The sequence below is a fragment of the Pinus tabuliformis genome, chromosome 5_1, assembly GCF_031772625.1.
Source record: "Pinus tabuliformis cultivar Carrire ecotype Pingquan chromosome 5_1, CPIR1, whole genome shotgun sequence".
Taxonomy (NCBI): domain Eukaryota; kingdom Viridiplantae; phylum Streptophyta; class Pinopsida; order Pinales; family Pinaceae; genus Pinus; species Pinus tabuliformis.
Window position 1 is genome coordinate 606,834,875 of NC_142305.1, and position 144,179 is coordinate 606,979,053.

The following is a 144,179-nucleotide window of genomic DNA, read 5'->3' on the forward strand; positions in this document are numbered from 1 at the left end:
TTATATTGATCTTATAACTTTGCATGCATAATAACTTCGCTCAAATGATTAAATTAACATATTCACTTTAAACCCATAAACTCTAACAAATAACAGTATATCTTACAGTTCTTCGCATAATCTAGTGAAAAGCATGCATAACCAGATACATAACAATAGAAAATACACACATAAGAGATTCAGTACTTCACCAAAACTTCTTCTTTATTAATATAAATATTTAGTACATATACTTCTTTGACCTACGCACCCAGCTGCAGGTGGTCTGTGCACTCAACTGCAAACTCTTTCAGGCCTCTGCACACTCAGCTACAGAGCCTTCCCCAAAACTACAGACTACAAATGCGAATACAAAGATTTAATTCACTTATGATGATATGATATGATATCTGATTACAAAGTATTACATCTCCTTATAGACTTGACACACTACAAAAACCATGGTCCACATACCATGGATCCACAAACAAGGACTAATACCCAATACCTGTTATTTGTCCCATCCCCCAAGCCCTAAAAGGTCACGCGATGAATATATTTTTCGCCATCTCTACGTGGTCCGCTCCTTCTTTTACGGGGTCTTTTACCCAAAACTTGGACCAAGTTGGGCCATGCCAAACAGTTGTAGGTTCTTGATTGATGTCATGTCCCAATATTTCTTCAAATATGGGAACTTCTTCCTCATCAGACTCAATAAGAATGTCCTTGGATTTATTATATACAATACTTTCATCAAAAATAACATCTCTGCTTACTTCAATTCGTCAATCTTCCTTAATGTAAACTCTATAATCTTTTGATGAAGAAATATATCCAACAAAGATGCCTCTTGTACCTTAAGGGTCCAATTTATACCTTTTGTCCTTGGGAATGTGTATTTAAACGAGACATTCAAAGATGATCAACGCTTGGCTTCTTTCCTATGAATGCTTCCTCCGGATTCATACCATTAATAATTTTATGAGGCTTTCGATTTTGTATGTATACATCATTTACATTTGTTTATCCCCACAAGAACTTGGGTAAGTGTTGGTCATGTAGCATGGCTCTAACGCATTCTTGAATCAATCGGTTCTTCCTTTCAGCCATTCCATTTTGTTGATTATTGTAAGGAACTACCAGCTCCCTCTTAATCCCTACTTCCTTACAAAAAGCTACAAGTTCCTTTGAGGTGTATTCTCCACCATTATCGAATCTTAGAATCTTTATCTTCCTTTCTGTCAAATTTTCCGCCTCGGCCTTAAACTCTTGAAACTTCTCAAATACTTCATCCTTAGACTTGAGAAGATATAGCCAAGTTTTTATAGAATGATCATCAATGAATGTTACATAATAGTGATGACCTCCAAGAGGCCTCTTTTCCATATGTCCACATACATTACAGTGTATGAGATCCAAAATCTCTTTGGATCTAGTGTCACTACAAGTGAGAGCTAAGGTTGACAATGTAGTGATAATCAATTCAGTTGTGGGGAACAGAGTACTTCTAGCATCAAGGATAGGTGACGCAGTAGCATTTCCATCTAATGTTGAGAGTGTGGTGGACATTGTGAGCACAATGTATGCAGAAGGAAGAAACGCATATTGATGTCTCCTGCGTTGATTCCAGCACTCTCGATGTTGGAAATTACGGTGGTAAGGGAGGTGTTGACAGCATGGATGGTGAACTAGGTAATATTAGTGACAAAATTGTAGATGAAAACTTTGTTCAGCATGTAGTGAAGGATGAAGGTGCAGGTGGTCAACCGAGATCTAAGGTTGATAACATAGTGATAAATAATTTAGCTACGGGGAACGAAGTACTTCCAAAATCAAGGATAGGTGATGCATTAGCAGTTCCATTTAATATCGAGAGCGTGGTGGACGTTGTGAGCACAATGGAAGCTAAAGGAAGAAACGCATTAGTCTCCTACGTTGATTCCAGCACTCTCGATGCTGGAAATTACGATGGTAAGGGAGGTGTTGATAGCATAAATAATGAACAAGGTAAGATTAGTGTCGAAAATGTAGAGGACAACATTGTTCCTAGAGAAAACATTGAAGGGGTGGATATTATAACACACTTTGACAATAAGATAACTAAAAATCTGATAGCAAAAATGGATAAGGACAACAATGACGTAGAGGGTATGAAATGCGTTCCTCAAATTAATATAGGATGTCGACTTAATTTGATAGGTGAGCACAGAGGTTCTGCCATTAATAATAAAAACAACAATCCCAATAAGATTGATATGAGCAGCGTCGATATGACCTGCATAGATACTCAATTTAGGGAAAAACCCAAGGAATATGGGGGCAGTAAAAATTACAGTGAAAATTGCGGTATTGATAGGTTTGTTTTCAGAAATCCAAATGTCCCTAATATAAGTGGTTCAAAACTATTACCTAATAAGAGAGTTGTTAATCTCTCATCCTTACCGCTCACTCCTGAAGAAATTAATACACTTAGCAAAGGCTTGGGGTTCGTAGTCTCCCCCAAGAACATTCCATTTGAAAGCATCATCTGCAACATTGAGAATGGGACTCAAGGCCTTTCATTGGATGACAAATAAGTATTAAGACAGGAGTGTTCCCTTGTTATGATGAAATCTAAGTGGCCAAAGAGTAATTTAAATAAAGAAGGGCAAGATGCTCTTAGATCACTTCGTAATAATGATAAAATAGTTTTGCTTAAGGCTGATAAAGGAGGAGCAACTATTGTTTTAGATAAGGAGGATTACATTCATAAAATGAATGAGCATTTAAATTGCGGTAGTTATAGAAGAATTAACTCCAACCCCATTCCTAAGGTTATAAAACAGGTCAAGAAGGCTATCATGGGATCGAACCTTGAAGATAAAATGAAAAAGAGGCTAATTCCATCCTGTGAGGTTATACCTCGAATTTATGGATTACCAAAAATTCATAAAGAAGGGGTCCCTCTTAGACCAATAGTCAACACCATTGGTTCCCCTACCTATGAATTAGCTAAATATGTGGCTAAGATCCTGAAGCCTCTGGTTGGTAACACAGACTCTTTTATAAAGGACTCTAATGATTTTGTGAAACTTATTAAGAATGAGAGGGTGGATAAGGATGATATTCTAGTAAGTTTTGATGTGGTTTCTTTTTTTATAGATATTCCTATAGATGAAGTCGTTCATGTTATAAAAGAAGTCACTGATCCCGAAACAGCAAAACTTGCAGAAATTTGTCTATGTTCAACTTTTTTCAGTTTTCAAGACCATTATTATGAACAGATATCGGGAGTCGCCATGGGATCCGTGCTCTCACCTATTGTCGCCAACTTATACATGGAGTACTTTGAAAGGAAAGCCATTGACTCATACCCTTTGAAAATGACTTGGTGGAAAAGAATTGTTGATTACACCAACTTAAAATGGACTCATGGCAAGGTTGAGCTAGAGAAGTTTTTTAATCATATTAACTCTATATCATCCCAAATCAAGTTTACTATGGAGCTTGAAGAAAACAGTAAAATTCCTTTTTTAGATGTCATGATCAGTAGAAAGGAGGATGGTACTTTGGGAAACTAGGTCTATAGGAAGAAAAAACACATGCGGAAAGCTATCTACATGTTGACTCATCCAATCATCCATTGCAAAAATTTGGTGTCTTAAACACTCTGGCTGTCAGGGCTCTTAGAATTTCTGACTCTGATCACCTAAATGAAAAAATTAAACACTTAACCTCTGTTTTCAAAGATATAGGATACAAGGAGTTTAGTATTAAGAAAGCTATAAAAAGAGCTCAAGGTACGGTCCTCTCTAGGGGTCCCTAGGAAAACAGGAAAGAAAATTGTGGGAAAGTGTACCTCCCATTCATTCAAGGGGTTACAGATAAAATCGCTAAAATTTTAAGAAAGAAGGACATAAACACTCAGTTTACAACATGTGGAACGATTAGGCAGAAAATGAGGTCAGTTAAGGATAACATAGATCATCAACAACTTAAGGGTGTGTATAAGATTGATTGCTCATGTGGCAAGAGTTATATTGGGGAAACAGGATGATCTTTGAAAACAAGACTTAAAGAGCACGGAGTTGATATTAAGAATGGGAGATCCCATACATCGGCCCTTGCGGAACACTCATCCAAAACCAAACATCATGTGTGTTTGGAGGATGCCAGAATTATTGCAAGAGAGGATCATTATCAAAAGAGGAAAATCAGAGAGGCTATCGAAATTATGAAATTTCCTCATAATCTCAACAGGGACAATGGAAATGAGATTAGTGGAAACTGGCTTCCCCTGATTAGACATATAAATCCCTCCAGATCTTTCGAGGTGTAGTATCACTGGTATCTTCCTCCCCGATCCTTAATTAATAGTTGTCTTAGTGATAAAAATTTAGGAATTAATAATTTATTTGACATAATAACCATTTATCTTTAAATAGATAAATAAATGATTATTATTAATAATAACTAATAAAACAAAATAAATTTTTTTATCTAGTGACTATAGATTTTAGCATTAGCATTATTAAAATCTATAAATTAATTTATCTATAAATAATTTATTTCTTTGCTAGTTAGCTAATTACGGTTAAATAAAAATTATTTATTATTAAAACTTAATAATAAATAGTTATTAAGATTATTTTATGATAACTAATATAAAAATATATATAAAAAATTTGACAATAGATTTTAAAAACTAACATTTTCAAAAATTATTAAAATAAAAATTATAAATTAATTAAATAATTTACTTCTTTATTAATTAGGTACTTAGGGTTTAATTATCTATTAATGAAATTAATCTATAAATCATACAAATAAAAATAAAAATAAAAATAAGATAGGAATAAAATAATTTAATCTTTCATTTATCACTTTAGTATTTAATAGATTAATAGATTAATTAATTTATATTTTTCAGTAATAAAGAAATTAATTATACTTATATTTTTATATATAAAAATAAAAATAAAAATTTGATTTTAAATTAAAATTAAAATTAACTAATTATATTACTGAATTAAAATTAAAATTAAAATTAAAATTAAAATTATATACTAATTAAAATTAAAAACTAATTATATATAAAATTAAAAATTAAAAGCTAATCATACAAAATAAACTTATTACATTATAAAAATAAACTTATTACATTTAATCTATTTATTCATTATCTCATTAGATTTAATTAGTTTTATTATTATTCACTAATTCATATTAGGTTAATTAATTAAAATCAATTAAATTAAAAAAAATTAAAATTAAATTAGAATAATTAAAACTAAAATAATTAAAATTGAATAATATATGTAGGTTAGTCTTTAAATTAGTCAGCTTCTACTTGAATTTATCATACTTTAGGTTTTATTTATATATTCTGGTCGGAAGATTCTTCTCTCAATCTAGCATTCATAATATATCATTCATTTTTGGTCCAGATGATGGACCCCCTTTGGGGTTTGAAACATCAACATAATGAACATAGTACTGTGGATAATCCGAATGATACTGCTCCAAAGTGAAGGGTTTCTTACCATTCTTTCCTAGAGAACATCCCTTACATATTCCTTCATGCTCTTCTTTCAATTTAGCGGCACCAGTAATCATGTGATTCAAAGATGGCAATAACTTATAATTCAAGTGATCATACCTTCTATGCCATAATTCACAAGGGCTAATGTTTAAGTGCACTGAAGCCTGGGGAAGAAGCATTAGAAGCCTATACAACCTCCCCTGACAAATCTCAATGATATTATCATTTTGAATACTAGACCCCTTAGCCCATACCATAAATTTTCCATCAACAAAAGCAATTCTAACACCCTTATCTTCTAAGCAAGAAATAGAGAGCAAGTTTTTTTTTGAACCTAGAACATAGAGTATATTGTTGAGATGAATGTTTTCACTTGTTTCCGGCTCTAAAGTAGTTTATCCAATTCCTTTAACTAAGTATCTCTTCTTGTCTCCAAATTCAATTGCATGAGAAGAGGTTCCTTTTGATATAGTTTGGATTTTTCCACATTCCCCTATCATATGTATTGAGGTTCCACTATCAATTACCCATATACTATCATCTTCAAAAAGTCCCTGTAAGAGCGGAAAAGAAACTTCCATTCATAACTTCTTTTGATAGCTTGGAGATGAACTTTGTGATGCAACCCTTAATGGTTAGACAAATACTCATAAGAGTCTTGATACCTTCCTTCATAAATCTTTCCATTGTAGAGAGATAATTGCTTCAAGAATATATTCCAATAAAAGTGCCAACAATAATGTGATCTTCTGACTTCCTTCCTTCACCTTAGCTCTGAAACCGTGTTGAGAAATCAATGCAAATATAGATTAGGGTTGATTCCTCTTACTTTATAATTACATGTGAGATTATGTTAGCCTTTCATTAATTTATTATGTCTTCTTCATCAAGCAATTACCAAGACATGAATATCACCTAAACACAAAGAACACAAGATATAGTCTCCAAGCCAGGCAAAAACTCCTCCAAGGGGAAAATCCAGTAAACTCTTCTCTTCCTATAGAAGTGAGACATCCAATACCCAAGGCTAAGACCAAGACCTCCTCAAGCACCAAGCCATCCCTCCTTTATATCTCCTCCAATCAAGCCAAGCCAATGAATCATATTTGTTCAAACCTCTTCAAGACATAAAATTTAGGACCTGCATCTTCGCAGAGTTGCTTGAGCACCTTTGCAAATTTTCCCCAGCAACTTCTCAAAACAAAGTTCCCCCAACAACTTTGCAGAAATAGAAATTCATCTTGTAATTTTGTAGAATAGCTCAAGCAACTTTTCACGTGTGGAGAAAGACAAGAAAAAAATCGAAATTCTTCTTCTCTTTCTTTCTTCTCTCTCTTCCTTGGCCTTTGCACTTCTACTTCTTGCTCATTCATATAAATCGAGCTTCTGAGTTGGTGTCGAAATGAGGTCAAAGTCTCTTCCTTATATAGCCATTCGAGGAGGTCAAATTAGGCATCTTCTAGGAAAACTTCTACTTTTCAAGTCCAACTTGGTCTTGGGGATCACAATGACTTTTATAGACTCAAAAATAATATTTTTCTTTCATTATCAATTTCCCGAGTGGGACTTTGACACATGAAACATTTACTTCTTGAATCAAATAAACCCTAGAAGCATGAAGAACATGCTCTGTCTATAAAAGTAATAATAATAATAGTTTTATTTTTCTTCTTTTTGTTATTTCAAGAAATATAGATTGATACAAGTACAAAGGTCATTATGAATACCGAACCTGGTTACATTTTCAACTCTCCTTACATTGTTGTTGGATTCGTGAATATCAACATAGCTTTTTGGTTCTTTACTTTCAAATTTATTATACTTTTTTCTCCTTCATAACCCAAACCTATATTAATGAAAGGAGATATATATCTACTGAGAATTATGTCTAAGGTTTCATTCCCTTTAAAATATATATATATATAATTAGCTTTCTCTAATTTCTTCTTTGTAGAAACAATTTCCTCTTCTAGTCTTTCACATTCCTTTGAATTATCTTTCAACTATCCTAGAAGTATATATTCAATCCTCTTAGATTCTTCTAATTTATTTTTTAGAAGAATGATTGATGACTTATCAAACTCATGCTCTTTCCTTTCATAATTCATCAATATATCTCTTTGCTTCTCATTTTTTCTCCTAAGGTTGTCTATTTCTTTCAAAGCATGATCAGTTCACCTTCAATATTTACTTCACCTTCTTCTTCATCTAAATCATTTCCTCTTGTCCTTCACTATGGATATCTATGGTCATGATAAGTAAATCCTTATTCGTATTCATCACTTGATTGTTCATACTCTTATGTTGATGAGCATCTTTCCTCTTTAGAATAAAATCTTTTCTTCCTAAGAGTATTTTCCTTGTCGAATTTCCTAGATTTATTATTTTATTTTTCATAACATTCATTATATGCCTGATCTTAAGGGAACTTATAAGCATAATGACCAATTTTGCCACAATTAAAACACTTAAAAGGTAGCATACCTTTATACTTTTTAGATCCTCTCTTTAGCTCCTTACAAATTGTGTGTCTTCCTCATTTGATTCATGGCTTGAATAGTCATGGTCATCATGTGTCTTCTTTGCTACTTTGAAATTTACTTCCCTTGATCCTGACTTCTCCTTAATGGTCCTCATCTCTGTTGTGCTCTACAACAACCCCCCATTTCATATCATCTTTATTTATAAACATTAACGTATGAAATGGGTCTCTTTAAAATTTAATTTGGTATCAATGCTATTATGATCCAAAAAAAAGTCCAATAAATGAATAAATACACTTTAGAAATTTTTTTGGATAAACCCTTAAAAAGAAATCATGTAATGATTTGTCATTGCGATAAAGCGATCGCAAGATCGCATATCGCAATGACATATGAATTATAATTAAGCACCACAAAGTTTTCTGCCGATGCACATTCGGCGATCGGCGATATTCCATGTACATGTTATAATTCCCCATGCCAATAGTCCCGACGCGATACACATTCGGCGAATTCGGCGATCGGCGACACGCTACAACAGTTGTGATGTTCCCAAAGACTTGTCCCGATGCGATGCGCAATCAGGAATCGGATATCGGCGACAATCGCACCCAGATCTTATTGCGCTCAAAGCTTTTCGCCGATGCGATATCGCATTCGGCGATCGGTGATATCCAATACACACCATTAAAGCACACTAATCACACCCCCGATTGCGATCCGATAAAGCGCGGTTTTCGACGAAGAGCCGTTAAGTGATGGGATGGCGCAATTCATTTGTAATAAAAGTTTGATCGCTCACGCAATCCTTCATCTATGCTCAACCGCCAAAACGTCCATTTCATGCTTAAGTGAATCGTTCACCCAAATAACGATATAATGGGCATTTAAGGAATGACAGATTGAAAACGGCTAATTAATAAGATCATGTCCTAAAATGTTTTTACGGATTGTATCCGCGCCCATTTTAAAAGCTAAATCCTTCAGTTACGCATCTATTCATATGTGTTGTATCACTTAAGAGTTTTGCATCGCTATCTCTGTGTATTACGCCCAATTGCCTCTTTGTGCAGAATTCATTCACAGAAGCTAGGCCTGAGAAGATGGGAAAGAAGTCCAAGAAGACTGCAGGTGCTTCCGCAACACCAACTGTAGGACAAGCAGCCGCAAATAAGAAGAAGGGACTAATATCCGATACCAAATGCACGGGGCTCACCAGAGTTACTTGGCAGGGCACTTATAACCTAATTGAAGCTGAGCAACCAGAAAAGGTGGTGACAGAAGCCAGTGTGGACTTACTCAAGAAGTCTGATGCAACCCTCAAAGATTTGGCCGACTCTTTCCTTCACAGGATAGCGGCCAGAGATCAAATTCTTCCCTATACAGACGTTGTGCGATGGGCGATTGAAGAAATCCCCATATTGGACAGAACTTTTAATACAAGAGATGGGAGGATTTTCGGATCATTCAAGCCAGATGAGCTAAGGCAAATGTATCATTTGCCTGAGCCAGAGAAAATATATAACAAGGCCTTCTTGGAGAAGTTCGCAAGCGAGAATGAGATCGAATCTGAACCTATCAAGGATTGGAGGCAAAATCCCAACAAGCACAAGCACGAATCCTCCGGTAAGTACTCGGTCGATTCTTTGGCTTCTCCTTATTGTTATGCGGGGATTATGATGTGTAGGCTGTGGGGATTGCATGATTCTGCCAATTTTACCATTGAAATGGTTCCTTTAATGGAGGCAACAGTAAATAGTTGGATTATGGATTGGGCTACTATTCTTTCGGATAAATTAGCAGTAGCTGTTCGTGATTTTAGATCTCAGACTGTTGTTTCAGAAAGGAAAATGCCCCCGTTCTACTATAGTGCATATATCTTAGACACTCTTTGTTTCAATTCCGAATTTCCTGTTCTCGGGTGGAGATGGACTGCACAGGACCCTTCACCCATTCATATATATCATCAAAAATTGTGGAAGTCTTCTTATAAAGACCACCTGTATCAAATCTGTAATGGTTTTATGGTGCCCATTTACTATTCCATTTTTTATAAACCCATTTCAAAAATTTCCTATCAAGCTTCCTTTGATTTACCAGCAGTAGCAAGTTGGTTTGGAGAAGAAAATTTTACCTATATCAGAGTTTTCGGCAGTGAAGCCGACCCACATGTGCTTCCTCTATATGTTCCAGATAAGTTGCTAGCAAGGGAAATCGCATATCAAATCATGGCTGAGAGTACTACACAGACTCTCAAAAGAGAAAAGAAGAAGGGATGGCCATATTTTCCCTTCAGATGTGGTGTTTATACGTTGCATGATCTTAAACATGCAGAAAAGGAAGCCACAAAGCTTCAGTCTTTAACTCTGGCCACGATCCCAAACAGACCATACGACCCAAAAAAGATTGCTTACACTGCATTAGAACAGGGCAAATTAACAAGGTTTGAGCATCAGGCAGATATGTTTGATGACCTGTTCGTTGCCTCCGAATCAATAGGTCATGCTAAAGAACTCGCTAGGATGCGATATAATGATGAGGGATTAACTGAGTTCAATAAACTCAGAGAATAGAGGTTGCAAACTCTGCCTCTGGATTTATTGGCAACAACCCCAGCGACATCATCAAGCGGACCTGTTCAGGAACAGGAGGAGAGGCAGAAGAAGCAACAGGAGAAAGAACTGGCAGATAGGCAGAAGAGGGAGCAAGAGGAACAACAGAAAAGGGAACAAGAAGAAAGGCAGAAAAAAGAACTGGCAGATAGGCAGAAAAGGGAACAAGAAGAAAAACAGAGGAAAGAAAAAGAGGAGCAGCAGAGGAAAGAGCAGGAGAAAGAACAGCAGAAGCAAACCACCAATGTAGACACTACTATAGACCCCAATTTATTACAAGAATGGAAGCAATTTCATTCCATCATCAGTGGATTGGAATGTTCAAAAGATGGGGATAATTCTAAGACAAACGATACGCAGGATGTTACCTCTCCTCAGGTTCTAAGTGGAACCAGCGGCCCACCAAGTTCTAAAGAAGTTGAAGTTATTCCAAAAGACCCCTCTGACCAGATTATTCTACAGATAGAAGATATTCCGCCATTGGATGTTTTCTACAACCCAAGACACAGGGCAGTTGTAAAGTGGTCAAGGAAGAGACGAAGGATTGATCAACCTTCTATCTTCCCCGAACAAACTGTCACGGGTAATGTAGTATGGAAGGAGGAATTGGATCCCTTCGATGACTTAACAAAGCTATCACAGTATGCAGGCGCTTATTCGGCGGTAACAATTGACAAAGAATCGGAGGTGAGCCTTCTATTGAAGAATAAGGACCAAGAAATCTTTGCGTTACAGGCAGAATTGGTTGAAACAAGGCAAAGGGCAACACAAGCAGAAGAACAGTTGCTGGCACAACAGCAAGAGAACAATCAGCTGACTCAACAATTGCAAGCGGAAAGGCAAAGGATCGATCAGGATGCGATCCAGAAACAAAAAGAATTGTCGGAGGCATTGGAAAATTTGAGAACGGTGAACGAGCAAATGATAAAGACCAAAGATGAGCAAATTGCTCAAATGTCATCGCAGCTGGAAAAGATGAAGGGCGCATCGTAGGTAAAAGAGTTTAAATCAGAGGCATTATTGATAAACAATGCATTGATAGCTCAGGTCAGACTCTTGTGTCAACAGATCGCTCAAGCTGAGTCCCTATGTGAGCTAACTACAGCAGTAAATCAGCAGGTAGAAAAGGCCAGGACTGAACTAGATCAAGCGGACGAGGCCATTACTGCATATCTTGACTGGCAAGATACTGATTTGGGAAAAGCAGCAAAATTGCCCAGGATTAATGAAACACAGAAAGATATACTTTTCACAGAATGGCACACTCAAGTGATGAAAGCAGAAAGGGCGGCTTCAAGATGTAAATCAACCGCCAGCAATCTAGTGGATCTAGTCAATAACACTCTTTACCTGGCCAATATGATTTCTCAATGTACACCGGGAAAGATAACAACTACAAATACATTAGAGCAAACATGCTACCCTGAATTAGAGGAAAAAGGAAGATTAATCGCTGGAGTTAAAAGCTTATCCTTAGATGCATATTGGCTCTTTTTTATCAAGCCTCATACACAGAGATCTGCCCTAAAGCGCCTTACAGACGCAATCGGGTGTATAATTCCCGATATCCAAGATGCCACCTACACTGCACAGCTCAGTTCGTGCCTCAACAAACCTCCGGAAGTTGAGCCAATGCTTGCAATTAATCAGCTCAGATTCAAAGGAAAGAAGCCGACTTAATGAGTCACCCTCCCGCTTGCCAGATCGCCAACCAAAACAGGATCAAGAGTTATTGATACCAGCTTAGTAGGATTTCTGTTTAGTAGATATTTAAATTAGATTAGTATTTATAGACCCTTTCATTGTTTTGGAAAGGGTCGTAAAATTTTGTAACAGACTTAATAGGCTGAAGTTTGCACTACTGTGCTTCAGTCACTATTCTTTTATGAAATTGGACCAGTTGTTCTGAATTCGACATTAAATTTTTTAATGCAATTGCGCACTATTGCCTTTGTTGAGGACGATTTCTGTGTTGAAGGAAGAACTGCTAATAGCGATTGATATTTGGGAATGTGCTGCAGCTCATATGGTACTTTTATCTACGTCTGAAGTCATTCCTTTTATATGAATTGTTATGCTATATATTCTTGCTATTGTTGAATACATGTATGCGCTGTAACAACAAATCTCTATTTCAGCCCACTATTGGATGTTTTGCGATTTGCATTTTCCTTTAATCATGCATGTAACAATGATATAAATGATAAGGTGTAGTAATTTCGCTGTTATCGCTTTGTGTAACTATTTATGCACAACAATCTTGAACAATTTAATATCTATGTTTGAAAACAGAGTCATCTAAATGCCTGTCTAAAAGCTCAGATCATCAAACGCTACACTTTAGAGATCGATAAAACCCCGGGGTAGATTATAGTTATTATATTCATGCCGATAGTTTTAGTTGTTTGTTTATCACTAGCATAATCTATAAGTCACTCATCCATCCCATTTTATCTATTTTTGGGAAACTGGTCCCATTATCCCCAGTCGGAGCCACTACTCCAAACAGAAAAGGAGCTGTACTAAGGTCCGGACTGGGTGGTTTCCCCTATGTTGTTGCAGCGATTTTCGAGGCATCAACATAATTGGCGCTAGAAGGAGGGCCATCAACTGTGAATGGCACATAAGTCCAAACCTATAAGCCATTCTAAGAGTAATTCTCCCTCTGAATCCCCTCGACCTTCCCATTTTCACACTGGTTCGTCGGTATCCAAACAAGGAGAAGGGGAATCAACTACCACTGCTCAAACCCATCATACCCCAGAACAATTAAGTCTTGAATCACCTGAAGTCCAGTCTCTAATCCACAAACTTCAGAGCTTCTCGATTTCACCACAGAAATCTGAGGTATCACAAAGCAGTGCGGCTTCGCAATTCAATCTGACTCATCCTCCCACCAGACTTCAGAGCGAAAAACTCGGTATTGAACCCACTGAGTTCCCTTTACCTAAAAGGAAAAAGGCGAAGAAAATTACTGAAGGATCTGATAGTGAAGAGCTTTCATCCACGTCCTCCATTGCATCTTCCCCTCTGCGAGGTCAACCATCCACTCCCCCATTACAAATTTTCGTTCACCAGGGATTAGATGCCTCAATATCCCAACCTGTTCACTCCTCATCATTGATCCCTTCCCATACATCTGGAATCCCAACAGTAGTGTCAACCACTGTCGCTATTATAATGGCAGACCCATGGACTAGGCCAGGCGCAGTCAACATGCCTGCATCATTGCATGATCTACCAGATGCTCTTGAAAAATGGCTCCCTAAATTTAACCCAGATGACGGGACCCAGGCTGAAGAACACATTAATAATTTTATGTTAGCAGTTAACTTAAAAGGAGTGACAGAGCAAGATGTTGTTGTAAGACTCTTCCCCTACACCTTACAAGGATCAACAGGATCCTGGTATTTTTCCTTACCCTCTGGTTCAATTACCAGTTGGAACACATGCTAAGAGTAGTTTCTTACCAAATATGGAGATGATAGGTCCCTAGCTACTTTAATAAACGACCTCTCCAATCTGAGAATAGAGCACAGGGAACCAATAAAGGAGTTTAATGCCAGATTTAATAAACTCCTAAATAAAATCCCTACAAATTCTAAACCAAGTGAACAAATTCGAAGCGAATGGTATATTACCGCCCTACCTGCCAACATAGCTATTTTTGTGGACAGGGTTGGGAAACCTACCTTAGCTGAAAACATGAGAGAAGCACTTACTGTTGAAAAGCGCATTAACGCTCTAGAGAAGAAAGCTGCTTTGGAAGATAGAAAAGCTAAAAAAGTCTCATTTAAAGAGGATTCTAAGAAGAAAATCCCAAAGGACCCGTACGACATGGAAGGTTTACAAAAAGTCCTTAAAACGTTGTCTAACGAAATGGTTGAAATAAAGAAGCAGGTGGCCGAAACCTCAAACAAAAGACCATTTAGGACTTATAAGAAAACTGAAACTAAGCCAACCAATGTTATATCTAACGCAGATTCAGAGCAAGAAGAAGAGGAAAAGGAAACAACCTCACAAACCGATGATGAAGAAGAAGTAGCTGAATGCCACGGAATGTGGGATTTTATACTCCCAAACTCTGATACCGAGAATGAAGAAGAAGCCTTTCCGGTTACTACAAGAAGTAAAAGTACTTCTGAACCTGCCCAGGCAACTTCAAATAAAAGGAGCGCAGGTGCAACCACGACAAAGGAAAAATTTCTCCCAAAGAAGTCGCCTGTAGTTATTCCGCAAAACCAGACTTCAACTTCTAATTCTCCTTCAACATCCAAAACATTAGTGGTATCCGATTCAATGGAATATAATATTGTTGATGACATGAAGAAAACTAAGGCAAACATAACTATGTTTGAGCTTAGTAAATTAAAGCATCAGCAAAAATTACTTCTTAAAGAATTGAATGCTGTTCCCTCTACTCCCCTTCCTAGTGCAAGAGCTGCCAACGATTCAGGCCAACCTCCTTCAGGTATGGTTGAAGCTATTGATTCAGTTCTAATTGGAGATAGATCAAATTCTCATACTCCACCCTTCCTGTTGACCTATGAGATTTATAATAGAAACCTGCACAACTGTTTAATTGATTCAGGGGCATCATCTAATATAATGCCAGCTTCAGTTTGTTCTAAACTGAATATTGAACCCCAGAAGTCTGCTATTCATATTGTACAGTTGGACAGGACCAAAGTGCAGGTTGTGGGAGAAATTAATTCCGTAACCATCAGGTTGTCTGCCGATCCCAGGATTGTACAGAGGATAGATATCTTAATTGCTGACATACCTGAATTCTACGGTTTAATTTTGAGCAGAGATTGGTCCGAAAAACTGCATGGGTATATTTCCACAGATTGGTCACATATGTGGCTTCCCTACAAGGGAAAGCCAAATCAAATAAGGATCGATCGAGAGAAGCATATGACCCACACAGTTACTGAATTTGAGCAAGAAAATCAACCTGTTGCATTCACCAACAACATTTTGGGGAACTATTCGTCAGAGTCATTCTTTGGCAACTTTGTTGCCCAACCATCTCCTTTTTCAGTCAATCATTTTACATCTCAAATTGAAATTTTTTCACAAACTGATAAGTCCAGATGTTTTAATGATGCTGAGGAAAATGTAAATATTTTTGTTAATACTCCTTTATTTTGGTCTTTATATTTTGATGGCTCTAAGTCCAGCGAAGGCTCAGGAGCAGGTTGCATTTTGGTTAGTCCACAAGGAGAAAAGACAATGCTGTCTTGTAGGTTAGAATTTGAATGCACTAACAACACAGCCGAATATGAAGCTTTAGTCCAGGGATTATATAAAGCAATTGGCCTTGAAGTGCAATATCTAAAAGTATTCGGCGATTCGGAGATCATTGTCAAACAGGTGAGAAATGCAATTCATTGTCTTTCAGGTCACCTCAAGCATTATCAATCGCTAGTACAGGATCTTACCTCACACTTTTCAGCATTTAACATTTCTTCCATTCCTAGGTCACAAAACTCGGCAGCCGACCTACTAGCCAATGTAGCTTCTAAGCTTTTACCTTCTGAAGACTACAGCCTTGATAGATTTTCCGTAGAATTACTTTTTAGGCCTTCAATTCCCGACAATGTCACTAATTGGAGAGTATTTAACCATGATGAATATATCTTGCAGTTTCTTACTTCCGAAAAATCCTATGACAATCAAGTTATTGAGGAAAATGACCATGATCTGCAGATGAAAGAAACACCTCAAGAAAATTCAATTCCTAAACCAGTGGTAAAGCTCGAAGATCTTTATGATATAAAAGACAGGTTTAAACCTGTAATTAATACAAAGCTTCAAAGTTCTACCCTTAGGTTTGAATTGATAAATCTAGGTACTGACCATGCTCCTCAAAATATCAATTTAGGATTAGGACTTTCTCAGGAAGAAAAGGAAGCATTTATTAAACTGTTGAGAAAAAACAAACAGGTCTTTGCTTGGAAGTATGATGATTTGAAAACGTATGATATATCTATTATCCAGCATACCATTCCCATGCTTCCTAATCAGAAACCGATTCAGCAAAAGTTAAGGAAAATACATCCAAATTTGGAGAGCCAGATAAAGTCGGAGCTTAACAAGCTCTTAAAAGCCAAGATTATTTTTCTGGTCCGACACTCAAACTGGGTCTCTAATATGGTGCCAGTCAGGAAGAAAAATGGCGACATTCGAATCTGTATTGATTTCAGGAACCTGAACAAAGCGAGCTTAAAAGACAACTTCCCATTACCTACTATGGAGCAAATCCTCCAATCAGTAGCAGGCTCTGAATTGATGTCCTTTCTTGATGGATTCTCAGGATATAACCAAGTTTTGGTTCATCCTGATGACCAACTTAAAACCACATTCAGAACAAAATGGGGAACATATGCATATCAGAAAATTCCTTTTGGACTCATAAATGCAGGAGCGACATTCCAGAGAGCCATGGATATGGCCTTTAGAGGGTTGATTAATCGAACAGTAGTCTTCTATTTAGACAATATTACTGTATATTCTAAAAAGAGATATAATCATTTGCATGACTTAAATCAAATCTTTCAGCGATGCAAAAGGTATGGTATTCCTCTGAACCCAAAAAAGTCTTTCTTTGCTCTTGATCAAGGAAAACTCTTAGGCTTTATTGTATCCAAAGATGGCATTTATATTGATCCTGATCGGATCAAGGAAATTTCTGAAATCCCTTTTCCACACAATAAAAAGTCGATGCAGTCATTTTTAGGCCAGATTAATTTTGTTAAACGATTTGTTCCGGATTTTTCTCAAATTGTATTACCACTTCAGACAATGATCAAGAAGAATTCAGTCTTCAGGTGGGGATCAGAAGAAAAGCAAGCTTTTGGCGTTATCAAGCAATCAATAATCAATGCCCCAGCCTTGAATACTCCAAATTTTTCTAATCATTTTACATTGTATACCATTGCGTCCGATGTGTCTTATGCTCCAGTTCTCACGCAGCCAAATGCTCACAATTTAGAGGCACCCATATCATTCTTCAGTTCAAATCTTCAGGGTGCCGAATTAAATTACTCCGATGTAGAAAAACAAGCCTTTGTTGTATTTAAAGCGGTCAAACATTATAGACCCTTTCTTTTAAAAACCCATACAAAAATAATAGTTCCTTTCCCGGCAGTTAGGCAACTATTAATCCAAAAAGAGCTGGGTGAAAAAAGAGCAAATTGGGTTACAGCGCTTCAAGAGTATGACCTAGAAATTAAGCCAGCAAAGATTGTTAGGGGCCAAGGTTTTTGCAGGATATTGGCAGGAGCATCCAACATTCCAAAATCAAGCGATACAGATCAAACTCAAGAAATTAATCAGATAAGTGTTACTGATTCTAGATCTCAATATGCAGATTTAATTTTTTATCTAAAGAATGGTTATGCACCTCCAAATTTGTCTTATAAAAACAAAAGGGCCATTAGATTAAAAGCGAAGAATTTTACAATCATTGATAACGTGCTTTTTAGACAGAATTACGATTCTATCTTGTTAAGATGCCTTGAAAAACCTAAAGCCCAAAAGGTTTTGCAGGAGCTACATGACGGACCAGCAGGAGGACATTTTGGAGCTGACACAACAGCTCACAAAATTATTCATGTTGGTTACTATTGGCCTACTTTGTTTAAAGATGCTCACGAGTACGTAAGGAAATGTCTAAATTGTCAAACTGCTAGCGGAAGACAACGTAAATCAGCTTTCCCCTTGCAACCAATCAACATTGAACAGCCATTTGAGCAATGGGGATTGGATATTATTGGGGAGATTACTCCAGCATCTTCCAAACAGCATAAGTATATCCTTACTGCTACCGATTACTTTACAAAGTGGGTTGAGGCAATCCCTTTAAAGACAACAAATTCTGAAGCAATCATTGAATTCATAGACCAATTCATCATTACCAGGTTTGGTGTCCCAAATGCTCTTGTGTTCGATAATGCATCTTACTTTTCAGGCAATGCTATGTTTGATTTCGCTATTAAAAGAGGGTTTAAGTTAAAATATTCTGCTAATTATTATCCCCAAGGAAATGGTTTAGCAGAATCTACTAATAAGAATCTGATTAAGATCATTAAGCGAACTATCGAACAAAATCAGAGGAATTGGCACAAATCCTTAGTGTTCGCATTATGGGCTGATAGGATAACACAGAAAGCTTCTATTGGAACTTCTCCATTTAATCTTGTCTATGGAAAAGAAGCAATCTTACCCACAAATCTTATTCTTCCTTCTTTAGCCCTAGTGCAGTTTATTGAGGAAACTCCTTCCTCTTCTATTCAGTTTAGACATGACCAGATCCTAAAATTAGAAGAGGAAAGAGAAAAAGCCAAGGTTATCCATGCCAAACATCAGCAAGTCATCAAAGCAGCTTTTGATTCAGTCTCATCCGGTTCAAAACAATTCCAAGTCGGTGATTTAGTTCTGAAATGGGACAAAGCCCATGAAGACAAGGGTAAACACTCCAAGTTTCAGAAGCTGTGGCTTGGACCATTTCAGATCTATGAGAAGATAGGCCATTCAACCTTCATATTGCAAGATTTATCAGGTTTGAGAGATTCTCTCCCTGTTAATGGCCTTGTCTTGAAAAAATTCTTTCACTGAGGAGGTAACCCCTTCTCCTTTCATTTCAGTAGGTTTTCATAGTTTGTAGGATTTTTAGAAATAAGGTTGTGAGATGTCTCCCATTGACCTTTTGCTAGTTTGAAAAGTTGTCTCCATAGAACGAGAATGAACATGTGCTTGTAAAATGATAGAACTTTTAACCAAAAAGGATAATTTCTAGGAAATTAGATGTCTTTGTATTCTGAAATCACAATTCAAAATATTGTCAACTCCTCTCAAAGCATAGAAAAATTATAAACCATTTTCTGTTTTTAAATTGGTCTCTAAAGGTTATCCATACTGAGATAGGAATCAATCCAATCTCAGCATCTTCAACTCTTACTCTGTCATCCATTACTCTTAAGAAGAAGATCATTCACCCCATCCACCAAATTTTATGATTATTCAGAGTGTAATTCTAAAATATGAGATATTTAAGATAAGAGGTCTTATTACAAGCCTGCTTACCACGTTCATAGAGAAACAGTTTATCTGACATTACCAATACTGCAAACCAAAACAGGGTAATGGCTTGAAATTACAAGACAAGGGGTCTCATCACGAGCCAGCTTGTTCAGTTAAACTACTATCAGTGAGTGGCATTGTCAAACAGCTGGCCACCAAACCAGGACAATGGCTTTTTATCTTATCAATGACAAAGAAGAAAAAAGAAATGAAATACAAAATATGAAAAAATATTTTGAATTCATTCTGTTAATCACACTCTTAATTGGATGGGACAATGGACAATCACATGGTTAAAAGGTATCCCTGTCGAAACTATAGATGTTTGCTGGCAGCAGAGGCTCTACCTATGACAGATGAGTTTACTATAAAAGGCTGATTTGGAAAGGTATTCTATTTTATCATTACAAACCAATAAAGACCTATTTCAAAGCTTAGAATTTTTTTATTTTCTTAAAAAAGAAGAAGTCAACAAAATAGTTTCATTTTTCTCAGAATATATTGAAATCTAGTTATATTAGAAATTTCCCCATTGATTGAAACTCTATTTTCTGAAAAAGCTTAAGTGTTTCTATTTTTGAAAGAGATAACTGGTTCTTCCAGCGAATCGCCAATTGTTGTGCTCTACAACAACCCCCCATTTCATATCATCTTTATTTATAAACATTAACGTATGAAATGGGTCCCTTTAAAATTTAATTTGGTATCAATGCTATTATGATCCAAAAAAGTCCAATAAATGAATAAATACACTTTAGAAAACTTTTTGGATAAACCCTTAAAAAGAAATCATGTAATGATTTGTCATTGCGATAAAGCGATCGCAAGATCGCATATCGCAATGACATATGAATTATAATTAAGCACCACAAAGTTTTCCGCCTATGCGCATTCAGCAATCGACGATCGGCGATATTCCATGTACATGTTATAATGCCCCATGCCAATAGTCCCGACGCGATACACATTCGGCGAATTCGGCGATCGGCGACACGCTACAACAGTTATGATGTTCCCAAAGACTTGTCCCGATGCAATGCGCAATCAGGAATCGGATATCGGCGGCAATCGCACCCAGATCTTATTGCGCTCAAAGCTTTTCGCCGATGCGATATCGCATTCGGCGATCGGTGATATCCAATACACACCATTAAAGCACACTAATCACACCCCCGATTGCGATCCGATAAAGCACGGTTTTCGACGAAGAGCCGTTAAGTGATGGGATGGTGCAATTCATTTGTAATAAAAGCTTGATCGCTCACGCAATCCTTCATCTATGCTCAACCGCCAAAACGTCCATTTCATGCTTAAGTGAATCGTTCACCCAAATAACGATATAATGGGCATTTAAGGAATGACAGATTGAAAACGGCTAATTAATAAGATCATGTCCTAAAATCTTTTTACGGATTGTATCCGCGCCCATTTTAAAAGCTAAATCCTTCAGTTACGCATCTATTCATATGTGCTGTATCACTTAAGAGTTTTTCATCGCTATCTCTGTGTATTACGCCCAATTGCCTCTTTGTGCAGAATTCATTCACAGAAGCTAGGCCTGAGAAGATGGGAAAGAAGTCCAAGAAGACTGCAGGTGCTTCCGCAACAACAACTGCAGGACAAGCGGCCGCAAAGAAGAAGAAGGGACTAATATCTGATACCACATGCACGGGGCTCACCAGAGTTACTTGGCAGGGCACTTATAACCTAATTGAAGTTGAGAAACCAGAAAAGGTGGTGACAGAAGCCAGTGTGGACTTACTCAAGAAGTCTGATGCAACCCTCAAAGATTTGGCCGACTCTTTCCTTCACAGGATAGCGGCCAGAGATCAAATTCTTCCCTATACAGACGTTGTGCGATGGGCGATTGAAGAAATCCCCATATTGGACAGAACTTTTAATACAAGAGATGGGAGGATTTTCGGATCATTCAAGCCAGATGACCTAAGGCAAATGTATCATTTGCCTGAGCCAGAGAAAATATATAACAAGGCCTTCTTGGAGAAGTTTGCAAGCGAGAATGAGATCGAATCTGAACCTATCAAGGATTGGAGGCAAAATCCCAACAAGCACAAGCACGAATCCTCCGGTAAGTACTCGGTCGATTCTTTGGCTTCTCCTTATTGTTATGCGGGGATTATGATGTGTAGGCTGTGGGGATTGCATGATTCTGCCAATTTTACCATTGAAATGGTTCCTTTAATGGAGGCAGCAGTAAATAGTTGGATTATGGATTGGGCTACTATTCTTTCGGATAAATTAGTAGTAGCTGTTCGTGATTTTAGATCTCAGACTGTTGTTTTAGAAAGGAAAATGCCCCCGTTCTACTATAGTGCATATATCTTAGACACTCTTTGTTTCAATTCCGAATTTCCTGTTCTCGGGTGGAGATGGACTGCACAGGACCCTTCACCCATTCATATATATCATCAAAAATTGTGGAAGTCTTCTTATAAAGACCACCTGTATCAAATCTGTAATGGTTTTATGGTGCCCATTTACTATTCCATTTTTGATAAACCCATTTCAAAAATTTCCTATCAAGATTCCTTTAATTTACCAGCAGCAGCAAGTTGGTTTGGAGAAGAAAATTTTACCTATATCAGAGTTTTCGGCAGTGAAGCCGACCCACATGTGCTTCCTCTATATGTTCCAGATAAGCTGCTAGCAAGGGAAATCGCATATCAAATCATGGCTGAGAGTACTACACAGACTCTCAAAAGAGAAAAGAAGAAGGGATGGCCATCTTTTCCCTTCAGATGTGGTGTTTATACGTTGCATGATCTTAAACATGCAGAAAAGGAAGCCACAAAGCTTCAGTCTTTAACTCTGGCCACGATCCCAAACAGACCATACGACCCAAAAAAGACTGCTTACACTGCATTAGAAAAGGCCAAATTAACAAGGTTTGAGCATCAGGCAGATATGTTTGATGACCAGTTCGTTGCCTCTGAATCAATAGGTCATGCTAAAGAACTCGCTAGGATGCGATATAATGATGAGGGATTAACTGAGTTCAATAAACTCAGAGAACAGAGGTTGCAAACTCTGCCTCTGGATTTATTGGCAACAACCCCAGCGACATCATCAAGCGGACCTGTTCAGGAACAGGAGGAGAGGCAGAAGAAGCAACAGGAGAAAGAACTGGCAGATAGGCAGAAGAGGGAGCAAGAGGAACAGCAGAAAAGGGAACAAGAAGAAAGGCAGAAAAAAGAACTGGCAGATAGGCAGAAAAGGGAACAAGAAGAAAAACAGAGGAAAGAAAAAGAGGAGCAGCAGAGGAAAGAGCAGGAGAAAGAACAACAGAAGAAAACCACCAATGTAGACACTACTATAGACCCCAATTTATTACAAGAATGGCAGCAATTTCATTCCATCATCAGTGGATTGGAATGTTCAAAAGATGGGGATAATTCTAAGACAAACGATACGCAGGATGTTACCTCTCCTCAGGTTCTAAGTGGAACCAGCGGCCCACCAAGTTCTAAAGAAGTTGAAGTTATTCCAAAAGACCCCTCTGACCATATTATTCTACAGATAGAAGATATTCCGCCATTGGATGTTTTCTACAGCCCAAGACACAGGGCAGTTGTAAAGCGGTCAAGGAAGAGACGAAGGATTGATGAACCTTCTATCTTCCCCGAACAAACTGTCACGGGTAATGTAGTATGGAAGGAGGAATTGGATCCCTTCGATGACTTAACAAAGCTATCACAGTATGCAGGCGCTTATTCGGCGGCAAAAATTGACAAAGCATCGGAGGTGAGCCTTCTATTGAAGAATAAGGACCAAGAAATCTTTGCGTTACAGGCAGAATTGGTTGAAACAAGACAAAGGGAAACACAAGCAGAAGAACAGTTGCTGGCACAATAGCAAGAGAACAATCAACTGACTTAGCAATTGCAAGCAGAAAGGCAAAGGATCGATCAGGATGCGATCCAGAAATAAAAAGAATTGTCGGAGGCATTGGAAAATTTGAGAACGGCGAACGAGCAAATGATAAATACCAAAGATGAGCAAATTGCTCAAATGTCATCGCAGCTGGAAAAGATGAAGGGCGCATCGCAGGTAAAAGAGTTTAAATCAGAGGCATTATTGATAAACAATGCATTGATAGCTCAGGTCAGACTCTTGTGTCAACAGATCACTCAAGTTGAGTCCCTATGTGAGCTAACTACAGCAGTAAATCAGCAGGTAGAAAAGGCCAGGACTGAACTAGATCAAGCGGACGAGGCCATTACTGCATATCTTGACTGGCAAGATATTGATTTGGGAAAAGTAGCAAAATTGCCCAGGATTAATGAAACACAGAAAGATATACTTTTCACAGAATGGCACACTCAAGTGATGAAAGCAGAAAGGGCGGCTTCAAGATGTAAATCAACCGCCAGCAATCTAGTGGATCTAGTCAATAACACTCTTTATCTGGCCAATATGATTTCTCAATGTACACCGGGAAAGATAAAAACTACAAATACATTAGAGCAAACATGCTACCCTGAATTAGAGGAAAAAGGAAGATTAATCGTTGGAGTTAAAAGCTTATCCTTAGATGCATATTGGCTCTTTTTGATCAAGCCTCATACACAGAGATCTGCCCTAAAGTGCCTTACAGACGCAATCGGGTGTATAATTCCCGATATCCAAGATGCCACTTACACTGCACAGCTCAGTTCGCGCCTCAACAAACCTCCGGAAGTTGAGCCAATGCTTGCAATTAATCAGCTCAGATTCAAAGGAAAGAAGCCGACTTAATGAGTCACCCTCCCGCTTGCCAGATCGCCAACCAAAACAGGATCAAGAGTTATTGATACCAGCTTAGTAGGATTTTTGTTTAGTAGATATTTAAATTAGATTAGTATTTATAGACCCTTTCATTGTTTTGGAAAGGGTCGTAAAATTTTGTAACAGACTTAATAGGCTGAAGTTTTCACTACTGTGCTTCAGTCACTATTCTTTTATGAAATTGGACCAGTTGTTCTGAATTCGACATTAAATTTTTTAATGCAATTGCGCACTATTGCCTTTGTTGAGGACGATTTCTGTGTTGAAGGAAGAACTGCTAATAGCGATTGATATTTGGGAATGTGTTGCAGCTCATATGGTACTTTTATCTACGTCTGAAGTCATTCCTTTTATATGAATTGTTATGCTATATATTCTTGCTATTGTTGAATACATGTATGCGCTGTAACAACAAATCTCTATTTCAGCCCACTATTGGATGTTTTGCGATTTGCATTTTCCTTTAATCATGCATGTAACAATGATATAAATGATAAAGTGTAGTAATTTCGTTGTTATCGCTTTGTGTAACTATTTATGCACAGCAATCTTGAACAATTTAATATCTATGTTTGAAAACAGAGTTATCTAAATGCATGTCTAAAAGCTCAGATCATCAAACGCTACACTTTAGAGATCGATAAAACCCCGGGCTAGATTATAGTTATTATATTCATGCCGATAGTTTTAGTTGTTTGTTTATCACTAGCATAATCTATAAGTCACTCATCCATCCCATTTTATCTATTTTTGGGAAACTGGTCCCATTATCCCCAGTCGGAGCCACTACTCCAAACGGAAAAGGAGCTGTACTAAGGTCCGGACCGGGTGGTTTCCCCTATGTTGTTGCAACGATTTTCGAGGCATCAACAATCTCATAAGCTATCAAGATTCTATGAAGTTGATCCATGGATATTTTTTCAATATATTTTAGTTCTTTCAGGAATAAAACTTTTGTGTTGTATCTAGAGGGGAGAGATCTCAAAGCCTTTTGAACTACTACAACTTCATTAATTGCTTCATCAAGGCCTTTAATATTATTAACTATCTCATCCACATGAAGGAAAATGTTGTTATGTTTTCATCTTCGTTCATCCTTATCTTTCAAACTACATTCGATGAAATTGAAATTTATGTCTCTTTACTTGGTCATCTACTTCATATTGCTATGTAACTTTTCCCACATCTCCTTTGCTAATTTGCAATACATAACTTTGACAAATTCTTATTTCGATAGGCCGCAAAGGATAGTATTCATTGCTTTTACATTGTAAGTGAAATCCATTTTTTCATCTTTATTAATCAAAGGAGTTTGTTGTTGATTTTTAACGAGTTTTGTATAGTGATAATTATTTCTTATGATTCTTTCTTATTTAGATCATATCATAAATTCATTATGCATCATAAAATAATTACACATAGAACTTCAACAATATGCTAGGAAATCATAAAGAGAGAGTCACACAATAACACATTATTTTATCCTAGGAAAACCCACATGGGGAAAATCCCAACAGGCTTTCCAATAGAGAAATCTTCAATTCAATAGAGATACATCTTAGTCTGAAACTAGGTCAAACTGGGTCAATTGTCTCTTCCATCCTAGTAAGTCATCATTAGAGATATTTTGAGGTCTAAAATGGGCATCCTAAGGAATATGGTGAATCATCCCCCATGGTTGGCATCATCATCTTGAATCCTATTGGTTCTTACAAATTTTATTTTGGTTGTACAATTTTATTTTGAGGCCCATTTTAGACCTCAAAATTTCTCTAATGAAACTTCCCATAGAGATGATCATCTAGACATACTTCTTTTATGGCCTCAGATTCGATGGCCTACCTCAATCATACTCCTTCTCTAGCCCCATATTAAAATTATTTACCTCAAATAGATTCTCATTAGACTTAGATATAATATGTGTACCTTAGACCTTCGTTGCAGACATCTGACTTTGAGCTTGACTTAAATAGATGTGAGCTTCATTGTTGGCCTTGAGGGAGGATGAATTGCCTCTTATTTATAGGCTTTATTAGTCAAAATGGGTGTGTCCTACAACTGGGCCAACTTGAACATTTGAGGGACTGGCTTCAATAGGAGGAGGTTGACATCATCGATTTGGAGCCTAAAAATTCAATTTTTACAAATTTCAATTTCTCCCTTTTTCAATCGACATAAAGAACATGTCTTCCAATGTTTTTCTTTTGTTTCTAGCATGAAGACCTTGCTTACAAATACATCAATGGCTCAAATACACATTTTGAATACCAACCATATTTACAAAAATCAACACTCCCTCTTGACTAGGGTTGTATTCATAATGACTATCTAGAAGTTCTCATGTTGACATAATTCCTATATGAAAAGGTCATAAAAAATATTCATCAACCTTGTCACCATCTCTCACATAGGGTAGATCAGCAACATCAGCCCGTCAACGTCTTTGAGGCCAAGCTGGACTGTGAATTTTGCATTTTCAGTAGTCATTCAGCCCGCCGACAGTCTGGACTGTGCTTTGTGCAGTTTTGGCAGTCAGTCTCCCAGCCTCCCAGTGAAAATTGCACAATATTTCCAGTCAGTCACCCAGGTGTGTTGCATAACAGTCCTCAGGTTGTTTTGGTTTTAAACTGACATTATGCTTTCCATGAGTGTTTCTCTGTCTCTATGTATCATATGTGTTCATCTGTCTCTCAGCAGTGCATGTACAATGGCTTCCAAGAGACCAGGGTCAAAGGACACCGTTGAGAGCACAACTGGAGATGCAGTTGAGCAATTGTCTATGAGCTTGCCTATCTATGAAGACATTAAGTTGTTCATAGACAAGGATATCAAGATGAAATGGTAGGACATCATTGACACCTTTTCGTGCACATTTGAGGAGAATCTAGAAGACCGCAGGGTCTATGTCAACATACATCGGACTGGCTTGTACCAGATTGCATGCAGATATCTCGCATTTCCATGCGCAAACATGATCCATTGGATTGTCTCACATACTGATCCAGAGACAATGGCGTTGAGCAGTATCAGTGGAACACAATTTTATATCTTTAGGTTGAAGGACTTCCACGAGATGTATCACTTGTCGCAACCAGTGATCACAATGGATACACCGTTCACCAGACCCATCAACAGTGCGAACTCAAGAAACATATTGAAGAGTTGGGTGAAAGAGACATACAAGTTTAGGATGACACCTAGCCAAGTGTACAAGAAAAGGATACTATGGAAGGCATATCAGCACCTGGTCATCTTTGCATTCCACTTATACGGCCAAGAGAGCATAGAAACCTTCCCGCAAAGTTGGGTGATTGTTTTGTAGAAATTTTGAATAATAAACACATATTCAACAGAGATTATCCTGATTATACACTATTGTGGAAAACATGCATAATACATAACCTCCTCTACGTTGATCATCAATTTGCAGAAGCAGAAACAATAACATGCGCACATAGAAGCATCAATCACACATATCAACCCAGTATTTTCCCGGGGAAAGCATCTCGCTAAAAACCCCAACTATCTGTATATTATATTGATTGAGAACATGTAACAATACATAGTACAATACTCCTCACAAGTATCCAGCACTATCTCCACCTGTTACACACAATACATCTCAGATCTGATCTCCAAATCTCCTCCGTTGCTTGCCTGCCTCCACTGCACAATGCTTGCTGAGAATGAATGAGAATGGCTGAACCAAACTCGTTTTTACCTCAAGAGAATCACCCACACTAGGAATCACGTGAGCAGAGGCTATAATCACTTGGTATTTTCCCCATACTGCGCAATTGTCATTGGCATAACTCAATCCCATTGATTGTGCAAGATCTCATGCACAACTATAGTCACAACTCACCCTTTCACTCACCTCTAACACTTGTCTCCTCTAAATTGTCCATGCACTGAGTTAACTGATGTATTCTTCAGTTGCATTATGATTTAATAATTAGTGCATTAATTAATAACTAATTCACACAATTCATCACTTAGTCTATTGATCAGTTAGACTAAATACAACTAGTTCAACTAAGTCAAACTGAACACAACTCCATTAACTGCTCATCTAACTCCACAGAACTCAACCACTTGAGTTCTAACTAAAGTCCTTCATGCAATAGCTCAGTAAACCCATAGGTAACCACGTGATTCCTTCAGGTAGTTGCATGTGCCACATCTGTAGATCCAACTGAAGTGCTCCAAGAGAATAAGATAAAGTTTATAGTCTAAATATTATTATGAGACAATAATATTTGACTTTTCTATTTTTGACTAGCAGTCTAAAAATAGACTCTGATCACTCCTGCTGTGATCCAAAAATAGAAGTCCATCTATTTTTCCCAACATGACCAATCATCCATAAACAACAAACTGCAACTCATAGACCATGATCCATATGTCTAAAAATAGACTTTGCGCCAAAACTTGCCTGCGGGACCACTTAGTGAAGGCGACTCCTTCCCACTAAGCTCCATCATCTTGTTGCATTCTCAACAAGCATTTCTTGTTGCACACTTTTCAACATGTTTTGGATCAACTGGCGAGCGAAGAAAGACCTTTAAATTGGTATGACATGTTGGCTCTCAGGTTGAAGGAAAAGGTAACAGAAGTTCGGCATCTGCCCAAGGGTCAGCAAGCGAAGTTATTCATGTCTGCTTACATATTTGATGCAGTCTATGCCCGTCAGCAGTTCCCAGACCTGGGTTGGGCATGGACACCTTCAGAAACCTTTTTGCACAATTATTGCAAGTTATTCTCTGAATGGAGCTTCCCTGGAGTTATCATACATTTATCAAACCACTTCGTCACCCCGGTGTATAGGATGATCTTTGAGCAGGATCCACCTTGAATGCCGCAGGCAGCGATGGAGGCATTGATCGACATAGCGGATTGGTATGCCTAACCCTTTAGCACCTTCATCCAGATGTACAGTGTGGAGAAGGCTCTGCATGTTTTACCGAAGTTTTCCATGGATAATCTGGTCATGCAAGAAGTGTCATATCACATCTAGATAGGGTTGTCAACGATAATGCATAAGAAAAATAAGGCAACTTGGCCCTCTCTTTCTTTTCGGATCGGGTTGTATGAGACCCAGAATCTTAAGCATTATGAGGCCAAGACAAAGGAATTCAAGAGGTTCACCTTCGTCACCAAAAGTTTCAATCCATATGACCCGCATTGATTAGGGAAGGACCATTATGTGAGAGTGCATCATCCTTGGATCCACAGGGTGTGTCATTGGACTGAGGGAGACCTATGGAGATACTGTTATCACTTCTCAAGGCCCAATGAAGCGGTCAACATAATTTTAGAGTGGTTAGTAAAGCAGAAGGCAGCAACATCTCAAACAGCAGCAGCAAAGGGAAGACCTGTGCTTGAAAAAGGCAAGAGGAAGGTTGCAGATAGCGAAGAGGTGGAGCAAAGCTACAAGTTAAAAGCAAATCCACTTGTGTTAAGAGTAGCTTTGTAGATTGAGGTGAAGAGGTGACAGCGTGACAGAAGGATCATGCAAAGGAAAAGAGAGAAATAGAAGTTGGACGAAGCAGAAAAGGAGTTGCAGGAGTTGAAGCAACAACTCAGGAAAGAACAAGAGTTATGCATAAGAGAGAAGGAAGCGCAGCAGGAACAGGAACAACAGGAGGCGCAACATGCACATATTAAGGAAACTGTGCCTATACAAGTTATTGATTCATTGAACAGCTGGCACATAGCAGATAGGGTGAGCAGTTGCAGGAGTAGTACTTTTCTCAAGAGATTGAACAGATGCTAGAACAGATGGAAACGGATATGGTTAATCCCGAGTTAGATCAGGACATTGACCTCACGCCTCAGAAACCAATATGTCACTCCATCGGCTTCACCAGATCCGGAAGTAGAGCAAGTACCGAGCAATCAAGGAGACACTGAAATCCTTTAAGACAATCCGGAAGCAGAGATGCACAACATATATTTCAACTAGTCACAACACAGAGTTGTGCAGTCGCACAGAGTGTCTACTTTGGATGTCCATGTATCTCCTGCATAGTTTGAAGAGTGAGTGACCATGTCCAATGTGCACAGACATCCAACTGCATTAGCCAATGCGACTAGAGCATATGCCAAATCCACCAGCTCGAGTGTTAGATTCTTGATAGCTGAGAACGAGCGCATGGCTAGGGAGTTATAAGCAGCCAAGAAGGGAGGAGAGAGTCACAGAATCCACCAAATCATAGTTGAGGACAGTGATACTAGATGAAGTATCATCTCTTGAGACATTCATGTGGAAGTTGTACTTCAGATTCGTCATCGTGCATAAGTCAGTTGTCTATCACAACGGTTGGTAGCAGCGTTGTGCTAGGAGAGAACGCATCCTATCAAATTTTCACACTACTATCGACCACATGAAAATATGGACAATGAGGTACAAAGGAGCCCCATTTCACTTGCTAAAGAGGATGAAGCCAAAGGCGGTAGATTTGAAGGAACGCATCTGAAGTCAGATCTGGAATTATGAGGAACTCCTGCAGCTCATCACCAGCTTACAGGCTTTACATGCATGGGTATTCAGAAGCATGGATGTCATTGTGCACACGCATGCAATCCCATCCATTGGCACACTCACCAAGGCAAACAAAAAGAACCAAGTCCGACTAGAGATAGACATGTACATTGATGAGTTGATGCACATAGCCACCAGTGCAAACTTGCAGATGAGCACAAACACTATGCACCAGTATGTTGCTAGTCTGGTTGCACTCAAGACTATGATGTGCATGCTATCAGATGAGTTGGACAGAGGTGAAAAATTAATGTACCCAGATGCAACAGAGGCAAGAGTTTGCTTTCAGAAGGATGCCACCACAGAGCATGCAGACATTATAACAGACTACCAAGCTTGGCATCAGTTCGCCACCGTCAATCATCAAGAGGATGTCGAAGAGTTAGTCTTCCCATAGCTATCTTTTTTTTTTTGATGTCTTGCATGGCTTACTCAAGCCTATTTTTGTCTCACATGGGTACATGTGCAGATTTTAATGTAAACATGTTGTAAAAGTGAAAGACCAAGTGTCAATAGTAGAATGTAACAGTCATGTAGTAGTTGAAGAGTCATGAGGGTAGGTGAAGAGTCACAAAGGGGAATGTCAAGGGTCACCCCACCCTTTGCTATTTATAAAACCTCATAACTCATTGTAGAGGCTTTTGGGAGCCAAGCTTCTTATAGGTGTAACTTAGAGAAAGCTTGGAGTGTATTGTAATGAGCCTTGGTTTCTCCACAATGCAGAGCTAGTACATCTCTTTGGAGGAGCAGGTGGTAGTGACTGTAATGTTTTGCTATTGGGGCTAGTGGAAGTCATGGTTGTATGTATGATTGGATCTTTCACTCTTTTAATATAATAGAGCCAACACATTTCATGCATATTTTGTTATTGTAGTTCGACTATCCTGGTTACTTTAATGATGTATGTAGTTGTTATTTACGCATGTATGTATGGACTATTTCATATGTGTTTGTATGAATCTTATCGAATCATGTTGTTGGTATAATCCATCACTTTGGATCGTCGGTTATCATGCTTTCCATCTCGTGATGTCTTTATGCTCGTGTGTTCCCTTTCAAGTTGCGTGCTATCACAGGTTTCTAAGGGTACACTCACTCCCCCTTCCGTGTGTTATTGCCTTTTTCATGCACCTTCCTTGACTTGTTGCAAGGTCACACCCTTGCTAAAAACAAGGGCATATTACTTACCTCTGCATGCAACCGTAGTCAAGGCGATATCATAGTACCCACTGTTGGGACTCCTACTCTAAACGGTCTGAGGTCTAGTTGGGACTTCTTACCAAGGAGATCCCCTGACATGTTGGTGAGTCCAGCACCATCAACACACTCCTAAAATGTGACACAACATTTAGCATCAACAAGTCACCATGATTATGGTTGGAACCTCTGACCCATGGTATGCTAACTAGTTTTGGTTCACCATCATCATGGTCAATCTCTTTGACTCGTGTTGAAACCCTAGTGACACACTCAATCCATTTGAGTAATATGGTCCCAAGTACAAAGGCCACACTCTATCTGAGCAATTGGGCTTGACACTAAATGAGATCCTCATCCAAACTGGAGATACTGAGGCTAATGCTGAAATATCTAACTCAACCCTACCTTGGGAGTAATATAGGTCTAGACCTCACTCAACCCTACCTTGGGAGTAATCTAGGTCTAGACCTCACTTAACCTTATTTGGGGATTAATCTAGGTCTTGATGCTAAGAGATCACACTCAACCCTAACTAGGGATTAATATGGGCCTCTAAGACCATTGTTTCTAGTCTGGTCAATATACTTGACACGAGAAGAATGAGTTTCCTCTACTAGACCTTTTCACTAATCCGGTCCACATTTTTGACAGGGGGAGAATGATTGTCCATGATGTTATCATATTAATACTCTCTTTCACTAAGAGGTATAGGACCATGAATATCCTCTGATGTTCTTGCCTCATGACTCCCTCTTGAGAGAGACATACTCAAAGCTCGACTTGGTACAATCTACTTGATAATATTGGATTCATACTACTCTCTTCCTATATCACATCTTGGAACTAGATCTCAAGGTTATTTGACCTATCATCATGATGTCACATGTACTTGATCAACCAATCATGCAGGTTGGAGCTATATTGCTTCAAAACTAACCATTCACACTACAACATACTTGACCTCTAAGTGTAACAGATGTATGATTTCTACTTATCCACAAGATTGGATCCCAAACTAAAGCATCTTCTTGAAGTACTCTACCTGTCATCAACACTCCTTTCTCAGTCAAAATTTGTATATCCCTGCAATTGTACATCATTGTTTGAGACATATCTCAAACCATAATAGACTATTTCATGACCAATTGTACCACACTTCTACTTCAACATATGTTGAACCACATGTCTTGGCTTAATCATAGACTGATTTTCTTCCTTCTCTTGATCTGTCATCTTGGCTATTTTCATGTTACCCTAACTAGGCGATCTTTCTGGAATAGATATTGTCATAGAAACCATGGTTGCTCTCTTTTCCTTTGATTATATTAAAGTATATCAGATATCTTCACTTTATATCGAGAGATTATGTCCCTCTGAAGTTAAACCAAGGGTTCTTGGGGAAGCCTTGACTTATCCTTCTAAAATAGATATTTTTCGGTCAATGTTTCTCCCTTTGACATATGACCTTTTTCTTAGCGGATGTCCCTTCATAGTCCCTTATTGAGGTAATATTTCACTTTTCACTTCATGCCATCCAATCATAGATCAAGGTATACTCAAATCTTGTTGATCTATCTGCCCCCTCTAAGTCTAGATCTCATCTAATATCTCTCATCATAAATCCATATTTTTAGGAAAGTCCTCATGTTGCAACTTTTCTTTGTTCTTCCATCTGCTACCAAAGTCTTGGTATCCTTCCTTATCTACATGCAATCCTCATTAGGAGGCCATGGAAGAATAATTACAACTAAGAAAAGAATTCAAATACAAGATATTAATTAATAGTAACAATAATCGTGATAAAGAAGAGAGGTAAAAATACATATCTCTTGATAAGAATGCCATCTACCTCTTAATCTTTCGTCTTCTTGCATCCATCTCCAATAATGTCAACCTGATTCCATTTCTTCCTTACAAGAGCTACAGTTTCTATTTTTAGAATAAACGTACAATACTAGGGTTTTGTCCATAAACCCTATGGCTTTCTTGATGAACCCTTTTGCATACTATGGTTTACAAACCCTAAATTTTCAATTTCATATCTTAAATATCAAAACCTTAGAATGATGAAACTCGTCAGTAATTGATCAAGGATGTTTGGCCACCCAATATCCTTGGTCCAAATAACTTTTATTTTTCATAATCATTTTGGTAGAAACAATTTCAATATGCAAGGAATGACTTCATCATTATTACTTAAACATAATAGTAGATGCAAGATATATTTCCTTGCAACAATAAATTCAGTCAAAAATTCAATGTGTCTTTAGGCATTCCTGTCATAGTATAGGATCAACAAATGGATTCATTAAGAAGGATCTTGAACTTCTAAATTTTAAGAGGGACCCAGCCTTTATTTCTGACAAATGAACTCAAGATATCTTAAAAAAAAGGATCATATTAGATTCTAGAAGCTAACTTGTAGGTTTCTTCAATTCAGAAATTTGACATCTAAGCTTAGAAACTAAGATATTATTTTGACCGTTTTAATGACCTTCTTAAACTCCAAAACATAATCATGATTCTTAAGAGTTGCTTTCACATCTACATGGATTTATTCTGTCAGACTTGAGTTTCACGGAACACGTAATGCAACATCTCCAAAGAGAAACACTTTAACCTAAAGGTCCTACATTTTTATTATGTTACAGTCTTATGTTGAGCCACAACTTTAAGATGAGTTGTAATTGCTTCTTGACACATCAGAATAGCATATTACCAATATTTCCATCAACGTGATTATAAACTATTCATCAATGTCCCTAATTGTCCTTCAAAGGGTTCTAGTATTGTATTGATGAATATTTTGCTCCAATTATTCATATAAGTCATGCTAGACCCATAATTGGTCTTGACGGAACTTCTAGAAGGAAAAAAAATGACATGAAATTACATAACACATCAATGTTAAACTTCGGACTTCATTTAGCTTATCATTGCAATGTACACTTGATTATATCTACAATGCATCAACATTGTCACTTTTATTTTATATTTCTAGGTATAGTGCCTTCTATACTTCAAAGAGGTTATATCTCATGTATAAGGCATAGTTTCCTTAGTATGTTAGAGAAAATTATTTTAAAAAAATCCTTATAAATAGTTATGCCTTCTTATTGACAAGACCTGTAAGTATTATAAGGACAAATTTTGAATCAAATTAAAAGAGTAGATAGACTTATCCCTTATTTGAAGTAGTTCAGATTTTTCTGAGATCAATTATGAGACTTCTTGAAATATTCCACCTTGAGGTATTAGATCTTCAAACTTAGGGTATCCTTACTGCAGTAGAGTCTGATAAATTCGGTCCACTGCTTCTTCTTGAATGTATTAAATTTATAACTTGTCTTCTTGTGGATTCATGGCCTATATATCATAAACCAAAATAATTTGCAAGTTGGCCCTATATCAATAACTTTATCAAGCTACATTTGTAACATAGACAACGGAGCCTCGATTTCTTGAATTACATATCTGATATTTTTTGGCCTATTGAGGCTTCTCCTGAAGCTGTTCGACCCTTGTAACAAGCTCAGAGGTTTGGTCTGAGATGAGAAAAATTTTTACATTAATTTGAAACTTTGGCCTTTTCTCAAAGTTATATTTACACCAACATATTTTGGATTTGAGGTCACTTGCATTTTCAACAATGAAAATTAAGCTAGGGCACTTCCTAGATTTTCATCCTACTGTTGTGAGTTTTGAGGTAATTCGATCTATCATCTCTTGATGTCTTTTCATCTTCCTTTCCCTTGAATTAAGTTTTGAAGATTTAAATTTTTTGACAAAAATTTTCTCCTTCCTTTTATTACCAAGACAAACAATAGATAAGGCAGGTATTTCACAGAGGTATTTCTTCCTAAACTCAGCTAAAACAGAGAGAAAGACTGCTAAAGCTAACTTGGTTTCATTGCTTCTGGGGCTAGTAGACACATGACTTTTAGGGTTGCTCTTACACCATGCTCTGATTACATGTTGATTTTTAAGGAGTCCTATATATTGATAATTATTTCATGTGATTATTTCTTATTCAAATATTATCTTACATTCATTATGCATCATAAAATAAATACACAAATAACTTCAACAATATGTTAGGAAATCATAAAAAGGAAACCACACAAGAACACATTATTTTACCCTAGGAAAACTCCAACAACCTTTTAAATAGAGAAATATTTAATTCAATATAGATTAATCTTAGTTAATAACTAGGCCAAACCTATCTCTTCCATCCTAGTAAACTCATAAACTTCCCATAGAGATGATCATCTAGACATATTTATATTCTAGGCTTAGATTCATTGACCTGCCTCATTCATACCCCTTCTCTAGCCTCAAATTGACTTTATGTACCTCGGATAGATTCTCGTTTGCCTTAGATTCAATTTGTGTGCCTCATGCCTTCGTTGCAAACCTTAGACTTCGATCTTCCCTCAGACAGATGTGAGCTTCATTATTGACCTTGAGGGAGAATAAATTGCCTCTTATTTATAGGCTTTGCTTGTTTGAATGGGTGCATCCTTCAACTAAGCAGATTTGAACATTTGTTATACAACCAGCTCACAAAAATATAGAAAAGATAGATCAATGACTTCAAAATCAGCCTCTTCGAGGGGGCAACCTCCTTTAAATTACACAAATGAACAATTCTTGGATGATTCAAATGAAAAAACCTCCTTTCTATATATAGGAGTCCAAGGGGTCACAATATAATCAGAGCCGAAATAACAATAATAATGTAAGGGCACAACAATAACAATAGTGGCCTTTTATGGGGCATAATAATAACAATATGGGGACAACATGGGCACAACAATAACAATAAGGGCTACAACGACAATAATAATGGGGTAATACACTAATATTATAGGGACCTAACATTTCCCTCTCATTAAAAAAAGTTTTCTTCAACACTTGAGTAGTTCTGGATTTTTTATAAAATTATCATCCTCCCATGTGGAATCTTCAGCAGGTAAGTTCTTCCACTTGATGAGATACTCTATCATTGATCGATTTTGTAGCTGTCAAGTTCTTGTTTCTATGATTGCTTCAAGTTCTAATATGATTTTTCCTTCCTTTTCAAGTTCTGACAATATTGTTTGAACTGGGATCTTGTCACCTATAACCTTCTTTAAGCATTAAACATGGAAAACTGGATGCACTCGGGAAGATGCAGGAAGCTCCAATTTGTATGCCATAGTACCAATATTTTGCAACACCTTGTACGGACCATAATACTTTGGTGATAATTTATTATCCTTCTTAGCTTGCTTGAGGGACATTTGTTTATATGGTTGTAGTCGTAGAAATACCCAATCACCTACATCAAAAATTCTTTCACTGCGATGTTGATGTGCCAATTGTTTCATTCTATTCTGCGCCAAAGTGAGGTTATCCTTTAAGAGTTGAAGAACTTGTTGTTGATGCTCGATGTGATCTTCCACTACTTGAACCTTAGAATTTTATCTTAAAGATGATGTGATGGACAGTGGATGATATCCATAAAGTACCATAAATGGAGTCATTTTTGCTACAGTATGGAAGGAATCGTTATACCACCATTCAGCCAAAGGCAGCCACTTGACCCATTTTGTCTGTTGATCTGTTACAAAGCAATGAAGGTATCATTCCAAAAAAAAATTCACTATCTCAGTTTCCCCATCAGATTGAGGATGATCAGATGAGTTATGAGCTAACTGAGTACCCAAACAAGAAAATAATTTCATCCAAAAATTTTCAGTGAAAATGTGATCTCTGTCACTTACAATAATCTTTGGGTTTACATGTAGCTTTTGTATTGTTTCCATAAATGCAGTAGCAACTGTACTGGCTTTATATGGATGAGATAATGCACAAAAGTGTGCATACTTGGTAAATTTATCAACTACCACCATGATGACACTCTTTCCTTGAGACTTGGGTAGACCCGTGATAAAATCCATTGAAACCTCCTCCCAAAGTTGACTTGGAATGGATAAAGGTTGTAACAGACTCGGGGTCTTAACTATTTCAACTTTATTTTGTTAGCAAACCAAACATTTCACCACAACTTTTGAATATTAGATTTAAGGCCATCCCAAAAAAAGGTCCTTCTTAACACTATGGTAAGTTTTTAAAAATCCTGAGTTCCCTCCTAACGAACAGGAGTGTAATTCGAGAAGAACCTTTTGTTTGAGTCGGGAATTCTTACAGAGGTATCAGTGATCTTTGTACCATAACTAATCATTTTTATAGTTAAATGTGTCAAACGTATTGGGATCTTGCTACAACTTTTGAATGAGTGCCCACAGTTCTTCGTCATTCTTCCATTCATCCCTTGCTTTGTTTATCCAATCTGGTTGGATAATAGAAATGGAAGAAAACAATGCTTACACATCCTCATCCTTTCTTAAGAGTGCATCTGCAACAAAATTTTACTTCCTGTGACCCATTTTTGTTGTTCTTTTGAAGATAATCTTTGTTCTAAAAAGTATTTAAGACTATCATGATCTATTTTTACCTTGAAGTGTATTCCCATTAGGTAAGGTTGCCATTTCTTAAGTGCATGTAGTATTTCCAACATTTCCTTCTCATAAATAGCTTTGTGTAAATAATTTCCTTTGATTGGAGAACTTTCAAAAGCAATGGGTCTTCCTTCTTGCATTAAAAAAGCACCAATTCCATTTCTGAAGGCATCATATTCCACAATAAAGGTTTTTGTGAAGTCTAGCATAGCTAATATCGGGGCTTGGCACATTGCCTCTTTAAGATGTTCAAAGGCCCTCGTTGCTTTTGGAGTCCAAGAAAATGCATCTTTCTTCAATAATGTTTTTAGAGGTGTTGCTATTCTCCCATAATTATTAACAAACTTGAGATAATGCCCTATTAACCTAAGAAATCCTCGCATATGATTTATGGATGTGGGAATTTTCCATTCCTTAATGGCTTTAATTTTGCTAGGGTCTACTTTAACAGCTTCATGAGATACAATAGTTTGGAGTATTTTGCATATAATTGTTTATCCTCCAATAGTTTGAGCACCCTGTCAACATGTTGAACATGATCCATCCAAGACTTGTTGTAGATTAGTATATCATCAAAAAATACTAACACAAATTTTCTAAGGAAGGGTTTGAAAATGGAATTCATCAAACCTTGAAATGTAGAAGGTGCATTGGTAAGGCCAAAAGGCATGACCAAGAATTCATAATGACCCTCATGAGTTCTAAATGTTGTTTTCAGAATGTCTTCAGTCTTCATTCTAATTTGAGGATATCCTAAACGAAGATCCAACTTGGCAAAGTAAATTGCTCCATGTAATTCATCCAATAATTCATCAATCACTGGAATGGGAAATTCATCTTTAATAGTGAGCTTGTTGATATCCCTATAATACGGACACATACGCCATGATCCATCCTTCTTGTGCATCAATACTATTGGAGCAGAGAAAGAACTTTTACTAGGTTGAATTATACCAACCTCTAGCATTTCTGCAACCATACATTCAATTTCACTCTTTTGGGCATAGGGATATTTGTAAGGCCTAGTGTTTGGAGGAACACTTCCTGGAATCAAATGAATAGCATGATCATCATCACGAATAGGTGGGAGGCCTTTGGGTGTCTCAAATACCTTGGAATTATTGTCCAAGACATTTTGGGGATCTGGAGAAATAGATGATTTCGTTGTGGGAACCTCTAGTGAACATAATTGTGCAATTATGCCCCATTGTTCTTTATTTAGAAGCTTTTTCATGTCGTAAAAACTGATTATCTTTCCCAATTTCCCTGTGATACCCTTTAATTTAACTTCCTTTCCTTCCCAAAAAATTTTCAAGAAAAGTCCTTGAAAATTAAAAGTTTTTGTACCCAAAGATTGTAGCCATTGGACTCCTAGTACAACATCAGCACCACCCATTGGAATGGAAAGCATTAGACTATTCAATACATATTCTCCCATGGACAACTTGATATTATGGAACTTTCTAGAACAATTTATGGTTCCTCCATCTGCAACCATCACTTGACACTCTGGTGCTGGATATAGGAAGCAATTCAATTCCTTGGCTATCTTACAATGGATAAAATTATGAGTACTACCTGAATCAATCAACACTATTACCTTTTTATTCTTGATATGTCCTTATATCTTGAGAGTTTGAGGAGTGGTAATTCATGCCAATGCATTATAAGATATGGTTGGATTCATTTCTTCTTTCTCTAGGGTTGGTTCTGTAATCACTCAGAATTTTCTCTAGAAGTTATTAGAAGAAATAAAATTACCGGGGTAACCACAAACTAACTTTTGGTCATAGGCTCTAGCCAACCTAGGCTCAGAGAGGGCTCTCTCTATATTATTTAGCTTTGTTTGCTGGGATTTTAGGCTAATTATGAATGTTCAGGGGGTTTTTTTATTTGTATTGAAGATTGGGTGGTGGGATCATTAAAACAGATGGATAGAATGATGTCTTCAGACCATTGGGCTATGGAGTCAACAGAAGGGAAGCAGAACTAGATCAACTCACTAAAGGGAATGTTCAAATGGCAAGCTAGCAAAGTAAAGTGCAGGTCTTTGGAACAGAAGGGTGAAATGGTTTTAATCAGGGTGAGAGAGTAGTTAAGAATTCTCATACCGGGATTTAAACGAGGAATAGAGGGTAATCAAGAGCAAAGGACAATTAAGAATCCTTTGACCTAGATTATCAGAAACAACCCAGACTAAGGAGCAATTAAGAATTCCTTAACCTAGATATCAGTAGAAAACATTTATATGCCTAACTGTTAAAACATAGTGTAATTAAACAAATTTTGAGATATTATTCCAGTTATAGCATTCAGATTCAGAAATACATTAAAGATTGTGGAAAAACTTTAAGAAAGATAACAACATGAGAAAATACTTGTCTGCACTTCGCTAAACACATGAACCCTATGAAATATCTTGTCTTTATTCATCAATCCAACTTGTTGGCTCAGTCAATGATACAATAGCTTAATGGTCTTTTGATCAAGAAGTCTATAGAAATGTCTAAGCATCCACACTACATACTTCGAATTGTGAAGTATTTATACAAAAATTTTATTACAAAATATCTCAAACTAACTTGAGATTTAATCTAGGAAATAAAAATATCTTCTTGGAAGAAGATAGAGACAACTATTGAACTGTTTGCTGATGTCCCTTGTGTTTTGGTACTTCTGGCTTTTATGGTTTGATTTCTAGCCCTTTATGCTCTTTGTTGTTTGAACTTTCACGCTAGAGGCTTTAGTAACTTTAGGCTTTCATCTTATACTCTTTGACACTGATACTCTTTTACTTTGATGACTTGTCAATATCCTTTACTGTGTTTTTATTTTTACTGTACATTTTAACTTTTTACTGTGTATTTCAATAGTAAATTATTTAGTTTTTTTATATGTATCAGCATATGGTAATGGATATTGATCAACTTTCTGTATGTTTGAATTGTTTGTCTTTTTAATGCATACTTCGTTTGGTTCGTCTGTTTTGACAGTCAATGTCTCCGTGTGAATGATTTCTTCTATGTTCTGTGTATAATTGTCTTCTTATTCTTAATATAGGCTTTTGAATAAATTTCCTTTCGAGTCTTCGAGTAAACAATTTTTGTGACTAGTATCAAAATTATTTATCCAAGCTCCGATCTTCTGCTAAATACCTGCAAAATACAACAATCATTAAGAAAACATAGGTTGGCAGGAAACGCAATTGATTGCTTTATTGCACAGGGATGTCCGGGGAAGGAGTCATGTAAATGTTTTGAAAGTAATTGGAGGTTGAATTGTTTTATAGAGGTTCAGGGTGGCGCCGGAAGTGTTTCATAGGTTTTACTGTGAAGCGGGGCAAAAGGAATGAAAAACGAGGGTTTTCAGGGTTTTAACGGGAAACTTTTTAAATTTGGCGTGGGATTAGTTAAGTGAACAGTGATGGTCTTATCTTATGTGGGGAGGCAGTTTTACAAGCCATCACATCGCTTTTGTGGCGAAGGTGGTATTGAGGAGGGGTCACCTGATCTACCTCCACGCCTGACATGTAGCCTTTGGAGTTCGGGGGAAAACCGCTTTATCGGGCAGGTAACGATCGGCCATTGGGCACAGCCGATATGGCTGTGGACCGTCAGATGAGGGGGATGGTGATCGGATGGCAGTTGGGCGAGGGAAGCACGCGGGTGATAAAAGCATGGGTTTCGGGGGGTGGGGCCAAGACTTTAATTTTCGGTGGTTTGTGATTAATTAAGATTTAGTCATGGGTTTAATTGATCAGACGGTTTTTATTGACGAGGTTTAACTTCAGGTAAAGGTCGGGTGTCGTGTGAGCCCGATATGACTGTGAATTGTCAGATTTGGGTGCTGACATTCAGACGGGATGGGGAAAAGGTTTAGGGGGGCTGAGGCTTTAATCACAAGTGGTTTGTGATTAATTATAGGTTAAATACATAATTAAATTGATCGGAAGGGTTTTAATGAAGTGGGACCATGGGTTTAAATGGAGGGATTTTCTTAACTTTACCGAGGGTTGGTGAGTTAAGAGGGGTTCGTCAAGGGAGTATGAAATAGAGGGTAAAACTATAGTTTATAATTAAACTATGGGTTGTGATATTATATATGGAGGATTTATTTAATACGGGAAAAAAGTATATCGGGGAGGTAATACGTTAGGTTAGCATGTTAATATGAAATGAATGTGCGGGAATGTAAAATACACTAGGCATAGTGTAAAATATGACTCTTAGGCGCAATTTGTTCATTGTGATGCCCCACATAATCATTTAACACTTCTACTTAGGATAAAGCCTTTTTGTGGGTTTTTGAGTTAAATAGGATTTAGATGGGGGTTTTCACTTTCCCTAGGCAAATGGAGTTTAACCTTAGGAAAAGGGGTTTTATTAGGGTAATGAAGGGAAATGACTTTTATGAAGGGAATTCTAGCACTTAACGTCCATAAGTCATTGAGCCAAGGTCCAGTCCTACCAAAAGTCAGAGAAATGCTCTGAACCTCTTTGACTTGAAGGATTAAAAGTACTAGAACATGCTTGTGGATAGGAATTTAGTAAGCATATGGAAAAAAATCATTGAGGGGGAGTTAATTAATTAACTTGTAAACCTTTGTTTTTGCTTCCATAATTGATCATACATATTAGCACATATGTCTAAGAATGATGAATGTGTTTTGATCCAACCAACTTTGAACTTCAACAACCTTTCTTCTACTTACCCATTTCTTATCCTAACATTTTTTCTTCATTTATTTGGGTGCATTTAGGCTAGCAAACCCTTATCTTTTCTTTTCTTTTCTTTTATAGAACAAACTATCTATTTCTAACCTTATATCATCCAAGGGCTCAGATTAAACTGATGAGCTCCTTTTATTTTCTCTACCTATCTATTGATCTACCAAGATAAAACTATTTGGTCACATTTTATTCTCTAACTATAAACATAAAATTCAAAGCACGAAATAACCAAGATTAAACAGTTTGATTACCATGGATTGTGGCATGAATAACAAACTGCACATAATAATCATTATGTATAAAAGTAAATAGTAGTGACATTTAGACTTGCACACTTTCATGCTCTCTTTTTGTTTTTTGGGGTTCATATATTTTCATTTTTTGACCTTCTCTTATTATTTTTGTCATTTGATTTTTATTTTAGGACATACCCTCTTTACATTTTTTTATATTTTTTAATATGGAAAACATTTGCAGAAAGAAAAGGTATGTACAATAATACAAGGCTTAACCTTAGTCATTCAAAATTATGACTCCTATTGGTATAGGAACCTAACAGTGGCTCCACTTGGGGATGGCATTTCCTAGTGAAATGTCAAGAACTCTAAAGATCAGTAGCCTTTGAATTGTTGCTGATGTTACCTTGCAAAGTGTCCTTCTGTGAATCTGCATTATTGATACTTATGACATTGAATCTTTTAAAGCTTAGGGTCTTCTCTTCGAACTTCAACTTCAAAGATCACCATCCAATCCAAACTAGACTTTTCGAAAATAAAATATGTACAAATGGGAGATGAAAATTAGTAACTTGGTTCAAAGTAATGTTTTAGCATTCGACCATTCACAGGCCCACCTTCTACATCTATACCATTGATTTCTCTCAAGAAGAAAGCATTATTTCCTCTGTAAGCATAAATGACATAGGGGCCTTTCCATAGGAAATCAAATTTCCCATGTTTGCCTTTGTCTTCGCTCCTTGAATCCCACTTGAGCACTTTGTCACCAATGTAGAAATCTTTAGCCTTGGTTCTCTTATCAAAAATCTTTTTAAACTTTTCCTGCACAACTTGAGACCCGACATAGACCTCTTCTCTGGTTTGTTGTAGATGAATAGTTTGGTTGATTCTTCTTTGGATACTATTTGGTTCAACCTGCAATTCTTGAAGTATCTTCATTACTGGTACTCCCAAAGAGGATGGAAAGACAACTTCCATCCCATAAACTAGTTGATAGGGAGAAGTGCCAATTGATTTCTTAGTAGTCAATTTGTCTGCCCATAAGGCATTGACTATCTTTTTAATCCAAGTTTTCCTATTATCCTCTAGTAACTTCTTGATGATGTTTACTAGGATTTTGTTTGAGGATTCTGCCAGCCCATTACCTTGAGGGTAATATGTTGTGGAATGGCCAAGGGTGATATGGTATTTATTGCAGAAATCTATCATTCTTTTGGATTTAAAGGCTATTGCATTATCAGTAGTGAACTTAGTTGGGCATCCAAATATTGATAAAATATTGGTTTCAAGGAAGGTTATGATAACAATATATGTGGCTTGCCTTGAAGGTATGGCCTCTATCCATTTTGTGAAGTAGTCTGTGGCTGTGAGGATCCATTTTTGTTGGGCAGAGGAGGGTGGGTGAATTTCACCAATGAATTCTAAACCTCATTGTTGAAAAGGTATTTCTGCAGAGATTGGATTGAGGGGTAAAGGTAAGAGCTTTTTCTTCCCCTCAAAAATTTAGCATATGTGATAGGAGGTCACATATTTTTTGACATCGGAAAACAAGGTAGACCATTAGAAACCAGTTCTAAGGATTTTATCTACAGTGGTCTTCCAGTAAAGGTGTCCTCCACAGTCACCTGCATGAAATTCTTCCAAAACTTTGTCAGCTTATCCTTTTAATAAGCAATTGAGAAGAATACCTTCATGATCTCTCCAAAACAAAGCATTGGCTAATATACAAAATTTTAAGGATTTCACCTTCAAAAACCTGCTTTTAGTCTTAGATAATTTAGGAGGAGCTTGTAAAATCAGTAAAACATAAATAATATCAGCATACTAAGGTGATTCAAGAAAGGCCTGGATGATTAGTGGAGTCACCATCTCCTCTTCATTATCTACTGCTACAATAAAGTTTATATCCAAGGCCTGACAGTTTGATTCAGACATGATTTTGGCTAAACCTTGGCCCTTGATTAACTTAGTAGGTTTGATTTCTATATCATACTCTAAAATAGTAGCAATCCACTTCCCCCTCTTTCCATCAGGACCATCCTGAGTTAGGATGTCTTTAACTACTGAATTGGGAACGTAGGCTACTATATGAGAATATAAGATGTATACCCTAAAATCCTTAATGGATTTGACTAAAGCCAAGGCATGTTTTTCCATTATGTTATATTTCAAGGGAGCATCTCTCAGGGATTTGTTGAAAAAATAAATGGGTTGTTCATAGCCCTGGTCATTTTTCTGCAATAGAATTGCAGCGATTGTGTGCTCAGAAGCAAAGGAAAACAAGATGAAATCTCTGTCAAATTTAGGACTGATTAATATAGGTGTTTTAGTTAAGGCCAGTTTGATGTCTTCAAAGGATTTTTTAGCCTCAACAGTCCATTTTATGGTGGAGTCTTTTTTTAGCATGTTGTTTAGTGATCTAATTAACTCTGCCATATTAGATATAAATCTTCTAAGAAAATTAATTTTCCTAAGAAAGCTTGTAACTCTCTAATGTTCCTACGGTGTCTTATTTGCAAGATGGCTTCTATTCTAGCAGGGTCTATTCTTATACCATCTTTTGAAATTATGTGACCTAACAATTTTCCTTCTTCTATCCCAAACAAGGACTTTTTGGGGTTTAAGGAGATTCCAAACTTCCTGCATTTAATAAAAACTTGCCTTAGATGATCCAAATGTTGATTGTCGAATTTTGAAAATACAGTGATATCATCCAAATATATCACAAGGAAAACATGAATTTCTTTTGCAAAGGCTATATCCATAGCCCTCTGGAAATTGGCTCCTGCATTCATTAGCCCAAAAGGCTTTTTCACATAAATAAACGTGCCCCAAGGAGTAGTAAAGGCAATTTTTGGTTGGTCATCTAGATGAACCAAGATTTGATTGTAACCAGAAAACCCATCCAACAATGAGATTCTGGCCGATCCAACTATTCTCTGTAAAATGTGATCCATTTTGGGGAGAGGGTAATTGTCTTTTAGTAACACTTTGTTGAAGTTTATGAGATCCACACAGAGTCTGATCTCACCAGTTTTCTTTCTAGTTGGCACTAAGTTTGAGACCCAATCAAAAAATCTAATTGGTGCAATTATTTTGGTAGAATACATCCTCTGAATTTCTTTTTCAATTGCAGGTAATAAGACAGGATTAATCATTTTAAACGAGAAGAAAAAAATATTCGGGTTTCGGTAGTGTCATGTTGGGAGCGGAGAGGAAGAACCATGGTTTAGGGTTTTCGTCAGACTCTGCAACGGCAGACCTGCTCAAACCACGACGCCTCTGCAACAATCCTTCAACTACTCTGGCAACAATATATGACAACGAATAGCATACCTGTCATGGATAACCTCCAGGGGGGAGGACACAATGCCTCCCCCCAATGATCAAAGACAACCTCAGATAGATACGGAAAAGAACGGGAAGAAGCCACATGTGGAAGCGGAAATGACTTATAATGCACAGACAGATGAGATAGGAAGGGATGAAGCTCCCAAAGCAATCTCGGCAACCTGTAAGCCTGTTGCAGCAGAAAGACCAAAGATTGAACTACCAAGTCAAAGAATCAACGCCCAAATCCAGTACATGAAGGATCATGCTTTAATAGGGAAATTTATTACCTTCTGGCCTACAGAGAAAGCCCTGCATGGTTGGATTGCTGCCAATTGGAAACCAAAAGGGCACATTACATTGCAGCTGGGACCAAAGGGCTTTTTCATGGCAGTCTTCAACTGTATAGAGGATCGAAATAGAGTCATCAATGGAGGACCCTACTTAATCAATGCAGCTGGTCTTTATCTGTGAGACTGGATTGAGAGATTTAACCCAGACAAAGAAGATCTAAGCTGGGCACCAGTCTGGATCCGACTCTACTCCCTCCCCGTGGAGTATTGGGATGAAGATTCATTGAGAAATATCGGAAATGGGTTGGGAGAGTTTATCAAATCTGCGAAGGAGACAAAACTCAGAAGATATACTTCCTACACCCGCATTTGTGTCTACATGCATTTAAGCAAAGCTCTTTCGAATGCGGTAAGTTTATATCATGATGATTTTGAATGGATTCAATCAATAGATTACGAGCATGTGCCATTTAGATGTAGAAGATGTCATGCCCTTGGCCATTTTTTTCATGATTGCTCTTTAAATATGAAACCCCCATCTCATACCTCCTCAGAAAATCCTGATTCGAAAGGTTTCACCAAGGTAAACAATCGCAAAAAGAACCACAAGAAACCTGCACCAAACCCTAAAAAGCCTTCAGCCAGCTCTTCAATGCCAGCCACCAGTACAACTTTGATATATTCGCCCAAACTAATCAGCTAGCTTCTGAATCTCCCATTCCCTTTGACGAGCCTCTTAAGGCTTCCTCTAAGCTCAACCCCATAGACTCAGAGCCAACTCTAAAGACCTCACAAACCACTGATATAACCACCTCCACGCCCAGCAAGATACCGATCTGGAAACCCCATGGAATGGATACAGACATTTTGCAGCAAGAGAACACAGAAGCGTCAAATCTCGCAGCGAAAAGCAGTGAGGCCAAGCATATGGAGGAAGAACCTGAAAGTATAGACATCGAAGATCTGGATATATTGGGATTGGAACAAGCTTGCAGGAAAAAAGAAATTGACAAGATCCCTAAAAGACAGCTAGAAAGCCTGGAAGTCATCCTTTCTAGAGCACATCATCAAAGATCTCTAGGTATTCAACCCGGAAGTCAATGGGATGGAAAAAACATTCCTAAGGATAATAAAAAACGAGGAAGAAAGACAAACCTCCAACGAACCATCCGTATTGGGGAAATGCTGGTGGAATCTGGAAGATATTCCAAGCTAACAAAGTATTATAGTCCCCTACCCAATAATGAAACATGAAGCTCACTTCTTGGAATATAAGAGGGTTAAAAAGCCTTGGGAAATACAGAGTGATAAAAAACATGATTCAGCAAGAGAAACCCCAAATCTTCTTCATGCAAGAGACAAAATGTAGTTCTACCACACTTGAACAGACTTTAGTCAAAGCATGGCCAGGCAATCAAGCAGCAGCCATGGACTCCCTAGGAGCTTCAGGAGGACTAGCGATAGCATGGGATGAACGAGCTATAAAGCTTACTAATATCCATGCGAACCTTTAATTCATTCAAGCCACTTTTCATATAATAGGGACAAATGTGCATGGTCATATCACCAATGTTTACTTCCCCCAGGAGGCAGTGCATAAGATAGACATTCTGAATACACTAACTCTGATCAACTCCACCAGAATACATCCACTCTAGATTACAAGAGGAGACTTCAACATGATTACTAAAATGGAAGAAAAAAGAGGAGGCAGGAATAAATTGGACAATGAAAGTATCCATTTAAAGAATTTCATCCAAAACAACTGGCTTATAGATATGCCATTCAATAATGGCATCTACACCTGGAGTAATAGAAGAACTGGCACCCAGAAAATCGCATCCCGACTGGATAGATTTCTGCTCTCAGATAATGCCATCCATCTTGGAGGGGATCTTTCAGCCATGATTTTACCTCTCACATGCTTAGATCATTGGCCTATTTCGCTCCAATGGCACAAACCAGGGAACAACACTAGAAGACCTTTTCGCTTGAAGCTTTTTGGTTGATGCATCCAGACTTCAACAACCTGATACATACAACTTGGAAAAATTACAATCCCCCAGAGGGCTAAAAAATGTACCAATTCCAACAAAAACTCAAACATCTCAAAACGATCATCAAGCGTTGGAATCAACTAACCTTTGGCAATATATTCCAAGCTCATAATGATCTAGCTCAGGAAATGAAACGAATACAACAGATAATCATTTAGGAAGGAAGAACTGAAGCCCTCTCAAAGCAGGAAAAGCTCCTACAAATACAAATAGTAGAACGAGAAAAGCAAGAGGAGATACTCTCGAAACAAAAATCTAGAGTCAGATGGCTTAAGGAGGGAGAGAGAAACACAAAATTTTTTCATCACACTACTGTTCAGAGAAGAATGCACAACACTATCACCCATATTCAAAATTAGCAAGGCACACGTTTAGAAAGCCATGAAGATATAGAACAAGAGCTCCTCACTTATTTCAAACAAGTGCATCAAGAAGCACCAGTCGACTAACGGCCAGCGATAGAGAAAATTATACAAAACATTCTACAAATCATAACAGAAGAACACAATCAGCTCCTCCTTCGTCTGGTATCTCTACAGGAGGTTGAGTCTGCTACACGACAACTCAAGCAAGGAAAAGCACCCGGTCCAGATGGATTTACCTCAAATTTCTTTCACAATTTTTGGGATCTCAAAGAGGAAGTATGGCAAGTTGTTGAAGAATCCCGGACTTCAAGATGGATGCTTCCCTCTCTAAATGAAACTTTTATCGCCCTCATCCCCAAAGAAGAGAAAGCATTTACTCCAGACAAATTCAGGCCCATCGCGATTTGTAATGTCATTTACAAAATCGTATCTAAAGTTATTTCTTCTCGCCTGAAGCCAATTCTACCTCTGCTCATCTCCCCAGAGAAATCAGGATATGTTGAAGGACAACAAATCACAGATGGTATCATTCTCACCCATGAGATCATACACTCTCTGAAGTAGCTCAAAAAAGTAGGCATGCTACTGAAAATCAACCTTTCAAAAGCATTCGATAAATTAAGTTGGACTTACATTCCAAAGATGTTGATAACCTTTGGATTCTCCCCTCCTTGGGTTAGATGGGTTATGAGTCTTATTACCTCGACTTTTTTTCCCCTTCTGGTCAATGGCATACCTTCCACCCTCTTTCATCCCTCTAGAGGCATTCACCAAGGAGACCCTCTCTCCCCCTTTTTGTTTGTTTTAATGGCGGAAGGGCTTGGACGCAGCATCAAAAGTGCTCTTCAATCCCAGCAGCTCAGAGGTATCTCCTTCCCCAACACCCCTGCTTTTACCTATCAACAATTTGTGGTTGATAACATGTTGTTTGGTCATCCCTCAGTTCAAGAAGCTCATAAGTTAAAATCACTCCTGAATGATTTCTCTGAAGCCTCTGTTGCAAGCAACATTAATAATTCCAAATCCAAAATCTTTTTCTTTCATACCCCTTCTATCACTCAATCTTCCATAGCTCGCATATTTGGGTTTTCGGTTGCCTATCTCCCCTCTAAATATCTGGGTGCACCCATGACTGACTTGACTTTAAAGCATTCTACCTGGCAATTGTTCCTAAAGAAATTGGAAGATCGCCTTTCCTCCTGGACTTATAGAGCCCTCAACATGGCAAGTCGTCTAGTTCTAGTCAAAGCTTTCCTACAATCCATGCCTCTTTATCTTTTCTCAGTCTTGGCAGCACCAAAATGGGTGCTCAAAAAAATCAAAAATCTCCAGAGGGATTTTTTATGGGGATCCTCGGGACAAAATAGAAAATGGGCATTGATCAATTGGGCTAAGGTTTGTCGTCCAAAACCTTCAGGAGGCACTGGATTGTGTGATCCACATCATAGCAATGCAGTCATGGGAGCCCGTTTATGGTGGAAATGGATTTCGGCTCTGAATACACCATGGGCCATTCTATGGATAGAAAAATATGCAAACAACCGACCGACAGACGAGTTAATTCGACTCATGGATGTTGGAAAAGGCTCCTTAATTTGGAGTGTGGCTAGTCAGCACAATGATATAATTCAACAGCACAGCTTCTGGGAAATAAGGGATGGCAATAATGCTCATTTTTGGGAGGAATCATGGCAGCAAAGACCCAAGTTGAGTGAAAAGATCAGCCCTTACCAAACACAGGATTGGGAGGAGCATCGGATGGAGAAAGTTATCCAACACTAGATACCTACTCTCACGTAGGGATACCGGCAATGGATAAGCGCGGCCCACATCATCAGGCAAGGAACAGAGTTTATTCAAAATAAGTTGGAGACAGAGCTCACCAATAGGAAAATTCGTTTTTCTGACAAGAAGGATATAATACGTTGGGGATACAAGGCACGCGGAACTTTCACCACTCAAGAGGCTTACCAACTTATGATTGGCGACCACACAGTCAAAGACCCACTATGGGACAAAGTATGGTCACCTAACATATGGCCAAAAGTTTCTACTTTCCTCTGGTTGTTATGTCAAAACAAAATACTTACTTGGGACAATCTTAGAAAAAGAAATTTCCATGGGCCCTCCATATGCCCCAACTGCATGCAACAGGAAGAAACCATTCTGCATCTCATGAACTCATGTCAGTTGGCGAACAAACTTTGGGAAAAAGTAAATTTCAGATGCCAAAAAGATGGGAGAGTTAAAGAGGATATTACCAACACCATTCACAGTTGGGCAAACAAGCCTTACAAGAGCACACTATTAAACTCCTTATGGAAAATCATCCCAGGTATTCTTATGTGGACTATCTGGAAAGAAAGAAACCACTGAATCTTCAAAGATCAGTCTACACTTCTAGAAGTCATATGGAACAACCTTTGTAAAAAAATTTAGGAAACATTAATGCTCCAAACTTGGATTGAAGAGGATCTTCCTTCCCTTCCTCAGGAGCAGAATATATGGACAAATTTGAATCTTCGGATAAACCAAGTCCAGGCAAAGCACAATAAATCCTTATTACACCATCGCATACCAAATAAATGGAGCCCTCAACCCCATAATATGATTCAACTGAACTTCGATGGTGCCTCCAAAGGTAACCCAGGAAAAGCAGGATTTGGAGGAGCATTCAGGGATCACAATGGCAAACCTCTTCTAATCTTCCTAGGATCTTTAGGTTGGGACACGAAAAATTCTACAGAGCTAGAAGGGCTATGGCAAGGGCTACTTTTAGCACAACAACATAGCTTCTCCCCCCCCTAGTAATTGAAGGTGACTCTCATATTCTCATTAATATGGTTAATCAGCTTTTGTAAGGGACCCTGGCATACAAAGTGGTCAGCAGTTGGAGACTGGCAGAAAGATTAGAACTCATTGAACAGTGGCTCAACACCAATAGAGCAGTCACCTTCAAGCATATCGGAAGAGAATTTAACAAAGTAGTTGATCTATTGGCTAATATAGGAGTGGATTGTGATTGGATACTACATACAGGTTTGATCAACACAATCACCACAGCTTCTCAGATACAGGAATATAATGATTTGATACGGAGTGAATAGGCGCACCCAGATGCAGGTGTTAATGACACAGTCAAGGATGATTAGACAAAAGGATGGCAGGCAGCTTGGCCACATGGCCACCCGCATCCCCTTCCATGCCAATTTATAGCATGTTCCTGTCAACCTACAAGCACAATTACTTTGGTGCTCCAGTCGAGAAAATTGCAGCAAGAATAAGGCCATGAACCTAGTTAATCACAATTCATTCATCCCTCCTGCTAAATTTCTCTTGCTCCCCCCAAGCTGTGGAGACGAGCTCGCACACCCTCACTAGAAGGCGCTGCTGGATCCTAAGTTGTATCAATCTGGGCAATGGCTTCCACTTCTCCCAAATTCCCCATTGTGTGCCAAATCAAGCTCATGATTCCTCCTCTCTTCTTCTGAACAACAATTCAATCCTTGAGATATCTCTGTCTCCCCAACTGAAAACTCAGAAATCCATTCCGTCATGGTGCACACTCGACATCGCATGCGCAGTCGAAGAGGAGGTAGTCGAGGCAGCAACATTCGCCCCCCCACAGCGCCCAACCCTGATTCTTCTTCCCCCTCCACCATTCATTCCCATAGTCCTCTCTCGGGCAGATACCCTGATACCCGCAGTGGTAGAGGCAGGTCACCGGCTCATGGAGTCCGGAGAGCGAACGCTGCTACCCAAACTGAAAATCTCCCCATTCCCCCTCACCCCTCTTACCATTCAACTCAATTTCGCTTCCAGAGTACTCTGACTCATCCAATTATCATAGCCACAGTCTCTGTTACCTTCACTGAGGAAATGAGTCTGCAAACTGAGCAGGGAGCTCAGACCCATTTCAATGAACCAGAGAAAAGGACCAGTGGCGATCAGCAGAAGGCTCTTAAGAGCAATAGGGATGAGCATGAACCAGGCAAGCAGCAGATGGCAGGGAAAACAGGTGTTCGGTAGGAAGCGAAGACGACTGGAAGCAAGCATGATACTGTAGGTCGAGAAGGTGGCATGAAAGCGGTTGAAAGAATTTGGGACGACACATCAAGCAAACATGCAGCTGCGGGTAGCTCAGTAGGCATGCAAGCAACCAATGGCATACCGCATGGCACGTCTGCAGAAGATGACGACTGGTATGAATACATGTTTCGCATTGTTGAAGAGCCCACCCCTGAGGACTTCCAGGGGGTCCAACTAGACCTTTGATCCAATTTCCAGTTGTCGCCTTGCCATTCATTGACAGTTTCAGGACCATGCTGTCTGAGGTTTTTCTTTTGTTCATTCTCAAATTGTCTAGCATGTTTTCTAGTTATTTTGAATCAAAACCCCTATGTGGGTATTTTAAGTTAAGTTTTGAGACTTACTCAGGCTGGTTTCCCCTCGTTGGGCAAACGAGGTTGGTTTTTTTTTAGAATTTTGAAATAACTCTGTTCTTCACTGCAGAGGCCGAAGCCTCGATGTATTTTTACTTCACTTCCTTTTAATAGAATAGTATTACTTAGAAAAAAAAATAAGACGGGATTAATCCTTCTAAGTTTTTGTTTGAAAGGCTTTTGATTTTCTTTAATAGGAATTGGGTGCTGGATCATGTTGGTGTCATAGGATTTAAGGTCCTCATAACTCCAAGCAAAGACATCTTGAAATTCTTTCAACAACTCAATGTATTTCACTTTTTCAGTTGGAGGTAATGATTTCAAAAGTTTGATCAATTTAGGATTCTCATCGGTGCTTATATTACATTCCTCTATATCAGACCTTAATGGTTCCATTTTAGGTTTCCTAGGAACATCATTTAAATCAAATAAATCTTCTAGAGGGGTTAATCCCTTTGGTAAGAAGTTATCCTTGAGATTAATTACTTCGGTTTCTTCACTAATTATTTCATCAATCTCCATTTGCTCTAAGTTATCTACATCTAGTTTGGTAAGTTTAGTTGGGTTGAGTCTATCTATTTCATCACCTTTTATCTCATTTATTTCTATCTTATCCTTAGTGTTAGGATCTATTGATGTATCAGTATCTATATTGTTATTGGTAAACTCTCCTTCTGAAATTAAAAAGTCATTTATCTGTTTATCATTAGAAAATATTTTCCAATTCTTAAAATTATCTGGAATTGCAAGTTTGTGCCTAACTTCAGCAGTGTACTAATGATTGGGCTGGAAGGTTAATTTGCAGGTGCTAGCAAACATTGCTAAAATATGGGTATGCATGTTGTGTTTTCTAGGAATTACTGCAAGCTTTGTTTCTAGGAAAGTGTTAAGTATTTCTACGATAGTTCCCCTATAACAACTTAATCTAGGGTCCTTTGCCATATATACAGCATCAATCTGTTTTATAATTAGTTCAGAGTCTCCCATGACATAAACTCTTTTAGCTCCTAGATTCCTAACTAACTTAAGACCTAAAATTAATAATTCATACACAACCATATTATTGGTACATTTAAAATTCTATCTATATTTATGGACTTTTGAGTAATTATTTTCTAAATTATATATTCACACTCCTACTCCTGCTCCTAGCCTATTGACTGATCCATCAAATTCTAAATGCCATAATATCTCACGATCAATATTTACACTATCTGGTACAACAAACTTTTCATCATTTACAACAATTTGACCATCTTGTTCATTGAACAACTTTGTAGTCTAGTTAGTTTCATTTTGTGTAGAAACTACAATTTCTTTTGGTTCTGTATTAGTATTGTCTGAAATTTTTTCTTGTGTTTGATCAGCATTATACAGAATAAAAGAATCGATATCTGAGTGTATGGAGTATATGGGAAAGTTTTGAGGCCGATCCTGGCTACTTACCATATATTTCATTGAGGTTTCTCGGTATAGTTTCTTAGGTTGTCCAAAAATAGAGATTGTTGCATATGACATATCTAGTTGTAAGGATCCCTAAAGTTTGGCTCCCCATGATCTGGATAACAGCATGCCATACTTTGGTGGGATGTCAGCAACTAAATATCCATAAGGATGTTTTTGGAAGGATATTGGACTAAAGTGACACACAGGTCTTTAATCAATCCTAGACACTTTACTTGACTAGAGTCAAATGAGAATAAGTCTTTGTACAGTCTTGTAATGTCTAGGTTTAATTTCTCCATTACTGATTTGGGAATTAAGTTGTGGGAGGCCCCAGAATCCAACATTGCATTGTGTAGAATTTTGTCATGGATACTAAGGCTAATGTAAAAAGGTGGAACTCCTCCTTCTAATGGTTTGCCATTAACATCTGGACCAAATATTAGTTCTGGTTGGTCATCAAACAAGTTAACTGAATCCTCATTTTCAGCAATGTTTACGGTCTGGTTTATCTGTGATTTATAAGTTTCATTCTTGATTAGTTCTATTAATGGAACTGAAATATTTAGCTTTGCTATCTCTGTTGTAGCTCTGATACCACTTGTTGTAGATCTAGCCCAGAATATTATAGATCTGATATAAAAGTATAAGATAATGCAAAGAAACCCAGAAATAATATGAAATGCTTCTTTATTATCAAAACCCTTATGGTAGGGCAACACCATACATTCACTCCTTAAGGAAGGAGAACACTCCACAAGCCATATGCCTGTTCATACAAGAATACTTCTCTTCCTCTTCATATCTGGAGTCTCTAGCCCTTATATAGGCCTCATACATACAATACCATGCATCATTAGCATGGTTTCCTCATACCATCAACTAATACTATGGGCCCATTACATTATTATTAACTACTTGTGGTCCCTTACATGACATGGGTTAACCACCTTATTTATTACTATGGCCCATCCCATTATTACATTATTACCTTGGGTACCTCCCTTGGTACGCCATATTATCCCCCTAGGTATATAACAATCTCTATTCCCAAATTGAATGGCAAAAGAGACTTTTTCTGTTTGAAGGTTTTGAATTTTTGCAGCAGGGATTTGAGTATGCTTCTCTTCTTTTCCTTTATTGGGAACCTCCTTATGTGGATTTTCAAATCTGATGTTTTGAGCTTTGTCCATTGGTTCCTTAGGTGGAATTGAAGTGGATGGTTGATCAACAGAAGGTTGATCAGGGGTTATGTCTACAATTGTGGGGATAGAAGGATTTGGGTTTTCCCTAGGGAGAATTTGGAGGATCTTTGAAACACGAACTTCTTTTATTTTCGGGGGTTGACTTTGTGTTGTTCTCTTAGTTTGGTCAGGGACATCAACATTCTTTTTTCTTCTTAGATTATATTGTTTATGAACTTCAAAGATGGCAGAATCATATCCCTGTTTGTAATCAAATGATTCCCCAGACTGTACCTGTAATTGTTGCAACATATACAGTTCCTGCTCATCTTGGGTTAGAAAAACAGTGTCTTCATCATTTATTCCCATTAGGTTAATTTGTTTATCTTGCTATGGATCTTCTGGATGGGATGTCTCTGCAAAATTTTCTTGAAAAGGAGGCCTAATGTTCGGATCCGGTCCGTTTTTCCCAATGTTTTGATTGTTTCTGAAATTTGGGTTTCTAACTGGAGGTGCTTGTTGGTTATCCCGTTGGGGTTTCCTTTCCATGTTCCCGATTCTATCCATTAGTCTTTCCATACTTTTGGTTAAAATATCTATTTTAATGTCAAATGGTGAAGCTTCATCCTTTGCAGTTCCTCTCCTTTCATTTCTAACTCTATCCCTTTTAGCTAACAAATTAGCTTCTACACTAACAGCTACACTTTGCACTTCTTCTAAGGTTGGGGGGTTTCTTTCCCTAAGTTGGTATGCCATATCTATGTGGAGTAATCTTGAACAGTTTCATTAGGTCCTCTTCTAATATTCTCATATTCTGAAAGGATTTGTAAGGGATTCTTTTTCTTTTCCCACCTATCAATAAACAACCTTTGGAAATTTGCTAGGTTTGCAACGTGTTTGGCAGGAAAGGCTTTAAACCACTTCTTGACATCACCAATCAAAGTTTGGGAAAAGAATCTCATTTGGACATCAGCTTCATCTATTTCATGTAGTTCAAAAAAGTCGGACATCTTGTTTACATGTTGCTAAGCAGTGTGATGACCAGTAGAATCAAACAGGAAAATCTTACTCTGATATTCTGCAGGCATAGCATGAATTTGGGCAGGTAAAACAAGAGGAGCATATCTATTTACCATTGTTGTAAGTTGGGAGGGGTTGAGATGTGGGGTTGAGGTACTTGGAGATGATGCAACAGTGGATGAAGAACCAGGACTAGTAGGTGATGAATGAGTAATGATAGGTTGGTGAGGGAGTGAAGGTATAAATGGTGGTGAAGAATGGACTTCAGAAGGTATTATTGTTGAAGTTGAAGGGAACAATGGTGAACTCAAAGTAGTGGACAATTGTTCAGAAAGCTCAGGGGTAGTGGTAGTATTAATGGATGATTGTGGAGATTTCAAAATGTATTCATCAATTGATTTGTTGGCCTTTTGGACTTCAAGGTCTACAATGAAATCAAGATCTAGAATAGTTTCATCGATTGCACTTTCAGATTTTGTTCTAAATAATGGAAGATCAAATGGCACATCAAAGGGAAGTTCTTCTAAAAATAACCATTCATCAGGGCATGAATTAGATTTAACTAATGGTATTTCGCTAACTGAACTTTCTTCTTTTTTAGATTTTCTTGAAATTAGGTTGGGATTATCAACTATTGGGGCAGGGTTTTGGTCTGGATTAGCCCTAGTAAAATGAGTCTTCCTGGAAGCCATAATTTCAAATTTTTTAATTGTTTTTGTGAGATTTGTTTCAAAATAACTTCGAACAAATGACTTTAAGAGGCTCAAAATATAGAATTAGAATTTTCTTAAAGATTTATTAGGACTGAGGAGTTGTTGTTTCCCAGTATGGTTGCCACTATGTTATCACTCAGAATTTTCTCTAGAAGTTATTAGAAGAAAGAAAATGATGGAGGTAACCACAAACCAACTTTTGGGCATGGGCTTTAGCCAACCTAGGCTCAGAGAGGGCTCTCTCTATATGATTTAGCTTTGTTTGTTGGGATTTCAGGCTAGTTATGAATTTTCGGGGGGTCTTTTTATTTGTATTGAAGATTGGTTGGTGGGATCATTAAAACAGATGGATAGAATGATGTCTTCAGACCATTGGGCTATGGAGTCAACAAAAGGGCAGCAAAACTAGATCAACTCACTAAAGGGAATGTTCAAAGGGCAAGCTAGTAGTGTAAAGTGTAGGTCTTTGGAACAGGAGGGTGAAATGGTTTTAATCAGGGTGAGAGAGCAGTTAAGAATTCTCAGACCGGGATTTAAACGAGGAACAGAGGGTAATCAAGAGAAAAGGGCAATTAAGAATCCTTTGACCTAGATTATCAGGAACAACCTAAACTAAGGAGCAATAAATAATTCCTTAACTTAGATATTAGTAGAAAACATTTATATGCCTAATTGTTAAAACAAAGTGTAATTAAACAAATTCTGAGATATTGTTCTAGTTATAGCATTCAGATTCAGAAATACATTAAATATTGTGGAAAAAATTTAGGAAAGATAACAACAACATGAGAAAATACTTGACTACACTTCGCTAAACATATGAATCCTGTGAAATATCTTGTTTTTATTCATCAATCCAGCTTGTTGGCTCAGTCAATGATACAATAGCTTAACAGTCTTTTGATCAAGAAGTCTATAGAAATGTCTAAGAATCCACACTACATACTTCGAATTGTGAAGTATTTATACAAAAGTTTTATTATAAAATATCTCAAACTAACTTGAGATTTAATCTAGGAAATAAAATTATCTTCTTGCAAAAAGATAGAGACAGCTATTGAACTGTTTGTTGTTGTCCCTTGTATTTTGGTATTGTTGGCTTTTATGGTTTGATTTCTAGCCCTTTATGCTTTTTGTTGTTTGAACTTTCACGCTGGAGGCTTTAGTCACTTTAGGCTTTCATCTGATACTCTTTGACACTGATACTCTTTTACTTTGATGACTTGTCAATATCCTTTACTGTGTTTTTACTTTTACTGTACATTTTAACTTTTTACTATGCATTTCAACAGTAAATTATTTAGTTTTTTATATGTATCAGCATATGGTAATGGATATTGATCAACTTTCTATATGTTTGATTTGTTTGTCTTTTGACTGTATAATCTTTTTGCTTCCTCTGCTTTGACAGTCAATGTCTCTGTGTGAATGATTTCTTCTATGTTCTGTGTATAATTGTCTTCTTCTTCTTAATATAGTCTTTTGAATAAATTTCCTTTAGAGTCTTGGAGTAAACAAGTTTTATGACTAGTATCAAAATTGTTTATCCTAGCTCTGGTCTTCTGCTAAATACATGCAAAATACAACAATCATTAAGAAAACATAGGTTGGGAGGAAAGGAAATTGATGGTTTTATTTCACAGGGATGTCTAGGGAAGGAGTCGTGGCAATGTTTTGAAAGTAATCAGAGGTTGAATTGTGTTGCAGAGGTTTAGGGTGGCGCCGAAAGGGTTTGATAGGTTTTACTATGAAACGGGGCAAAAGGAATGAAAAACAAGGGTTTTCAGGGTTTTAACAAGCAACTTTTTAAATTTGGCACAGGATTAGTTAAGTGAACAGTGATGGTCTTGTCTTATGTGGGGAGGCGGTTTTCCAAGCCATCGCACTGCTTTTTTGGTGAAGGTGTTATTGAGGAGGGGTCACCCGATCTACCTCCACGCCTGACACGTAGCCTATGGGGTTCAGGGGAAAACCGCTTTATCAGGCAGGTAATGATCGGCCATCGGGCGCGGCCGATATGGTTGTAGACCGTCAGATGAGGGGGATGGTGATCGAACGGCAGTCAGGCAAGGGAAGCGCGCGAGTGATAAAAGCATGGGTTTCGGGGCGGCTCGGGACTTTAATCTTTGGCGGTTTGTGATTAATTAAGATTTAATCACGGGTTTAATTGATCGGACGGGTTTTATGACGAGGTTTAACTTCGGGTAAAGGTCGGGCGTCAGGTGAGCCTAATATGACTGTGAGTCATCGGATTTGGATGCTGACAATCGGACGATAGTCGGGTGGTTAAATAGCACGGATGGGATGGGGAAAAAATTTAGGGGGCCCGAGGCTTTAATCACAAGTGGTTTGTGATTAATTATAGGTTAAATACGGGATTAAATTGATCAGAAGGGTTTTAATGAAGTGGTACCATGGGTTTAAACAGAGGGATTTTCTTAACTTTACTGAGGGTTGGTGAGTTAAGAGGGGTTCGTTGAGGGAGTATGAAATAGAGGGTAAAACTATAGTCTATAATTAAACTATGGGTTGGGATATTATATATGGAGGATTTATTTAATACGGGAAAAAAGTATATCAGGGAGGTAATACATTAGGTTAGCATGTTAATATGAAATGAATATGCGGGAATGTAAAGTACACTAGGCATAGTGTAAAATATTATTTATAGGCGCGATTTTTTCATTGTGATGCCCCACATAATCATTTAACACTTCTACTTAGGATAAAGCCTTTTTGTGGGTTTTTGAGTGAAATAGGATTTACTTGGGGGTTTTCACTTTCCCTAGGCAAATGGAGTTTAACCTTAGGAAAAGGGGTTTTATTAGGGTAATGAAGGGAAATGACTTTTATGAAGGGAATTATAGCACTTAACATCCATAAGTCATTCATCCGAGGGTCCAATCCCACCAAAAGTCAGAGAAATGCTCTGAGCCTCTTTGACTTGAAGGATTAAAAGTACTATAACATGCTTGTGGGTAGGAATTTAGTAAGTATGGGGGAAAAATGACTGAGGGGGAGTTAATTAAATTAACTTGTAAACCTTTGTTTTTGCTTCCATAATTGATTATACATATTAGCACATATGTCTAAGCATGATGAATGTGTTTTGATCCAACCAACTTTGAACTTCAACAACCTTACTTCTACTTACCCATTTCTTACCCTAACATTTTTTCGTCATTTATTTGGGTGCATTTAGGCTAGCAAACCCTTATCTTATCTTTTCTTTTATAAAACAAACTATCTATTTCTAACCTTATATCATCCAAGGGCTTAGATTAAACTGATGAGCTCCTTTTATTTTCTCTACCTATCTATTGATATGCCAAGATTAAACTATTTGGTCAGATTTTATTCTCTAACTAGAAACATAAAATTCAAAGCATGAAATAACCAAGATTAAACAGTTTGATTACCATGGATTTTGGCATGAATAACAAGCTGCACATAATCATTATTATTCATAAAAGTAAATAGTAGTGGCATTTAGACTTGCACACTTTCATGCTCTCTTTTTGTTTTTTGGGGTTCATATATTTTCATTTTTTGACCTTCTCTTATTCTTTTTGTCCTTTGATTTTTTTTTTAGGACATACCCTCTTTACATTTTTTTAATTTTTTAATATGGAAAACATTTGTAGAAAGCAAAGGTATGTACAATATTACAAGGCTTCACCTTAGTCATTCAAAATTATGACTCCTATTGGTATAGGAACCTAACAGGTTCCTAGTGTATATCTTCTTCGTTTGACGTTTCTTGTTCCTTTTCTTCCTCCTCTTCACAATCTATGTAAAATAATTTCTTCTCAGCACACTTATGACCTTTAGTGTATTTTCTATCACAACTATAACAAAGCCCTTTTTATATTTTTTCTTCCAATTGTTTTGGTGTCAACCTTGTAGGTTGTGGAAGGATAGGGGCAACAACACTTCCATCTTTATAGTTGTGAGTGCTAGGCTTCCTTGTTGCCATAATTTTTCTTTCAATTTTTCTTGCCAACCTGAATGATTTCCAATGAATCAGGTTCCCAAAGGCGAACCTCATGTTGTATGTTATCCTTTAAGGTCCCTATGAACACATCAATCCTATGCTCCACTGGAATATCATTTTCCCTTATATTCAATTTTTGGAAGTCCTCAATGTGCTCCACCATTGAACCCTTTTGTTTGAGATTTATTAATTGACTAAAGAAGGTGTTGTTCTTTGTATCCTCATAATGTGCCATCATTTCCTCTGTAAAAATTGACCAAGTGACAATTTTTTACGAGAGCAAAGCCATCGATACCATTTAAACTAATTGGGTTACAAATATAAAGTTTCAATGTGTACCTTTTGTGTGTTTTTCACATTATGGAGATCGAAATATTGCTCCATCTGTAGTATCCATGTTACGGATTCGTGCCATCAAACTTCCTCATATCGATCTTTTGAACATGGTGGGTCTTAGATCCAATGTTAGAGTCTATGAAATCATGATTAGCATTTCTTTTGATCTCATCATGAGTTTCATCTAATACCTTTTCGCCATTAGGGAGAATTTCTTGTAGCAACTTTGTCAAACCTTCCTTGAAACCTTCCATGTCTGCTTTTAAACCATTCTTAAAATCTTCCATATTATATTTCATGTCATCCATATTAGATTTTATGCCATTCTTCAATTCTTCCATTTCTGATTTTAAGCTACTCTTAAAACCATCCATTTTATCTTCCATTTCATTTTTTGTTACTCTTTGTGAGAGTGAAAATTGTTGCGCTTGGTCTCGTAATTTTTATATATCATGTTTCATTTCTTCTTCTTCTTCATGTGTCATAGTAGAGCTTTTGGGTTTCTTACTAGGTGTTTCCATTTTCTTTCTTCGGGGCATCCATTAATGAGTATTATGCTTCATTATACCCTTTGAATCACTTCCAAATATTTTTTCAAACAAAATTTATGCAAATTTTAAACAAATACACACATTTTTTTCTTTGTAGGAGCTCGATATTGAATCTGTTGTATCTCTGTAATGGAGGATCTCCAAGGTCTTAAATTTCGTCCTGTGGTAGCCCACTGAGTCCATTTCCAAACCCACAAGTCTGATCAAGATTGGATTCTCCAAGAAAGAGTTATGTCCAATATCCCACAATGACCTGATTATAGACTAGTTCAGTAGAGCGAACTTGTATGAAGTTCCACGTGTCACTGTTTAAACCTTCGACCCTGAAATCGATACCCAACAAACTATAGTCTGTCCTCTTTCTGTCACTTTTTACGAAATTCGAATCTGATGCTCAGAGAGAAATTTATGATGATTTTCCCACGTTCGCCTGTTTGAGATGGAATTCAGGAGCCTACAAAAACCCTAACTTCCTTGGATCATATCTCCGAAAATATAGTGATAAAATATCTTAAATTTTGACACGACGTTCATCACTATTTCGTCTCATATGGGTTGTTTTTTATGCTTCTAAATCTTCACATAAAAAAAAGTTATAGGAAACATACCACGAGGACCTATTTGAAGCAACGAAACCCTAGAATCCAAAGCTCTGATACCAAATGTTATGCAACCAGCTCACAGAAAGATAGAAAAGATAGATCAATGACTTAAAAATCATCCTCTTCGAGGGGGAAACCTACTTTACATTACACAAATGAGTAATTCTTGGATGATTGAAATGAAAAAACCTCCTTTCTATATATAGGAGTCTAAGGGGTCACAATATAATCAGAGTCGAGATAACAATAATAATGTAAGGGCACAACAATAACAATAGTGGGCTTCTATGGGGCATAATAATAGCAATATGGGGACAACATGGGCACAACAATAAAAATAAGGTCTATATTGACAATAATAATGGGGGAATACACTAGTATTATAGGGACCTAACAACATTTGAGGGGCCAACTTGACTAGCAGGACGCCGACATCATCTATTTGGAGCGTAAAAATTCAATTTTTAAAAATTTCAATTTCTCCCTTTTTCAATCGACATGAAGAAGATGTCTTCCAATATTTTTCTTTTTTTTTCTAGCATGAATAACATGCTTACAAATACATCAATGCCTCAACTATACATTATGAAGATCTATCATAGTTACAAAAATCAACATTTGTGGCTCTTTATATCCATCCACCACTGCATACCAAACATCAACACCAAGAGACATTAGATATTCCCTCATTATCACTTTCTAGAAGGCATAGTTTCTTCCATTAAATATAGGATCTCTATTTTTCAAACCACCATTGTAACTAGCCATGTTTTTGTTGGATCTCCCTTCAAGTGGTTAGACTACTACTGAAGGAACCTACTCTCATATCAATTTTTGGAATCAATATTACACTGAGAGGGGGTCAGTGAGTATAATAAAATTTAACAATTTAAAAAATAATCAAACATAACAATTCATTAATCAATATAAACAAATATTGAACTAGGATGTATGTGGAAACCCATCTAGTAGAAAAACACAAAACTTCTTTTGACTAATCACATTTGTGAGTACCAACTCTAATTAAAATTATTTTTGTAGGTACCAACCTATAGGAGACACCAACCCCCCTTTATTTGGAGGAACCAACCTATAGGAGACACCAATATCCCTTTCTTTGCAAGCACCAACCTTTAGGAGACACCAATCCCCCTTTCTTTGCAGGCGCCAAGTTGCTGGAGACACCAATCCCCATTGAATTTTTAGGCACCAATGAAATCAATCCCTTATAATCTTGATTTGTATACTCTTCTTTACTAGCTTCTTCAGGTCTCTCAAATCTTCTTCTCTTTCTCTAATTCAATTCTTTATTGTGCAATTTTTACAACTCCCTGGACACTTTATCTCAGCAATATGATATCAACATTTGGTACTCAATGATCTGATTTATACACTCAGTTCTCCGATTTGATCTTTGGTTTCAACACTTCAACATGATGCAATTTTACCTCAACTCTCTAGACACTTTATCTCAACAACCTTATTTGTGCATTTAGTCCTCAACAATCTTGTTATGTACACTTAGTTCTTTGTTTTGATATTTATCCTTAACTCTTCAGAAATATTCCTTTAGTCTTTGTTGCCACACTATCAATCATCCTCATACTCTGCTATCACACTATTAATCGTGCTTCACACTCTTGTTTCACATAGTCTCCACACATTTTCTACCCATCTCAAACTTTGATTGCTGTCATAATCACTTGAGACACACTACACAATTTACTTAACCAAAAATATTTATACTTTTCTCCCACTCAAATTTACAATGGTTTTGACACCTCTCATCAATCTAATACTGTGGTTGACACGTATGGTATTAGATATTGACCATGTCAACACCTAAAATAAAAAAAAATGTGTCCCCGCTATTGTAGATCAATTGATGGTTAAGAAAAATCAGAGGTAAAATATCAACATGAAAAGACTCTAAAACAAGATTCTCCAAGGTTGAAAGAAATATTCGCCTCACACTATCACAACAAAAATTCTTACACTTAACAACAATTCATGATGTAGGAATCACAGATAAAATATTCTCCCATACAGTCAAAACTTACGGCGTTATCTTGGCGAGATTATTGAAGCTTCCAAAGGTGATGAATCCATTAGAAAGAGTTGGTGTTTCTGCAACAGGCCCTGCTTCTCGAGATGGTGTATAGTAGAGGAAACATTTAGGAAATCATACAAGCTCTTCCACTTTCTTCTACCTTGTGTCTGAAGGATTTCCTAATGAACCTATAAATCAATAATCAATGGTCGGAAAACCAGTTGTATTTGGAGAACCAATCCATATAGCATGTATTGGAGCAAGCCTTCTTCTCATGAATTCCATATATATCTCACGAAATCCCACATTTCTTCAAAACTCTTTGTACAAACCTACGTGTCTTTGCATCTACCTTAAAAACTGCAGAATAAATGACCACATTGTGATTGTTAATCATGGCATGCAAGAGGTGCTTCTGTAAAATATGAGACTAAATGTGTGAATTAATCTGGTGATATATAACCAATAACTAGTGGCCATTTAGGGTGCTCAGGATTAGTGTACTGAGAATAGATATTCATAAACCATCTACCCCATTTCCTGTGTGCAATATAAATCTTATCATATTTTCCCTCATAGTTATAGATCATCGCTAGCATGCAATTTTGAGTAGCATTACGAGAGTCTAGATCAAATTTCAAGCACCACTCATACGCCTCTATCACAACCATGGTATTACTTGCATCCTTATGAAAAAACCCTCGATTAATACAATTTTTTGCATATGCAGTATTTACTAGTATACCCTTTTCAATCATGCTTGCAGTAGTGTCCATTTTACCCGAGATAGTGTAGACTACACCAAAATTATTGAGAGATTATGAAAAAATAGGTTTTATCGACAAAGCCATCTCATAGCTCTCCATAAATTTGTCAAGATTATCCTTGTATTTGTAAATGACTCCTAAATTGTTGCATCCTTCCACACAATGTGGATGTAAGTGTATGGAATTCTACTAGATCACAATTTCCATGTCAAATTTTAGTAGTTCACCATTAGCAACATCAAGATTGTACATAGAATATGCATAGCGTTGATTATAAAAAAATGTCTTCTTGTAATGAGATATACCCTGATGTATAGCTCCTTCATATTCACCTTTGTAATAGCACATATTTGCAATTATCCTTCACCTTAGCTACATTAATTTCATTTGTCTCCCCAATGATGTGCTTCATTGTTGTCAAGCCCTCTATTACTTCTCCTAGTTGATATCAATGATAATATTTCTAGCAAAGTTCTTTCCAGAGCTCTTATCTTCTTGATTATGGCCTTGGGTGCTAGGAAATTTGAGAAAAAATAAAGGGGCATAGCTTGTAGAACACATTTTAAAAGGGTTAAGTGCCCAAAAATATTGAGGGATCTAAAAGTCCAACTTTCAATATTTTTCTCAAATTTTAGGATCAAATTCTCCCATATATAGTGGTGAAGGATATTCTCAGTAAAGTGGGCACCTAAATATTTGGACAAAAGGGAACTCCAATGGAATCATAGAATTTGAGTAATGTTAATATGAGTGTGTTGAGGATTGTTTAAAAGGAATACATGGGATATTACAAGATTATTTTCCATTCGGGAGGTTGCGTGGAAGTCATCAATAATTTATTTGAATGTGAGGAAGTGTTAAATAGGATGCACGAATAGACGTAGAGATCTTAGAGGTATATTTTTTATAGGTAAAACTACTCCACCCTCCATTCTATCTTTTCCAAATCATGGTGCAAAAAGAGCCATGCCATTCACTAATCCATTTGCAATTAGAATTACAAGAAGGGAACAAGAAAGAAGAATTGTGGCTTCTCACAAAAGAGGCAAAGCCAAAGAAGAAGAAAAGGTTCCAGAAGTATCTAGTCCACAAGAATTCATACTTTCATCTTATCAAATGAATGAAGAATTAATCAATGGCCAACCACTTTAAATACCATTTGCAGATAATCCTATAGAAGAACCAAAATATTCCATTTCATGATAGGAATTTGTACAAGGTAATATGATTGAAATTTGAAGGACAAGGATGAACAGAACGAACAAAAGGCGTACGAACATCAAGTGTTGAAGATAAGTTTGGATTTTTATTTTTGGATCCATAAACAAATGTCCAAATGGAAAATATTCTACCATTGGAATTACCTAATTTCCATGGTATGAGAACTAAAGATGCTAAAATTTCCTTTTTGAATTTGATGTATTATGTCACAATTATGATTACTATCTTGATGCTCATAAACTCAAGTTGTTTCTAGCTACTATTAATGATTTAGTTTTGCATTGGTTTATGGGATTGGGAACTAATAATATCAAAAATTGGGATGAAAAGTGTCAATGTTTTCTTGAAAAATATCAAGATTACTGTACAAATCAAGATTTGCGAGAAGAAGTCTTAAAAATGGCACAAAAATAGGATGAAAGCCTTGAATATTATATAAAAATATTTCATTATAACATAAAAAAGGATATTAACATAAATTAGATTTATATACTCTTAAAATCCTTTTGCTTCATGGTATCAAAGATGAATGGATAGATATACTTAATATCATGGTAAAAAGAAATGTGTCACAATTGAGTTATCCATATCTCTATAATCTATGCACACACATTTCTTGAGGAAAACCTAAATATGGTAAGGAACCCAGAGATGCCATTTTTAGATCAACGGATCAACAACCGAGGGATAAGTATAGCTGAAATTGGCAATTTTTTGGAAATTTTCAAAACTAATATTCTTAGTACTCTTAGCTCACAATTAGGTGTGCTGAAAAGTAAGCAAAAGAAAGAGGAAGAGAATGTGGTTTTGTTTTTTTTTTGTAAAAAATGTAGAAAAAACATCTATTGAGAAAATGTCCTTTGAATAATATTCAACTTTGTGGTATTTGTGCAAGGAAGCATGCAATAGAAAATTGCCCTCCAATACCATAAATTAAAGCAGTCTATGAAAGAGATAAAGAAACAACAAAACAAATCTTTTTTGTTGCACAAAAAAGACCTTGTCAGCCCTGAACATTAGATATGTCTTAAGACCCTACACAACATTTTTTTACCTAGTATCATAGCCATGGGGTGAGTTCAAAGTTGAAAGAGAATCTTGATGGGTTTTAAACATCAAGTGTGTGAATGAAAAGAGCTATGAAGATGTGTAAGGAGGCGTACAACAAATCCCATGCCATGCCTCTTGTTGAGAGTATATTTATCTCAAGGATGCACACAAAGTGTTTGATCGAATGCTTCAGTGAGATGATTTATCATGGTTTTTTTTCTTCAGATTGTAGGAAATGGATGGACGACATATGGAAGAGAGAGATGTTGGTTGTGTATCATAAACATCACATACACACACAACATACATACATACATACATATATATATATATATATATATATATATATATATATATATATATATATATACAGAGAGAGAGAGAGAGAGATAAACCATGATAAATCATCTCATTGAAGCATTCCATCAAACACTTTGTGTGCATCCTTGAGATAAATATACTCTCAACAAGAGGCATTTGACATTTTTACATGTAAATGGGCACACTGATGAAAGACCAGGTAAAGCATGTGTACCCCAGGGAAATTATCAATAAATTTTGGAGTATGTGATTAGGATGCATGATAAATTACTTAATACCTTGGATATGAACTTTGACATGGATAGGGCCTGGAGGTGAACAATGTTGATTCACTTGGCTAGTTCAGTTGTATTTCTTCAATAGAATCCCAATTCAAATTTTAAAGGGGGATTGTTAGGTAAACTTGGCTCAATGAAAGAATTAAATTTACTTGAGTAATAGTGGTAGTTTTAGTAACATGGTTTTGGTTGCCCGTGGTTTTGCATCTATGGGTTACATGTAATGAAGCCTTTAAAAGGCTATGGAATACTTCATTGTAATGGGCCAGGGGGGTGACAAGTGAAGGCTTACTTAGTTGACTTGGTCAGGTGTGGCCAAGGGACATTAATATAATATTCTAATAGCTTATTTTTTCTTGAATTCGGGTCTTCCAAGATAAACCTTGTGTTTATATGTGTTTTTTGTTGTTGGTAAATTTACCTTTCTTAATTAATTTCTCTTGGTAATTTTAACACGTACAATGTTGAGTTATAAAATTTTCCAACCTATACAATTACCCCTCTTAATTTACATGATATCCATCTTAGATTAAGAAAATTAAATCATAAATATTTTCCTATTGTTATTGAAGAAAACATTGAGAAAGAAACTCTTAATTATTACTTTGCAAATTACTGCATTTTATATTCTTATTCGAAGAGAATATTACATTACCAACATTTTCCAGAACCCACAGGGAGACCAACTAACCTAATTGGCCAATAATAGAGAATAATTTCCCATGTCCATAGATATCAAGACCAACATTTACTCAGTTGGTCTACAAAGCTCAGAGCTGAAGGGAAATACAATTCATCGATGACATAATCAATAACCACAAAACATATGACCAAGTAAAACAAACAATGGGCATACAGAAACCACCAAAAAATATCCATAAGGTGTATTGGACTATCCACAAAACATCCATAAATAACCATAAGGCACCCAAAACCATCCATAACCATTTATAAACTAACCACCATGTGTGCAGAACCATCTACAATTTTTTATAAGTCACATAGTACCAAAAGATAATACGACCACCATTGAAAAGCGTAGAAATTGCAATTATTAATTAAATGATAATAATAGTTTTATTGCAATAAAGCAAACATATTCTTCTATAATAGATCAACCATAGTCATCTAAATCTCCTCATTTTCTAGAGAAGTTGAATTTGGATATGTAAATCAAACAATTTGAATATGATTTATTGGGTGATCTAAATAATATTTGTATTAAAATTCTTCACTACAAGCAATAATAGATATTTCAATTTATGCTAAAATAGTTAGGGAATAATGTTTAACAAAACCAAGGAGAAATAAAAAAAGATGCACAAATAGTTTAAGTCATCGGTAAATTAGAAAATTTAATGTCGGGTTAAATGTTTCCAAAAACATATGTTAGTCCTAGTAGTCCTATTATTAAGATCCATTTTAATAAAATCCCATTTCCAAACATTTTGATCAGTTCAGGAGTTGTAATTAATGTCATGACAAAAGGAACTATGGATGAATTACAATTGTATAATATTCATCACACATACAATTTTACAATGAGCAGATAGATGTACAATAAAACCTAAAAGAGTGACAAAAGATGTTATAATATATTTACATTCTTGGAAATATCTCATGGATTTTATGGTTTCATAGCCTAAATCTAACTTGGGTGATCATCCATTAATCTTAGGAAGATCATGGTAGCTATATTTGATGCATTTATTAGTTGTATATTTAGAAACATGACAATTTCACATGTTGATTCAGTTAAGAAGTTTACTTTGTTTTCACCTACAAATATTTAACTAAATTAGGAAAATAACAATGGCTTGGTGGCACAAATAGTGATGAAGAAATAGTACAAACATTTTTTACAATTAACCAAGCTATGAATCTAAAAGATATATTTAAGATAATCAAATCATTGATTTTATTACTAATTTAATATGATTTCATTTCTCGTGGCCAATGTTGAAATTTGGTACCGGAGGACAGGTGGTTCCCTTAGGCTTTGATCTTTGGCCTAGGGAAAAGTGTCCAAAAGAATTTAATTTTTCTCCTAAAGTGACTTTATAATTTTATAAAGTTAAATCTAATTTAAAAGTGACTTTAAGTGATAAAGTTACTAAGTCTAATTTTAAAGTAACTTTTATAAAGTAAATGAAAAATTAGAAAGGAAAAGTGACTTTGGAAATAAATGACTAAGTGGGTCTTTATTAAAGTGGGGTGAATTAAAAAATAGGAAGTGAGATTTAAATGAGCATTTAATCTCAGCCATTGATCTAAATCTATTTCAGCCATTGGATTTAGAGATCACCCAAAAGTCACTTGGATCACCCAAAAGTCACTTGGAGTTATATTAAAGGAGGAAAAGGTCATTCATTTCTTTCATGAGCAGATTGGGAGAAGGAGAGCAAGAGAGCAAGAGAGATTTCTGAGCAGGGAGGAGAAGGAGACAGCAGCTTGGCACACATTCCAAGGCAGCAATTGAGCAGATTTGTACAGCTGATTCAGCACATAGTGAAAGGCAGATTTTTGCACAAAAATCGAGGAGCAGTTTGTTGATTTTTCTTCACACAAAACGGAGTCCGTCCAACATTTATTGCTGTCATGTTTGCTATAATTTCCAGATTGCTGTGAGGCACGGGAAAGGAGATAAGTTGTAAATTTGCTTGCTGATTTTTTGCTGAATAATTCTCACTGTAAAAAGGCAATTTTCAGAAATAAAGAAGAGCTCTCAAACTGGTTTTCCCCAAGAGTTGTAGGGGGTTTTTCCAGGGTCAAGTTGACCAAAAATATCAGTGTTTTAATGGCTGTTTTTGATTGCTGATTTTTAATTCTGCAATTTCCAGCATTCTGAAAAATTTCCAGAATTTGTGTTTTCAGCAATATTTATTTTTTCAGTCTGTTAAATGTATGGTTATGGGAATGGGCATTTAACTACATGGGAGAAATAAGGAGAAACTGAAAACTGGGGTGGGAAAACAGAAATTTCTACATGGTATCAGAGCTTGAGTGCTGAAGGGCAGTTTGGGACAGCAAAAGGAAAAATTACAGTTGCTGATTTTTCACTCAGAAAATTCCAGCAAGTTGATTTTTTCATAAACAGCAGTTTTATCTTTACTACAACAGTGTTATTTTTCAGTTTTAGGACAGCAAGATGTCATTGGGATTGAGGGTGGAGGATAGGTTGGATGGGCATATAAATTACAGCGTTTGGAAGGAGAGAATGCAGAGTATCTTTGAGGAGGCAGAAGTCTGGGATATCATGGTGCATACCGCACAGAACCCTGTTGTTGTGCCCACTGATGTTACTCAGTTGGCTGAGTATAAAAAGAAGAACAATAAGGGTAAGAGGCTGATTCTAGACGGAATCAAAGACCATTGCATTCCTCATGTGAGAGGAAAGAGAAATGCCCATGAGATGTGGACAGCATTGTCCAATCTCTACCAGAGTACCAATGAGAACCGGAAGATGGTCCTGAAAGAGAAGATGAAGAACATTAACATGGGTAATGATAGTGCAGCTGGATATCTCACAAAGATTACTAATGTGAGAGATGAGTTGGCAGCGATTGGAGAGGCCATTCCACCCACTGAGTTGGTGTGGATTGCAGTGAATGGCCTCCCCCGTTCATGGTTGAACTTTGCTGATGGGGTTTGTGCACGTGAGACCCTTCCCACATGGGAGAGGTTTTGGGATGATTGCATTCAGACAGAGATCAGGAAAGGTCAGCTTGGGGCAGCCAAGCCAGTTGAGCAGAATGAGGATGTAGCACTGGTGGCAGGAGGCAAGAAAGGCAAAGGGAAGAAGCAGGCTTACACAAGCAGTGGTGGGGGCAAAGGCAAAGGTAAAGGTAAACAGGGGAACACACAGAAGGACTATTCCAAGGTGAAGTGTTGGAATTGTCAGAAGATGGGACACTATGCAGTTGTGTGTTCGGAGAAGAAGAAGAAGAAGGGGAAGAACCAGGACGTGGCAGCTTCAGCAAATATTGAGGACTTTGCAGATCGTTTTGACCGGGAGTTTGCGTTCACTACGTGTGAGTCCTCTAGTGCAGGATCACCTGCCACACAGGTTCAGAGGGAGCATGCTTTTCCCTCAATTAGCGGAGCATCTTCAGGTATCTGGTATGTGGACAGTGGGGCTTCACGTCATATGACAGGAGTCCGTGAGTACTTCTCAGAGCTTTCAGAGAGTGGCACTAATATTGAGGTAGTACTCGGTGATGACAGAGTTGTTAGAGCAATCGGGGTGGGGACAGTGACATTTCAGAGGGAGTCCAAACCTCCCTTGAAGGTTTCAGAGGTTCTTTATGTGCCAGGGATGAGGAAGAACCTCATAACCGTCTCAGCTTTGGAGGACAGAGGATATGAGGTACTGTTCAGGGGAGGACAGGTGTTGATGTATCCCAGGGACACTCCAGCTGATTCAGCTAGAGTGATAGGGGTACGCCATGCAAAGGTGTACAAGTTTGCATTCCAACCCCTTTTGGCATTGAGCAGTAGTACCGACAGCAGAGCTAGCAGTTCTGCTCTGTGTGAGATTTGGCACCGCAGGATGGGACATATGTATCATGGAGCCTTGAGGACATTGCGGGAGATCACTACAGGTGTGCCAGATTTCAGTACTGATCACTTTGATACTTGCAGAGGTTGTGCGATGGGCAAGTTTGCCAAATCCCCTTTTCCCAACAGTGACAGCAGAGCGACGGGGATACTTGATTTGATTCATTCCGATGTGAGCGGTCGGATGTCTCATGTTTCCTTGAGTGGATATGAGTACTATGTGTTATTCATTGATGATCACTCCAGGAGGACCTGGATTTATTTTTTGAAGACCAAGAGTGAGGTCTTCAAGCGGTTTCAGGAGTTCAGAGCTCTTGTGGAGACTCAGACAGGTCGAAAGATCAAGTCCTTGAGGTCGAACAATGGAGGAGAGTACACCCTTGGAGAGTTTGTTGACTATTGTGCGGAGGCAGGCATTAGGAGGGAGTTCATTGTTCCTTACAACCCCCAGCAGAACGGAGTTGCAGAGAGGAAGAACAGATCCATCATAGGGGCTGCCAAAGCCATGTTACATGATCAAGGGTTGCCATTGTTCTTGTGGGCAGAAGCCTGCAACACAGCTGTTTACTTAGAGAACAGGAGTCCGCATCGTGTCTTGGGGCACATGACTCCGGAGAAGGCTTTCTCTGGGAAGAAGCCTGATATTTGTCATCTTCATATCTTTGGATGCATAACATACTCCTATATACCCAAGGAGAAGAGGACCAAACTAGAGCCCACCGCAGAGAAGGGTATCTTTGTGGGCTACAATGAGACCTCAAAGGCCTTTCGGATTTACATTCCTGCACAGAGGAGAGTTGTTGTCAGACGGGATGTGAAGTTCAAGGAGGACAGGGCCTTTAGGAGGTCACGGGAGTTAGAGTATCTGGATCAGCCAGACCCTCAGCAGCAGTTGAGTCAGTCGCAGGGATCCAGTGGGCAGGGATCAGGAGGATCCGAAGGTACATCTATGAGGATGTCAGGTCCATCAGTGAGCAGTGGCTCGCCGAGCCAGAGGGGTGGTGCTCCGGGCAACATGCAGAGCAGTTCACAGAGCAGTTCACTAGGGAGTCCACTAATGGACAGTTCACACGATACCTCAGCTTCTACAGGTTCAGGTGCAGGCAGGAGGACAGCAGACAGACATTCAGGAGTTCAGGCTACTGATGATGATGAGGAGGAGGAGTTTCATTCTCCAGTAGGAGAAGTGCGCTCAGGGAAGAGGAAGCCCAAGTGGCTTCAGGACACCTTGAGAGATGCCACATCTGTTGCTGAGCCGAAGAGGCCGGTCAGAGAGAGTAGACCACCTGAGAGGTTTTCTAGTTATATGGCGATGGTTACCAGCATCCTTGACTCTGAGCCTTCTAGCTATGAGGAGGCAGCTAGCCAGCAGGTCTGGAGAGAGGCCATGCATGAGGAGTATTCTTTTATCATGAAGAATGATGTTTGGGAGGTGGTGCCAAGGCCTGAGGGCAAATCCGTGGTTACTTCCAGATGGCTTTACAAGGTAAAGCATTCTGCAGATGGCAGCATTGAGAAATTCAAAGCGAGGTTTGTGGCTAGAGGGTTCTCCCAGGTAGAGGGAGTTGATTATGAGGAGACCTTCGCTCCCGTGGCTCGATATACTTCGATCTGCTCCATTATATCGATAGCAGCAGAGATGGGTTGGAAGATCCACCAGATGGATTTGAAGACCGCATTTCTCAATGGCTTCATACAGGAGGAGGTGTACATTGAGCAGCCACAGGGCTTTGAGGTGCATGGGAAGGAGTCCCATGTGTGCAGACTGAAGAAGGCCCTTTATGGCCTGAAGCAAGCTCCCAGAGCTTGGTACTCCAGGATAGATACATACTTGCAGGGGATGGGTTTCACAAAGAGTGAGGCAAATCCGAACCTTTACTTTATTGTGATTGGTGAGGAGCCTCTCATTCTGGTGCTTTATGTGGATGACTTGATCATTACAGGTGCAGAGAGACTCATAGAGCACTGCAAGAGAGATCTTGCGGTGGAGTTTGAGATGAAGGACATCGGCCTGATGCATTACTTTTTGGGTTTGGAGGTGTGGCAGGAGGAGGGGCATTTCTTCCTGGGGCAGGGGAAGTATATTGTGGACATCCTTAGTAGATTCCACATCGAGGATTGTAGACCCATGTCGACACCGATGATCACCAACTGGAAGAAGCTTCATGCTTCGGATTCCGAGTTGGTGGATCCCACATTGTACAGGCAGCTGATTGGTTCCTTGATGTATTTGGTCAACACTAGACCAGATATCTGTTTTGCAGTCAACACGATGAGTCAGTTTATGTGTGAGCCTAGGAAGGTTCACTGGGTGGCTGCAAAACACATTTTGCGGTACTTGCAGGGGACAGTGGATTATGGTCTGGACTACAGGCAGGGAGATGGAGTGAGATTGGCAGGATACACTGATTCTGATTGGGCAGGTTGTGCTTCTGATAGGAAGAGCACTTCAGGGTGTTGTTTTGGGTTGGGTTCAGCAGTAGTGTCATGGTTCAGCCGGAAGTAGCAGTCAGTAGCACTGAGTTCAGCGGAAGCAGAGTATATGGCAGCCAGTCTAGCTAGTTGTGAGGCCATCTGGCTTCGCAAGATGTTGTTTGGCTTATTTGGTCAGCCGTTGAGACCTTCAGTGATTTACTGTGATAATCAGAGTTGCATTAAATTCACGGAGAATCCAGTATTTCATGACAGGTCAAAGCATATCGGGATCAGATATCATTTCATCAGAGACTATGTTCAGAAGGGAGTTGTGAAACTTGAGTATATTTCCACTGATGAGCAGGTTGCAGATATTCTTACCAAAGCCTTACCACGGGGCAAGCATGTCTACTTCAGAGACAAGATTAGTGTGGCGAGGAACACCTTCCTCGGTAAGAGGGAGTGTTGAAATTTGGTACCGGAGGACAGGTGGTTCCCTTAGGCTTTGATCTTTGGCCTAGGGAAAAGTGTCCAAAAGAATTTAATTTTTCTCCTAAAGTGACTTTATAATTTTATAAAGTTAAATCTAATTTAAAAGTGACTTTAAGTGATAAAGTTACTAAGTCTAATTTTAAAGTAACTTTTATAAAGTAAATGAAAAATTAGAAAGGAAAAGTGACTTTGGAAATAAATGACTAAGTGGGTCTTTATTAAAGTGGGGTGAATTAAAAAATAGAAAGTGAGATTTAAATGAGCATTTAATCTCAGCCATTGATCTAAATCTATTTCAGCCATTGGATTTAGAGATCACCCAAAAGTCACTTGGATCACCCAAAAGTCACTTGGAGTTATATTAAAGGAGGAAAATGAGGAAAAGGTCATTCATTTCTTTCATGAGCAGATTGGGAGAAGGAGAGCAAGAGAGATTTATGAGCAGGGAGGAGAAGGAAACAGTAGCTTGGCACACATTCCAAGGCAGCAGTTGAGCAGATTTGTACAACTGATTCAGCACATAGTGAAAGGCATATTTTTGCACAAAAATCGAGGAGCAGTTTGCTGATTTTTCTGCACACAAAACGGAGGCCATACAACATTTATTGCTGTCCTGTTTGCTGTAATTTCCAGATTGCTGTGAGGCACGGGAAAGGAGATAAGTTGTAAATTTGCTTGCTGATTTTTTGCTGAATAATTCTCACTGTAAAAAGGCAATTTTCAAAAATAAAGAAGAGCTCTCAAATTGGTTTTCCCCAAGAGTTGTAGGGATTTTTTCCAGGGTCAAGTTGACCAAAAATATCAGTGTTTTAATGGTTGTTTTTTATTGCTGATTTTTAATTCTGCAATTTCCAACATTCTGAAAAATTTCCAGAATTTGTGTTTTCAGCAATATTTATTTTTTTCAGTCTGTTAAATGTATGGTTATGGGAATGGGCATTTAACTACATGGGAGAAATAAGGAGAAACTGAAAACCGGGGTGGGAAAACAGAAATTTCTACAGCCAATCTTCTTTTATCGTGTCTTGGAGAAAAAATTCACGAAAAAATTACTAAAGACACTTTATCATCTTCTATTTATTTTATTAATTCCATATCAGAATCTTATAGTACCTCTATTGAGATTAAACAAGGAAAAATTAGGCATAAATTCTAATCTTGAATCATCTTAGGAAAAATAATTAATTCAAAAACTACAAAAATATTATAGTGCATTTGCATGAGAATATATTGATATGCATAGAATTCATCCTAACACATATATACATCACATTTATATTCAAAAAAATATATAGGCAAATCAAACAACCCCAAAGATGTATGAATCCAAACCTAAAATATATTGGAAAGAAAGAAATGCAAAAAAAACTATATGTGAATTTCATTCATCCTATTTCTGATAGTTAGTGAGTTTCTCTCTAGTAATTGTTCCTAAAAAGAATGGTAATTGGCAAGTTTCCATGGATTATCATGAATTAAACAAAGCTACCTTAAAATATCATTTTCCTCTTCCATTTATGGATCAAGTTTTAGACACCTTAAAAAAAAAAATATACAAGTTAAACATATATATCTAAAGATTCTTAACTATGGACATTCACCCTAGTTTTTAATGGAAATTTTTACTTTGTAAATAATATTTGTTACTATACCATGGGCCAATATCATGGTTTATCAATACCAAATGCTTAAAAAACCATTTCATATGACACTAGTTCATATCACATTTTATTTAAATTAATGAATTTAATTTAAATGACAAAAAAAGCATAATTGTTGGCCAAACAAATCTCAATCTTTGATTTATGTATACTATTAAAAATATTCTATAGAGATCAATCTCTACCATCCATCTAATAATTAATGATAATTAAATTAAAATTCTAGAAACTTTATTCTAGAATAACATATTCATCAGTGTAATTACTTTTAAATAATTATAAACTCATTTTCATTCGATAAAAGTGAAATACTAATTCTATAAATCACTATCAAATTACCACTACTTAGAAAACTAAATTATAAAAATTTTGCTCCTACATATCATATCCAATTAACCTATAATTCCCATCCAAATTTATCAAAATATTATTAACTAGCAATTGTCCCAAAAGGCACAAAGAGAGGCCGATAGGATTATTAAATTGGAATTGTTGAATTTTTCTAGAAGAGTTAATTGGTTTGTGGAAAACCTTGTTTTCTTAGACTGGATCATTGTGCAATTACTTTTCTTTAGATGTTTTGTTTATATCTATATTACAAGGAACACATTGAATGTCTTATTTCGGATTATTAAATTAGCATAAACGAAAACGAGAAATTAGCATGATGATTTGATGTCTGAAACGTCAAACAAAGCCGCACAGCCTTGTGATTTTAAATATGACATTTTTTTTTCAAGTTTGGTTGAAGATTGACTACCAACGTAACCCCAAGATCCCTGGCATATTTGATTTTCACCATGCTTTTAAATTGCAAATTAATAATTCGTATTTCCTTTTGACACTTGTGCCTTCCATGTGATTTGTCGATATCGCCCATTGGACAATTATCGCTACCCTATGCAAAAAACTTAAAACCATTTGAAATAATAAACAAAAACAGTTTAACCTTCCCTGCTATATCAAGAATACGGCAAAACAGCTACGGGCTCCCTGCAACAAAATAAGGTAAAAATGCCATGGTGGATATACAGGGCAATACTAAACAAATTAATCAATTAATATTAACCCTCATCTTCTATCGGCTTAAAACTATTTACTTGGGCATTGTCAAATACTTATTTACATAGGTCATCTCCATAAATATAGGTTCTGGACATTCAACTGATGGTATTGAGCAAAATAACAAGTAATTAAACAAGAAATGATCGAGTTGATAGAATTTGCAGAGAGCGAACCGAAAATGACCGAATGATTTTTCTCTTTGAGAAAAGAAGAATCGCTACTCACCTTACCTAATAAAATGAATGCCACAAAGTAGTGTACGAACGTCCTTTTGCACGCGTATTATTGTCCTGCATGTTGTTTCACCTGTCCAGATTCACGGCAGGCCATTCAAATACCGTGTTAGAAAGATTTGAGAGACAAAATCCGCATCTGCGGCAAATTTTGACAGATGAAGAAATAAGAAACAAGTGAGAGAAAAGAAAATAGATTCAAAAATCGAAGCTTCTCGTCATATATTACCCCTCCATGGCGAACTCTTCTCTTCCCCCGTTGCAAAATTAATAGGCAGGGAGAAACCATTAAGCAAAAACTGCCAAATAAAATAAAAGCACTATCTCTACGGTTAAAGCCCTTGCGGTTTTTCCACAGCTTCACCGCAATAAAGAAATAATGGATTGAAACTGTTGAAAAAATTGGGTTCCATGCATAGCCATTATCTACCACGCTGCTTTCCCTGTATAAATTTATTAGTAAAACCCATAGACATTGAAAACCAAAAGCATACCTGCTTCTATCCATAAAAAAATTTCGAGAATTTCATTCCAATGGATCAAGAATTTCATCTCTATCGATTCTTCTACTCAACATAACAGCAACAAAATAGAATCGCAAACCCTCTTTTAAAAAAAACATAAATTAAATTCAAAACAGAGAAAAACACAACGAAAATAAAACACTGTAAAATCCAAAATGCATGGCCATGCAACAAAGAAAATAAACTTGAACAAGAAACAAGGCAAGCCAATGCAACGCAGAGTATTGAAGAAAATGATGAGATGAAAGTGAGAACGCGCTTTGTGAGATGCTTTGTGACATAAAAGAATAAGAAAAAGCAGTAAGACAACTCAACCGATATTTGGAAAAAGCAGTCACACTTCAAATCAACGGTTGAAAGTGTCTCATCTTATCCAACGGAGCAAGGTAAAAGTGTTGACTATTGTTGATGCATAATAAATCCTATCGACCTAAAAATCATTTCAATACGAAATTTATCAAAATATTATTAGAAAACACTTGAAAACTAAATTATACGAGACTGACTTTACAACCTGGATATTCTATCGAGGTAAAATATTAAATTATTTCTATTGCAGAAATTTACCAGAAACAGAAGTGTTTAGCATTGTCAATTAAATTAAATTTACACTGGCGTTTGATCTTTGTCCACACAAATCTCATAAAGTAATCCATACAAGACATGACGTAGTGTCGGCATAGTATTTGATATATTAACTAAATTACTAAATTTAGATTGCACTCCCGTTTGATCTTGTCCACACAATGTCTCCATAAAGTAATCATAATAGCAACAACAAAAATCTAAAGGAAATTCTGACCGACTCGGTAGTGACAAATCAAGTCTGAAATTGACCCAGGGAAGATTTGAAGTATGTCATCAATGTCCCCCAACCAGACTGTGTTGGATGCATCGCATCCCAATAAAAGGTTGATCCTGGATGGGTGCACACACTATACAAAGCCTTCCCTGCACTGTCTGTAACGCCGCACTCACTACTGCAACAGGGTTTCAGTGGCTGCCTGAATTTCCCCGCAAATAAAGTCATCCACGCCTTAAATAAACATTCAACAGTGTAGAGCCACAGAAAGAAAGAAAGTACATCCATATGAGACAAGGGGGACAGAGTGTAAAACCATGTTGAAAAACCGCCATGGTATCTGAATACTGATCCAGAATCACAAAAGTTGCATCTGCTCGACCTTTTCTTATTCCCTCCACCGCTTCTTGCAAAAGACTGTTATGATATACGGCTAATGTGTTCAATGTAGCGTCACAACTTGCGTGAGAGTTATCTACTGTAAAAGTAGGCAAGCAGCCCAGAGGCTCCATATCTGTGATTGCAAAGCGTCGGAAACCTAAATTGTACAAACGCACTAAATCTGCTGAGAGCTGCTTGATCAGCGATTCTACAAATGAAGGCACGCCCTGCAAATTCCAGACAGCTAATGTCAATGAGGAATGCAGACGTTAAGCGGCATATTGTTACAAAGATCGATTTAGGCATTTTAGTATGAATATTTTCACAGTAAATATGAAAATTTCTTGTGAACTGTGTGTTGTGTTAGTTGATGTTTATGTATTGTTTGCTTATTATAAAATTTGGATTCCTTTTTTGCCGGAACATATAATTTTTGGTTAAATCTTCATCTTTTGTTATTTAAAATGTTTTCTTAACCGCATGTATTGATTTAGTAGGGTGGAAACTCTTAAAACACTAGGATTGTGTTGAATTCACAATTCAAACTTGTGATTCTAACAGATTTTTATTACATTCTAGGCAAATTTAATTGGAAAATATAGCCTCACAAACTCCAAAATATATAGGCAAAACAAGTTCTGGTCAAATTGTGATCTTTTATTGTTTAAAATGTGTTTTTGATTGTATATAGATATATAGATTCTGTTGAACTTATGAGGATTGAGATTCCAAAAATATTCAAGAATTTGATGGTCAAGAGTCAAACAATTGACCCTCCTCCTGACAATCAGATTTCATTTTGAATCTGTAATCTGCATAGGGCATCAATCTGTATAAAAACACCCTATCCATTCAGCACCATAGAAAACTCTAAAAACTCAGATTGTGAAGGATTCAGAAAAACTCAAATTGTGAAGGATTCAGAGCTAAGACCCATTATACAAAACATCCATATCAAATTGCAAATTCAACTAAAAAAATATATCTTAAAAAATCTCTAAAACATATAACTGATAAACTACGGCCTAGATTATACCTGTACCGCTCCTTGTTGCAGGATGTAGAAAGCGTAATCATTGCCGGAAATCGTGAATAGAAGAAGAGAAAACCTTAAATTCATTGCCGAGTATACTCTATCGGACATCAATCGCTGCCGCTGATCTATTTGGGTAGTCATGTTTGGCAGACCAGGCCATGTAGTGAGGATACCACTCCCGCCAGTTGCAAAGTTCATGCCGAAGCGAAGCCGCTGGTTGGGATAGCTACCCTGCTGATTGTATGGCACTGGCGTAGGGAGCTTGAAAGCTGAAGCTGCAGCATTGGAATCAAAGATTAGAAACCACAAACGAGGCAGAAAAAAACAATTATTCTGAGCAGAAAAATTATAATTATACCTATCAAGTCCGCGAGGACTTTTCCATCCGAATGTCGCCCAGATGGTTTTCCAGGGAAGCTTATACCATATGGAGGTTTCCAGGCGGTATTTGTTTTGTTAAGATCAACCATAGTCATCTAAATCTCCTCATTTTCTAGAGAAGTTGAATTTAGATATGTAAATCAAACAATTTGAATATGATTTATTGGGTGATCTAAATAATATTTGTATTAAAATTCTTCACTACAAGCAATAATAGATATTTCAATTTATGCTAAAATAGTTAGGGAATAATGTTTAACAAAACCAAGGAGAAATAAAAAAAGATGCACAAATAGTTTAAGTCATCGGTAAATTAGAAAATTTAATGTCGGGTTAAATGTTTCCAAAAACATATGTTAGTCCTAGTAGTCCTATTATTAAGATCCATTTTAATAAAATCCCATTTCCAAACATTTTGATCAGTTCAGGAGTTGTAATTAATGTCATGACAAAAGGAACTATGGATGAATTACAATTGTATAATATTCATCACACATACAATTTTACAATGAGCAGATAGATGTACAATAAAACCTAAAAGAGTGACAAAAGATGTTATAATATATTTACATTCTTGGAAATATCTCATGGATTTTATGGTTTCATAGCCTAAATCTAACTTGGGTGATCATCCGTTAATCTTAGGAAGATCATGGTAGCTATATTTGATGCATTTATTAGTTGTATATTTAGAAACATGACAATTTCACATGTTGATTCAGTTAAGAAGTTTACTTTGTTTTCACCTACAATAATTTAACTAAATTAGGAAAATAACAATGGCTTGGTGGCACAAATAGTGATGAAGAAATAGTACAACCATTTTTTACAATTAACCAAGCTATGAATTTAAAAGATATATTTAAGATAATCAAATCATTGATTTTATTACTAATTTAATATGATTTCATTTCCCGTGGCCAATGTTGAAATTTGGTACCGGAGGACAGGTGGTTCCCTTAGGCTTTGATCTTTGGCCTAGGGAAAAGTGTCCAAAAGAATTTAATTTTTCTCCTAAAGTGACTTTATAATTTTATAAAGTTAAATCTAATTTAAAAGTGACTTTAAGTGATAAAGTTACTAAGTCTAATTTTAAAGTAACTTTTATAAAGTAAATGAAAAATTAGAAAGGAAAAGTGACTTTGGAAATAAATGACTAAGTGGGTCTTTATTAAAGTGGGGTGAATTAAAAAATAGAAAGTGAGATTTAAATGAGCATTTAATCTCAGCCATTGATCTAAATCTATTTCAGCTATTGGATTTAGAGATCACCCAAAAGTCACTTGGATCACCCAAAAGTCACTTGGAGTTATATTAAAGGAGGAAAAGGTCATTCATTTCTTTCATGAGCAGATTGGGAGAAGGAGAGCAAGAGAGATTTCTGAGCAGGGAGGAGAAGGAGACAGCAGCTTGGCACACATTCCAAGGCAGCAATTGAGCAGATTTGTACAGCTGATTCAGCACATAGTGAAAGGCAGATTTTTGCACAAAAATCGAGGAGCAGTTTGTTGATTTTTCTTCACACAAAACGGAGTCCGTCCAACATTTATTGCTGTCATGTTTGCTATAATTTCCAGATTGCTGTGAGGCACGGGAAAGGAGATAAGTTGTAAATTTGCTTGCTGATTTTTTGTTGAATAATTCTCACTGTAAAAAGGAAATTTTCAGAAATAAAGAAGAGCTCTCAAACTGGTTTTCCCCAAGAGTTGTAGGGGGTTTTTCCAGGGTCAAGTTGACCAAAAATATCAGTGTTTTAATGTGTTTTAATGGCTGTTTTTGATTGCTGATTTTTAATTCTGCAATTTCCAGCATTCTGAAAAATTTCCAGAATTTGTGTTTTCAGCGATATTTATTTTTTCAGTCTGTTAAATGTATGGTTATGGGAATGGGCATTTAACTACATGGGAGAAATAAGGAGAAACTGAAAACTGGGGTGGGAAAACAGAAATTTCTACATGGTATCAGAGCTTGAGTGCTGAAGGGCAGTTTGGGACAGCAAAAGGAAAAATTACAGTTGCTGATTTTTCACTCAGAAAATTCCAGCAAGTTGATTTTTTCATAAACAACAGTTTTATCTTTACTACAACAGTGCTATTTTTCAGTTTTAGGACAGCAAGATGTCATTGGGATTGAGGGTGGAGGATAGGTTGGATGGGCATATAAATTACAGCGTTTGGAAGGAGAGAATGCAGAGTATCTTTGAGGAGGCAGAAGTCTGGGATATCATGGTGCATACCGCACAGAACCCTGTTGTTGTGCCCACTGATGTTACTCAGTTGGCTGAGTATAAAAAGAAGAACAATAAGGGTAAGAGGCTGATTCTAGACGGAATCAAAGACCATTGCATTCCTCATGTGAGAGGAAAGAGAAATGCCCATGAGATGTGGACAGCATTGTCCAATCTCTAGCAGAGTACCAATGAGAACCGGAAGATGGTCCTGAAGGAGAAGATGAAGAACATTAAGATGGGTAATGATAGTGCAGCTGGATATCTCACAAAGATTACTAATGTGAGAGATGAGTTGGCAGCGATTGGAGAGGCCATTCCACCCACTGAGTTGGTGCGGATTGCAGTGAATGGCCTCCCCCGTTCATGGTTGAACTTTGCTGATGGGGTTTGTGCACGTGAGACCCTTCCCACATGGGAGAGGTTTTGGGATGATTGCATTCAGACAGAGATCAGGAAAGGTCAGCTTGGGGCAGCCAAGCCAGTTGAGCAGAATGAGGATGTAGCACTGGTGGCAGGAGGCAAGAAATGCAAAGGGAAGAAGCAGGCTTCCACAAGCAGTGGTGGGGGCAAAGGCAAAGGTAAAGGTAAACAGGGGAACACACAGAAGGACTATTCCAAGGTGAAGTGTTGGAATTGTCAGAAGATGGGACACTATGCAGTTGTGTGTTCGGAGAAGAAGAAGAAGAAGGGGAAGAACCAGGACGTGGCAGCTTCAGCAAAGATTGAGGACTTTGCAGATCGTTTTGACCGGGAGTTTGCGTTCACTACGTGTGAGTCCTCTAGTGCAGGATCACCTGCCACACAGGTTCAGAGGGAGCATGCTTTTCCCTCGATTAGCGGAGCATCTTCAGGTATCTGGTATGTGGACAGTGGGGCTTCACGTCATATGACAGGAGTCCGTGAGTACTTCTCAGAGCTTTCAGAGAGTGGCACTAATATTGAGGTAGTACTCGGTGATGACAGAGTTGTTAGAGCAATCGGGGTGGGGACAGTGACATTTCAGAGGGAGTCCAAACCTCCCTTGAAGGTTTCAGAGGTTCTTTATGTGCCAGGGATGAGGAAGAACCTCATAACCGTCTCAGCTTTGGAGGACAGAGGATATGAGGTACTGTTCAGGGGAGGACAGGTGTTGATGTATCCCAGGGACACTCCAGCTAATTCAGCTAGAGTGATAGGGGTACGCCATGCAAAGGTGTACAAGTTTGCATTCCAACCCCTTTTGGCATTGAGCAGTAGTACCGACAGCAGAGCTAGCAGTTCTGCTCTGTGTGAGATTTGGCACCGCAGGATGGGACATATGTATCATGGAGCCTTGAGGACATTGCGGGAGATCACTACAGGTGTGCCAGATTTCAGTACTGATCACTTTGATACTTGCAGAGGTTGTGCGATGGGCAAGTTTGCCAAATCCCCTTTTCCCAACAGTGACAGCAGAGCGACGGGGATACTTGATTTGATTCATTCCGATGTGAGCGGTCGGATGTCTCATGTTTCCTTGAGTGGATATGAGTACTATGTGTTATTCATTGATGATCACTCCAGGAGGACCTGGATTTATTTTTTGAAGACCAAGAGTGAGGTCTTCAAGCGGTTTCAGGAGTTCAGAGCTCTTGTGGAGACTCAGACAAGTCGAAAGATCAAGTCCTTGAGGTCGGACAATGGAGGAGAGTACACCCTTGGAGAGTTTGTTGACTATTGTGTGGAGGCAGGCATTAGGAGGGAGTTCACTGTTCCTTACAACCCCCAGCAGAACGGAGTTGCAGAGAGGAAGAACAGATCCATCATAGGGGCTGCCAAAGCCATGTTACATGATCAAGGGTTGCCATTGTTCTTTTGGGCAGAAGCCTGCAACACAGCTGTTTACTTGCAGAACAGGAGTCCGCATCGTGTCTTGGGGCACATGACTCCGGAGAAGGCTTTCTCTGGGAAGAAGCCTGATATTTGTCATCTTCGTATCTTTGGATGCATAACATACTCCTATATACCCAAGGAGAAGAGGACCAAACTAGAGCCCACCGCAGAGAAGGGTATCTTTGTGGGCTACAATGAGACCTCAAAGGTCTTTCGGATTTACATTCCTGCACAGAGGAGAGTTGTTGTCAGACGGGATGTGAAGTTCGAGGAGGACAGGGCCTTTAGGAGGTCACGGGAGTTAGAGTATCTGGATCAGCCAGACCCTCAGCAGCAGTTGAGTCAGTCGCAGGGATCCAGTGGGCAGGGATCAGGAGGATCCGGAGGTACATCTATGAGGATGTCAGGTCCATCAGTGAGCAGTGGCTCGCCGAGCCAGAGGGGTGGTGCTCCGGGCAGCATGCAGAGCAGTTCACAGAGCAGTTCACTAGGGAGTCCACTGATGGACAGTTCACACGGTACCTCAGCTTCTACAGGTCCAGGTGCAGGCAGGAGGACAGCAGACAGACATTCAGGAGTTCAGGCTACTGATGATGATGAGGAGGAGGAGTTTCATTCTCCAGTAGGATAAGTGCGCTCAGGGAAGAGGAAGCCCAAGTGGCTTCAGGACACCTTGAGAGATGCCACATCTGTTGCTGAGCCGAAGAGGCCGGTCAGAGAGAGTAGACCACCTGAGAGGTTTTCTAGTTATATGGCGATGGTTACCAGCATCCTTGACTCTGAGCCTTCTAGCTATGAGGAGGCAGCTAGCCAGCAGGTCTGGAGAGAGGCCATGCAGGAGGAGTATTCTTTTATCATGAAGAATGATGTTTGGGAGGTGGTGCCGAGGCCTGAGGGCAAATCCGTGGTTACTTCCAGATGGCTTTACAAGGTAAAGCATGCTGCAGATGGCAGCATTGAGAAATTCAAAGCGAGGTTTGTGGCTAGAGGGTTCTCCCAGGTAGAGGGAGTTGATTATGAGGAGACCTTCGCCCCCGTGGCTCGATATACTTCGATCCGCTCCATTATATCGATAGCCGCAGAGATGGGTTGGAAGATCCACGAGATGGATTTGAAGACCGCATTTCTCAATGGCTTCATACAGGAGGAGGTGTACATTGAGCAGCCACAGGGCTTTGAGGTGCATGGGAAGGAGTCCCATGTGTGCAGACTGAAGAAGGCCCTTTATGGCCTGAAGCAAGCTCCCAGAGCTTGGTACTCCAGGATAGATACATACTTGCAGGGGATGGGTTTCACAAAGAGTGAGGCAAATCCGAACCTTTACTTTATTGTGATTGGTGAGGAGCCTCTCATTCTGGTGCTTTATGTGGATGACTTGATCATTACAGGTGCAGAGAGACTCATAGAGCACTGCAAGAGAGATCTTGCGGCGGAGTTTGAGATGAAGGACATCGGCCTGATGCATTACTTTTTGGGTTTGGAGGTGTGGCAGGAGGAGGGGCATTTCTTCCTGGGGCAGGGGAAGTATATTGTGGACATCCTTAACAGATTCCACATGGAGGATTGTAGACCCATGTCGACACCGATGATCACCAACTGGAAGAAGCTTCATGCTTCGGATTCCGAGTTGGTGGATCCCACATTGTACAGGCAGCTGATTGGTTCCTTGATGTATTTGGTCAACACTAGACCAGATATATGTTTTGCAGTCAACACGATGAGTCAGTTTATGTGTGAGACTAGGAAGGTTCACTGGGTGGCTGCAAAACACATTTTGCGGTACTTGCAGGGGACAGTGGATTGTGGTCTGGACTACAGGCAGGGAGATGGAGTGAGATTGGTAGGATACACTGATTCTGATTGGGCAGGTTGTGCTTCTGATAGGAAGAGCACTTCAGGGTGTTGTTTTGGGTTGGGTTCAGCAGTAGTGTCATGGTTCAGCCGGAAGTAGCAGTCAGTAGCACTGAGTTCAGCGGAAGCAGAGTATATGGCAGCCAGTCTAGCTAGTTGTGAGGCCATCTGGCTTCGCAAGATGTTGTTTGGCTTATTTGGTCAGCCGTTGAGACCTTCAGTGATTTACTGTGATAATCAGAGTTGCATTAAATTCACGGAGAATCCAGTATTTAATGACAGGTCAAAGCATATCGAGATCAAATATCATTTCATAAGAGACTATGTTCAGAAGGGAGTTGTGAAACTTGAGTATATTTCCACTGATGAGCAGGTTGCAGATATTCTTACCAAAGCCTTACCACGGGGCAAGCATGTCTACTTCAGAGACAAGATGGGTGTGGCGAGGAACACCTTCCTCGGTAAGAGGGAGTGTTGAAATTTGGTACCGGAGGACAGGTGGTTCCCTTAGGCTTTGATCTTTGGCCTAGGGAAAAGTGTCCAAAAGAATTTAATTTTTCTCCTAAAGTGACTTTATAATTTTATAAAGTTAAATCTAATTTAAAAGTGACTTTAAGTGATAAAGTTACTAAGTCTAATTTTAAAGTAACTTTTATAAAGTAAATGAAAAATTAGAAAGGAAAAGTGACTTTGGAAATAAATGACTAAGTGGGTCTTTATTAAAGTGGGGTGAATTAAAAAATAGAAAGTGAGATTTAAATGAGCATTTAATCTCAGCCATTGATCTAAATCTATTTCAGCCATTGGATTTAGAGATCACCCAAAAGTCACTTGGATCACCCAAAAGTCACTTGGAGTTATATTAAAGGAGGAAAAGGAGGAAAAGGTCATTCATTTCTTTCATGAGCAGATTGGGAGAAGGAGAGCAAGAGAGATTTCTGAGCAGGGAGGAGAAGGAGACAGCAGCTTGGCACACATTCCAAGGCAGCAGTTGAGCAGATTTGTACAGCTGATTCAGCACATAGTGAAAGGCATATTTTTGCACAAAAATCGAGGAGCAGTTTGCTGATTTTTCTGCACACAAAACGGAGGCCGTACAACATTTATTGCTGTCCTGTTTGCTGTAATTTCCAGATTGCTGTGAGGCACGGGAAAGGAGATAAGTTGTAAATTTGCTTGCTGATTTTTTGCTGAATAATTCTCACTGTAAAAAGGCAATTTTCAAAAATAAAGAAGAGCTCTCAAATTGGTTTTCCCCAAGAGTTGTAGGGAGTTTTTCCAGGGTCAAGTTGACCAAAAATATCAGTGTTTTAATGTGTTTTAATGGCTGTTTTTGATTGCTGATTTTTAATTCTGCAATTTCCAGCATTCTGAAAAATTTCCAGAATTTGTGTTTTCAGCAATATTTATTTTTTTCAATCTGTTAAATGTATGGTTATGGGAATGGGCATTTAACTACATGGGAGAAATAAGGAGAAACTGAAAACCGGGGTGGGAAAACAGAAATTTCTACAGCCAATCTTCTTTTATCGTGTCTTGGAGAAAAAATTCACGAAAAAATTACTAAAGACACTTTATCATCTTCTATTTATTTTATTAATTCAATATCAGAATCTTATAGTACCTCTATTGAGATTAAACAAGGAAAAATTAGGCATAAATTCTAATCTTGAATCATCTTAGGAAAAATAATTAATTCAAAAACTACAAAAATATTATAGTGCATTTGCATGAGAATATATTGATATGCATAGAATTCATCCTAACACATATATACATCACATTTATATTCAAAAAAATATATAGGCAAATCAAACAACCCCAAAGATGTATGAATCCAGACCTAAAATATATTGGAAAGAAAGAAATGCAAAAAAAACTATATGTGAATTTCATTCATCCTATTTCTGATAGTTAGTGAGTTTCTCTCTAGTAATTGTTCCTAAAAAGAATGGTAATTGGCAAGTTTCCATGGATTATCATGAATTAAACAAAGCTACCTTAAAATATCGTTTTCCTCTTCCATTTATGGATCAAGTTTTAGACGCCTTAAAAAAAATAATATACAAGTTAAACATATATATCTAAAGATTCTTAACTATGGACATTCACCCTAGTTTTTAATGGAAATTTTTACTTTGTAAATAATATTTGTTACTATACCATGGGCCAATATCATGGTTTATCAATACCAAATGCTTAAAAAACCATTTCATATGACACTAGTTCATATCACATTTTATTTAAATTAATGAATTTAATTTAAATGACAAAAAAAGCATAATTGTTGGCCAAACAAATCTCAATCTTTGATTTATGTATACTATTAAAAATATTCTATAGAGATCAATCTCTACCATCCATCTAATAATTAATGATAATTAAATTAAAATTCTAGAAACTTTATTCTAGAATAACATATTCATCAGTGTAATTACTTTTAAATAATTATAAACTCATTTTCATTCGATAAAAGTGAAATACTAATTCTATAAATCACTATCAAATTACCACTACTTAGAAAACTAAATTATAAAAATTTTGCTCCTACATATCATATCCAATTAACCTATAATTCCCATCCAAATTTATCAAAATATTATTAACTAGCAATTGTCCCAAAAGGCACAAAGAGAGGCCGATAGGATTATTAAATTGGAATTGTTGAATTTTTCTAGAAGAGTTAATTGGTTTGTGGAAAACCTTGTTTTCTTAGACTGGATCATTGTGCAATTACTTTTCTTTAGATGTTTTGTTTATATCTATATTACAAGGAACACATTGAATGTCTTATTTCGGATTATTAAATTAGCATAAACAAAAACGAGAAATTAGCATGATGATTTGATGTCTGAAACGTCAAACAAAGCCGCACAGCCTTGTGATTTTAAATATGACATTTTTTTTTCAAGTTTGGTTGAAGATTGACTACCAACGTAACCCCAAGATCCCTGGCATATTTGATTTTCACCATGCTTTTAAATTGCAAATTAATAATTCGTATTTCCTTTTGACACTTGTGCCTTCCATGTGATTTGTCGATATCGCCCATTGGACAATTATCGCTACCCTATGCAAAAAACTTAAAACCATTTGAAATAATAAACAAAAACAGTTTAACCTTCCCTGCTATATCAAGAATACGGCAAAACAGCTACGGCTCCCTGCAACAAAATAAGGTAAAAATGCCATGGTGGATATACAGGGCAATACTAAACAAATTAATCAATTAATATTAACCCTCATCTTCTATCGGCTTAAAACTATTTACTTGGGCATTGTCAACTACTTATTTACATAGGTCATCTCCATAAATATAGGTTTTGGACATTCAACTGATGGTATTGAGCAAAATAACAAGTAATTAAACAAGAAATGATCGAGTTGATAGAATTTGCAGAGAGCGAACCGAAAATGACCGAATGATTTCTCTCTTTGAGAAAAGAAGAATCGCTACTCACCTTACCTAATAAAATGAATGCCACAAAGTGGTGTACGAACATCCTTTTGCACGCGTATTATTGTCCTGCGTGTTGTTTCACCTGTCCAGATTCACGGCAGGCCATTCAAATACCGTGTTAGAAAGATTTGAGAGACAAAATCCGCATCTGCGGCAAATTTTGACAGATAAAGAAATAAGAAACAAGTGAGAGAAAAGAAAATAGATTCAAAAATCGAAGCTTCTCGTCATATATTACCCCTCCATAGCGAACTCTTCTCTTCCCCCGTTGCAAAATTAATAGGCAGGGAGAAACCATTAAGCAAAAACTGCCAAATAAAATAAAAGCACTATCTCTACGGTTAAAGCCCTTGTGGTTTTTCCACGGCTTCACCGCAATAAAGAAATAATGGATTGAAACTGTTGAAAAAATTGGGTTCCATGCATAGCCATTATCTACCACGCTGCTTTCCCTGTATAAATTTATTAGTAAACCCCATAGACATTGAAAACCAAAAGCATACCTGCTTCTATCCATAAAAAAAATTCGAGAATTTCATTCCAATGGATCAAGAATTTCATCTCTATCGATTCTTCTACTCAACATAACAGCAACAAAATAGAATCGCAAACCCTCTTTTAAAAAAAACATAAATTAAATTCAAAACAGAGAAAAACACAACGAAAATAAAACACTGTAAAATCCAAAATGCATGGCCATGCAACAAAGAAAATAAACTTGAACAAGAAACAAGGCAAGCCAATGCAACACAGAGTATTGAAGAAAATGATGAGATGAAAGTGAGAACGCGCTTTGTGAGATGCTTTGTGACATAAAAGAATGGGAAAAAGCAGTAAGACAACTCAACCGATATTTGGAAAAAGCAGTCACACTTCAAATCAACGGTTGAAAGTGTCTCATCTTATCCAACGGAGCAAGGTAAAAGTGTTGACTATTGTTGATGCGTAATAAAGCCTAGCGACCTAAAAATCATTTCAATACGAAATTTATCAAAATATTATTAGAAAACACTTGAAAACTAAATTATACGAGACTGACTTTACAACCTGGATATTCTATCGAGGTAAAATATTAAATTATTTCTATTGCAGAAATTTACCAGATACAGAAGTGTTTAGCATTGTCAATTAAATTAAATTTACACTGGCGTTTGATCATAGTTACCAAATTCGGCCGAATCGGCCTCAAGAATTCGGAAATTCGGCGGTTCGGTTCGGTTCGGTCAATAATTCGGTAAAATTCAATTCGGTACGAATGGTTGCCAAATAAGTTTGTTAAATATTGTTGCAATTTGTAATTTTCATGGCCGGTTATCCTCCATCACGACCAGAGCATGTTCGAGTTCGTAAGCCAGACCTTTATCGGCGGGTCGTAGTGCTAGAAGAACAGTCTACCGAAGCCTTCCCTTTCTCAAAAGATTTATGATCCTCTATCACGACCAGTCTTCGATTCATATGGTATCTAGTGATTTGAACACTACAAGTCTCCTGAAATTTCTCCTCACACCTGTGTTTAATAGATTAGAGGAAATGAAAAATAACAATAAACTCGTCATTGTGGATTTTGATTATTCAGAATATGGTGTGGCAATACAAAAAATTCTTAAAACCTATTATCATATTTGCTATTTTAAATGTAAAACTAAAAGTTTAATATATAATGTCATATGCAAATCCAAATAATTTTAAAATATTTTTTTATCATTTTCAATATTATAAATTATACTTTTGAATGATTTAAAACATTAGAAAAATGATATATTTAAATATATGTAAGAGATATATTGCTGAATTTTAAAATTTGGTAACTATGTTTTAAATCATAGATACAATAGCACTGCGAATTCGGAAATTGCAATTCGGTACAGTATTTTTTTAAATAATTTGTTTTTATATTAAAAAAATTATAATGAATTGTAAATGGTAGGTTGAAAATATTACAATTAGGATGGAATTAGGGAATAATTTTTATTTATGTTAAAAAAAATTATAATAAAGTGTAAATTGTAGGTTAAGAATAATATTACAATTATGATGGAATTTGGTAAAGTATTTTTAATAATATAAAATTTAATATTTAAAAATAGAAATTTCTATATTATTTAATTTTATAAAAATTATTCCTAATATAAAAGTTAATATTTAAATAAAAATTTCTATATTATTCAAAACATTAAAAGTATAAATTTCTAATTTAGAAAAAAAAAATGTAGTTACCATCTAAAATTGTTAATAAAAAGTTTAATACTTAAATAGAAATTTCTACATTACTCAAAACATTAAAAACATAATATACAGTTACGATCTAATTTGGTAAGGATTTTTGTTAATAAAAAATTAAATATTTAAAGATTAAAAATAGAATTTTCTATATTAAAAAAGTATAGTAAATAGTAAATTGCATATTAAAAAAATTACAGTTGTAAAAAACAATAAATTTTATATTAAAATATTGTAGAAAATAGTAAGTTTATACCAGTTAAAAATAATAATTTCTTATAGCAAAGAATAATAATTCTTTTTATAAATATTTATAAAATATATAATCTCCTTTTTTTTTAATTTGAAGTTCATACTTCTCTTCTTTCCCATAATAAAAAAATCAAAACCATGAATTAAAGTTTGGGTGTGCTTCTATCTACACTCTAAACAACTCTTTGAAAAATCTACAAAGAGACATTTAGGTTGTTTTAGTTATTAATTAATAATGTTATCATTTTTAAACCTTATGTTAAAATTTAGGATTTGATTGAGTGATTTTTTTTAAATATATTGTAAATATAGATTTTTCTTTTTTTAATTTTAAAAATAATTTAATTTTGGAAAATCTATATTTCCGAATTTTTTCCGTATTGTATTTTTGATAGTCGATTTTTTTCCGTACCGAATCGAATTCGAATTCGAATTTGGTAACTATGCGTTTGATCTTTGTCCACCCAAATCTCATAAACTAATCCATACAAGACATGAAGTAGTGTCGGCATAGAATTTGATATATTAACTAAATTACTACAAATAGATTGCACTCCCGTTTGATCTTGTCCACACAATGTCTCCATAAAGTAATCATAATAGCAACAACAAAAATCTAAAGGAAATTCTGACCGACTCGGTAGTGACAAATCAAGTCTGAAATTGACCCAGGGAAGATTTGAAGTATGTCATCAATGTCCCCCAACCAGAGTGTGTTGGATGCATCGCATCCCAATAAAAGGCCGATCCTGGATGGGTGCACACACTATACAAAGCCTTCCCTGCACTGTCTGTAACGCCGCACTCACCACTGCAACAGGGTTTCAATGGCTTCCTGAATTTCCCTGCAAATAAAGTCATCCACGCCTTAAATAAACATTCAACAGTGTAGAGCCACAGAAAGAAAGAAAGTACATCCATATGAGACAAGGGGGACAGAGTGTAAAACCATGTTGAAAAACCGCCATGGTATCTAAATACTGATCCAGAATCACAAAAGTTGCATCTGCTCGACCTTTTCTTATTCCCTCCACCGCTTCTTGCAAAAGACTGTTATGATATACGGCTAATGTGTTCAATGTAGCGTCACAACTTGCGTGAGAGTTATCTACTGTAAAAGTAGGCAAGCAGCCCAGAGGCTCCATATCTGTGATTGCAAAGCGTCGGAAACCTAAATTGTACAAACGCACTAAATCTGCTGAGAGCTGCTTGATCAGCGATTCTACAAATGAAGGCACGCCCTGCAAATTCCAGACAGCTAATGTCAATGAGGAATGCAGACGTTAAGCGGCATATTGTTACAAAGATCGATTTAGGCATTTTAGTATGAATATTTTCACAGTAAATATGAAAATTTCTTGTGAACTGTGTGTTGTGTTAGTTGATGTTTATGTATTGTTTGCTTATTATAAAATTTGGATTTTTTTTGCCGGAACATTTAATTTTTGGTTAAATCTTCATCTTGTGTTATTTAAAATGTTTTCTTAATAGCATGTATGGATTCAGTATGGTGGAAACTCTTAAAATATTAGGATTGTGTTGAATTTAAAATGTGTTTTTGGTTGTATATAGATATATAGATTCTGTTGAACTTATGAGGATTGAGATTCCAAAAATATTTAGGAATTTGACGGTCAAGAGAAGAGTCAAACAATTGACCCTTCTCATGACAATCAGATTTCATTTTGAATCTGTAATCTGCATAGGGCATCAATCTGTATAAAAACACCCTATCCATTCAGCACCATAGAAAACCCTAAAAACTCAGATTGTGAAGGATTCAGAGCTAAGACCCATTATACAAAACATCCATATCAAATTGCAAACTCAACTAAAAATATATATCTTAAAAAATCTCTAAAACATATAACTGATAAACTACGGCCTAGATTATACCTGTACCGCTCCTTGTTGCAGGATGTAGAAAGCGTAATCATTGCCGGAAACCGTGAATAGAAGAAGAGAAAACCTTAAATTCATTGCCGAGTATACTCTATCGGACATCAATCGCTGCAACTGATCTATTTGGGTAGTCATGTTTGGCAGACCAGGCCATGTAGTGAAGATACCACTCCCGCCAGTTGCAAAGTTCATGCCGAAGCGAAGCCGCTGGTTGGGATAGCTACCCTGCTGATTGTATGGCACTGGCGTAGGGAGCTTGAAAGCTGAAGCTGCAGCATTGTAATCAAAGATTAGAACCCACAAACGAGGCAGAAAAAAACAATTGTTCTGAGCAGAAAAATTATAATTATACCTATCAAGTCCGCGAGGACTTTTCCATCCGAATGTCGCCCGGAGGGTTTTCCAGGGAAGCTTATACCATATGGAGGTTTCCAGGCGGTATTTGTTTTGTTAAGATTTCCAGTGTCAGCGTATGAATCTCCAAACACAAACATGGCTCCTGGGCTTGCGCTTTCCACATTCTCTGCAACCAAAATTGCCTGTTATTCAGAACTCATATGGAAATACTAGTACTTGCGCAATCAACTTCGAAACACAACAGTGGGAAATTACGATGTATAAATAGCAATCCGCAACAGAAAACAAGGAGCAGTTTGAAGCACGGCCTCTGGGTACGAGCTTGTGATCTGCACATCTTCCGAACAGAAGGAACTAGTCAAAAAAATTGCGAGGGTCTAACGAGAAACGAGATCCTCGGAGCCTGTGTTTGATTTGGGAAAGAATGAACAGGTCTACCAAAATAACTACGGAGTAAGAAAAATTAATTCATGATATTCCCAGTTTATAGGAATGCAGAATATTGGTGTGGAATATAACCTATTTAAGGTGAAAAATTAAACTGGTAAATTGATATTTATATTAATTAATAATTAAATCAATTTAGATTCATCTTAATTTTGGATTGGTCTATGAAAAATTAATTCATGATATTCCCAGTTTATAGGAATGCAGAATATTGGTGTGGAATATAACCTATTTAAAGTGAAAAATTAAACTGGTAAATTGATATTTATATTAATTAATAATTAAATCAATTTAAATTTATCTTAATTTTGGATTGATCTATTTTTTTCTAGAAAATTATAATTTCTTTAGGTACAATCCTCTTCTAAAATAAAGAAATTTGATCTCTATTAATAAATCTAGAGTTAAATAGATCTAAATTAATTTTATCTTAATTCCATTATTAAAAAACATTGTGAACCATCCTGTATCCCATCTCCAATTGAGAATATTTTAAAATAAAATACAGTGACTTTTTTAACCTTACTCCGTGAATCCCGTCCTAAATCAAATTAGAAAATATTTTAAAAATCGCCACTAAGATATAAATTCAACGGAATATTTTAAAATAAAATACAGTGACTTTTTTAACCTTACTCCCGTGAATCCCGTCCTAAATCAAATTGGAAAATATTTTAAAAATCGACACTAAGATATAAATTCAACGGCCTGATAAGCGCTACCACAATTTTAGAAATTTTTTGGGAGCATTCATCAGACCAAATTACATTACTATGTATTGAAAACAACTTCACTCAATAGTGAAGGTAGTTTTTTTTTTCAGGAAGAAAAAATCGGCATGATATATATTGAGAAAAATATATTGATCGTGTTACATTTAGAAGACCGTAGTCTTGTAAGTATATGGCTGTGTAAATCCATAATGAGCGCATTTGAAACACGCCGGATAGACAGCAGTATGAGTGCCATATAGAGAGTATGAGGGCGCATGAGTCGACCTGTATATTAAAAGAGAAAGCGCATTGCTGTGCTTGGAATATCGACAAAAACAATGGAGAGAGTATGAGGGCGCATATGTCGGCCTGAATATCAAAAATGATAGAGCAACTACTGTGCTTGAAACAGCGGCAAGATGTTGGAGAGAGCCTGTATTATAGAAGGAAAACAGAAGAATAAACATATTACAGCCATGTGGATGGGCCTGTGTGAATCATATACATATTGCAAAAAAACCTGAGCAGCAATGCGCAGGGAGAAGAGGCCTCTTCAATCAAATCTGTGAGGGCATGGATCCCGCGATAAGAGGCAGAATGGAGAGCAGTGGCAGGCATGAGGCCTGAAAGATGCGCCGGTTCCGCCATGTCCAAATATTCCAGCATGTGAGGCAGAAGAGAGCTTGTTTTTCGGAACTTTGATCTGCCCACCAAAAAAAAGCATCCTGTATGGAGGAGAATAAGCAGTGAGGAAAACTGTGAAGTGTCGAGAGTTCATACCAGATTGCTTGGGCAGCAGGGCATTGTAGAAACATGTGGTGATTGGTTTCATTCTCCTGAAGGCAGAGGACACATCTGCCAGGACCGATCCATCCTTTCCTCTGTAAAACATCCCAGGAGAGGTTCTTATCGAAGAAGAGCAGCCAAGAGAAAAGAATGGTTTTAAGAGGGCAGGGGGCCTTCCAGAGCTTAACAGGAAAAATGGAGGGAAGTGGAGGGAGATCAGCAGTGATGGAGGAGTAAATTCTCCTAACAGAGATGTGATGGATATTGGAGTCGATGGACCAGATGAGGGAGTCTTTAGTGCCATGTTGGATGATCCCTTGGTGTGTGAAATGGGAGATGAAGGAAAGCCATAGGGGGCGGAGAGGGGGAGGGATGGCGAGCTGGAGGTCGGTTTTCCAAACCGGATGTAGGGACGACCAGGAATCAATGAGGGAATTCCAAGTGAATAAACCTCTGGAATGGAAGAAAAGGAGGAGAGAAGGGGGGATCATAGACTCCAGGTTGAAGAGAGTGGGGTCTATGCCAATAAGGATGGAGGAACCGGAGAAGAGAGTCCATTTGAGGTGTTTCCTGAAGAAAGGGAGAACCTTTTTAAAACTGATCTAGATGGGGGAGCCGCTTCGAATGCCAAGAGAAGTTCGGTGGAGCCAGTGGGCCAAGGGCCGGCCTTTTAGGTACTTCTGTTTTAATAAGAGACTCCACGGACCGCTGCCAAATAAACCCCTGTGAATGGATTTACATATGAGCGCCTTGCCGAAGAGTCGCATATCAAGGAGGCCCCATCCACTCTTTTCTTTGGGCCGAGAGATGGAGCCCATCTTAACCATATGGAGTTTGATTGGTGAGGATCGACCGCTCCACAAGAAGATGGCAGCAATGGCGGTCATTTGTTTGATAACAGAGGTCGGAAGGACAAAAAGGTGACACCAATAGACAGATAGTTGAGTGAGGACAGACCGAATCAGAATGTATCTGCCCGCAAGAGAGAGAAGACGCATCTCCCACCTGGAGATCTTGAGGAGGAAGCGGTCCACCAGCCATGCCCAGTCCAAACATTGAAACCCCGTTGCTTTGAGGCGAAAACCCAGATAGGTAAAGCCATCCTTTAAGAGGGCAAGATCGATTGCAAAACGTTCAGCGATCCATTGTGCCAGGGCAGGATCCGAGTTATTGTGATATAAAACTGATTTTCCACAGTTGATCGAGAGACCTGTAGCAGCCTGGAATTTTTTGAAAAGCAAGAAGAGGAAAATCCATGTAGGCTTGCAGAGCATGGCGAAGAGAAGGATATCGTCAACAAAGAAATTGTGGGAGAGGGAGATGTCCCTGCATATGCGAACCGGCTTGCATCTACCCCCGTCCACGGCATGGTTGATGTGCGTGCTGAGGCAGTTCATAACCAGGATAAAAAGGAGCGGGGAGAGAGGGCATCCCTGACGGAGCCCTCTCTCGGCATGGAAGAAGGTGGATGGAACCCCATTGATAATAACCGAGAACTGGACGGATTCCACGCAAGCCATAATCCATTTAATAGCCGGAGGCCTCAAGCCGATTTTAGAGAGAAGAATATTGAGAAAACTCCAGTCGACACAGTCGAAGGCCTTTTTGAGGTCAATTTTGAGAGCGGCTGCGTTGATGTTCTTGTTGCAGATAGAGTGGATACACTCCTGAGCCATGGCAACCGCGTCCATAATGAGCCGGTCTTTGAGAAAGGCGTGTTGTTCTTTGGATATAAATGAATTGAGAACTTTCTTTAATCTGTCTGCAATTATTTTTGAGATGATCTTGTACAGAGAATTGCACAACGAAATCGGCCTATAATCGCCAAATGAGGAAGGTCTTTCAGACTTTGGGATTAGGGCGATAAAAGTGGCCATAAGAGCGCTGTTGATGCTTCCAGAGAGACGAGACATATCGACCATACAAAGGAGATCTTTTTTAAAGAGCTCATAAAAGTGGGCGAAAAATTCCATCGGCCATCCATCGGGGCCGGGGCTCTTGTCTTTGCTGAAAGACTTGATGGTTGCAGAGAGTTCTGCCTCCGTGACAGACCTGAAGAAAGCATCATTAGCGTCATCGTCGAACATGGTCGGAAGATGTTCAACCGCCCATAATGAGTCATTTAGGTCGCTGTGTTGTCTGGAATATTGTTGCCTGAAGAAACGAGTGGCCTCCGCAGCGATATCGTGATGAGAGGAGAAGCTCTGGCCTTGTTCGTTTTCGATTTTCCAGATGGAGTTTTTGAGGCGGCGACCGTTTGCGAAGGAGTGGAAGAACCGGGAGTTGCTGTCGCCGTCTTTAAGCCAAATGGCACGGCTTTTGAGCCGCCAGGTGGCCTCTTCTTTGAGGAGAAGAGCCCGTTTTTTCCTTTCGAGGGAGCACAGTGAGGAGGCCTTTTCAAGAGATCTGCCACTGATGTGAATGGAGGAAGCGATTCTTTCTATTTCAGAGTTGATGCCGATAAGATCCTGTGCATCCTTAAGCTTTTTTGAATGCTGCCATGACTTTGTTTTATCCCGTAGGAGTTGGATCTTATCCCGAAAAGTTAAAAGGAAAGCGTCTTGAGAATTGATGATTTCCTCCCAGCACTTCTTTATAAAATCATTGAAAGATGCGTCCTGTAGGTGGATGGAGTTGAATTTAAAAGAGTATCCCAGCCTTCGATCCGCCTTTGCCCATTCTAAGAAAATGGGCTTGTGATCAGAGGTGAGCTCCCCGCCAGTCTTTGCCTGTGGCATCCCCCATCGAAGGATAACACTATCATGGAGAAGAAAACGGTCTAATCTTTTCGCTATGAAGGCAGAATCCAATCTGCCGTTGTCCCAAGTGGGGGTCATAACGGCCGGGCAGATGTCGACAAGATTCCGGTTAAAAAACTCCCTCCGCATTCTGACTGCCAATCTGTCAACTGGAAGGCCGTGGCCCCAACATTCCTCTGAGCTTAAAGTAAGGTTGAGATCGCCAGCGACAAGCAATGAGTGAATGTCCATAATGCCAGAGGAGAGTAAAGAGTCCCAAAAGGGGGTTCTGAGCCTGTAAGGGGCATATATATTCAGCAGGTTTAATGAATTCGGGCGCCCTCGAATAGAAGCAGTGAGAAGGATGCCCGCGAGGCATTTGAATGCCTTTGCCTTTATCAAGGTAGGATCCCACATGGAGACCAAACCGCCCGAGAGACCATCCGCATTGGTGGCGACGATATGCCAAGTGGGAAACATCTTGCGGAAAAATGCTAAGGAGACCGAGCTGGGGTGCATAGTCTCTTGTATGAAAATGATGGAGGGCCGAGCAGAGAGGAGAGTGCCCTTTAGAGCCAAGAACTTTGGGCCGGCTCCAAGGCCCCTGATATTATATGAGATAAGGAAGGTCATTCAGACCGCTGCGCAGCCGAGCTTGCTCTAAGGGGCTGAGGGGGAGGGGATTCGAAGATTGGGACGTCGATAAGGGGGATGTTTGATAGACCTAATTCAGAGGTAATAGCCCGGCCTTTGTAGTGGCGACTCCCACCACGGGTCTTTTTTCTAACAGTGATATTTTTGGCCGAATTGGGACTGATAGAGGGGAAGGATGGTTTATGAATTGTCAGTGGTTCCAACACAGGAGGGTTGCAGCTGAGAAGGCGTTCGATGTCACTGTCAGGATTGTTGACCGGGGAGTCTGATGGGGAATTGAATGGTGTCGGGGAGTGGAGAGTTCCTTTTCCTTTTTGGGAAGCAGAGGGGGGGGACGTGGAGGAGGAGATGATGATGGGATGGGAGCCGACCACGAAGTCTGAGGCATTCATGGTCGGGGGGGCAGTAACAGGACCCTCTTCATGCTGTTCATTGACAGGGGAGCTGTAAAAATCTTCCCTCGAGATGTTTGGAGAAGAAGGGATCACCTCGGTTGCCCCCGACGAGATGGGAGTGCTTCTGAAACCTGTGAAAATTGGCGAGTCCGGCCTGGACTGGGAGGCCTCTTTTGAACATCTAAATTCTGTCGATTGGAAAGAAAAATGCTCCCCCAGGGTGCCATCTTTTTCGGAGTGGGAGAGAGATCCTTCATTGTCCTTCTTGGCCCGAGAGAGGGGACGGAGCCTACGTCTGCGATAGTGGCAGTCCTTGACTAAATGGCCGGTGCGATGGCATGCAGAACAGCAGAATGGAATGCCCCAATAATCTAACCTTTGAAGGATCATTGTTCCGTCCCACGTAATCTCAATTTGATCCGGGTAACCTCCTTTATATGGTCTTTCTATAAGTATCCATGCAATTCTCTTGTCCTTTTCGCCACGGACCCATGGGTCGACGTAAATGAATTTTCCAATGGCACCTCCGATAGTGGCGAGAATCTCAGGAGTCCACAGCTGCAGAGGAAGATTCGGCAGTTTGACCCAGATCATGCTGTGTGTGGGGGTGTTCTTTAGAGGATCGAAACCAAGATACCATCGTGAGAGAGGAAGAAAACTTCGACCAGAAACCCATGGCCGGTGCAGAATCAATTCCAGGTCTTCCTCTTTTTGGAAGTGGAAGGAAAACCAATCCTTCATAAGCCTTGAGATGATAGGAGTGTAGCCGATTAAGGGAGTCCAGGATTTGGAGACCCAACTTCTAATCTGAGATTCGTCGAGCTCCGGAAAATACCATTTCCCCACAAGGGCGAACTTTTGGAGGCTCTCAATCCTATCAACCAGCGTTGGACCAGAAACGGAGACAGCCGGATGAGGAACCGTTTTGACTGGACCTTTGTGCTTGTGGCGTCCCTGTGTGTTCCTGTTAGAATCAATGGTCCCCGTGAGGGGGGGGTCCCTCAGCCCTGGTGGCAGGAAATCAGATAGCGTTGAGTGCCATCGTGGATTTCGCTTGGACAGATTATGGACTGACTCAGCATGTATTGCCGCGGCAAAAAGTTCCTTGGTAGCTGGTGAGTCGTTGTCTGTGGCCATCCCGAGAGAATGAATAGTCAGTATTCAGAAGAAAATCCCCGGAGAAGGATCCCCCGTACTTTGAAGTTGCCTGAAGAAGGATCCCTCGTACAAGAATTAGACTGAGGGAGAGAAACCGGCGGAGGATGATGCCTGGAGGGAAGGTTCTCTGATAGTAAAGGACGAGAAAAAGACCGGCCCAGAAGCAAAGAATAATCTAAAATAAGGCCCTATGGAGAAAGGTGACGGGACCCTGCCGCCGTTTTGACATTTGGAAGAAAAGGTGGCAGAAAACATTAAAAGAGCCTGTTGTAGGAGGCTTGGATATGCGGAAAGACGACGGAAAATGAATTTGAAAGGTAATCCGGGAGGATAATCGGAAAAGGTGCCGGGAGGGTGGACGGGAGGCACTCACGGCCTCGAGGAGAATCGATGTCTGGTTCAAGAGTTACAGTCGAAGCAACAGCAGCAGCAGTGGAACACACACCACCATTTGCAAAAGCGGAAACGAATATCTCGACATGGTCTATAGATGAAAAACGAGGCTCTGATTCTGCTTATAAAAGCACAAAACCACATCCGTAGAGGCCAGGAACGACAACAGATAGATGAGGCGAGAGAGTGACAAACCTTATGAGACCGTGTACATGGTGACAGAGAGAAAAAGAGACCAGAAATAGAAACTTTGTACACAGGCGTTACTGAGGCGTTATTACAATAAGAGTGACATAAGACTATGTAAGAAAACGATATGCATTCCCTCTAGGCTCGCAGACAGATAGCATATATGACATAGCATAATAGACCATGTATAGAAGATAAGCAACCATATCGCAGAGAGACATCCGAAATAAACATTACTCCTGTGAGCAAGAATGAAAACACATAGACTATCAAGACTTCTGGGCCCTATAATCCGAACGGAAAGCTTCAAGGTTCCAAATTAGCTGCTAATGCATAATAGAGGAAAAAAGGATATGGAACTGACCTGAGAGGGAGCCGCGCGAAGCCAGGAGCGAAAAGCCATGAACAGACCATAGGAGGCAGAACGTTGCAGAGACAGGAGCCTCCAGCCCTCGAGGCTGGAGGAAGGAAACCGATTGAAACAGTCTGCACAGGCTTTAATAGAGGAAGACCTGCATGTAGCTTAGAACGATAGCGTTCCACGTGCCCCTATTCAGGCGAGGCCATGCATGGGCCGGATTGAACCTAGTAGGGGTAGGAGTAGAGCTGCAAGCAGAAGGCAGTTCGTAGAGCACGTGTTCATCTAGAGAGTAGTGTGGGCTCGACTGTAGGGCCTCCTGCTAATAGCTATGGCTGCAGCGCTATGGATTTGGCAGCAGGCTGTTGGAGGATGCTGCGAAGAGAACAGTGAATGGGTCTGTCATGGACTCCTCCCGTTGGGACGACCTTCTTTAGCAATATGGATATAGTGGTATCATGAAAACCCATCAGTGAAAGAATATACCTCTTGACCACCAACATTATCAAGAACCTCATTGGTAAATGGGATTGGAAATGGATCACCCACACATGCATCGTTGAGCTTTCTCATATCAACAGATATTTGGCTGCCTCTCATATTCGTGTAATATATCACCATAGGACTGATCCAATCTAACTCTTCTACTAGTTCAATTATCCCTGCCTCTAACTTCCCGCCCAATTCCTATTTTACCTTGTTCTTATAGATTTGATTTAGTCTACAACGTCTCTTATTTTCAGGTCTAACATCTTGCTTTAAAGGAAACTCCATTTCTCCTAGTTCGCATAATGTGCCCTTCATCTCTGTAAAGATGTTAGGGAACATATCTCGATACTCTCTTAGTAGATTTGTTATCTTCTCCACTATCTCATTGTCCTAGTGATCCCCTATCAAAGGCATCTTTGGGTTCTCTTCACTACCAATATTTTATTTCTTCATTTTAATAATATTTGAATAGTTTTCCTTTTCTAACTCAAGTCCAGATACGGTGTGTTCCCCCTCAATCTCTAAAATGTGCAAGTCCCTTGGATTCTCATTGCCATCATCATATTCTACAAAATTATAACATTCCATACATTCTTGTACCTACTGTCAATGTTGATGGGTAGGATACAAGGGTGTTGTATTGTGTACAAACTCACATTCTGATGAAAAAATCTTCTAACACACAATTCTTAGCTATACAACTAAATGTATACTTGAAGCTATAAGTCATCTCATCCTATTGTGTTGTGCCTCTCAACACTTCTAATTCAATGTATCAATTCTTAGGAATGATATCTAAGGTGTGCACAAATCTATTGACCCATTCCTCTTGTGGTATCTTCCTCTTATTCCATGTTGCAATGCAACTCTTCACATGGGTTATGGGACAATCCAACATAGTTTACTTGATTTCCCTAACCTTTGACTCATAGCAAAACTGAATAGACAAAAAAATTTACATTTCAACTAAGCGTCGACAACATCCTTATCTGTGATCCACCATCATGCTAGAGTTGCTTTCAAGGCAATATCTAATGCTAGCAACCTTAAATACTCATGTATTTTATGCTCAAATTCTTGAACGAAAGACACAACAATAGTTAAACCATCATACCCAGGTGGATCTTGTACTTTTTTCCCAATCCAGCATACTGCATGAGTGATATGTGCACACTTCCTGGTAGACACTTCAAGTATTCTTTTCCTTATGTGGATTGAACTTTGGCAGAGGATTAACATCTTTTCTCACCAATTATTGATATGGGTTAGCATGTTTAGCAACATCCCTCCCAGTGTTGGTACCTCCATGTGTAACAACATTAACACGAGATTGATTGTGGCACAGTTCTACAGTAACCTTTGGAATCTTTTTCCCCTTCTTCTCCTAAATTTTCACGAGAAGATGAGGGAAATCCTCTATCGCATTATCCAAATCTCGATAATACGTAAATGTTGTAAAATGATAGGGATAAAATATGGTGATATGTCCTAGCTGCCCACAATTATAACAAATAATTTTTCCTCTTCCCCATCCAAATGATCATTGTCCTCGACCTGGTCCTCCAAGTCCTCTACCCATCATACCTTGGCCTCTACCCATTGATTATACATGCCTACTTGATTGTACTTTTGTACCATCATGCCATGTCCCTCTTGCACCCTATAGGAGTCGTTGGTGTGATATATCATCAATTCTAAAGATCGACAATGATGAATTTCATGACTCATGGACTTACAAAAATAACAAAATAAATTCCTTGTAGAGGCTTCATATCTTTGCATCATAGGACAACTTGGTGGTGAATGTCGCCACACTTTACAGATCTCACACCATAATCCACTACCTTTCTTGAATAGATAGTTGCACCAACCGTCATGTAATATGTCATCACTAGGAATTCATCTCTATGGTACCCCACCTTTTTGCAAATTGTGTACAAAACTTCCGAGCATTGTTCTTTCCCTTTCACTAAGTCCTGTAGTTGAACTGTGAGCGTGGCTATCTACGATTCTAGCTAGGCTATTCCAAAGCTTTCTCCTCTTGTGGTTGCTACTACGAAAGACACTTCTAACTTCAATGTAATCTCCAAAGCTTGATCCTGAGTTTGAATGTTCTTCTAAGTCAAAGGAAAACAAATATGATGCAATAATCCTACAATAGACCACTCCTTATGCTGCTCATATGGAATCTCAAATGATTTCTTGTTTTGATCCTGACTTGAATATTTTTCATCACCATCAACCTTTTGCCCACACCTTGCAGCATTGTCGGTATTCCCTCCAGAAACTACGCAATCTTGGAAGGCAGACCAGCCTTGAGGACCTAAATTGTGTAATCGAGAATGGAAAACCAACCTTTAGCTCATAAAATACGCAATTCTAGGAGACAGCCCATCCTTGAACTCAGAAATTGTGCAAAGCTTCTCTTTCTCTCAAAAACTACGCAATTCATTGAGTCAGGGAGTTGCCCAGTCCCTTGTGGTTGGGAACTACACAATCCTTCTTGGAAGTGTGAATGGTCAGTTTCCCGAAAAAAAAACTAAAAGTTAAAAGGTAAAAGGAAATCCCTAGAAAACAGGGAGTGATCAATTTAGTTCCCGAAGGATGGCACATTTGCTATTTTTGGACTTTCCACCAAGTGTTGCTTTTTCCTTGATTTTAGGCATGCGCGTCATAAACCCTAATCAGTCTAGATCTATATAATATATGCCCTTATAGCTCATTTTCACATTCTATCTTATAGATCTAGCCTTCCCAAAGAGATCAAGGAGAATTCAATGGAGTTTGCAACACTTTTCTAGGTTAGTTTTGCTTTTGTCATTTTTTGTCGCTTTTTCTGTCGCTTTTTGTCGTTTCGCTTCTGTGAGTGTTGTTTTACTTGTTTCTTTTCATAGTTTCTATCATTTTAACTTATATTATCTTGTACAAGTGTTGGTTGTAATTTCTATATTTTCATGGTTTCTATCTTGTTTTTTCCCATTATCAATCGTCGTTTCGGTAACTCCCCGTGCATGCTTTTTTTCTCCTTTTTGCATGTTGATCTTCTACACTTGATTTTCACTGATCTATCTATACTTAGTCAGATATACACTCTACCTTGCACCATCATTCATAACTTCTAGTTTCTCATACTCTTTTCGAGCAGATCTACCCTTTACCTGGCAAGTAGTTCGTTTGTTCAACTAGGCATTGCGCAAGTCCAAGGCTCAAGCATCATGCTTGGGCCCTAAGACTACACAATGCACAATACTTGGCTTGCCCAAGTACGCATTGCATAGTTCCAAGGCTCAATCCCGACCCTTGGCCATTGATACTTCGCAATGCGTAGTCCCTTCCTCAATCTCCCCAGGTTGAGACTACACATTGTGCAGTCTCAAGCCTCAAGTTTCTCCCTTGGCTACTAAGACTATGCAATTCGTAGCTCAGGAATCTAATCCCTTCCCCCCAACTCAGGAATTGCACAATTTTCTTCCTCTATCCTGTGGTTGCTGCCTTGATTTCACTTTGCAAGTCATTTTTCTAAAGCTAATTCATGTTTTCCATGAGTGCATCTTCCTCCTACATGTATTGCATTTGTTGACCACTTCTATTCATCAGTGTTTGACATCATGCCACCCAAGATATCTACTTCAAAATACACTACAGAAAGCACCATCAGGGAGGAAGTTGAGAGTATTCCAGTGAACTTGTCAGTTTTCTCAAATACTCAACTATACATTGAGAAAGAATCAGATATCACAAGACACAAAGTGAATGAAACATTCTCAACAAGAAGCTTCAAAGTAGATCTTGAGGACCAACATGTATATATCAATGTCAAAAGGTCGGGGTAACATAAGGTTTCATGCAGGTACCTAGCTTTCCCATGTGCAAACATTGTCAGCTGTATATTGTCTCACACAAATGCAAAGACCATGACTCTTAGCAGTGCTAGCAGAAAAAGGCTTGCCTCTTTTCTAGCACTGGATTACCATCTCATGTATCATTTGTTGAAGCCATAATTTCTCATGGATTCTTATTTCTATGTGACCACCTGCTACTTGAGCACAAAGGATATTGTAAAAATCTACGTGAAAGATCCATCAAAGTTCCATCAGACACTCACTAACACGTACATGGAAAAATATCTCACGATGGCCTGTCAATTCTTGATAGTTCTATGTTGTATTATCTACGGTTAGCAGAGTACTAAGACCTTCCTCAAAGGGTGGGAATTCTTACTGAATAAGGTTGTGAACGAAGGAAAACCATTCAACTAGTCATACTTATTGGCTCAAAATTTGAAGATCCATGAAGCTAATGCCCAAAATCCTCCCAAGGGCAAGCAAGCCATATTTTACATGTTTTCCTACCTATTGGATGAAATATGTGCTCACAATTCATTTCCTAGCATGAATTGGACCTGGTCACCGAGAGAGATTGTCATGCACATTTACTGCAAGACGCTTTTGGAGTGCAGTCATAAGGGAGTAATGGAAAAGTTGACTGATCACTTCCTCATTCCATTATACAGGTTAATCTTTGAGGAAGAGTCACCTTCCATGTCGTGTGGGGAAATAGAAGCATTGTCAGAGAAGATTGGTTTGCCTCACTGAATGGCACTTTCCTCAGAGTGTTTGGCAGACAGAAGTCTCCACATCTTCTACCAAGGTATGCCACCGATAATTTAGTAATGCAATATGTTTCTTACCATCTTTCAATAGGGTTGTCAGTAGTTTTCATAGGAAGAAGAAAGAACCTTGGCTCGCTCTTCTTATGAAAATCATGTTGTACGAAATCAAGAATTTGAAAATTGCAGACACCGAAGGAAAGGAGATAGATAAATTTGCATTTAGTCGTATAGATTTCAATACATACGATCCAAGTAATTTTTCTAAAGACCATTGTGTGAGGATTCATTTCTAATGGATGAGCGGGACATTCTACAAGCCCAAGGAGGAAGAGATCAAGAATTGTTACAATGCCTCCAAGTCCCGCAAACCAGTCAGCTTCATAGGAACATCACATGTTACTTCACAGAGGGAAGTCACTCCAGAGGCAGAACCAACAGAAAGGCACAACCCAATATTCAAAAGAGGCAAGAGAAAAGTTGCACATAGTCCAAATGAAGAGAAGAGCCGCAAGATGAAAGCAGATCCAATCATTCTGAAGGTGGCCATAACAGAAGAAGAGAAGACGAAATAGAGGATGCAGGATGTAGAATAGAAACAAAGGGAAGAACAAGAGTAGAGGATATTGGAAGAAGGAAACTAGAAGCAAGAATAAGAAGAAAAAAGGTGGAGAATATAAGAATAATAAGCAGCATGGAAACAAGTTGAGGAACAAGAAAAAAACCGGAAACTAGAGGTGGAGAGAAAACATATGCAAGACAAGGAGCTCGCTCAAGAAATTGAAGAGTTGATTGTGATTCAAGACATGGAGGTGAAATTAAAGTCTTTGAACCAAGATGTTGATCTAATGTCTAGCATTCAGCATGTCACCATTTAGTCTCCTTCCCCTCTGACAGCAGAGAAAACTCCAAGCAAGGAAGAGGAAATTATTCCCCTTAATGATGGTCTGATCATGGGCACGTACAATCTGACTTATAACGAGCTTCAGAAGAATATTGTAAAAGCAAGGAGGAAGCATTTTCTAGAATATCTTGCATCTCCTACATTCATTAAAGAAAGGTATCAGTGATAGAGACCAGTAGGAATCCAAATTCCATTACAATAGCTAACTTGTCCTATGCAGGAGAAACAAAGTCAAACATGGAGTATATAACATCCAAGAATAAATATATGGAAAACAAATTACAGGCTGCGAGATAAGAAATTGAATAGCTCTGATCAGAACTCCAGAACGTAGCTCCCGCACAAGTATATCTAGAAGAACTTAAGGCAGTTATACTTGGAGAAGTATTTTCATTGGGAGATACCATGCAGAACATTTATGAGGAGCTTGTCACCTTGCATAAGGCAATTGTCCATTTACGACTTGCAACATAAGTGTAAACATCATGCTAAAGCTATAAAGGCTATACAAGTAGCTATTGCTTTCTTGCATGAGTGGTCAATGCAATACAAAGGGGCACCACTCAAATTGGGAAAGAAAACAAGACAACAAGCGGAGCTAGAGAAAGCAAAAGTTTGGATGCTCATCCAAAAAAAAAAAAAAACAACTCTCCTTGTTCATTGCCAACATTCAGGCCTCATATGCACGATTGTACAATAGCATGGATTTCATAGTGAAAGCACACAACATCCCATCAGTTGGCTCAGTCACTGAAACCAAACGCGGGAATCAGGTCAGGTAGGAGATTGAGGAAAACTTGGATCAGTTTATACATATCATTACCAAGGAAGATCTTGAAGTGAACAGGCAGAACATGTTGAAGTACATTAGTGGCCATGTCCAAATCAATACCATGTTACTCCTGCTAAAGAAGGAAACTCAAATTGGTTCCAAATCAGTGTACCTAGATGTCATGGAGGATAGAGTTTGCTTCCATCCTAGTCCCATTACATAGTTTGGGGAGGTCATCACGCAGTATAAATCTTGGCACCATTATGTGATTGATAAACAATAAGTTGAAGTTGTTGAACTGGAGTTTCCCCAAACTCAAGCTTAACTTGTTTTTTCTTATTACGCTGTCTAGTTGGCTCTACCCATTTTTTTCCTATATGGGTATGAGTATATTGTAATATTCTTTTGTAATTAATTTGTAAGTGAAATTCCAAATGTTAACTATGGAATGTGAAAAGTCATGTTGTAATGAAGTTGAAGATTCATCTTATAAAGAAGTTGAAGAGTCACGAGGGAAGTCCAACAGTCACAAATGGAGATGAATAGTCACCCCTTTTGTTATAAATATGTCCTCATAACGCATATAAAGGGATTTTGGGGGAGCCAATCTTTTGGCTAGGCTTTTTTCTTAGGATCAAAAGCTTTGGAGTTTGTTGAGAGCCTTGGCTTATCCGTAGCATAGAAGGAGTATCTTTCTTTGGAGGAGCAGGTGTAGACTTCATGTTCCACTATTGGGGCTAGTGGTTCGTCAATGGTATATGTATGCTTGGAAATTTCACTTTAATAAAAGCTCAGATCCTACACGTTTTCATGCATATGTTGTGGATATAGTAGGACTATTCTTGTTATGTTTACAATATATGTTGTTTAACTTACACTAATGCTTATGAACTATTTCGTTTGCATTAGTATGAATCTTGTTGAATGTGTGTTATTGTGTATTTTCCTCATGGTTAACTTGTGAACTATTTTGCAAGCTAACTTGTGATGTCTTTTATGCTTGTGTGTTCCTTTCAAGATGCATACTACTACATGATTCTAAGGGGATCACTCACTTTTCCCTCGTTGTGTTATAACATTTCATGCAATACACTTGATCCTCTGTAAAGTCACATACTTGTTCCCAACAAAGTCACACATACACCACTCTATGCATTATTGCAGCCAAGGCACGTCATTAAAACCCATTTCTTCGGCAATCAGGCCATATTTTGGATGGGTCTCATACTCCAAACGGTGTCAGGTCTAATTGAGACTTCATATCAGGGAGACCCCTTGAATGTTGGTGGGTCAAACACCATCAAAATAATCCTAGAACTTGACTCGAGATTATATATTGATTTTTTTGGTAATGATATCAATAATGTTTAGATATGGTATGGCTTCCCAGAAGAATATATATAGTATAAGTGTAAACAATGTATAGGTATAAAAAGACAAGCTTATGATCAAAAGGAACAAGTTGAAAAATCGATGACAATGTCCTTTAACAAGAAATTGAAGAACTCGAATATTGTACCAGCATTTAATTGGTTGATAATACTGATGATAATAGAAACACTACTGATAATTGGTAGCTGATATGATTTCTTGGAAAAATGTGAAGCATAATTATATATAAAGAAAGAAGATGTAAAGGCTTGTGCAATCAACTATGAAGAAAGTTCGGATCCATATGGCATTTTATGAACTATTTGATTGACAGAGAACCAGGAAGGTCGAAGTTCTTTATCATTTGTAGCATGATACAGAACGAAGTCGTGAAATTGTAGTATGTCTCCATTGATGAAGTAAATAGTTGTTGTATTGATGATGTTCCTTTTTATGAAAATAAATGGGACAAGCTTAGGCTTGTGGTTGTTTCTCCCTGTTGAGAGGGAGTGAGGATATCCTCCATGTTTGAGAGGGAATGAGGATCTCCTCCCTGGTTGAGAGGGAGTGAGGGTGGACACCGTATTCTCCATGTGTCATGCACTATGGCCAGGACTAACCACCATAAGCCTAGTGAAAGCACCAGTAAGGAGAATGGTGGGTTGGATAAGCATTTGGGACCAATATTCTTTGAGGATTTGTATCCAAGATAAGAATAGTCTCGAATTACTGATATCCTTTGAGGATGTTTATCTAATATAAGAGTAGTCCCATGAGGACATACCTGGTGAACATTCAAATGGGGTATGTGCCTAGAGATGCGATGGTGTCCAAATTTATGCCTCCTAGTAATGTGCTCTAATCTAGTGGAGAGATATAGCTTGTTAGTCAAGGCCTTGCTATTTTTACAATGTTGGTTATGATGATACTTATGAATTTGAATCCCTTCTTATGGTAATATTTCAACTTGATAGTATCTTGTTGGGTCATTATGAATACCTCCCTAGTTAAGAGGGAGCATTGGAAATGTAACTAGTGTCAGTCTTGATAATGTAATTCAAATGTACTCTTAATGTATTTATTATATTCATTATTATTATTTTATTTTTAGTCAAACCATGTTCTTCATGCTTCTAGGGTCAATTGAGTTAAAAATAATTATTATTATTAGTCAAATAAATGTAATTGAGTTAAAGTCACGTTTCGACTTGTTGTAAGAAAAAGAAAAATTATGTTATTTTGTGTCAAAGAGTCAAAATGTCATCCACAAGACCAAGTCAGCTCTCCTTGGTCAAGTCTGCCTAAAGAGGCAGTTATTTTACCTCTTGGTCAGCTATAACTATGAGTCAACTCGACCACTTGAGGAGCAATTCATTCACTCATTCATATACATTGATTTATGTGCAAGAAAAGGAATAAAATCAACTTAAGTCAAGAGAGAGAGAGAGAAGTCAAAGGAGAGAGAAATTCAAGTTTTTTACCCTAATTATATACACACATACGATTTTGAAGTTTTTTAGGCTACTACAGAGCTGAAATTAGGCCTTCATTGTAGGTCCGATATATTTTGCACTTTGACCAGTGTTGACTTTTGTTGAATTTGACTTGTTGAGGAGACTTGGAGGAGGGATGACTTGGGGTGTTTATGGCAGTTTTGGGCTTGGTATTAGGTCTTGAATATATCACTTTGATATGATTCTATAAGAAGAGGATTTCTTGGGTTTTCCCCCTTATGAGGTTTTTTCGTGGCTTGGAGCCTAATCTTTGTTTCCTTTGTCTCTTTGTGATATTTAGGTTTTTTGGTAATTTCTTGATGAAGAGAATATACATTTAATAATAAGCCAACAAACATTCACAAGTAATTATCAAGTAAGAGAAATCAATCATTATCTTTGGTTTCTCAACATTATGATCATCAAATATTGTCTCGTTCATTGTATTTATTGTAAAAGGAGGTTTCTCCCTCAAAGAGGACTATAATTATTGGTTTCTTATCACTTTTAAGGTGTAAGGATAATAACTTTGAATGGTCTTGAAATCAGTTTAAATGAGTGATCTTGGAATTTTCATTATAACTATTTTTTATGGGACAGTTAGACTATGAAATTTTCAAATATTTAAGGAGACATTTTGATGTGTTGAGAATCATGATTGTTGTTAGACAAAAATACCAAATGTTAAAAATTACTGCAAGAGATAAATATTTACTGAGAGGAACATTAAACCAAAAAAAAACACAAACAATGCAAACATTAACACCATGTTTACCCTAGGAAAACCCCAACTCCAGGGGAAAAACTAGCTAATAGAATTCTATTAGTCCCTTGGCCAAAACCCAGGCAAGCCGTCTAAGTGAGCCTTCACTGGCCACCTCCCTAACCCATTACAATAGAGTTCCTCTAAGCCTTTTAAAAGCTCCATTACTTGAAATTCATGGGAAAAAAACCATTGGTATGCTAAACCACATGCCCAAAACTACCACTTATTGACTCAACTAACTTTAACTCTTTGTCAAGTCAGGTTTACCTAACTATCCCCCCTTAAACCTTGACTTGGTGTTTCCCTTGACCAAATCCATCCAAACTAGCCATGTGAGTCAAGATTGCTCACTCTAGGCCTTACCCCCCTCAAAGTTTATACCCAAGATATTTTTTAACCCAAAATGCCCCCACCACCTAGGTCTAACACCAAAATTTACTGACAATTTTTTAGAGGTACACATGCCTTACCAAGACACATAATAGTATTCCCATTTACATCCAATAATTTTGACTCCTTTATATATATATATATATATATATATATATATATATATATAGTTGGTATCCTAACCCATCCTCTCACCTTAACATGCTTAGAGCCTCATCCTCTCCATTCTCATGGCTTTGCACCAATTGGTTCCACATAGTTGTTTCCATTGCCTCACATCATGGATCTTGGAGCATTAATTGATGCACCTAGCCATGTCCATGTCACAGTTTGAACCCTATTGGATTGTGTATACTGCAATCTCCAACTGTGGATTCGAAACCTCGAGGGAAGACTTCTTGAAAAATTCACCACCTCTGAATTCTTGAACCTCTTCCCTCACTGTATAGAGACCATCATTTCCCTCAATGAACTCAGTGCTTCCTTCCATGCTCTGCAAACACCACTCGTAACTCTCAAGGAGATCCAATTTTTTATTTGACACTCTGCGACTTGATGCTCACAAATCTAAAATCATTCTCCTTGTGGAGATGCATTTTCTCTTTGAGTCTCATGTTTGTTAATCAAACCTAGTCATCCTTCTCTCTTGACAGACTAGATCCTTTGACACTCATTCAATGCTCTGTCTAACATCTCCTCCTACGCAGGCCACTCTTCACCTTTTTATCCACAACAAATTGGGTTCTAATTCATCATTATGGTAGTGCCCTTAAAGGAATCACAATGCCACCATCGCATACTCAGTTTCTAGTATTGATGACCTCGAAAAAAAAATCACAAACAACAACCTCCAATGCATGACTGAAAATGGCTTCCCAACCCTCTACATACCAATAGAGCGACACCAAGGGGCACGACTTGCCCATGTCTTCATCTCGTTCCATGAGAATGTCCACGGATACATTGACAGCCCCATCCTCCATGGCATTGATGTGATTCTTCCCATCATAAAAGATCACTACAAGGTTCCTATGGTAGACTTATGTGGTGGAAAAAATCATAGAAGACCCTTGTAACTTGTTCGAGTTTGAGTTCCTGATAAGTTGCTTCTTCTTCGACTATCATTCTCCTTCGTTTCCACTGCCTCCTACTCATCCTATCTTGCTCAAATAATTCTCTAAGGCCAAATTTTTGTTTGAGCTAGTGGTAACAACTGTATTTTCCATTGATTTATTTCTATAAGCCCTCTGAATTCCCATAGATCACTAACAACATCCATCTATCCTTGGCATGAATTTTACCCAACACCTTTAATAATTATTTTCTTACTACACCAATCTCGCTTCTCTTGTCTTCCAAAAGCCATTATCAAAACCACTCTCATTAGAGAGTATCAGATTAATATTTTATAGAAAGGAATCCCTTTGAAGTCAAATACATCCACCTTTAGCTATGTTACCAAATGTTAAAAAATTACCACGAGAGACATAAAATATTTACGAAGAGGATCATTAAACCATAAACAAAACACAAACCATGCAAATATTAACACCCTGGGAAAACCCCAACTCTGAGGAAATACCCAGCTAAAGAAATTCCATTAGTCTCTTGGCTAAAACATGGACAAGATAGCCAAGTGAGCCTTCACCATCAACTCTATTGGCACCTTTCAATAAAGTTCCTCCTAGACTTTTAAAGGCTCCATTACATGAATTCCACGGGCACAAAACCATGGAAAACCAGAAAAGTCATGGGCCCAAAACCACTCTTGTTGACCCAGTCAACTTTGACTTGTTCCCTAAGTCAAGTTTACCTAACATAATGTACCACAAGAAAAAATTTCAAAATCATATTTGATAAATTAAACATGTGGTATGTTTTACAAGTTCACTCTTGGTAATATGTCAAAAGTTATGAATTTTTAGGAAAGTTATCATAACTTTCACTTAATACATAAAATTTTGACGAGGCCTATGGAATTACATAGAAGATATATTATAGTACTGCAGGCCAAAATGTCTTACTCAAGAGGGTTGAAATTATAGAGATACACTAGAATTAAGGTATGATAGAATGATAGACTCCAAAATAGGGTTTTAAAAGGTATATTAACTTGAAATTATCAGATTTTTTATTAGGATGTCTTATTAAGGTGAGAAAACATAGAAGAAAATATTTGGAAAGGGATTATAACCATTTGAGATAATTATTGTTAATATATTTAAGTTGTAAGTATATTGTTTTGGGATAGACCTAAATTAAGAAGTAATAGTAATACCTTATTTTAGTGGAGATTAAGAAAAAGATAAAAGGCATCCCATAGAATGGTTGAGGATCGGATTATTCAAGACCCTTTTATGCAGGGTTTTACTTTTGGGGTGAAGCCCCCAAGTGGTGGAAATACCTTGATGAAGATATTATATTCCATTCCACAAGATAAATGTTTGAATAATTATTCTTAATAAAATGGATCAATGACTCAAAAAAGGACGTTATGCATAAAATTGAAGATGAATTAAAATTTTTGGGAATGTGTTACATTCTTTACATAACTACCTTGATGCATTGTACATTGGATCGAGTGCAACCGTAAGATCATAGGGGGAGATACATTCCCCCCTAATCAGGGAGTTCATAGGTAGGCGCAAAGCCCACTGATTAAGGGGTTCGTGGGCGGGGGGGTATCCTCCCTACATGGGTATTCAAGGATAGTGCCCCCCAAAAAAAATGGAAATGTTTTGTGTCTTATTTCAGTGGTTTTTAGCACATGGTTTTTTCCTTTAAGAGCTTTGTGGCACATAGTGGTTTATCCCATGGTTTTCTAGTTTTAGTTAAGGAAATACGATTGTATTCTAATCCAGGGTAAATGGATTGGCAGTTTATGGATTTTATGGGGTGCGTGTATGTGTGTGTACACACTGTAAAGAAAAATAAACTAAAAAATATTTGTAGTTTTCTCAGTTTGGATTTCTAGGGTAAAATTCATGTGTTAATGTGTGTGTGTTTTGACTTGCATCATTATATTTTATTAAGAATATATTTGCAACAATCAGTTGTATAGGGTTAAAACCTACATTTAGTATTAAATAAATTTTGGCTTCAAGGACATCTGTGGCTGAGTGGTTTTTCTCAGGATTTTAGCAGGCCCTGTTATAGTGGGAGATCTATCGAATCAATTCTTATCATAAAAGAAAATGCTGAATAGTTCAAAGATATAGATAAATAAATTCAATGGGAAGAGTTTTGAGTTGTGGAAGCTTAAAATGGGAGCTCTATTGGTGGAAAAAGATTAATGGATCAATATATATCTGGATCACTACACCAATATGGATGCAGACATAAGACTAGACCAAATAGATCGAAAGGAAAATATCGTTATGCCATTGTGTCACTTAGATTTTGTTTTATTGAATGTTTCAGGAGAAACTACAATAAAGGCAATGTTGAACAAGTAAGGGATTTTGTATCAATCTAAATCGTTGGTGAACAAATTGTTCCTACAAAGAAATTGATTAACCTAAGGATGAAGGATGGAGACTTGGTGACAAAGTGTCTAAATGCCTTTACTAATGTGTTAAGTTAGTCATTATCTATTGATATTAAGATTTTAGATGAAGATAAGTGTATTAGTTTGTTATGTTTTTATTATACTTTTCGGATAGTTTGGTTGTTGCTATAGATAGTAATGAAACTACTTTAAGTTTCAACAATATAGTCGCATCCTTGTTATCAAAGGAGATGAGACAAAAAAATATGGAAATTTAGAACAAAGATGCCTTTTCTATAATAGTATGCTCCTAAAATAGAAATAAAAATAAGATTGTGAATCCAAAATTGTTGAAAAGGGTAGGGAATCTGATCATGGATGTGTATTTAGATTCTTCAAGTACACATGTATATCATGAGGCATGGCTACTTGACCTAGGAACCTCATTTCATATGACTCTTCATAGGAAGTGGTTTTGTGAGTATTAAAGATATGATGGTGGTGATGTTTTCTTAGGAGATGAATTAACAACCAGAATCATAGGATGAGAACAATTCAAGTTGAATCTCATGGGTGGAAGGTTTAGAACATTCCCTAAGTGTTATGCACATCCCAAGATTGACCAAATATTTGATTTTTGTAAGCAAGATTAGAGATAAAGGTGTAAAAAAAACGTTTGAAAAGGATACCTATAGGATGGTTCGAGGAGGAATGGTATTGTTGAGGGAATTTCACATTGGAACTCCCTATAAGTTGTTGGGAAGAATTTTTAGTGATGGGTGAAATAGTTCTACTATTCCTTACGATGGAGAAGAAGAAGGAAAAATTCCTACAACCTTTGGATAAAATACTATGTTGTTGAATCAAAGGTTGGGACAAATTGGAAATAAGGGCCTTGGGTACTACAAAGTAATAGTATGGTAAAAGGTATGTCTAATTTCTCTTAGGATTTTTATTTCTATGAACATTGTTTATATGGGAAGTAGTATTGGGTAAGATATCTTTTAGTGATGTGAAATCAAGGGGAATGTTACACTTGGTGCATAGTTATGTGTATGAACATGTGTTAGTTCCATAATTGGGTAAATTTGTGTATTATGTATTATTTATAGATGACTTCTAATTGGATACATGGATTTATTGAATTGGGAAGAAATATGAAGTCTTTAACAAATTCAAAGAATTTAAGGATTTTGTGGAAAATCAGATAAAGAAGAAAATTAAGGTCTTGAGGATAGATAATGATGGAGAATTCTATGGGAATGAAATCAAAGAATTTTGTAAGAAGTGTATTATAGCCAGGCTGGAGACTACTCCATACACACCTCATTAGAATGGAGCTACTGAATAATGAACAAGACACCAATGGAGAAAGCAAGGGTCATGCTTAATGGTGCCAAGTTAGGACAAGATTTTTGGGTAGAGGGAATCAACACTACAGATACATCATAAGTAGATTATCCTTATCGATGTTAGATGATAAAACTATACATGAGGTATGGAATTTTAAGAAACCCTCTCTTAAACATCTCAGGGTATTTGGTTATGATGCTTATGTACACTCTCTAAAGAAGAATAGGATTAAGATGGATGAAAAAGATGAAAAGTGTCTCTTTATTAGATATAAAGATGGTCTAAAATGTGATAAGGTTTGGAGCCTAAAAGCTAAGAAGGTTGTGTATAACAGAGATGTGGTATTTAGATAAATGAAAGAAGTTGTCAAATACGAAGTCCTACCAAGGGAGAAATAACTAAAAAATATAGAGTTTGAATTGAACGATGATGAATCAGACTCTACAAAAGAACATGAATAAGAAGAACAAGAACCAAATAATGTGGTATTGAGGAGATCGGTTTGGGAAAGAAGCTAACTAGAAAGGTATACTCTAGTTTATTTCCATTCAAGTTATTTTTATTTAATTATTGATTATGATATTGGAAATATTAGGGAGGTAGTGGATTTAGAGGATGGAAAACAATGGAAATGGGCCATGGTTGATGAAATGGTATCCTTGGACAAGAACAAGGCTTGGGATCTAATGGAGTTTCTTCCTAGAAGAATTCCCATCAGAAGAAAATGGGTATTTAAGAAGAAGTTGAATGCAAAAGGTAAAGTACAGAAATAAAAATCTCGGTTAGTAGTAAAAGGATTTTCTTAGGTAGAGGGAATTGACTTTGGTGAGATATTTCCTCCTATTGCCAAGTTAACTTCTATTGGATTTCTTTTATCTGTTAATGTTACATTTGATTTTGAAGTATTGTAGATGGACTTAAAGACAACATTCCTACATGGGTATCTAGAGGAAGAAACCTACATGAAGCAACCATAATTCCTTATGATGAAGGGAAAGAAAGAGTTATTATGCATGCTAAAAAAGTCCCTATATGTGTTAAAGAAATCATGAAGGATGTGGTACCAAAAATTTGATACTTATATATTAGGACTTGGTTTCACAAGGAGCAAAGTAGGTCATTGTGTATATTTCAAATTAGTTGGTGATAATCTTATTTATTTGGTCTTGTATGTGGATGATATGCTATTGATTGGAAATGACAAGGAAGTCATCTAGAAAAGTGAAAACTTAGTTTTCCTCTAAATTTGATATGAAGGATCTTGGTGCTACAAATTTAATTTTGGCATGGAAATTAGAAGAGATCAGGAAAATAGGAAGCTTTAGTTAAATCAAAGGAAGTATGTTGAGACAATATTGCAAAGGTTTAACATGTATAGATGTAAATCGATAAAGGTATGTATTCCTATAGGTGTAAAATTATCTACAGATCATTGTCCTAAGGCACAAGAATAGGAAGAGGACATGTCTCATGTTCTATATGCCAATGAAGTTGGAATTGTGATGTATGAAACGGTTTGTAATAGAACATATCTTGCACATGCAGTGGAATTTTTGAGCAGCTATATGTCAAAACGAGGAAAGGAGCATTAGACAACAATAAAGAGGGTTTTTAGGCATTTTTTCACACTATTGGCTATGGAATATGTTACCAAGGAAGAAAAATATTGAACAAATCATTAGACATACATGTATTTGTTGATGCATATTGATTTAGAGATCTATATCATAAAAGATATATAAGTTGGCATGTGTTTAACCTATTTGGAGGAGCAATCAGTTGGATGAGAAATACGCAATATGTAGTGGACATCTCCACTAAAAAATCTAAATACATGGAAGACAATCATGCAATCAAGGAATCAATTGTTGGAAATAACACTGAGAGGGGGGGTGAATCAGTATTATTAAATTCTTTTCAGTATACCTTCTAGATTTATACTTTAATTTATTCTTCAAATATTGATCATTAATTTGTATGTCAGTGCCATATAATAATGAACAAGAACAAGAAAAATAGATAGGCACACTAAAGAACACCAGATATAAGGTGGAAACCCAATGTGGGTGAAAACCACCTGCTGCAATATGTCTCTATCTTCTTTCAATTAGAAACTTCTTTTACAAGGATTTTGTACTGGTGCAGTCCTTTACGAGTACGCAGGCTGCAACCTGCAGAGAGCTACAACTCTCTCTCGTTTTCCAGCCTCTCCTGGAAGGGAGCTACAACCCCCTTTGCTCTTTTATTTCTTTTAAGGACCACGTTTCATTAATTTTCAAACTTGATCCAAGAAGATCAAATAATCATCAAGTACATGCAAATCACCCAATCTCCCTATACAATCAACCAATGAATCACCCAACTTCTCAGAATGCTGCAAACAGAAAAGTAATACCAGAAATCTAAACCCAGAACTCTGCAGCAATAGATAAAAGACAGCCAACAAATGTTTCAAGATAGGTCTGCAACTTCACCAATAGAGGCCTGTGAATACCCGCAACTCTTCTGTGTCTAAACTGCGTAGATCTGCACCTGGTCGGTCTACTTCTATGCGTATCTCCGCACCACTCGTCCTGCTTCCCTGTGTACCTTTGCTCAGATCTGCACCTACACTGTCCGCCTGACAGCGTACCTCCGCAACTTGTTCTTCTGCTTCCCTACGCACCTCCGCACTGTGCCTTCTTTTGCGATGTGTACCTCGCACTACGCCTTCTGCTGCACTGCGAACCCCCGCACTACGCCTTCTCCTGCGCTGCGTACCCCCGCACTCACGCTGTGGATCGCCTACGAACCTCTGATTAGGGCCAAATTAATAGTCCTCCAATGTGTCACAGACAGTCAGATCCACAGATCTGATCATGCGTCCGAGAGATCACGACTTATCAATAGATTTGCCTTAAGTTTTCTCCTTGATTTAGATCTAGCTTTTAAAACCAATCACCCAAAATTTCAGATCTTAAGATATTCAAATTTCACAAGTGTCTAGCCAAGTGATCTCCTTTCCATTTTATAGGCAAGCCCTTATTCAAACCATGGGACAAAACCATCGAAAACCAATACAGGGAATCCAAACAGGGGTTCAATAATTTAGATCCTATACCACGGGCCAAAACCATAGGATCATGAACGACGGGCTAGATACCAAGGGCCAAACATAAGAAACCCCATGTGAGCGCGCTTCTCTGCATTGGAGTGAGTGAACTAGGGGACCGCACCTTATGAACGGAGAACCTGCGGGTATGTCCGCACTTCCTGGACGACGAACCTACAGGTCTGCACCTTTTGAACCATGCACCTGCGAACCTCTTATTTTCCATTGAGAGCCTGAACAGAGTTTTGCCACTTGAGTGAGTTGCCATCAAGTACAACACCTGTACCATAGAGCCAAACCAGAATCATAATGCCAACAATCTCCCCCTTTGGACTTGATGGCAACCTCAAGATCCTCAACGTCATTCTCCCCCTATGACATCAAGGGCAAAGGGTTATGCTCCCCCTGAGAACATGTTATATACCTAGGGGGGATAATATGGGGTACCAAGGGAGGTACCCAAGGTGATAATGTAATAATGGGATGGGCCATAGTAATAAATAAGGTGGTTAACCCATGTCATGTAAGGGACCACAAGTAGTTAATAATAATGTAATGGGCCCATGGTATTAGTTGATGGTATGAGGAAACCATAGTAATGATGCATGGTATTGTATGTAGGAGGCCTATATAAAGGCTAGAGACTCCACATATGAAGAGGAAGAGAAGGATTATTGTATGAACAGGCATATGGCTTGTGGAGTGTTCTCCTTCCTTAAGGAGTGAATGTATGGTGTTGCCCTACCATAAGGGTTTGATCAATAAAGAATCATTTCATATTATTTTTGGGTTTATTTGCATTATCTTATATTTTCTTATCAGATCTATAATATTTCTGGGTTAGATCTATAACAAGTGGTATCGGAGCTATAACAAGTGGTATCAGAGCTACAACAATTGGTATCAGAGCACTTTCTTGGGCAAACCGTGGAGAATTTTATTTTTATTTTTGCAGGGTTTCTTGGGTGGCGAATTTGCAGATCAGATCTGTACGTTTTGGTTCAAGATCTGCAGAATCTAATTGCAGATCTGTATTCCTTGTAACAAATTAGCCGATTTCAAAAAAAAAATCGGTTGAATCGGAGTCCGGATGAAGGAGATATCGCTGATCTAAAAATCAATGGGGTTGCAGAGAATTTTTAGGGCCTGCGAATTTGCGGCGCAGATCTGGACGTCCTGGTGCCAGATCTGTAAGATCTAACTGTAGATCTGGAATCCTTGTGACAAAACACCGGATTTAAAAAAAAAATCAGGCGAATCGGAGTCCGGATGAGGAAGATATCGCTGATTTAAAATCAGCTCTTTTTTCAGAAATTTTGGGTGACGGCGGGAAAGTTGCAGCGCAGATCTGGAATTCTAGTGCTTGGATCAAAATTTCTATCACATGGGCAGATGCAGAATGATTGTTCCATTTCCAAAAATAGGTTATAATAGAGATTCTGAGCAATATTGACGGATTTGTGGCCATTTCAAATTTTCGCCAAGTTTTTTCAAAACCCTCTTCATGGCTTCTAGCAAGGTTCTATATTTTACAGGAACAGATGATGGTCCTACTATTGAAGAATTTATACAAAGATACAAGTCCTCACATGGGAAATATTGGAGGCTTCCAATAGTATGTAGTATGAGAGATGAGGCTAAAAAGTGGTGGTTATCACTTGACCACCAGCAGAAGATGGCCAACATTTCAGATGCAAAATTTGAAAAAGTCTTTTTGGACAAATGGTCTCGGGCTAGAAAAAAGGAGAATGAGACACATAAGGGTTTAATTTCTACGGGTGTCTCCTTATTGCAGGTTCATGGATTGATTCAGAAGGAGAAAATAATTGTGTATATAAATCCGAGTTGCAAGCAAAATCTCATAAATATCAACTTGACAAAGAAATTGCAAATCCCAGAAAAACAAATTGAAAATACACAGGTAGATGATAAGGATGTTCAAATCTATAAGGATTTGAAGCTTTCTATGGATAAGTATGTGTTTCATGGTGATTTTTATGCTTCAGAGATGTATAATATCGATGTTTTTTTGGGATATCCTTGGATGGAATCTGTGGGTACTATCAATATTAATGTGCAGAAAAAATTCCTGAAGCTATGGTATAAAAAGAAGAAAATTACATTACAGGATATTTCCATCCATAAACAGGTAGAGCACATGGAGGCGGAAGCAGATGATGTTCAAGGGACTGACATATCAGATGATGAGCCTTTGATGATCGACAATCAAACACAAACAGAGGCTGCAGAAGAAAAGGTTACAGGTGATGATACATCAGAGGAGGGCTCAGTGGTTGAAGTCATATTGAAAAAGAAGACACCACAGCAGGCACCACAGCAAGATGAAGTCAAGCAAAAGCCATCGTGGGTTAAAACTTCAACATATCATCACCCACATCACCCCGCACGACAACCATCATGGAAACCAAGTAGTCACATGATGGATAGAAAGGAGAGACGATCCACCTACTGCACATCAACACAGAAGAGCTGCCACGGTCAACTTCCATCTCAAGCGAGCGAGGCACCAGCGAGATCGAGGGTTCACCTTTCTCTTGGATGGCTAGATGCACGTGCATGGTATCATAGGATCATGAACGACGGGCTAGATACCAAGGGCCAAACATAAGAAACCCCACGTGAGCGCGCTTCTCTGCATTGGAGTGAGTGAACTGGGGGACCGCACCTTATGAACGGAGAACCTGCGAGTATGTCCGCACTTCCTGGACGGTGAACCTACGGGTCTGCACCTTTTGAACCATGCACCTGCGAACCTCTTATTTTCCATTGAGAGCCTGAACAGAGTTTTGCCACTTGAGTGAGTTGCCATCAAGTACAACACCTGTACCATAGAGCCAAACCAGAATCATAATGCCAACAATCTCCCCCTTTGGACTTGATGGCAACCTCAAGATCCTCAACGTCATTCTCCCCCTTTGACATCAAGGGCAAAGGGTTATGCTCCCCCTGAGAACATGCTTAGGCCTTTGCTTTGCTGATCATGCTCCCCCTGACTAAAGATCAGATCTGCAAAAGAAAAATTTCTTCAAGAAGAACCATAATCCACCATACACCATAAATGACCGTGAAAGAGATAGAGACATATTGCAGCAATATTCAGATCAGCATCCATGTTCTCCTTCTGTACTTCCTCCAAGATCTTCTACCATAATGCCAACAATGCATTATTAGAAGAATATATGCTCCCCCTGAACCTGTGCCATTCGATCTTCGACCAATCCGCAACCCAGCAAATGTACGCGTATACCCCATATGAAACTTGCGTACAACCAACAATCTCTGAAACAGATGAGATTCAACAACAAGATGATGCATCAACAACCCCCAGCTTTTGCCTGAGGTATTCAAAGGTCTCCCTGGGCAATGGTTTGGTGAGTATATCAGCAACTTGTTCCTTAGAAGGAACATACTCCAACTTGACCTTTTGTTCAAGCACTTGTTCCCTGAGAAAGTGATACTTGATGATATGTGCTTGGTCTTTGAATGCATGACTGGGTTCTTTGAAATGTTGATTGCACTTGTATTATCACATAAGATAGAGATAGGTGGAGTACAAGTGATCTGAAAATCCTGTAGGGTCTGCATCATCCAAAGGAGTTGAGTGCAGCAAGATGCAGCAACCACATATTCCGCTTCAGTTGTAGATAAAGCAATCGAACTCTATTTCTTGCTGAACCAAGATACTAATCTGGAACCCATAAAGAATGCACCACCACTTGTGCTCTTTCTGTGATCCACACTTCTGGCCCAATCTGCATCTGTATAAGCATGAAGTGTGAGATTTGTATCTCTAGGATACCATAAGCCATAGTTTTGAGTTCCTTGAAGGTACTTGAAAATTCTCTTCACTGCCTGAAGATGAGTTTCCTTTGGATTTGCCTGAAATCTTCCAACTATTCCCACTGCATGCATGATGTCTGGTCGGGTACCTGTCAAATAAAGTAGACTTCCAATCATAGATCTGTAGGTTGGTTGATGCACTGCTGTTGATTCATCATTTGCACTGAGGCTACATTCTATGACCATGGGGGTACATACTGGTTTTGCATCTTCATTTTGTTGAATTTGCAGTCCAAGAAAATATGTCAGTTCTCCAAGCAAAGACATTTAGAATTCTTTCAGCATCACCAAGGCAAAGCTTTGACTCATAGCTTCTTCATTGCTGCCAAAGATAATATCATCTACATACATAACAAGTATTAGCAATTTGTCATTTTCAATATTTATATAAAGATTGCTATCTGCTGATCCCTTTGAAAAACCTTGTTGATGAAGATATTTGTCCAAACGGTAGTACCAAGCCCTTGGAGCCTGTTTAAGACCATAGAGAGCCTTTTTTAGTCTGCATACAAGATTTGGATTATTCCCAAGGATGAACCCATCTGGTTGCTCAATGTACACTTCTTCTTCTAAGTCTCCATTCAGAAAGGCTGATTTTACGTCCATTTGAAATACTTTGAACTTCTGAAAGCTTGAGAGAGCAAGGAACATTCGGATGGCCTCAAGTCTAGCAACGGGAGCAAAAGTTTCTTCAAAGTCTATTCCTTCTTGTTGAGCATACCCTTTACAAACAAGTCTGGCCTTGTTTCTAATTACTTCCCCATTTTCATTCAACTTATTTTTGAAGATCCATTTTGTCCCTATGACATTCTTATCTTTTGGTCTAGGAACCAACTCCCAAGTGTTTTTCTTTTCGATCTGCTCAAGTTCTTCATCCATCGCCTTGACCCAACATTCATCTTTGCATGCCTCTCTTACATTTTGTGGTTCGGTGGAGGAGAGTAATGCCAAATAGCTTGAGGCTTCTGCAATTGTTCTTCTTGTTTGTACACCTACCTCTTTCTGCCCCAAAATCTGAGATTCTGGATGATTCTTCTGAACGTACCTGGATGGAGTCTTCTCTTCTATCGTTATCTGTTCCTCTGGTGCCTCTTGAGGTTCTTCTTCATCATCAATCTGATTTGGAGAGTATTCTTCATCCTCTTCGATATTTTCATAATTTACTTGCCTAGGAATGTATCCTTTTTCATCAACCACTACATCAATGTTGTCAACAATTCTTCCAAGTCTTTTATTGTAACACTTATATGATTTACTGTGGGGAGAATAACCAAGGAGAATGCCTTCATCTGCTCTAGGTTCAATTTTTCCAAGCTATTCATCATTATTCTTAATATAGCATTTGCTTCCAAAAATTTTGAAATGCTTTACCGAAGGAGTCTCACCATACCAGAGCTCATAAGGAGTTTGAGTGTTGTTCACTCGGACATTTGTTTTGTTGAGAATAACAACCGCAGCAAAAGCAGCTTCACCCCAGAAGGTTGCGGGAGTCCCTGACTCATCAAGCATAGCACGAGCCATTTGTTGGACCGTTTTGTTCATCCTTTCCACCACTCCATTTTGTTGAGGAGTCCTAGCTATAGAGAATTCCCTTCTTATTCCATGTTCTTCACAGAAATCGAAAAATTCATTTGAGGTAAACTCCCCACCTCTGTCGGACCTAAGGCACTTAATTTTGTGATCTGATTCATTTTCAGCCAAGGCTTTGAAAGATTTGAATTTTTGGAATGCTTCGTCCTTGTGTTTCATAAGTCCCAACCAAACCATCCTGGAGAAGTCGTCAATGAATAATATAAAGTATTCTTCTCCTCGAGGTGACCTTGTCCTAAATGGACCACATAAATCTGTATGGACTAGTTCAAGAGGCCTGCTGGCCGATCCTTCCTTCTCAGGGAAGTTAGTTATGGTTTTCTTACCAAACTGACATGATTTGCATATGGTGTTGTCTGGAATTTTGATATCTGGAAGACCACGAACTGTCGGGTACTTGCATGCTTTCCTTATTTGTGAAAAGCTTAGATGCCCCAACCTCCGGTGCCATAACCAATGTTCATCATCCTTGCTCAAATAGCATTGTTGTTGTCCTTCTTCAAATATGTATAGATTATTTGGAGTTCTTCTGCCTTTGATCACTGTTTTTCCTGTATCAAGATCATGAACACTACATCCATTTGATCGAAATATTACCTTTGTTCCTTGATCGCACATCTGACTGACACTTAGTAGATTATGCTTCAAGCCATCAACATACAAAACATTTCCAGCTTTGACCTTTTCTTTCAACTGAGCAGTGCCTTTTCCTTTTATGGCTGCAGGAGTATCATTTCCAAAAGAAACTTTCTTTCCCTTTTCTAAAGCAGTATATGATTCAAGTTTTTCTTTATCACCTGTCATATGCTTCGAACATCCGTTGTCTATGTACCATAGATTTTCTTGTCCTTCTTCATAAAAAGCTATCCCACATCTTTCTGTTTGTGGTTCCTTTATTCTCCATGTTCTGGTGCTTGAGGCTTGTTCCTTTGTTTGCCGAAACCTGCTCCTGCATTCAGAATCTTCATGACCGAAGTTATTACAAATAGAACATTCAATTTCATTTTCAAGGGCAGAAAAGTTGTTATAGGTCCTTTTCGTAATCCTAGTCATACTTCTTTGTTTTTGAGCTTCTCTAGTCATGATTGTCTTATAAGCAACACATTGAGCTGCTTTGTGACCAAAGTTATGGCAAGAGAAACATTGGCCATTGAAGAAACTTCTGCGATTATCAAATCTACCAGCCAAATGATTGTAATTTCTATTGTCATCCATTCTTGAAGCAAATTGAGAAGTTTTTACCTGTCGTTGGTTGTAGCTTTTGTTCACCCTTAAGATGGATTGCCCCTGGTTTACCTGGTAGTCTTTGTTTGTTCTTGATGTAATTCATCCCTGCCTTACCTGGTGATCTCCATTGGGCTTTTGCTCATTCCTCCTTGCTGCATCAAGATAACTCTTTGAGGTGGATGCTTGAGATGTTTCTCCATTATAACCCAGACCTGTCTTGATTAGTGGAGAACGTTGTACATTGATAATCTCATCCAGAGTTTCAGATCCTTTAACAAATTTAAGATTAAGAGTCTTTGTTTTCTCAATTTCTTTTCTAAGGCCAACGATTTCACATTCTAACTTCTCAAGATATTTTTCTTTTTCATCAAGTTGGAATTGCAGAGTATCAATGATCATATCTTTTTCTTCTAAACATATTTTGAGTCGAGAAATCTCTTCATAAAAACCATCTACATCTATAGCGTCCATGTAATCATCATCTTCAAAGGCCATTAAAAGTTTATAATCATTACCTCGTTCATCTTCGTCACTATTTGATAAGCCATCATTGTCTTCATGAGTGTAGTAACTTTTCTTAGTTGCATTCTGTTTCTTGTTCCATCTAACAGGTTCCTTCCCTTTGTCAATCTTATCCTTGTGAGGACATTTGTCAGCATAGTGACCGACTCTTCCACAAGCAAAGCATTTGAAAGGTAACTTACCTCGGAAACGACCAGTACCCTGTTGAAGATTTCTGACAAAATTTGATTCTTCTTCTTCTTCTGACACGTGTCCTAACTCATAATACTCTCCTTTGCCTGAAGCCTTGAAGGCAGCTTCTCTCCTATCTGAAGGACCTCCTTTCCTCATTTCATAAGTAGTTAGAATTCCGTGTAGCTATGACATTTTAAGACTTTGTAGATTCTCTTTTTCTTCTATTGCAGAAACTTTAGATTCAAATCTAGGGGACAAAGATCTTAGAACTTTTTCAACCACAACAACCTCTTTTATTTCTTCACCCAAATTTTTCATACAATTAACAATCTCATCTACACGAAGAAAATAGTTAGCCACACTTTCATCATTATACATTCTGAGATTTTCGTACTGAATCCTGAGGGTTTGAAGTTTTGCTCATTTTACCTGATCATCTCCTTCATAGCTCAGAACAATCTTGTCCCATATCTCTTTTGCGGATTTAAACTGCATTACCTTGACAAATTCTGATTGAGATAGGCATCCTAATAGAGTATTGACCGCCTTTGCATTTGTTTCATATTTCTTCTTCTCAGCCAGATCTATAGGAGTTGTTGATGGAAAAGTATACCCTGTATCTATGATATCCCAGACTTCTGTACCAAGAGATTGAAGATAGGCAGTAACTCTTACCTTCCAATAAATGAAGTTTGTCCCTTCAAAAATCGGTGGCATGATTGATGCTTCCCTCTCGTAGTTGCTCATGATGAAAGATCTTTCTTCAAGCGATCAAGCTTCTTCTGAAGAACCTGCTCTGATACCAATTGTTGGAAATAATACTGAGAGGGGGGGTGAATCAGTATTATTAAATTCTTTTCAATATACCTTCCAGATTTATACTTTAATTTATTCTTCAGATATTGATCATTAATTTGTATGTCAGTGCCATATAATAATGAACAAGAACAAGAAAAATAGATAGGCACACCAAAGAACACCAGATATAAGGTGGAAACCCAATGTGGGTGAAAACCACCTACTGCAATATGTCTCTATCTTCTTTCAATTAGAAACTTCTTTTACAAGGATTTTGTACTGGCGCAGTCCTTTACGAGTATGCAGGCTACAACCTGCAGAGAGCTACAACTCTCTCTCGTTTTCCAGTCTCTCCTGGAAGGGAGCTACAACCCCTTTTGCTCTTTTACTTCTTTTAAGGACCACGTTTCATTAATTTTCAAACTAGATCCAAGAAGATCAAATAATCATCAAGTACATGCAAATCACCCAATCTCCTTGTACAATCAACCAATGAATCACCCAACTTCTCAGAATGCTGCAAATAGAAAAGTAATACCAGAAATCTAAACCCAGAACTCTACAGCAATAGATAAAAGACAGCCAACAAATGTTTCAAGATAGGTCTGCAACTTCACCAATAGAGGCCTGCGAATACCCGCAGCTCTTCTGTGTCTAAACTACGCAGATCCGCACCTGGTCGGTCTACTACTCTGCGTATCTCCGCACCACTCGTTCTGCTTCCCTACGTACCTCTGCTCAGATCCACACCTGCACTGTCTGCCTGACAGCGTACCTCCGCAACTTGTTCTTCTGCTTCCCTGCGCACCTCCGCGCTGTGCATTCTTCTGCGCTGCATACCTCGCACTGCGCCTTCTGCTGCGCTGCGAACCCCCACATTGCGCCTTCTCCTGCGCTGCGTACCCCCGCACTCACGTCGTGGATCGCCTGCGAACCTCTGATTAGGGCTAAATTAACAGTCCTCCAATGTGTCACAGACAGTCAGATCCACAGATCTGATCATGCGCCCGAGAGATCACAACTTATCAATAGATTTGCCTTAAGTTTTCTCCTTGATTTAGATCTAGCTTTTAAAACCATTCACCCAAAATTTTAGATCTTAAGATATTCAAATTTCACAAGTGTCTAGCCAAGTGATCTCCTTTCCTTTTTATAGGCAAGCCCTTATTCAAACCATGGGACAAAACCATCGAAAACCAATACAGGGGATCCAAACAGGGGTTCAATAATTTAGATCCTATACCACGGGCCAAAACCATAGGATCGTGAACGACGGGCTAGATACCAAGGGCCAAACATAAGAAACCCCACGTGAGCGCGCTTCTCTGCATTGGAGTGAGTGAACTGGGGGACCGCACCTTATGAACGGAGAACCTGCGGGTATGTTCGCACTTCTTGGACGGCGAACCTACGGGTCCACACCTTTTGAACCATGCACCTGCGAACCTCTTATTTTCCATTGAGAGCCTGAACAGAGTTTTGCCACTTGAGTGAGTTGCCATCAAGTACAACACATGTACCATAGAGCCAAACCAGAATCATAATGCCAACATCAATATGGTTATAGAGATTGTGTTCAAGTATTGGGTTGGTACCATTGTCACTCCTCGAGACAGTCTTTGGGTTGAAAGGAGACTAGTGCCTAGGACATCCTAGTAAGTACTATCATATTTAACTAGAAACTTGTAGCACTTTTTCTCTTGCATACAATTCAAATGATATTGATTCAAAACCATTCATAAGATACGTAATATATGAACTGATACATATAATACTACACAGGAACACTATTCATAAATCTGTGGTGGTCGATTCTAATTGGATTTTGCAGCTAATCAGCGATTTTTAACAGATGTAATTGTAGAAGAAAATATAGACAAAACCCATCATACAGATCTTAAACTTTAAGAATTCCATACATATGGATTTATAAAGAAACAAGAGAAAGAGAAATTTTTATGAGGTGCGAAGATACATGGAGCGCTTTCAAAGACTTGATTTCCATATCCATACAAGCATTACTCATCAACAATTTGATCTAAATGAATCTATATTTTTATGAGAAATATATCTGGAAACTACTTTACATGAGATCTGAGAATAGAATTCAACATCTATGAAAAACACATAGAGGGGAGAACATACTGCAAACCCAATAAGTCGGAATCACCAGAAATCTTGCATTAATTTCCAGAGAAGCATACATACATCAATATCCATAATATTGTTCTTATGAAAACCAAAAAGAGTTATTTCCAAAAATTCTAAACCTTGTGTTCATTTTTCCAAATTTTTCTTATAGGACCTCTTTGAAAGAGAGAGGTTGTTACAAAATATTATCTTCTTTATTTCTTCATGATGAGTAAGCACATCAAAATTTCAGCATGCTTGATAACACATTTGTACTTAACGGAAGCGTAGAAAACTAAATATAGATAAAATAAAACTAAAAAATGTGAATAAAATAAAAGATGCAAATAAGATGTCATGATCAAAATGGTTAGAAATGTTTTCAAGGAAGATGGAATGGGGTAGCACGATGTGGAGTACGATGTGTCTACGGTTTGACGATTCAGACAACTGGTGGATTAACGAACTACTCACATCGCTGCCATAATGTTGGAGGTGGATAAAGAGCAGAGAAAAACCATTGATAACTAACCTTTAAATCGATTATACCGACGTAATTTATCTTATGATGAAAAAGAATTCTCACCATTCCCAGTAATTGGAATTCCTTCTTTAGGAAATTTACCACTGTTTTCCCTTTAAGAGTGGTGGTTTTCTCATGAGGTAAATCTACCTTTCTTTTAGCTTCAACAAGCCTCTAACTATATTGTTCCCAAGATAGTAACCTCCCATGAGGTTCCCAGTAGTTGGGTAACCCGACTTGTACTACCCTGTCAAATTTGACATTAAAGGAGGCCACTTATTTTAATACTACTTCAAGGCACTACTCAACTTTGATCCTAGCTTCCTCTCTCAAAAAACTTTGGATATCTCCATTACAGCGTTGACTCTGCCTACTACGTCGATGGGCCTCAACTCCTCAGTTGGCCTCTTGTTTACAAAAGGATAAATCTCTTAGCAATTTGGGTATTCCTTTCACCTTCCTCTTTAGCATCCATGATGAAGTGTTCAAAATCCTTGCTTGCAACCTTTTTATCATGCATCAACATTACGTGCTCCCAGTTGTTCTTCATATCCTTGATGATCTTGTCCCAAAATAGGTGTCTTGCTTCCAGGAGAGACATATTCCCCTTTAACTTCTTTTTTTAGTTCAGTAACTTCCTGTGTCATTGACTGTAGTTTTTTGTTGGCGAGCTCAGCATTTGTCACCACAACCTCCAATTGTTTCCCCTTTTGAGCTAGTCTTGCATTAGCAGAATCTAAGTCTTTCTACACCCTCTTCAACTCCCCTTCCAAGAGCTATAGCTCAATCAAGGTCTTGGTGAGATGTTCAGTAGGGTTTTGTGGATCTTCAAGTACAACCACCGCACATACATGAGAGTTCATTTTTTCCTGAAGTTCTACCAATTGTTGCTTGAGAGCTACTATCTCATTATTTATGTCCACCACCTCCTTCATCAGGTTCTCTTTTTCCATCTCAACCTAAGCCATTTCCTTAGTTTATATATGTTCACTGCCTAGCATCTTCAACTTGTGTCTCAATCCCTAGATCTCCTTCTGATATTGTTGAAGAAGAGTTTCTATTACTATATTGTCCTCTGGGTTCATACCCAGCTTGATTATCAACTCTTTGAAACCTTCATTCTATATATGTAGGGCTCGAGAGTTTTCCTTCCCCAGTTTCACCCTATTTGAAGCCTTTTCTAGTAATGTCTCAGCTTTGCTAATGGTCATAGCATTTTTGCTAATATCATTTTATCATGCATTTCCCCAATTGTTTATGAAAGTTTATCTTATCCAATAAGGGGATGCTAGCAAAATCCAGAGACACATCCAATATTTTAAATTAAAGACCTGAAGGTAATGACTCTGCTAATGGGTGTTGTAATGAAAACTTCATCTCATTTCACTCCAGGTCCATTGCAGCCAGCAGTCGTGTGCGATGAGATACTAATTAAGAAGCCATTACCTCTTGCATTTTCTCCCTGGATTTTATGTTGTCTTACTCAATGTCCTTTCCAATAGGTCAACTTGATCTAATGGCAGCAACACCATCCTCAATGTCTGGGATTGTTACCTCTGCAGAAGATGAAGTTGTAGCCAGTGGTGGATCCTCTAATATAACCTGAAAACCCGGTTGGTCTAGCCCTATTTCAACTAGCTTGATTCCAATATCTTCTTCTTCTGAGCCTTGAATTATAGTCTTTATATTTATGTGTGCTTCTTCCATCTCAGTATCCATAGCTTGGTCAACGGTCCTCTTTGACACTTTGCCCATGGTTACTAGGGATTCAAACTCAATTTCTGTATTAAGAGGCCATGAATCAAAATTAGATTTCCATTCAATTTTGGTTATGGGCTCATGTACATAAGTCGATGCTTTTATCTTTTCTCTCCTTCGAGCAATGACACCCTTGGGATCATAGTGCCAAGTGTCTACTTTTTCAAAATCCATTGTTTCAGGTAAAGCCTCAACTATTTTAAAATCTTGTCTTGTATTCACCACAAAAGGATCCACAGGTTGTCCCATTTTAAAGATATGTCCCTTCTTTGCAGGAACGAAATGGAGCAAGTCTACACTAAGGAGTTGTCGAATTAATTCTAGGGAAAATACTCTCATGGGCATGAATATTGGTAGGCAATAGGGACAAAGGTCGCACCCATAAACCCTAAGCTCCATGTAATTCCCATAAAGGTACCATTCCCCTATCATAGTGTCTTTGCTAACTTGGAGAAGCTCTTTTTTCTGAGGGAGGATTTTGTGTGGTGAGACCCCATGGATAATCTTGTATTAAATGGCCATGAAATTTGAGATGAACTAAGAGTACCCGCCAATGTCAGGTCTTCGTCTGACAAAAATATTCCAATAGAAGATGAAATTCCTTTGCTTGTTGTGAGAAATCATGCTAAGGCCCAAACACTCGAACTCTTCAACGTGGGTGCACATAAACAGGTAGAAGAAAAGTGAATAATAGTAGAAGTAAGAGGTGGTAGGAAAATAATGAAGTTGGAAGCATATGGCCATAGATAGGTAAAACGGGATATCAAGCAAACAACCGGGCTACATCATTTTGTGTAAAAATCCCAAGACAACCTTATTGGTAATATGGGCGTTGTCTTCCCCTATAACATTCAATTATAGACATAATGGGTTGAACATTCTCGTTGAAGAGGGTAACTGGGAAACACTCGTCGTGGGGTAGGGATTGCACTCCCAGGGCTAATTTTTTTCCCAGAAGGCCTGTTGTTCATCAAGAGGAAGAGTAACAAAGTGATGGGTTAGGGTAACATCAGTAAACGACTGCATCTTAGGAGAGACAGGGAAAATTGGGGCTTTCTAAATAAATTCGGGGGTCACTTCTAGTATTTTAGCTTTAGAGGTGGAGACAAAATAAATTTTTTCATCAAGGTGTGCCGCAGTTAGCCATGAAATAAACTCATGGAAGTGATGGACTGAGGGCTTTATTTGGAAATACAAGACGGAATTGACAACTTGAAATGTTTATTTTCCCCTTATATGGTTCATGAATAGCTTAAAGAGAAGGTCATCGAGATGGTAAGCACAAGTTGGGTCTACAATTTGGCCCTCGATGTCCATTAGTGGTTCAACATTGGAAAGGGACTTGACCTCACGGGTTTTGGGAGTTTCGGGCACCGTTTGTTTCATTTTAACGAGAAAAAAAAATCATAAGTGGTCGTGCGTAATGGGTTACCTGGAGCCCATAGGAGAAGTTGAAAATGATGTTGGGAGGAAGTCCTTAGGTGGTCTAGGTACTTCAAACGGGAGGTCCTGCGTAGGCAACTGACTGGGATATTTTCATCGGGAACTGTAGAGTAACTTTCGAAAAAGGGAGTTGAGAGAGGGTTACTTTTATAGCAAGGAGGGAAATGTGGCCTGGTGATGGTGTCATGAATGAAGGGGGTACATGGAATATTGGGATTGATCAGGAAAAGAGGACCGGAGAGCAAGTGCAAGGGATCACTAATTTACCTTTACCTTCTCACATCGTGCTCGCTTGACATAAGGAGCAAATGGGGGTAGCCCACTTAGCGGGTGGCCCCCATTGTACTTTGATAGGTCAGCCCGCAGGAGGATGAGCTCTTCTCTCACCCCTGAAATTAATCTAGGTTGTCGGATTGGAGCTTGACTTTTCAACTGCGTTGAGGTCCTGTAGGTTAACCTCTATGCAAGTCCTCCCCCCCCCCCCCGAACTGGTTCCAGAGCACCGTTTATCTATGATGAACGATGCTTGTTCTAGGAAGTGCATAGTTTTTAACCCCCCTCTTGAACCATTGTCAGGTTACTTGCCCAATTTGACTACAGTTAGGTGTGAACCCCAGCGGGAAACATGCTTCACTATAAATTATTTCTCTTTGTGTGTTTGGTTCCAAAGCTCCTTCCTTAAGCGCGGTTTCCACTGTAAATTTGGTTCACATGGCTATAGTTCCAATCCTTGAAAATTTTAAAGTGAGGGATAACATTGGCTCCAACTGGGGACAATGTATTGGCAGCAATACATCGAGAACCTGTAAATTATCATCTTGCTCCTTGGGCATGGAGTCTTATTATCGAAAACTTTGTTTAACAAGAAGAAATAACAGAAAACTTTAAAAAACATATATTATTTATAGATAACACACTGATATTTACAATGAATGAGGGGCGATACCTTCAGTGCTGGAAATAAAGTTTGAGGAACTTCCCATTGATCGGTAGTTCGAGTGCTTCACCTTCCAAATTTTCCAGCAAGAAAGTATTATTTCCTTTTGCTTCTGCGATCTTGAAATGGTAAAACCATAATGGGTCGAATTTTCATGATTTCCTTTGTCTTCCCTTTTGACATCCCACCTCAAAACTAGATCCCCAGACTAGAGGGGCCTATCCTTCACCTTTTTATCAAACAAGGACTTCATTTTCTGATGATAACTAATCAATTTGTGATGTTCCTACTCTCTACTCTCCTGGAGTTCCACTAGTTGATTTACCTTCGGGTCAAGGATTTAAGCTCTTCTTCAATGTATTGTAAGACTTTTGCAACGGGAATGGCGAGTTGTATGGGGAAAATCGCAGCATTACCATAGACTAATTCGAAAGGGGGTCTCCCAGTGGATCTTTTAGTTGTGACCCTATTCGCCCACAAGGTGAATTTCAGTTGTGAGTCCCTATTTATTTAGATTTTTGCAATTGTTTTCATTTTTTCCAAGATTGCTTCCACCCATTTAGTGAAATAGTCAGTGGTTATAAGTATCCACTTATGTTGACTGCTAGAAGGTGGTGTATCTCTCCAATGAAACCCAAGCTCCATTTACTAAAAGTTTCTTCAACAAAAATAGGGATTAGTGGAAGCAGAGCTAGTTTCTATTTCTCAGCGAATATTTGGCACTTTTCACAAGCCCGAACATAAGAGTGGACTTCTCCAAATAATTTGGGCCAATAAAAACCTGCTTTTAGTATTTTAGGAGCTATATCCTTCCATCTATAATGTCCCCCACAAACACCATCATGGACCTCGTCAATCACCCTACAAGTTTCCTCTTCCACCAAGAATAGAAGTAAGATCCCAACAAGGTCTTTCCAATACAGTTGACCATTTGATATAACAAAATTTTGGGCCTATAACCTCAACGCTCTATATTTCACTTTATCCAACTTCACTGGGCATATTAGGAAGAACAGATAATGGATGATGTCTTTATACCAAGTGGACGTTTCATATTTCATATGATTTTTTTGAACTGTTGTCTTGATCATCAGTTGTTGTATCCCTTCTCTATCTTCTTCTGTCAATAAGTTTGTGCCCAAGGCTCGACAGTTTGACTCTCATAATATTTTAGCTAGCCCTTGTCCTTTGATGAGTTTAGTGGGCCTAATATCCATGGCATACTCTTGGATTTTAGTAATCCACTTACCTCTTTTTCCATCGTTATCACCTTGCACCAGGATGTCTTTAACGGTTGTTGCTAGAACATAAGATAAAATGTTAGATTACATAACATAAAATCTGAAAGCCTTTAGGGATTTTACTAGGGTGTAAGCCTATTTTTCTAGGATATTATATTTCAATTCAACATCTTGCAACACTTGACTGAAAAAGGATATTGGTTGCTCATGCACTTCACTATTCTTTTGCAATAAAACAACAACTACGGTGTGAGGGAATGCGAAATAAAATATGTAAAATGGTTTTGAATAATCTGGGCTAATTAGCATAGGAGCCTCTACAAAATATCTTTTAATATTGGAGAATTATTCCTAAGAATCTGGGTCCCACTTCACTTCATTTTCCTTTTTCAACATTTATTTGATCTCCTTCACTATCTCTGCATAGTTGGGTATGAATCTTCTCAAGAAGTTAATTCTTCCCAAGAACAATTGGACTTATTTTTTATTTCTTGGTAGGGAGATGTGGTTGATGGCTTCCACATGCTTGGGATCAACCTTCACCCCTTCTTGTGCTACTACGTGCCCTAATAACTTCCCTTCCCTAAGGGCGAAATGAGATTTTCTAGGATTTAGAGACAACCCATATTTCCTGTGTTTCTCAAAAGTGAGTCTCAAATGCTCAATGTGTTCATCATCTGTTTTAGAAAAAACTGTGATATCGTCCAAGTAGACCACCACAAATTTGTCCTGTTCCCCCAAAAATTCTATATCCATTTCCCTTTGGAAATCTTCTCCAACATTTATAAGTCCAAATGGAATTCTAGTGTACATGAAGGTTCCCCAGGGTGTAGTAAATGCAATTTTATTTTGATCGTCTCAGAGCACTGCTACCTGATTATACCCTGAAAATCCATATATCATGGACATCCGAGATGATCCAACTACCCTTTTTAATATATAATCCATTTTCACCAATGGGTAATTGTCCTTTAATGAAGCTTTGTTGAGGTTTCTAAAATCTACACATAGCCTTATCTCCCCATTCTTTTTCCTGATAGGAACTAGGTTTGCCACCCACTCTGAGTATCTTAGAGGTACAATGATATTAGTCTGGAGTAATTTCCTTACTTCCTTCTAAATGGATGGAAGAAAAAGAGGATGATCTGTCTGATTTTCTTCTTATAGGGATTCATTACATTCTTCATAGGAATCTTATGTTGAATAATATTAGTATCCAATGGTTTTAAATCATCATAAAACCAAGCAAATACCTCTCTATAGTCTCTAAAAATATTTAGGTACCTTTGCTTGTATTGATGGGGGATTCCCTTCAACAACTTGATCATTCAGGGCTCATTCTCCGAGTCAATGTTGCATTCCTCCACCAGTTCATCGAATCCCTATTCAGCAAGTTTGGCTGCTATGTCGTTGGAATTGAACAATCTTTCCAAAGGAACAAGACCCTGAGGAATAGTATTTTCCTTTAGCTGCAAAATTCTATGCCCTCTGGTGGTCTCCTCCCAAGAAATTTGTTGTTCATCTATTATTTGTTCATCCTCTTGATCGATCATAGAGTTTGATAATTCTCCAATGAATTCCATAAAGCGCTTGATTTGTTCATCTTCCTCAAACACCTGCCAGTGCCTAACATTATCGGACACTGAGGGTCTATATCTGACTTTGACCTCATACTTGAGAATGGATTTTTCGATGGTCTAAAATTTCTGGCACCTATGGCCAAGGAGTCGGTCATTCGATTTCCTTCTGTGGGCAGAAATTGGATGTTGAAAGCCAAGAAAAATTATGCATAAAATCCCAGACCTCATTCTTGTAAGCCTTCAACCTTGAATGTTTAGTTTGACATTGGTTCCTGATTTTTTTTACCACCAACTCGGAGTCTCCAAACATAGTCAAGCACTCAATGTTCAAATTTCTTGCTGCTTGTAGGCCCAAAAGTAAAGCCTCATACTCTGCTACACTATTTGTTGCCTCTAATTCCAATTTGAATGAGAGAGGGATCAAGCTACCCTCTAGGGATATCAAAAACACCCCTAGCCCATTTCCTTCCTTGGAATTTTCACCATCAAAACATAACTTCCATATCTTGCCGCAATCCCATAGCTGTTGATCTAATTGGACTGCAAGTTGCACGTGCATCTCTTCCAAAATAAAATCATCCTCTTCTAACAGTAAACAGGAGAACTCCCTTTATTTCCCATATACAGGGGTATTATTTGAGAAATCAACTCTCATAACTATTTTAACAAACTGTTATTCTCTATACAGACGTCTCTCTTCTCCACCAAAGATATGAATGGTAGCATAGGTCAAATCCAGCTTAATGGAACCTCTAATCTTTGATCCCCAAGACATGGACAAAATCATACCAAATCTTGCAGGGATGTCAGCTATTACAATATCCATTACTACACTTTTTACTGGGATCTAAGCTAAATCAATGACTAGGTCTTTAATCATCCCTAAACGCTTTACCCTTTTGGAGTCAAAGGAATAGAGGTCTTTGTATCATCTGGTTATGTGTAGCCCAAACTACTCCATGACAGATAGTGGCATGAGATTGTGGGAAGTGCCTAAGTCTAACATGTAGTTGTGTAGCAGGAGGTCATGCACTACTAGGGTAACATAAAAAGGAATCATGGAAGGATCTTGTTCTTCAACATGGGGTCCAAAGACAACCATTGGCCTTTCTTCTTGGAGATTCAAACTATCGTGTGGGTGGGTTGGAGCAGATGGGAACATGAACTGAGAAACTTGGGCCTTGTAAGTTGGTCATTTCAACAATTCAACCAATGGGACCGACATTTTTATTTTCTCAAGTTTTTTTTGAATATTGAAGATAACAGGACTTTTTTTAGCAGCAATGACCTCGACAGACTCTTTTTCTTTATCATAAATTGGTTTAAATGGGGAAGGTGATTTATCTACTTTGGGGACCTTAGATTTATGACTTGTTTGGTTTGAGGACTCCTTTTTTTTTGTAGAATTGGATCTAAAGGCTTCTTCCATTTATCAGCTAGCCTGGGAGGATCTTGGGAGGGAGAATCTTCATTTTGGTATTTCCCCCTTGATCTCTTTCTGGAAGACCAGAGATCACATTTCCTATGCAGTTGGGCCTGCATAAAATCAGCAAATTGCATGCAGTAATCATCAATACTACCATCGTTTATTTTTGCATCTAGATCATTCCCCCCTTCTTCATGCATTTCGACCTCCTGTTCTTCATCAAAGAAGGAGGAGAACAAGTTCCCTAAACTTCATTAACTTTTTGTATCTACTCCTTTGGATCATCTTCTATATATAATAGAGGTTGGATGGGATCTTGTTGTTTTTTTCTCTCCCTTTGCAATATTTGTAAGGGATGCCTTCTTTATTGGGGATTGAAGCCTCAATTAGGGGCTAGGGGATTTTTTCATGGAAATTTTTTATTTTCTAGCTCTAGTTTCATAAGTTTGTTAGATAAGTTACTTATTAACTTATTCATTTTCTCCATATTCTGTTATTGAGACTCTTTTCCTTGACTTTAGGAATTTGCTTCATCTTTCTCCTTTCTCCTCTCCTAGATCATCTCTGCCTCTTGACTTCCTAGTTGATGTAAAATTTTCTTCTACCTCTAGAGCATCAATTTGAATCTGGTCTAGGGTATGGGACATGCTCTCCCGAACTGTGAAACCGAACTCTAATTCAAAGGCCCTAGCAAAACAATACTCTAGCATTTTCCTGCGGAGGTTTAATTTCACAGATAGGTTGTTATATAATTTAATAAACCTTTTTATAAACTCTGAGACATCCTCATCATGTTTCATTTTCATAGAATTGAACTCAATGAGAATATATCCATGATTCCTCTTCTCCCCCCATTTCTACATAAAAAAAAAAATTCATCTCTTCCCAAGTGGTAATGGAAGCATCTGGCAAGGACTTGAACCATTTCCTAGCCTCTCCATCTAGAGATTGGACGAAAAGTGTCAGCACTACATCCAGGTGTTCGATGTTTAAGTTTTTTGCAAAGACACAAAAAGCTTATATATGTCTTTGTGTTCATATGT

The 144,179-nt window shown here is 38.0% G+C and overlaps 2 protein-coding genes and 1 pseudogene across 2 annotated transcripts; all 3 read right to left on the reverse strand.

Moving 5' to 3' along the window:
* Positions 1-65,832: 65,832 nt before the first annotated feature.
* LOC149166376 (putative UDP-N-acetylglucosamine--peptide N-acetylglucosaminyltransferase SPINDLY pseudogene) lies at positions 65,833-67,178 on the reverse strand (annotated as a pseudogene).
* Positions 67,179-81,252: 14,074 nt separating this feature from the next.
* LOC149166377 (GDSL esterase/lipase At5g03610-like) lies at positions 81,253-83,336 on the reverse strand. The gene is made up of 4 exons (XM_089430147.1): positions 83,225-83,336; positions 82,867-83,141; positions 81,929-82,057; positions 81,253-81,866 (listed from the first exon to the last, which is right to left on the reverse strand). The coding sequence occupies exons 1-4, from the start codon at positions 83,334-83,336 to the stop codon at positions 81,468-81,470; spliced, it is 915 nt and encodes a 304-aa protein (XP_089286273.1). The 3' UTR covers positions 81,253-81,467.
* A 12,322-nt stretch (positions 83,337-95,658) lies between these two features.
* LOC149166378 (GDSL esterase/lipase At5g03610-like) lies at positions 95,659-97,808 on the reverse strand. Its single transcript, XM_089431329.1, has 5 exons — positions 97,626-97,808; positions 97,366-97,536; positions 97,008-97,282; positions 96,061-96,352; positions 95,659-95,956 (listed from the first exon to the last, which is right to left on the reverse strand). The coding sequence occupies exons 1-5, from the start codon at positions 97,705-97,707 to the stop codon at positions 95,763-95,765; spliced, it is 1,014 nt and encodes a 337-aa protein (XP_089287455.1). The 5' UTR covers positions 97,708-97,808; the 3' UTR covers positions 95,659-95,762.
* Between the last annotated feature and the right edge of the window lie 46,371 nt (positions 97,809-144,179).

Excerpts from the sequence above, each read along its gene's own strand:
- LOC149166377 (XM_089430147.1), bottom strand. The coding sequence starts at position 83,336 with ATGGTTGATCTTAACAAAACAAATACCGCCTGGAAACCTCCATATGGT. Across the intron at positions 83,142-83,224 it reads AGTCCTCGCGGACTTGATAG|CTTCAGCTTTCAAGCTCCCT; the intron begins GTATAATTATAA and ends CCAATGCTGCAG. Across the intron at positions 82,058-82,866 it reads TGCAACAAGGAGCGGTACAG|GGCGTGCCTTCATTTGTAGA; the intron begins GTATAATCTAGG and ends TGGAATTTGCAG.
- LOC149166378 (XM_089431329.1), bottom strand. The coding sequence starts at position 97,707 with ATGTGCAGATCACAAGCTCGTACCCAGAGGCCGTGCTTCAAACTGCTC. Across the intron at positions 97,537-97,625 it reads CGGATTGCTATTTATACATC|AGAATGTGGAAAGCGCAAGC; the intron begins GTAATTTCCCAC and ends TTTTGGTTGCAG. Across the intron at positions 95,957-96,060 it reads CATGGCGGTTTTTCAACATG|GGAAATTCAGGAAGCCATTG; the intron begins GTTTTACACTCT and ends CTTTATTTGCAG.